Source organism: Arachis hypogaea, chromosome 3 (genome assembly GCF_003086295.3).
Source record: "Arachis hypogaea cultivar Tifrunner chromosome 3, arahy.Tifrunner.gnm2.J5K5, whole genome shotgun sequence".
NCBI classification, from domain to species: Eukaryota; Viridiplantae; Streptophyta; class Magnoliopsida; order Fabales; family Fabaceae; genus Arachis; species Arachis hypogaea.
In genome coordinates this window covers 23,304,326-23,424,471 of record NC_092038.1, presented here as the reverse complement: position 1 = coordinate 23,424,471, position 120,146 = coordinate 23,304,326, and the positions used below count along the sequence as shown (strand labels likewise).

General features: G+C 34.7%; 6 protein-coding genes and 1 long non-coding RNA gene across 9 annotated transcripts; 5 read left to right on the top strand and 2 right to left on the bottom strand.

Annotated features, from left to right (window-relative positions):
* Nucleotides 1–38,065: 38,065 nt before the first annotated feature.
* On the top strand, nt 38,066–39,863 carry LOC112789884 (senescence-specific cysteine protease SAG39). The gene is made up of 2 exons (XM_025831998.3): nt 38,066–39,045; nt 39,143–39,863. The coding sequence occupies exons 1-2, from the start codon at nt 38,610–38,612 to the stop codon at nt 39,733–39,735; spliced, it is 1,029 nt and encodes a 342-aa protein (XP_025687783.1). The 5' UTR covers nt 38,066–38,609; the 3' UTR covers nt 39,736–39,863.
* A 141-nt stretch (nt 39,864–40,004) lies between these two features.
* On the bottom strand, nt 40,005–44,408 carry LOC112789883 (ketol-acid reductoisomerase, chloroplastic). Its single transcript, XM_025831997.3, has 10 exons — nt 43,875–44,408; nt 43,593–43,685; nt 42,912–42,977; nt 42,616–42,756; nt 42,050–42,277; nt 41,838–41,955; nt 41,625–41,764; nt 41,339–41,506; nt 40,859–41,014; nt 40,005–40,648 (listed from the first exon to the last, which is right to left on the bottom strand). The coding sequence occupies exons 1-10, from the start codon at nt 44,139–44,141 to the stop codon at nt 40,280–40,282; spliced, it is 1,746 nt and encodes a 581-aa protein (XP_025687782.1). The 5' UTR covers nt 44,142–44,408; the 3' UTR covers nt 40,005–40,279.
* A 14,216-nt stretch (nt 44,409–58,624) lies between these two features.
* On the top strand, nt 58,625–61,677 carry LOC140183739 (uncharacterized). The gene is made up of 4 exons (XM_072232587.1): nt 58,625–59,373; nt 59,776–59,858; nt 59,965–60,014; nt 60,701–61,677. The coding sequence occupies exons 2-4, from the start codon at nt 59,780–59,782 to the stop codon at nt 60,893–60,895; spliced, it is 324 nt and encodes a 107-aa protein (XP_072088688.1). The 5' UTR covers nt 58,625–59,373; nt 59,776–59,779; the 3' UTR covers nt 60,896–61,677.
* Nucleotides 61,678–61,741: 64 nt separating this feature from the next.
* LOC112774757 (uncharacterized) lies at nt 61,742–65,469 on the top strand. The gene is made up of 5 exons (XM_072231744.1): nt 61,742–61,747; nt 62,509–62,661; nt 63,197–63,292; nt 63,572–63,592; nt 65,302–65,469. The coding sequence occupies exons 1-5, from the start codon at nt 61,742–61,744 to the stop codon at nt 65,467–65,469; spliced, it is 444 nt and encodes a 147-aa protein (XP_072087845.1).
* Nucleotides 65,470–68,692: 3,223 nt separating this feature from the next.
* On the top strand, nt 68,693–72,603 carry LOC112789881 (uncharacterized). Its single transcript, XM_025831996.2, has 6 exons — nt 68,693–68,951; nt 69,449–69,635; nt 70,198–70,852; nt 70,971–71,039; nt 71,977–72,089; nt 72,178–72,603. Exons 2-6 carry the CDS (start codon nt 69,540–69,542, stop codon nt 72,346–72,348), a joined length of 1,104 nt encoding a protein of 367 aa, XP_025687781.1. The 5' UTR covers nt 68,693–68,951; nt 69,449–69,539; the 3' UTR covers nt 72,349–72,603.
* Nucleotides 72,604–73,616: 1,013 nt separating this feature from the next.
* On the bottom strand, nt 73,617–77,135 carry LOC112789880 (uncharacterized). Of its 3 annotated transcripts, none has more exons than XM_025831993.2 (5): nt 76,952–77,135; nt 75,851–76,088; nt 75,178–75,295; nt 74,845–75,076; nt 73,617–74,126 (listed from the first exon to the last, which is right to left on the bottom strand). In XM_025831993.2, exons 2-5 carry the CDS (start codon nt 76,000–76,002, stop codon nt 74,098–74,100), a joined length of 531 nt encoding a protein of 176 aa, XP_025687778.1. In that variant the 5' UTR covers nt 76,003–76,088; nt 76,952–77,135; the 3' UTR covers nt 73,617–74,097. The 3 variants fall into 3 exon arrangements, with proteins under 3 accessions (XP_025687778.1, XP_025687780.1, XP_072088686.1); XM_025831995.2 differs by having other exon boundaries at nt 73,617–73,968; nt 76,952–77,113; XM_072232585.1 differs by having other exon boundaries at nt 75,851–76,009; nt 76,952–77,060.
* Nucleotides 77,136–84,589: 7,454 nt separating this feature from the next.
* On the top strand, nt 84,590–88,292 carry LOC112789879 (uncharacterized). Its single transcript, XR_011879632.1, has 2 exons — nt 84,590–85,086; nt 86,558–88,292. It is a non-coding gene; the product is annotated as an uncharacterized lncRNA (long non-coding RNA).
* Nucleotides 88,293–120,146: the final 31,854 nt, after the last annotated feature.

Below are 120,146 nucleotides of genomic sequence, written 5' to 3'. Positions count from 1 at the left end.
ACAATGTCACTGTACGTGATGGCTCCAACCTTCAGGGGAGTAGTCTTATTGGAGGCAACGCCAGTGGTAGTGGTAGGATTACGGTGGTGGATGAGGTGCTGACTGCTATGGTGGTGGAGGATGGTGGTCGCAATAATTGCGGTGGAGTTCGTGGTGGTTATCGATGTTGTAGTGATGGATGCGGAGAAAGAAGCGGCGGAAGATAGTAGATCGTTGAAAAGTAGTGAGTGGCGGCCATAAAGAGTACATACAGTGAGACTATAAAAGTAGAGAACACAACAATGACGACCAGAACAGAGCTGTTAGATCTAACCGGTGGCTAAAGCAGATTTACATGGTTGTGATTTTTTATGTTTTAATTAATTAAATTGATAAATTATCTAAATGATTATTATTTGTTTAATCTGCAAATTTTATTGTTTCAAAATTTAAAATTTGAACTGAAAATTGATTTAAAAGAATTATTTGTATATGTTTATTTTCATTATCCTCACATATCATGTTTTTTCAATTTTTTCTTCTCATCACTCTTGCTCTCGCTCTTTAATACCGTAGCGGCAGTATTTGAGGGCAAAATCAAATCAGTGAGTCTCGTGATTAGTTTGTGATTTTTGGGTGTTTTTGTCATAGTAATGGTTTCTGAACTAGTTGCGATTATGGTTTTGTTACGAATAGGGTTGTGATTTAATTTTCAGTTTGATGCCTATGTACTCTGGGTTGTTAAAAACTGAGGCTTTTGTTTTAAACAGATGTCACCCTGGAGGTTGAAATTAAAATTCCGATACGATTGATAACGTTGAAGCGAAAATTTAGGAAAAAGAAGGAATCTCTCCTGACCAGCAAAGGCTTATTTTTGTTGGAAAACAACTTGAAGATGGTAGAAATAGATGGTAGAACCCTTGTCGTCTACAACATTCATCCAAACTATATTAATGTGTGGCATTAATTAAGTTAAAACTCCAGATGATATAATTATTTTGTCAGATTTTTACATAATGATTGTACTTATATTTTCTTTTTATTCTCAGTTCCTTATCCACTTGCTGAAATTTTGGCAGTTGCAAGCAAAAAGGGGAAGCATTTGTCAATTATTTCATGATAACTTAATTATTACATTACATGCCATTAATTGTTAAACATTGCTTAAAAGTTGGAACCCATTCAACAACGCTTCTGAGCATTCATTGGTCCTTGGGAGACTGTTGATTTTCTTTTTTCACTCCTTTTTTAGGAAATTAATAGTCGAGATATCGGGACTCCCAACATTAAAAAGAAGATCTTGAAACTGAATATAAAAAAGTATGTGAATTCTATGTGAATCCAACTTGATGATTTTTTTATTTCTTTCTCCTATATAATTAGTTATACCTCTAATGTATCTAAATATTAGTTTGTCTGAACGGGTAGCTATTTTGAAAAGTAGAAAGTATATTTATTGAGTTATCTGTGATATTATGAGCAGTCTTTACTGTACTCATGAACTAAATGAATTCATTGCTATGAACTAAATGAATTCATTGCTAGAAAGAAACCTGTGATTTTGTAATGAGGGAGCAACAATCTGGTGTAATTTTGTAACTATACTACTAACAATTTATATATACATATTTATTGGTTTTTTTTATTCTTCATTTATTGATATGACTTATATATTTTCAATATAAATACAAGTTATTTTTTTCCCACTTTCCTTTCACATGATTATATTATGCATTCTATCATAGTTTTTTTTTTTTATGTGCATGTATATTTAAATACCTACCTTTCCATCAATATTTTATGAATATCAATACAGAAAAATATAGGAAACCAAGAATAAATCTGGCAACTATTGACAACAATAATGATTTATTATTTTCAAATTAAAATTAGAAAGGTATTGATATCAATTAATTAGAAATTTGAAAATTTGGATTGTAACTGCTGGGAGTGTTTGCAACGTGAAGCAACAAGAGTTACGCTATCCCAATCCTCTATTACCTTCTTCGGTCATCAACAGCGTCCTCGAATTTATGCCCTCACCAGAATGCCGTGCACACCGTTCGACGCACTGTCATCTTCGTCATCACATCGTTCGTCCTTCACCACCGTCGTCACCGCTATGCAAAACCCCCTTCCCGTGGAGCTGCCGCTGCTGCATCGCGCCATTAGTTGCATTGCTCGGAATGCGTGTGGTGGTTCGCGTCTGCACCGCTGCTGCGGCCTCCACCCCGACGATCCTCTAGGCAGTGCCGGTGCCTTCCGCAACCAATCCCTGTCGTCGCAACGCGTGCTTTGCAAGAGCAATTTTTTCCTCTGTAGGACCACTGTGGCACCCTCCCCCTCGCGATCTGCATCGCCGTTGTCCACCGCAGCGTGCTCCCTCTATCTCGTTTTCACCTTCTCAATTCGATAAACACTTCCACTAAAAGATACATGCATAAGGAGACATATCCAGGAGACACATCCACAAAAATACTTCCAATAAAAAAGACACAGCGACAAAAAGTTGACAGAAGTTGGTAGAATCCTTATTGATTATGTAACGAGATTGTATCAACAATTTTGCTTTTTCAAATTTGGTAAGCAAATAGCATAATCAACATTGGTTCTTATTTTTAAAGCATGCGGTTATTCAATAAGGTCATATAATTGTAAAGCTAAATAGTTAAGACATTTTCGAAATTCTATTCGGCAACCATTCTCTTAAATTTGCAAAAACATTATTTATTCATGTATCCAATTGTTTTCTACATTCCCATGCATGGCATGGGTTAATTCCTGGATTGATTTGATAGTCAAATCTTTTAGTTAATTAATTTAATAATGATCCATATAGAGACAGACCAATTTAAAACACAAATTGTACAATTCATTGAACTTGATTTGTCTATGGACAATTGAAAAACTAACTTCTTTTATGATTAGTATGTTTGCTGTTGTTGTTTCTATAATATTTTGGGTCTATTGAATTAGTTAGTAGTTTATTCATATGAATTTTTTCTTTAAATAATCACAATTTCTTCTTTACAAAAGAATTTGAAGTCATAATATGAATAAAGTGATCTTTGTATTTTTGCTAATGTTGTTGGAATCTTTATATATAACGCTTATTTTGCATCACTGGACAACAATTATCAATAATTATTTTTTTGGTATATTCTTTGTTCTTTTCAGTGTTCTATTTTGTTCTTTTTGACATTTTTTTTTCTTATAATATACAATAAACCCATAATAGAAATAATGGTAATGATTTTAATTCTCTACTTTGCCTTTTTTCCCATTGATATGCTTTTCTCTTTTTTTTTTAGAATATGAAAGTTAAGCATGAGGTTGTTACATCTTGATAATAACATATATTGAAAAAAAAGGTTATTCCCATAGTAAAATTCTTACGTGTCATTTACTAGGTTCATATCTATATCAAATTATTCTCGTTACACCACAATTTTCATGACCATAACCTTTATTACAATAACATTCCTACATCAAACTATTCTCATTACACCACAATTTTCATGACCGTATCTGATTTCTTTATCTTCTCTTTTGAGTTTACTTTACATGTATGCACTCCCGAAAAATTTTAAATTTCAAATTTTAAATTCAAAATCAAAATTAAAAAAATATTTATTCTTATCATTTACATTCTCTCTCATTATCTTTTTTTATTTTTTTCTCATCCTCCTCCTCTTCTTCTTCTTTAAATATCTTTGTCACCGGATAACTTTTCTCCGTCATTTCATAATGTTGTGCCAAATGCGTAGTGTTTATCAACGTCATGGTAGTGAATACGGGGGAGAAAATGGTGGAAGAGAGTAGATCGGTGAAAAAACTTAGTGCCATCTACAGAGAACACATGCAATGAGACTAGGAGTAGGAGACTAGGTAAGCAGAGAGCTCATCAGCAACGACCAAAACAGAGCGGTGACATCTAACTGGTGGCCCGAGCAAATTTGCATATTTGTTATTTTGTGTTTTAATTAATTAATTAGATAAATTATGTAAATAATTATTATTTGTTTAATCTGCAAAATTTAGTGCTTCAAATTTAAAATTTTAATTGGAAATTGATTTAAAAAAAATCATTTGTATATGTATATTTTCATTATCGTCGCAATCATGTTTTTCAATTTTTCCTTCTCATCACTCTTGCTCTCGCTCTCTAACACTGTAACAGCAGTACTCGACGATAAAATTAAATCAGTGAGTCTACCGATTGGTTTGTAGTTTTTAGGTGTTTTGTCATAGTAATGGTTTCTGAAATGGTTGAACTAGTTACAATTATGGTTTTGTTACGAATAGGGTTGTGATTTAATTTTCAGTTTAATGTCTATATACTCTGGATTGTTGAAAATTGTGGCTTTTGTTTTAAACATATGAAAATCTTTGTAAAAACCTTAACGGGAAAGATCATCACCATGGAGGCGGAAATTAAAGTTCCGAAACGATTGATAATGTCAAGGCTAAAATTTAGGATAAAGAAGAAATCCCTCCCAAGAAGCAAAGGCTTATTTAGTAGTTTTTTCTGTATTAACATATAGAGAGATTTTTATATAGTAGTTTTTTTATATACTTATTTTGAGATTGATTGCTTTATAAATGAAATCTAAATTTTATTTGCATGCGAATAATAATTTTTCTTATCATTACTCTTTTGGTATACTTTCTGGATGATAATAATGTTATGTTCATTGATATCCTTATGTGAATAACATTTACTATTAATTCCTTTTTCATTCTATACAAAAAGACTTTTTATTTTTTACGTTTAGATAACATCTCATCTTTCATTTGTTTATAATGGTATTCGACTAATAGTTAAATTAATTTTCTTCCACAAGAGTTATAAAAAAATTATTTTTTCGTAGCATTTTAATCTTTTTGTTTTGTTAATTAAAAAATTTGTTAAATTATATAAAATTCACTCATATATGTAATTATATGATAAAATCCCGTACCCAAAACAATCATAGGATAGAATCATGGAAAATTATTGTTGTATATGATCATATTCATTCTCAAATTTGATGGAAGCTTATAAAAATCCACGTCTATTTTGAATATATTCATAAAAATATTATTAACTTGAAATTTATTAAAATTATCCACGTCTATTATATGACACAGGTTACTAATTTGTTTATTAAAATTTTAATTTTATAGTTAAAATTTTTATGAGATGTTAATATTAAATTGTTTTGTTCACAACTTTTATTATACAATTATTAACTTTTATTAAATTATTTTGTTCACAAATTTTATCTTATATACTCTTACATTCTTTAAAAAGATAAAATTATATATTTTTATTCTTATGATCTAATTTAATATAAAAGGTTCATGATAAATACTTAAACTAACAATATTTTAATATTAAATATTTTTCATTAAACTTATTATACCCATGCATCGCACGTGACTCTTCACTAGTAAAACATAATAAGACAAAATAGCATGATTTGACATAGGACAAGACTTGATAAATAAAATGAGTATGGTAAAATATACAACAAAAAGGTTTTGCACCATTTTAGTTTTGTTATCTATCGATTTTTACTATTAAATGTGAATACCATATGATAGAATACTAAAATATACATACACATAGTTTTCAGTTTTAGTTAATATAATTTCATGTATTTAGTATGGTTCTGAAAATCAGACTAGACTGGTCAGTCGAACCAATCCAACTAAAAATTGGTGATGTCAATGGTTTAGTTTCATGTAACTGTTCATGATAGAACCAACCACAAATCTCGGCCAGTTGGATTGGACCAAGAACTGGCCCGTTGGATCGGAATGAAAACCGGCCAATTCTCCCTAAATGATGTTGTTTTGTTAAATTAAAAAAAAAAAAGAAAGATAGAATACGTTCCTCACTTTCTCCCAACCCCCTCCTGAAAGAGCCTAGCAGCGGAAACGACACAAATGTCCAACACAAGAACAATATGGAAGCACTCACAACACAATATGACAGCAACTATAACAAGCAAATATAGCAAGTAAAGCAATAACAAGAACACACCAAGATTTTGACGTGGAAAACCCCCTCAATGTGAGAGGTAAAAACCACGGGTCGTCCAGACCAATGAAATAGCTCCACTATAATCAAATGAGGTACAAGAGAGTCTCAAACAAAGCACAAAAACGTGCATATAACCAGCCAAAACATCAATGCACCAAAGCTCACAAATAATAGGCAAGAAGATGAAATATACCCAAAAAACAGAGCTGATGTCGAAGCCAATTTCTCCCTCTGCAGATCTTCAATTAAAATCTCCACCGTTCAGAATGAAGAACAAGATGTGAAGAATCTACAGTTCAAATTTCACGTCGATCCAACGGTGAAAGAATGAGAAACTGCCGTTCCAAAATTTCTGCTCTGTGTAAAAACGGGAAACCTAATTTCTCTCTTGCGAAACCAATTTCTCCTAATGCAAACCTCCAATCAACATCTCCACCGATCAGAATGAAGAACAAAATGATAGAAATATGCAGTTTAAATTTCAAGCCGATCCAACGGTGAACAACTGAGAAACTGCCATTTGAAATTTGCTGCTTTGGACAAAAACGGGAATTCTGTTTTTCCCTTTCTTTCTCACTTGGTGGCTATTCTCTCTTTCTCTCAAAAGACCTCAAAAACTAAATTAGGGTTGTGACACTAGGGTGTAAGAATACACCCCCAAAATGTTAGGCTTGGGCCTCACAAAGGAGAGAAAAAAACCCAACAAATCTCCCCCTTCTCGACTAGGTGGAGGCCCTCGCCATTCCGGCGATCAAACAACATGTTTCAAACTTTTCTCTTGACAATGCTTTTGTCATCATATTAGCACCATTGTCATCAGTGTGAACTTTTTCAAGTTCCAACAACTTAGAATCTAACACATCCTGTATCCAGTGATACCTAACATCGATATGTTTAGATCTTGGATGAAAAGTAGAATTCTTGGCAAGATGAATAGCACTTTGGCTATCACACAACAAGATATAACGGTCTTGCTTAAAACCAAGTGCTGCAAGAAACTTCTTCATCCACAACAACTCTTTACATGCTTCAGTTGTTGGAATAAACTCTGCCTCTGTGGTAGAAAGTGCAACATACTTCTGTAACCTTGACTGCCATGAAATAGCTCCCCCTGCAAACTTGACCAAATAACCTGAAGTAGACTTTCGAGAATCAATATCTCCTGCCATGTCTGCATCAGTAAAGCCAACTAGCAAAGGTTTCTCACCACCAAAACTCAAACTCAAGTTAGTTGTACCTTTGAGATATCTCATAATCCATTTAACAGCATTCCAATGTTCTTTACCTGGATTAGAGAGAAAACGACTCACTGTACCAACTGCATGAGCAATGTCTGGTCTAGTACACACCATAGCATACATCAAGCTTCCAACAGCTGAGGCATAAGGAATTTCATCCATTGCTTGTTTCTCCTCATCAGTAGTTGGACACTGCTTGGTACTCAACTTAAAATGAGGAGCAAAAGAACTAGCAACACATTTGGCATCATTCATGCCAAACCTTTGAAGCACCTTCTTTATGTACTTCTCCTGTGACAAATAAAGCTTCTTGGAATCTCTATAACGAGTAATAGTCATGCCCAAAATCCGTTTGGCAGGACCCAAGTCCTTCATAGCAAAGAACTTGCTCAACTGTTTCTTCAACTCATTAATCCTCAAAGCATTCTTGCCCACAATCAAAATATCATCCACATAAAGCAAAAGAATGATAAAATCATCATCAGAAAATTTTTGCACAAATACACAATGATCTGAAGTTGTCTTACGGTAACCATGCTTCCCCATAACAGATTCAAACTTCTTGTACCACTGTCTTGGAGCTTGCTTCAACCCATAAAGACTCTTCTTAAGCTTGCACACAAAATCTTCCTTTCCTTTAACAACAAAGCCCTCCGGTTGCTCCATGTAGATCTCCTTATCTAAATCACCATGAAGAAAAGCTGTCTTCACATCCATTTGCTCAATCTCCAAATCAAGAGATGCTGCTAATCCAAGCACAGCACGAATGGATGACATCCTCACAACAGGAGAAAAGATCTCCTCATAATCAACACCTTTTCTCTGGCTAAAACCTCTAACAACCAATCTAGCCTTATACCGAGGCATAGAATTGTGTTCTTCATTCTTGATTCTGAATACCCATTTGTTCTTCAAAACTCGCATACCCTTCGGTAGCTTCACCAACTCATAGGTATCATTCTCAAGCAAGGACTTCATTTCTTCTTGCATAGCTTTAAGCCATTGAGCTTTGCTTTTATCTTCAACAGCCTCTCCAAAGCATTCAGGTTCTCCCCCATCAGTCAAGAAAACAAACTCATGTGGAGAATACCTTGATGAAGGCTTCCTTTCTCTTGTAGACCTTCTGAGTGCATTTGCAGGAATTTCCAAAGCTGGTTCTTCATCTTGATCATCATCACCAACTTCATCAAGTATCGGATCAACTGTTCCATCTTCACCTGCACTTGTATCATGCTCATTATTTTGAGCTTCAACTCTACCATCTTCTACCATAGGCATAGAGGGAGTAATATCCAGCTCAGAAAAATCATCACTAGGCTGAACCATTGGCTTCTCTGCATGATCAACATCCTTCAATGTTTGGTCTTCAACAAAGACAACATCTCTACTTCGAATCACCTTCTTGTTAACAGGATCATAAAACCTGTAACCAAACTCATCCATGCCATAGCCAATAAAAATACACTGCCTAGTCTTTACATCAAGTTTAGATCTCTCATCTTTAGGAATATGAACAAAAGCTTTACATCCAAAGACTCTTAAATGATCATAAGAAACATCATTACCTGACCATACCTTCTCTGGCACTTCAAATTGCAAGGGAACACATGGTGTCCGGTTCAAGACATGAACAACAGTGCTCAAAGCTTCACCCCAAAAGGATTTTGCCAATCCAGATTGTGACAACAAGCACCTAACTCTTTCAACTAGTGTTCTGTTCATCCTTTCAGCCAAGCCATTCAACTGAGGAGTCTTTGGAGGAGTCTTCTGATGTCTTATACCATGCTCTTTACAATAAGCATCAAATGGACCTGAGTACTCACCACCATTGTCAGTACGAATGCATTTCAACTTCTTCCCAGTTTTTCTTTCAACAGAAGCTTGAAATTGCTTGAACACATTCAAAACTTGATCTTTGGTCTTCAAAGTGTAAACCCATAATTTCCTGGAATGATCGTCAATAAAGGTTACAAAATAGATAGACCCTCCAAGTGTTCTTGTCTTCATCGGCCCACATACATCAGAATGCACCAAATCAAGTATCTCCGGCTTCCTTGAAGGTGGATGGCTCTTAAAAGAGACTCTGTTTTGTTTTCCAGCAAAACAATGATTGCACTTTTGCAAAGCAACCTTACAACCAGATAAAAGATTCCTCTTGGATAACATATTCATACCCTTCTCACTCATATGACATAATCTCTTATGCCATAAATCAGTTTCATCAACAAACTCAGCAGCATTAACAACATCTTTCACAATCTTTGCTTGAGTTAAATAAAAAGTAGAGTGTCTTGTACCTCTAGCAACAACCATGGAACCCTTGGTGAGCTTCCAGCTATCACGAGAAAATGAGCTATCCAAGTCTTCATCACACAACTTACCAACAGAAAGTAAGTTCAACCGAATATCCGGAACATGCTTCACACGCTTCAAAGTCAACTTGGTACCGTTGGAGGTTTCTAAACAAACCTGTCCAACACCAGCACATTTTGCAATACCTTGATGAGCCATTTTCACATCACCAAAATCACCAGGAGTATAAGATGTAAACAAATCCCTCCTAGATGTAACATGAATAGAAGCACCACTATCAATCACCCAACTAGTGCTATTATCAACAAGGTTAACAGATTCAAACTCCTCAACAACAAGAAAATCATCATGAGTTACATTAACCTTGTCTTCCTTGTTACCATCATCTTTATTTGTGCTCTTGTCTTTACTTGCCTTGGCTTTCTCCTTCTTTAGCTGCCAACAAAATCTCTTCACATGTCCCTTTTGACCACAATGATGACACTCAATATTCTTATACTTTTCCGAGACTTGCTTCTGCTTTGATCTCTACCTTTAGGACCTCGACTTTTGCTTCTCCCCCTAGACTCAGAAACAAGAACATCTGAATGTGTAGTCGATGTACCTTGTGACTTTCTTCTCATCTCTTCATTCAAAACACTACTCTTGGCAAGATCCATAGAGATTACACCATCAGGAGCAGAATTGGACAATGACATTCTGAGAATTTTCCACGAGTCTGGTAAGGAGCCAAGAAGTAACAATCCTTGAACCTCTTCATCAAACTTGATGCCCATGGAAGATAACTGATTCATAATTCCTTGGAAATTATTCAAGTGATCTGTCATTGATGTCCCATCTGTATACTTCAAAGCCAACAACTGCTTGATCAAAAACATCTTGTTATTCCCAGTTTTTCGAGCATACAACTGTTCAAGCTTAATCCAAAGGGTCCGAGCATGTGTCTCTCCAATAATATGGTTCAACACATTATCGTCAACCCACTGCCTAATATATCCACAGACTTGTCTATGCAACAAAGTCCAATCATCATCAGACTTATCATTAGGCTTCTCTGTACCAAAAACTGGTTGATGAAAATTTTTGACATAAAGCAAATCTTCCATCTTTGACTTCCACAAATCATAATTAGGACCATTAAGAGTGATCATCCTACTAGTATTAGTATTAGCTTCCATTGTTCACAGAATCACAAGCCCAGAAAAATACCAACAAGCTCTGATACCAGTATGAAAGAGCCTAGCAGCGGAAACGACACAAATGTCCAACACAAGAACAATATGGAAGCACTCACAACACAATATGGCAGCAACTATAACAAGCAAATATAGCAAGTAAAGCAATAACAAGAACACACCAAGATTTTAACGTGGAAAACCCCTCAATGTGAGAGGTAAAAACCACGGGTCGTCCAGACCAATGAAATAGCTCCACTATAATCAAATGAGGTACAAGAGAGTCTCAAACAAAGCACAAAAACGTGCATATAACCAGCCAAAACATCAATGCACCAAAGCTCACAAATAATAGGCAAGAAGATGAAATATACCCAAAAAATAGAGCTGATGTCGAAGCCAATTTCTCCCTCTGCAGATCTCCAATTAAAATCTCCACCGTTCAGAATGAAGAACAAGATGTGAAAAATCTACAGTTCAAATTTCACGTCGATCCAACGGTGAAAGAATGAGAAACTGCCGTTCCAAAATGTCTGCTCTGTGTAAAAACGGGAAACCTAATTTCTCTCTTGCGAAACCAATTTCTCCTACTGCAAACCTCCAATCAACATCTCCACCAATCAGAATGAAGAACAAGATGATAGGAATATGCAGTTTAAATTTCAAGCCGATCCAACGGTGAACAACTGAGAAACTGCCATTTGAAATTTGCTGCTTTGGACAAAAACGGGAATTCTGTTTTTCCCTTTCTTTCTCACTTGGTGGCTATTCTCTCTTTCTCTCAAAAGACCTCAAAAACTAAATTAGGGTTGTGACACTAGGGTGCAAGAATACACCCCCAAAATGTTGGGCTTGGGCCTCACAAAGGAGAGAAAAAAAAACCCAACACCTCCTTCGTCCAATACTCCAATTAAGAAAGAAAAGCAAAAATGAAAATCCTAGCATCCTAGCTTGCTTCCACGGTTCCACCATCGCCAAACAATTGTTGTCATCCATGGTTGTCCACAGCTTCTTATTCGTCCTGTCTCCAACCCCCTGTATGCTCTGTTCTATCTCGTCTCAGCATCCATTCTCCATCCTCCCATGGCTTTTGCTGTTTTGAATTTTGGTTGATGATTTATTGATTTTAGGATTTTTGTTGATTATTTATTGCTATTTTTGAATTTTTGTTGATTATTTATTTGATTTCTGATTTTATTGTGCTACTGGTATTTTTCACTGTGTTGATGAGAGCTGTTGTTTTTATTGTGGTGGTGATTTATTGATTTTAGTTATAAATGATTATTTGATTTCTAGTTCTGCTGTGATGCTGTTGTTTTTACTGTGCTGATGATTTATTGATTTCATTTATGGATGATAGTATTATTCAAGAAGCACTTGTTGATGATCGATAACAAATTTTCATGTTGGTATTTAATATTTATATATTTTTTTATTATTTAACTTTTGAGTTTGTATTTTGATAAGATCATATGACTTTAGTTGTTGATATTTTATGTAATGTTTTAAATTTAAAAAATATTTTAATATGTTTATTTGTTATTTTATTCCAAAATAATTTTTTCGGTTAAACTACAGTTAGACCAATTAAACAAATAAACTAATAAACTAATAAATAGAGTGGTTCGATGACCGTCTGATTCTCAGAGTCTTTGTATTTAGTTTTATTCGTTATCACCTTTTTCTATCTATGCAAACATGATAGGACAAAATAATGTAGTTAGACATGAAAGATCACGACCTTTCTTTAAATGCAAATACGATAACAGAAAGTAGCATGATTAGACACAAGTCTTAATAAATAAAATGAGTATGGTAAGGGGTTTTTTTTGAAATAAAATAAAAAAATGATTATTTCTTTAAACCATTTATTCTATCTTTAATTTCCCAGATACACATTTTTTTGGGAATTTAAGGCAAGTTCACCTGACCTCCCAGCGAATTTCATAATTTATATGAAGTTCACCGCACCTCAGCGAACTTCAAATCGAATTCGGCAGAGTATATAAGCATAGGGCCATTTCACTTTGTCGCTTTCTTTCCAAATCTCTCTTCCAAATCCACTTTGTTCCTCCTTCGCTTGTAATATTCAAAATCTTCTATACGAGATTTCTGTCTTCCGACGTTTGTGAAGTTTGTTATCCATTATATCATCAGTTTTTGTAAGACCCATAATTAACAACAACAACAACAACAACAACAACAACAACAACAACAACAACAACAACAACAACAACAACAACAACAACAATAATAATAATATGATTTAATTTCAATTTATTGATTCATTAAAGACTTTATTTTTAAAAATTATTTTATTAAAAGTAATTAAATCAAGTTTTGACAATTAAATTAGAAATTCTACTTAATTTTATAGTTATTGAATAATTTTCTATATGTAAATTATATAGCTTAAAGTTGCAAAAGAATAAGAATTTTATACAATTTAGTTAAATAATAGAGATTCTAAAATTTAATATTTTAATTTTTATAAACAGAAAATAAATTATATTATTTCTAATTTTTAAATTAGAATACGTGATTAAAAGTTGATTAGTAAATTGATAATTAAGTAGTATTTTTAAGTAATTTTAAGAGATCAAATTAGATTTCAAATTTATATAATATAATATAATATAATTAAAATTGATCAAACTCCAATTTACCCAAAATTCTTATTCTCACTTTTGTCCCAAATTAAATCCTAATTCTATCCTAACCCCTAGCCACCACCGCCACACTTTTCTCCCTTTCTCCCAAAAGAAGCATAACTTCAGATTAAACTAAGAAAGAAAAAGAAAGAAGGAAAATGGAATCAGGGGAAGCAGGGAAGGGAGAATGAGATCTGAGAAAGCAGAGAGGAAGAGAGGGTCGGGGAAGAAAAGGAGAGAAAGAGAGGTCTGAGGGAGAAGAGGGAGATCGAGCCGTCGTGCCTACCGCCGTTTTGCCGAGCTGCTCTGTGGCACCGTCCTGCCCCGACCGCCGCCATCGTGCCACCGACCGAGGAGGCTGAGGGTTACCGTCTTCGAAGCTCCCATCGTCACTGTTGAGCAGAGCCGCCGCCTCTGGGTTTGTCACCGCCGCTGTTCTCTCCACCATCGCCGAGCCCAACCCTGCGCCTCGCCGTCGTCGTGTTGCTATTAAGGGAGAAGGGAGCGCGAATGACAGCCATGGACAGAGAAGAGAGCGCGCATGCAGAGGAGTTGAAGTCGTCGCTATCACCATCGTGTGTGGAGTCGCCGCCGTGCCTAGCCGTCGTCGCCGCCGTTCCTTCACCGTCGCCGAAGGTCCATCACCGCAACTGAAGCCTCTGCCTTCTCAAGACGTGCGCCGCTGCTGCTACTCCAAAATTCCACTTCTGTTTCTTAGGGTTTGCTATCTCAGCCCCTTTGAAGTTACCATCGGTTTTGTTCTTGTCGGTGAGGGTCGCCGGAGCTACTGCAATTCCAGTCTCTTGTTCCTTTGATAAGGTTATTCTGTTGTGCCTTGTCTTGCTATAATGTTTCATTACTCAGCCTTAAACCACAGTAGATTATTAGATTCACCGCTATTGTCATTTTGTAGCTGCCTACGGTGTTGTTCCATCGTCGCTATTGCTGGAAGAAGCAGTCGAAGTGGCTGCCATAAATTAAAAGAAAAGGAAGTTGTTACAATAGGTTTATACGAATTCGGCTAATTGAGGTAGGGGATTGTTTTAAAGTTAAAATATTTTAGGATTGAGTACCTGATGAGTATAGTGGATTAATGCAAGTGAATTAATTTCTGTGTTTAAAATGATTTTTCTGCTGTGATTAGAGTTGTTGTGGTTGCTGCATAAGCGGTTTGGAGCTGAGGTTGCAATTGCCATTGATTTCAGGCTGAAAAGAAAAGGGTTTCTTCATGCGTTTGGTTTATGAGTTTCGTTTATTCGAGGTAGGGGTTTTTCTTAAAATTTATTTATCTTACAGAGTTGTTATAAATAGATATTAATGTGAGAAACATAAGCCTGAGTCTGTGATTTTGATTGCCTTATAAATGTGGTGGTTTGCTGGACTGAATGACTGATTGCTTGATTGCTTAAGTAGTTTGTGATTGCTGAAAAGAAATTAGTTTGAAAGGTTATTTAGTTGATTGTTATGAAAAGTGGCTTTTTTGGTTTTGAAGCTGTTTTTGAGAATGTACACGAATCGGCCTTGGAAATGATTTAAAATATGAAAGTGAATTAATTTTAGAAATGGTTCAATTTTGAGTTAGTTTGACTTTATAAATGATTTAGTATTTGAGTTGGTTTGATTTTAAAAAGAGCTTTATTATTGGCATTGATTCGCTTTGAAAATAATTTGATATTGGAGTTGGTTGAATTTTGAAAAAAATGATTGAGATTTGGAAATGGTTGAGAAAATATTTGAGAAATGTTTGGATGGGACCCGAAAGGGTGGCAGAATCCGAGTTTTAGAGGAGATGCTGTCGAAATTTTATAAAATTAGAAGTTTTATTTGAAGTAGTAATTTTAAAAGGTTTAATTTTAAGCATTATATGATTTAAGATTACTTCAATTATCAAAGGAAAAGTTATGTTTTGAATTGGAAATTGTTAGTGAACGGAATGGAAAGAAAGACGATGAGGATTTTCTTTGAAACATGATTTTGAATGAATTTGGAAAAGGGATACAGATTGATGAATGGTGATGATGTTGAGAATGACTTAAACATTGATGAATGTTGAATGAATTATTTATATGGCTTATAAGATTGAATTATCTGAGATATGAGGTTCCCTGGATAAAGTACCATGGTTTGCCACCACGTGTACCAGGTTGAAAATTCGATACTTTGTTGACCCTACGACGTAAGTGTGACCGGACACTATATAAATTCCTGGGAATGTTACCCCCATTGAGTAATATTGATTATTTGAGAAAAAGCTATGCATAGACTCTTGAGGATGCACGTCGGGGGACAGTCTAAGGACAATTCAGACTTGTCGGGTTGGCTGGATAACCGACAGATGAGCCTCATCAGCCATAGGACAGGCATGCATCATATGCATTTGTGTGCTTTGCTTGGGTTTGAACTTATTTTGGTTTGCCTAATTACTAAACTGTTCTTAACTGCTACTTGAACTATTTGCTGTAATTGCTATCTACTTGTGCTTTCCTTGTCTGTCTTGCTTGTGTTTGTCCTGGCGTGCTACATTTGAGGATGAATTTTGGTATTGAACTAATGATTGTGTTGTTTGATTGCGCCGTTGGTTTCTGATTGAGATTTTCTTATAAGAAAGGAAAGGTTTCGGATTTCTGAAAGATTAAACATTGTTTCTTTGAAAAGATTTTGAACGATTACCTATTGGTTTTTAAAAGATTCATAAGACAATGATAATCACTGAGCTTGAAAACAGTTTTCTTATTAAATATCTTCTTATGACAACTTTGAAACTTCGTGGTGAGACCGTGTGGTTAGGTTCTCAGCCCCTTACAGCTTTACCTTTTCAAGAACCAGAAGAAGAGGCATTAAGGAGAGTGTTATATTGCGTTTGGTTTATATGTTGTTGTATTGTTTTGATTATTTTATTCCCTCGTCTTTGTTATTACAATTTTGTAAGAGGGATAGGAGTTGTATGTTTTATATGTATATTATATTATAAGATATTATGTTAAGAGTCTTGTATATGAATCTATGCCTGCTTGTTTTTGTTTAAGATAAAGTATTTATTTTCCGGTTTTCAAAGAAATCAGCGATACAGTGTCGAGACACAGGCTCCTATTTTAATATTAAATATATGAAGTAGTCGTAATACTCCTTGCTATCAGAGTGGCGCAGCCGGAAGCGTAATATTCTGGTAGTGAGGGTGTTACAATTTTAGGTTGGTATATAACATGTTAGTTGGAGTTACTATTTTCATGTTAGTTAGAGTTACTGTTTAGTGTTTACATGTTAGTTAGAGCTATAGAGTTACTGTTTACATGTTAGTTAGATTTATTGTTTATTGTTTACATGTTAGTTAGAGTTACTATTTACTGTTTACATGTTAGTTAGAGTATATAACATGTTAGCTAGATTTTTTATGTTATTATTTTCAAGTACAGTTGCTGTTTACTATTTATAACATGTTAATTAGTATAAGTTATTAGTTAATTGTTAATAGTTCAGTCAGAATGGTTAGTTTAAGTTGTGAGTTAAATGGTAATTGGTGGAATAATTAGGGTTATTATATTAAAAAGAAACATGATTAGGAAAATTTAGTTTTCAGTTAGTTATTGATTAGTACATTTACAGAGTTGATGGCTTCATGTAGTTGGTTTACATTTTAATTAGTAAGTTTATAAACTGATTAATATGTAAGGTAGACAATTAGCTGGTTTAGGGTTGTCTTTTAAAAATTTACTTAATGTGAAAGGAACTGAGTTCAATATATGTTATTTTATTTTACTAGAGTGTGGTTAGATGGAGTAGCAGTTATTGGGCTACGAGCATTCGCTTTACAGATTGGATCAAGCTAAGCATATTGCTAGCAGACTTGATCGAGTGGTACACTTTTATCACTCTTGTTTATTATATTGTAATAAACAGTGAATTTGTAATTTTATGTGTCAACCCTCTTTTTTTAAATTTTTTTATTTGGTAGGCACCTCGGATCTTGCGCACCAGACGAAATTCGATGAGACGCTGGTTTGAGCAGATTAGACCATATCTCAGGCGAGCCGGGTTTGAGCATGTGGCGTATATGTGAAGTTCGAGCACGATTGGCCATTAGCATCGGCGTTGATAGAGAGGTGGAGACCTGAGTCTCACACGTTTCATCTACCATGCGAGGAGATGACTATCACCCTGCAGGACGTGGCCTACCAGCTACGACTCAGGATCGATGGTGATCCTGTTAGTGGCTGCATTGGTGGTGAAAGCAGCACCATGATAGATGGTCCATTAAGGACTTTTGCCAGCAACTACTGGGTGTTGTTCCTGTCCCAGAGGATAGACAATCACAGACCAAGTGGACTGTCAAGCTCACATGATTTCACAAAACCGTGTGCATAGAGCTGGAGTAGGATGCCACTGAGGAGCGCCTGTTGTGGTACATGAAAGGGTATATCATCAAGTTGATCGAGGGTATCTTATTCCCGGATGCATCTGACTCTCGAGTACACATCAGGTGGCTACCGCTCCTAGAGGACCTTGACAGATGTGTGAGTTATCATGGGGCTCGACTGTGCTGGCATGGCTGTACCGCCAGATGTGTCGTGCCACGGAGCATGGTCAACGCAATTTGGGTGGTTGCGTCAGTTTGCTGCTCTCCTGCGCCTATCATCATATTCCGCTGCTACGACCCAATGGATTTGATACTCGTCGATTTCCGCTGGTTGAGAGGTAATATTTGCTTTTGTAATTTTCTTCATTAGTTAATGAAATTGAGATATAACGTGAAATCATTTGTGGTATTGTAGGTGGGTTGAGTACCGTCCAGATAATGCTACAGGCGAGCACAGGCTTAGGCATTACAGGCACACCCTGAATTGGATCGGCATCCTCAACATAAGTGATAAAGATTTAAGAATTAAATTTTCATGTTAATTAATTTATCATCTTGTATATGATACTTCTTACGAGTTCAGAATTAAAATTTTATGTTAATTACCTTATTAATGAACAGGTTGACTGGACGTCGTATGCTGGAGTTAAACCCCAAAATGGTCCCTGAGATTGGCGTTTTGAACTGAAATCGTCCCTGAGATTCCAATTGCACCAATTACGTTCCTGAGATTGAAAAAAATGCACCATAGTAGTCCCTGACCCATTTTCCATTAACGACGTGATGACATGGCATGATGACGTGGACTGTAAGTGACACGTGTCACTTCATGATTTGGCCACGTGTAATGGTAGGATGACGTGGTGACCAGTGACACGTGGCATGCTGACGTGGATAGTTGTTCCATGTGTCACAATGTTATTTGGCCACGTGTCCAGTTGTGCCACGTGTCGCAGCAGTATTCGTCCACGTGTCATCCATTATGCCATCGTTGTATATGTACCAAATTAGTCCCTCACTTTGCATTAAGTGGCTCATTTTAGCCCCTGAAATTGAATGTCGTGCACCAAACTAGTCCCTTCACCAATTTTTTCTCATTTTTTTTAAATTTAAAATTTTAATATCTTGGATACACTAATTTCAATTCTATTTTTTCATATATCGTTTAAATACAAGTGCTTTTATAAAAAAATTTAAGATTTTAGTTTTAATTATATAATTTTTTTAATAATTTAATATTGATAAATTTTGTAATATATAAGTATGTTATTATAAAAAAATTATATGATTGATTAGACACATTTTTTTCATAAAAAAACATGTGTTTTTAACAAGAAATTAAAATAAATATTTTTTTCTTATGAAATACACATTTTCGTTATGTATAAATGAGCTAGATTGAAGGCACTTCAACCACCCTCACTACCACTTTTGATCTCTGTAGTCTAGACGAAAGAGGTCGGAGATGATAATGAGGGAAGCTTGAAATGCCTTCACATCAACTCCAAGACAGCGGCTATTAGAGGTATCCGCAAGAAAAAAATATTTTATAAAAGTATTGAAAGAGGTTGGAGATGGTAGTGAAGGTGCTTGAAAAGCCTTCATGTCAACTCCAAGTCGGCGAATAAGGTATTCGCAAGGGAAAAAATATTTTATAAAAACACTTTTATTTGAAGAACATATGAAAAAATAGAATTGAAATTAATGCATTCAAAAATATTGAGAATTTTGAATTTATAGAAAAAAATGAGAAAAATTGGTGAAGGGACTAGTTTGGTGCACGACATTCAATTTCAGGGACTAAAATGAGTCACTTAATGCAAAGTGAGGGACTAATTTGGTGCATATACAACGATGGCATAATGGATGACACTTGGACGAATACTGTGGTGACACGTGGCACAACCAGACACATGGCCAAATAACATTGTGACAAGTGGCACAATTATCCACATCAGCATGCCACATGTCATTGGTCACCACATCATCTTGTCATTATACGTGGCCAAATCATGAAGTGACACGTGCCACTTACAATCCACATCATCATGCCATGTCATCACATCGTTAATGGAAAATGGGTCAGGGACTACTATGGTACATTTTTTTCAATCTCGGGGACGTAATTGGTGCAATTGGAATCTCAAGGACGATTTCAGTGCAAAATGCCAATCTTGGGGACCATTTTGAGGTTTAACTCCGTATGCTGACCCACAGCTGCATGGTCCTGTTCCACCAGGGATAGCTGAGGCTGAAGCCTCGGCGGCAGTTGTATGTCCCCTCCTCTGCTTTGCTATCGTCGAGTGGCATCAGGTCGACCGGGTTGTTCGTTAGTTCGGTGGCTTGCAACACATTCCGACCAGGCCCCTCGCTATCGATGAGATGCATAGGCACAATGATCGGTTCGGGTGAGGCAAGTGGTTCCCGCATTTCCTGGGTGGCTGGCATGAGATGTGGAAAGCTCGTGCCGACCAAAGACTCCACATACACCGTCACATAGACTTGAGTCCATCGCGGCCATACATGACCTGGTATCTTCAATGGGTCCATATCGAGTTGTTTGGTCAGGGTGACCAACACTTGGTGGCTAGCGGGTTTGTGCCAGATGACCTGCCGATTCACCATCTAGATGCTCCATATTTGTATCAGCCAGAGGATGGTGACCTTCCAGAGCTGCGGCCAGTAGCTGGGGTAGGGAGAGGTAGGGGCGGGAGAGAGGTAGAGGTAGAGGGAGACGCAGTGGAGGGAGAGGGAGGCAGGGGGTCCCGGAAGTTGCCAGAGACAAAGATTTTGTCAGTCCCCAGCGCATGTGGTAGAGGATGTTGTGCAAACGAGTGGTACTCTCTTAAGACCCTTCCCCGGAGACTACTTGTCCCTTAGACCACCTGGGTCACTTCCTTCAGAGGCGGGGCCCAATCACCAGGGGCATACACTAGCACCCGGCCCTAGTGTGCACTTTGACAGGGACAATGAAATGAATGTTACCAGGCAAGTACATCTACATAGCAAATAACCAACGAGAAAGCTTGTTGTATGACTCCTCCCAATCGCCATATATTCTAGCAATGACTCTCTGCTTTGCAAGCCAAATCTTTCTGTAGGACGCCATGTAACTGAAGTGATTCTCCACAGCTCCTTACAAAACCCTAATGCTGATTGTTGGATCTGCTTTGACCATTGTGAAATGTGTTGAGCAATCACCTTTGAATCCAACCTACGATGCTCTTGGCCCATGGATGTTTGCATGCAAGTATGAGGACCATTGTATCTCCTAACCTCTCATTTTTCTTGCTTTCAGCAATATGATATGCGTATGCTCCAGGAACAACCGGGCCCAAACTGGATACACTGTACATTAACCGGTCACTCTCTACTATTTTATACTCCACATCCCTCCTGATGTTGTACCTTTTAACTGCCAACATGACTTCTTCCTTGTTCTGAAATTATTATCCAACCTTGAACTCATTGCTTGGATCCTCTTCGAGGCCTCTCTGGGTAAACGGCCAATCCAAAGTCATTGCATCGAGATTCAACCTGGAAAAGTGATCCGGCCGGTCATATGGTCGAGAAATGGCAGGATGTGTCAAAGCAATTTGTGTGTCACTGTATTAGTTCATCTCTTCTTCCTCGTCACCATCATCAAGAATTTCTATTGGTTCATCATCAACATTGTCTCTGTCATCAGGGTTAACTTCATGTTGATCCATCATCGGATCCCTGATTGCAGAACCCTCATGACTTTCAACATTATCTTCCATCATATCAGCATTACCAACTTCAATGTTAGAGACCTCTTGACTACCTTCAGGCGGCATATTTAGATCGACCATCGTCCTTCTAATATTTTGTCTAACAGCTCCACTTAACGGACTATCCTCGATAGTATCCACAGATGATCCTCGTCCACCCAACTCAATGAGGAACGTGAATAATTCCAATAGATGAACATTTGTCCATCGGTTGTGCCACGACCTTATAAGACGTACGTCCTTATCGTGACGTAACTGATACCTGATTCAAAACAACAGAAATATTTCTCAAAATCGTAGTCTAATAAACATAATAACAACAGAGCCAAGACAACTGTGACATACCTTTTATAAAACAAATTGTCATCTACTTCGATCGGATATCTGTAGTAAAATTTTTTTCGCTCTTTTCGTCTGTTGCTGTCGAACAGAATGCAATATCAAATTCTTCAATGCTGTTAGACTTTTAACTTTCGGTGTCATGTACATAATAATCGGTTGCTCAGACTTAAAAATGATAGAACTTTCTTTATCATACATTATTTCACCATCATAATGAATGGATAACAATGGATTCATTGACATTGTAGAGAAAAAATGCATGCCAAGAATGAGAATCAAAGAGGAGAATGAAATTATGATTTTGAGCTCCGTTCTCCAATGGCCATGTTTTTATTTTGAAAATTCCACTTGAAGTTCGCCGAAAGTCAGAAAAACTCTATATAAATTATAGAGGTCGTTCGGCGACGAACTTGTCTTAAATTTCAAAAAAAATGTGTATGAAAAATTAAGAATAAAATAATTGGTTTAGAAAAATAATCATTTTTTATTTTATTTCAGAGAAAAAAAACGTATGATATATAGAACATCGTATTAAAATACAGAACAAAATAAGATAATAAGATATTGAATAATACAAAATATAGTAAGTAGAATGTACATGATAAGATATAGAACAACAGTTTAAGATGTTGAATAACATGAGATAGAGTACGAAAAGGGATAGTAAGTGAACATGATAGAACATAATATGACAAAATAAAATAAGTAAAATTAACACAGTAAAACAGAACACGATAATACATAATATGTAAAATACTTAAATATTGGTACGATTTGGTAAAATTTTGATTTTTTAAAAATGATAATAATTATGTTTAGTAAATTAAAATAAAAATAATTTTTAATAAGTATAAACTAAAAAAATTATATTTGATAAAATTATTTTTAATATTTAAAATAATTTTAATAGATATAAATATAATAAAAGGTAACAATAAACATAAATTTTATTAATACATAAAGTTATATTTAATTTTTTTTTAATTTTAAAAGACACGAGTTAATTTTAAAAGGTAGGATAAAGTATATTTTTTATCTCTAACGTTTATAATTTTTTTTAAAAATACCTTTAACATTTAATTTTATTCAATTTTATCTCTAATATTTTTTATTAATTTAAATTTGTCTTTAATATTTTTTATTTGTGTCAAAACTATCTTTAAAAATTTTTAATTTTGTCCTTAACGATTTATATGAAATGAATATCTATAGATAATTTTAATTTAAATTAAAAATGTTAGAAATAAAATTAAATGTAACTAATAGTTAGAAATATTTTTTAAAAAAACAACAAATATTAAAGACAAAAAACATACTAGAAGGAATCTTACAAATATACAATTGCAATAAAAAGTTGAATCTCATCAATTTTATTTGAAGTCAAACTGCCTGTTTAAGTTTTATCAAACTTAAAGAATGAATATTCATTCGTCCCCTAACAATTATATCGAAAGACAATGAAGTTCTAAGAAAAAAAACTTAATTTGGTTTTTGATATTTTTTTTGGAGACTTAGTCTGTGTAAAAAAAACAACATTAACTTTTTTTGGTACAAAAACTATAAAATTAAATCTCAGAATCGGATTGAATATTATTTTTATTAAGAACTTCATTGTCTTTTAAAATAATTGTGAGAGGCTATTTTAGATTTTTCTCAAACTTAAAAGAGTTGTTTTCAAATAGTCAAATACGATGACCAAAATTTTATGCATAAAATGGAAAGGAATCGTATGATTAAGATTAGTACTAACACTATAGTAACGATATGAAAGTGTAATACCTTCCTAATCCTATCCACAATTATAAAATAGTGACATCCAAATCATTCTTTGTTAAATGGTAAGTTGGTAACAGTAACTAAGACACTTGCTCTCTTTTAATACGAAGAATTTACGAAAAACACATATCAAGAAAAGGAACCGGAGAAGGTGATGGATTCAGCAAGAAGAAGCGAGCGAAGCAGAGTCCACAGTAGCCGATAAGGCGCATACAGCACCAGAAGGAACATGAGCTCCGCTCCTCTTTCGCCTAGGTACCATCTTCGCCGGTCGCATGCCGCTGCGAAAAGCCTTGGAGATGAGTTCTCTGCCGCCGCAGCACGTTTCCTCGCCGTCACCACCGCCGCTGATCTTCCTTTTGGGCGCAAACTGCGAGTGGTTCGCGATCTGAAGGCGGCTATGGTGAGGATCAGAGGATGAAGGAGGAAAGAGGAAGTTGTTGTTGATGGAGTTGTTGTTGCTGCTGCAGAGTTTCTCCAACGAAGTGACGCAGCATTCTTGCCAGTTGAGCTCGTTGAGGTCGGCAATGGCGTCCTCCACCGTCAGAACCGCGAACGCCGAGACGACGCTACTGTGGAGTGTGGAGCGAGTTCACCGCGTCCACCAACACCTTCTGTGGAAAAATCACAGTGAAGTTTCTTGAATTTTTCAAGAACGGCTCCAGAGTTACAAGAAGCAACATACGTAATAATGAAGACTTGACATTCATCGAATTTCTAAAAAGCAGAGAATAGGTGACATTTTAGAGAGAGAGAGAGAGAGAGAGAGAGAGAGAGAGAGAGAGAGCACAAAACCTTGGGAGTGTGGTGAATCTTCTTGAAGCCGTGAATGCGAATGATCTGAAGTAGGAAACAGAGAAGAAAACACGTCGTAATGAAGATCGATTATGGAGAAATGGAAATCAGAGCAAATTGAAAAGTGAAAGCGAAACCTGATTGAGTTGAAACATGGTGAGGTCGAGGGAATGGCGAGAACGCAGGAAATGGATGTAGTCGTCGAGGAGAAGCTTGTCATTCCTCACTGACCGCTTTTTCGTGGAGCTGGCGTTGTTCACCTGAGACTCCATGGCCATCAATGCTGCTTCTTGCGCCATTGAAGAATTGAATCAGAGAAGGAGAATCAGAAGAAGTGGGATTTCTTTGATGATGAGTTCGTTGCGAATTTGTTATGGCGCGAGCTTTCTCTCCTCTCACACTCGCCCTTCCCGTTTTGTAACTGTTTACCTGATGTGAGTGTGAGCTCAGTGATTAGTGAATGCTGTATATGCTGAAAGATTATGGGGCAAATTTAATTTTACTTAGTATAAGATAATTTGCTTATTATTAAGGTTTTTTTCCTGAAATAAACAAAAAAATTTTTCAAACCCATCCTTTCACAAATTTTGAAGTCATTATCGCTCTCCAATGGTTTATAGGAGTACATAAAAGTACGCTTCTTTAATATTATCGGTGACAATAATAATTATTAAGAAAAGTACAAGTAAATAATAAAAATATTAAATAATATAAACAATAGATATATCGGATGTTCATTTTATTAGTTTATGGATGGTTATTTTAATATTAAAATTTAAAGGGTTAATTTGGAGATGTAGTGTGTTTTTATTTTATTGGTGGTTGTTTATATTGTTCAACAAATTCATTGTCCCCCTAGCATTCCCCCAACCATTATCATTGTCTCAAAAGATACACAGGTGTATATGAATAAGCTATATTTAACGAAGATTTTTTTATTATAAATTAAAAAAAAATCACTATCTCCCAAAAAAACTACGATTTATTCGTGTGTATTTTTGTGTACTTTTTTATATATTCTGAAGACGATGATAATGATTGTCATGATTAACTTTTAAACTTCTCTTCTCACCCAATCTAATATTTATGAAAAAATGTAGTAAAATTCACCGGAAATAAAACGAACTCTATTAAAATAATGGAGTTCGTCGGAAGTGCAACAAATTTGTCTTAAATCTCAAAAAAATTATATTATGAAAATTAAAGTTTAAAAATTGGATTTGAAAAAATAATAATTTTTTTATTTTATTTCAGAAAAAAATCCTTATTATTAATTGAAGGATCAAATAATTGAGTTTTAAATCCTAATCCATCAAAGGATTGACTTTAGGCCATTAGATTTTAATAATAAGGTAAACTACTAATTATACATTTTAATAATTTTATCATTCATAAAAATGTATTTAAATTTTGTTTTCAACAAAAAATTCTTTAAGAGATTGTGCGGGAGTATGTACTCCTCATCTAGCGTCTCATGGGTTCGTCCACGCTTTGATAGAGTTTTACTGCGCCGCCTCCATGATTACACATTTCTTTGTCTTTTCTTTGTCAAAGTCTTTTCCATCTTCTTCTACTTTCTTCTATTAATTTCTTTTTAGTTTTTAATTCACCCTCACTTGGTTCCCTAATTTTAGTTTCCTCTCTTAATTCATTCCTACGCTGGATTTCTTTTTTAATTCACTCCGTTTTCTAATTCACTCATTCCATATATCTTATATCTCTTCGGAACCATCAAATACCAAGTCTGATTTTCTCTACTCCATGAGCAATAAATCAGAGACTCAAAATCTCCCATAAATTTCACAGTGATATTGTCTCTGATGCTACGACGGTGGAGGGTGCCAGCCTTCAAGTGGTACCCAAAGAAATATGAAACTGCTCTCGTGGAATCGTCGGGATTTGGGGAGACCCATGACAATCCACAATCTTAAAGAGATTTGCAAATCCTACTCCCCCGAGATTGGTTTTATCTGTGAAACAAAAAATCAATCTCGACAAGTTGAAGAAAAACTAAGATCTTGTGGTTTCAAGGAATGGTTTATTGTGGATCCGGTGATTAGAATACAACTTTCTTCCATCAGAAATTTAGAAATCGAACCCGAAGAAATAAAATTTGGCAACTAACTAGCGGTGATGTGAAGTGGCTACTTCAAACGCTGGTATTGCTTCTATGGCTGAATCTTATTTCAAGGACATTTTCTCTTCCACTTGTCATGAGAACCCTGGACCTCTATTTACTAAATTTGAACCCAAGGTCACAGCTCACATGAACCGTAGGCTTCAAAGGTCAGTGACAATGGAACAAGTAAAACGTGCAACATTTAGCATTCATCCTCAAAGTGCTCCAGGAGATAATGGTATAACAGCAAAATTTTTTCAAAGCTTCTGGAACATACTTAATAGTGATGTGTTTCAAGCAGTTAAGAGCTTCTTTTTCAGGGGCATAATTTTAAATGGTTTTAACCACACTCAGATTTGTCTTATTCCCAAGATTTATGATGCTAAAGATATGACCCAGGTAAGACCAATAAGCCTATCCTCAGTCCTTTACAATATTATCTCTAAAATACTTGTATATAGACTTCAGCGTATGATGAATAGACTAATTATCCCTACGCAGAATGCTTTTATAAAAGGCAGATTAATTTCTGATAATATCCTAATTTCTCATGAGTGTATGCATTACTTAAAGAACAAAAAAAAAAAAGGAGAGTCGAAAATGAAATGGCGCTAAAATTAGATATGAGTAAGGCATATGATGGGGTGGAATGGCACTTTCTTTGTTTTATATTGGAGAAGTTTGGTTTTAACTCCTGGTGGATCATGTGGATTCGAGAATTAGTGACAACTATTTCTTATTTTGTCATTGTGGAAGGACAACCATATGGTTTCTTCAAACCAAATAGATGTATTCGACAAGGAGATCCTCTATCTCCCTATCTTTTTCTTTTCTGTGCAGAAGGTCTCTCCTTCTTGCTACACAAGGAAGAACAAAATAGACTAATTTAGGGTCTTCAGATACATAAGCGATGTCTCAAGGTCAACCACCTCCTCTTTGCTGATGATTCCATCTTATTCTATAAGGCTAATCCTGAAGCATGTTCAAACATCTTGCATTTATTGAATTCTTATGAAAGAATCAGTGGCCAGAGGGTAAATCTTAATAAATCTGCTGTATTCTTTAGCCACAACACTCCCTCCACTACTCGTACACTACTGGCTAACTCTATGAATATTAATCATATTGGAGCTCAGGATAGATACCTTGGTTTACCTTCTACAGTCTCTAAATCGAAAAAGGCTTCTTTTAGTATGATCAAAGAGAAGGTTTGAAAAAGAATCCAAGGGTGGAAGCACAATCTTCTATCATCAGGTGGTAGACAGGTATTGCTTAAGGCAGTGAGAGAAGCTATTCCTATTTATACATTGTCTTGCTTCAAGTTTCCTGATGGTTTAATTTCAAAAATTCACTCTCTACTTTCTCAGTTCTGGTGAGGACAAAAAGGTTCTAAAAGGCGGATGGCTTGGATTATCTAGGACACTATGACTCGCCCACGAAGATAAGGAGGCCTCGGATTTAAAGATCTCAGAATCCAAAATCTGGCGCTTTTAGGCAAACAGTTTTAGCGACTCGTAACACAGCCTACTTCCCTAATATCCAAAATCCTAAGAGGTAAATACTTTAGCAATGGTAATGTTATAACGGCAGAAATTGGAGTCTTACCTTCTTGGGGATGGAGGAGCATACTGGAAGGCCGAAAGATTGTTGAAAAAGGTCTTAACTGGGCTGTGGATACTGGAGAGAATATCCAAACCTTTGAGGATCCTTGGATGCCTCCTCCATATCCTTTAATGATTTCTGACATGCCAAACGGATAGGCTATTTCTGAGTTGGTTTCAAGAGTTAAAGATCTAATTACTGAAGATAGGAATTGGAATCAGAATCTCATTCAAGAATTATTTTTCCAAGACGTTGCAGACATGATTTTGTCAGTTAAAATTCAGCAGAGTAGGGACAAATTGCAATGGGATTTGAACAAATCCAAGTAATATGATACATCTTCAGGTTATAGAATTGGCTATTTATTTTACCATCCGCCTCTGGAGCTTTGCCCTAATTATATGCAGCAAAAAAGTCGTAGATTGATCTGTGGAAGTTGAACTTGCCTCACAAAATTAAGCTATTTATCTGGAAAGCTCTCCATTGCCGGCTTTTGGTGCTTGCTCAAATTCATCACCGCATCCCATCTATATCGCAGTATGCCCCTGCTGTTATGAAGCAACAGAAACAGTCACTCATTGTTTGATCGATTGCTCTAGAATTAAAGAAGTATGGTCTCAGAGTTATCTTTGTGACTGTCTTCCTCCTCAAAGTCCTAACGACTTTTGGATATCGTAGACTGCATCAACAGAGATGCTTAACCCGTTGAAAAATGTTGACCGTAATCCTCAATTACTTGCCATCATTTGTTGGAACTGTTGGAAAGCTCGCAACCAGTTAATTTTTGAAGGTTCTACTTTAATGTCCTCTGTCATTCTAGCAAGCTCTGTCAAGTTGCTCTGTGAAATCCAAAAAACTCCCAGTTTAGATAGTCATCTCCATGAGGCAAACTCTTAGTTTCATTCAATTTGATTTATCATTCTTTCTTCTTTAAGATTTTTCTTCGTTTTTCGACCATACACCGTTGGATGAATACCTTCAGTGTATTGTTTTGGAAAATCCCCACCTTTTATTATGCTGTCCTTCTTTTGAACTTCTTTGTATTTTATTTTTCAATAATTAATGAAATATAACCTTACTATCTTTGGAAAAAAAAACAAAAAGTCCTTAAATAATTTAAAAATTTGATAAAATATTCAAAAAAAACCTATTTTTTTGTAAGTGATAAATGATTTTTATATTTGACAAACTATGTATACATTTAATAAAAAATTTTATAAAAATATTAAAATAACTATTTCAAAAATACACACAAAAAATTAGATAAAAAAATAATCTCAATATTTTTTATTTGTAAAAGTATTATTAGTGGAGACAAAAAAAAACTATATACCTTGCAAAAAATCACCTAATTTTAAAAATAAAAAAATTTTATTTTTTTAATCAAGCTTTCAAAAAATTGTATCAAAATTCAATTTCTAAAAATATTTTTTAAAAATACATATTTAATGATAGATATTTTTGTCGCGTTTTAAAATTATTTAAGGGTATTTTTGTCGATAATAAAATTTAAGTGCATTTTTTTCAGTGACAAAATTATTCATGTGTATTTTTTGTGGTTTATTTAGTCAATACAAATACTAAATTGTCAATAAATAAATTTTATTAATTCATGTGTATAAATTCTGACAAATATAAATATAAATACAAACTATATATTTTATGTGTATAAATTTTTATAAATATAAGTACAAAGTAAATTATTAATTGGCTATGTGTTTATTTAAAGTAAGACATGTAATATTGTTGAAAGCCAATACATCGTGCAAATATATAACATTATCACAAATTACAAGATATAGTTATCCCATAAAAAAAACTTGTATACTTTTTGGATAGAAAATAACTTTTAGAGTTTAATTTTAATATATTATTAAAAAATAAAAATAAAATTTGTTTTAAATATTAAAAACAAAGTTAAATTATTTAAATAATATAAATATTTGTAAGAAATAAATATTTTCTAAAATTTAGAATTGAAATCGAAATCGTTCCTAATTTTAAAATTATATTTAAGGTTAAAATTATTTTTAAAATTATTTTTTTAATTGAAACTGAGAAGAAAAATCAAAGAAAGGATGGGGAAGAAGATGAAGAAAGGAGAGGGAGAGGGAGAGGGAGAGCGGGAAGGAGACGACAGCGTCGGGGTAGCAAGGAGCCGTCGCGATAGCCATCGTCAATGATGGAAGACAAGAGCGAGAAGTAGATCTGATACAGATTTTTCATAAAACTATTGGCAAGTGCACCAGATCGCATCAAATAATACCACGATGAGTGGGTTATCGTTCCTACAAGGATTAACGAATCAAGCAACAATAATCAATTGGCTATTCTAATTAAACAAGTCAATTTTGAATGGGAATCAATTAAGACAATAACATAAAACTATATAACTTGGCAGTAAGTAAATGATTGAATCTAAATAACAAGAAAATAAATAGCAGAATGATAAATGACTGAAAATAATCAATGGATTAAGGACATAAACAGAGAATAGATCTATATTGTAGAATTGAAATAAGGCAATAATTGAAAGTAAAAATCAAACAATTAAGAGAATTATATTATGGTAAACATTGAGATTCAGAGATGTTAACTCCTTTGAAATTATAGATTTCAACTCTATCTCAATCATGCAATTATTGATCTCTAGCAAATCTTAAGTAGTTGAACCCAATCTCTTGGTAATTCAACCTCTCTTAACTTGATCAATTGCCAATGTATTAATCTAATTGCTCATGAGGAGAGATGAAAATTGGTCTCTTATTTAGAGGCACACAATTTTTTGGATCTGAATTTAGTTGATTATATGTCACATATCAAATCTAAATACAAGATCAGAATAATTGAGAGAGAGAATCTTCAAGCTTAATTCCTATGAATCAACCTCTCAGTTAATCAAGGAATTTAACCCAGATTCAAACCACCTCTCAGTTCATTTGATCATTCAAAATAAGAATGAAAATCCTCTCTCAGAAACAACAATGCATAGATTAAAGATAGAGAATCAATGAATTCATTCCATTAGGGATTAACAGAACTCTTCCCCTCAATGAGAAGGAATTAGTCATTCATTACTCTAGAATTACAGAATTCAAAATGTTCAAAAGTGAAAAAATGGTAAAAGTCCCTTTTCGAATGCTCTCCTTCTCCTTTTTATACTTCCTTCCTTTGCCCTTCAACTTCAATTCAAATTTTCATCCAATGCTAAGTCCAACTCAAGGTCCAATTCAACTCAACACAGCCCATGAAAGCTAGCAAAGTTAAGCTTCCTAAAAAATTCTACCAAATTAGATGGTTAATTAGGCTCTAAAGTGAAAAGGTTGATATTATGGAGAATGGCTTGGAACACTTCCATAGTGCCGTGCCATGGCACTATTAAGTTGGCCCAAAAATAGAACAAATGAAGCAACAGCGTAGGACGCCAAAGCTTCCTATGGCACACCAAGCTTCCCTTCTACATGTTGGCCCAATTTTTGATGAATGATGCAACAGGCATGGGACATTGAGAATTGGGCGGAACGGTAATGAGACTTCTCCTTTGCATAGCCCAACTCACACATATGACACTAGCATGCTTGGGACGTTAAGGGCGTAACGTGGGACGCTAGGGCCATTGTATGAATGCCTAAAAATCACATGTATGCATAAAATGGATGTGGCAAGGCACGGAAGGTAGGTGTGGGACGCCAAGACAGCTTCAATAGGCCCACAATTTACTTTGGCGTGGGACGCCAAGGCTTCATCACTAGGCCAAAAACACTTGGGCGTGGGATGTTCGGACTTGGGTGTGGGACGCCACTACTTCTTTACTCAAATTTAGCCCAATCGTAAAAATATAGAGCACAGCGTGGTACACTGAAACTATGACGTGGGATGTTAATATTCCTTCAATAATAATTGGCCCAATGCGAAAGTGTGGATCACAGGCGTGGCACGGTAGGTCTTAGCATGGGACGCCAAATTGCATTTGTGCGTACATACGAGGGAGTGCGTATGCATGGTCTGGAGATAGCACTAGTTGTGCGTACGTGTAAAGTGATGCGTAAGCATGTTCTTCTTGATTCATCAAATTCATGAGTATGCATATAGCGTGTGTACACATGCTTGTCTCTAGTTGCAACATTTATGCGTACGTATTATCCATGCGTACGCACGACAGCCGTTAGACGCCACTTCTCCCGCGTTGAACGGCAAAGCTTCCAAGGCCCATTATTCACTCTTTGGCTTCTACAAAGTGTGTCCATTCAAATTGTACCCTTTCTTTTAAAGTGTATTTTGCTTGAAGTGTGTTTTTGGCTCTTTTTGTTCTTCTTTGATCTTGTTTACTTGGTTCATCTTCAAAATCTACCAAAACCCATTATTTAATGTATTAAACATATTCTTTGCTAATCTATGAGTTTATAGCTAAAAAAAACTATTGAAATATACATGAAATTGAACAAGAGAGAGAGAGAGAGAGAGAGAGAGAGAGAGAGAGAGAGAGAGAGAGAGAGAGAGAGAGAGAGAGAGAGAGAGAGAGAGAGAGAGAGAGAGAGAGAGAGAGAGAGAGAGAGAGAGAACTCGCTGGGTTTTGGAAGGAGATGAAGGGCCGCCGCCGCCGATAAAGCAGAAAAAGTGAGAGAGCGAGAGAAGAAGAGGGACGTGGTGCTTTGCCATTCCTGTTGATGGGCCGCCGTTGTTGTTACCAGGAAAAGGTGAGTCACCGTTCCCTTTCTCCTTCCTGTCTCTCCTGTGACTCCGTTGGGTTCTTCTCTGTTTCTTCCATCACCCCCAATCTCAATCCTCCCTACCATTATTACCCTATCATCCTTAACATTCACCACCAAAATTTCTCCTTTGCTATCAACATATTCAATAACAATTAATTTATTTAATTAAAAAAATTGAAAGAAGAAACAGAAGAAGTATTTGCTTGGAGTACTTTATATTATTGTGCTTTGCTGTTGCTATCATTAATGTTTTGTTGTTGAAGAGTCTCTGGGCTTGTTCTGCAGTGATGATTGTGTTTGTTGTTGATGAGTTTCTTGTTTGATGTTGATGATGATGATGAGTAGGGATGAGATAATGTTGATAAGGAAGGGATATACTAAAAATTAATACTATAGTAGACATTAATATAAGAATTAAATTTGAATATTAATTAATGTACGAAGTTATATTAGACTTTTTAATTTTGATAAATACAAGTCAACTTTGAAAAGTTTTCTTTCAGGTGCTTTCAAAGGCACTCATAGTTTTTAAAAACTGCAAGTATAAGCATATGAACTTTTTATTTAATGATATGATCGCTTTAAATCGATTATAAAAACTTTGCATATACGTTATAAGTTAGCTATTAAAATCATAACAACAAATCAGAACGTTATGATATGCCTCTATACGTTACCACTATAATTTGGGTAACGGCAAAAAACAACCTCTGACTACTTACTCTCTTTATAAAAGAAAGTAATTAGAAGAAAGGTAGGACATTCATTCATCCAAGAATTACTTGGCAATAGAGCTTATTCACATACTGACTTGAGCATCGGAGTACCTTTTTGTAGGTGTCCACCTCCTTGTTCCCAAGGTGCTGAGGTATAAGCCATCTCAAAGGAAGGCTTGAAGGAAGTCGCCAAGGAATGAGCTAAACCCCAGCCAACCCACACAAGAACAATTAGCCCCCATCGTGGGGCCTAGAAATAAAAACCCTTTTTTTCTCTTAGGCCTCGAAATTTCTAGATCTTCCAATGGCTGACCAACCTCCTCCAACACTATCCGAGCTTCTTCGAATGGAAAATCAGATAGTTGAGTTAACTAATGCTTGGATTGAAAATAATGATAATCATGATGAGCAACTAGAGGACGAGGAAGAAAATTCTGATCCAACACATGTCTCTGAACCCAACAACCAGAAGGAGATTAACAAGCCAATGACGACGATGAATTGGATAATATTGTTGGTACATTCACGGCCGATGTCATGAATTTTCAAATGTCCAAAAGGTTCACTCTACCAACGACTTTAACTCTTTATGACAGATTGGGGGACCCAAAGAAGCACATCAAGAAATTTCAATCTATAATGATAGTAAACGGTGCTTCTGACTTTGTTTTATGTCGTTATTTTCCTACCTTTTTAGATGGTCTTACACTTGATTGTTTTTGTTCCTTGCCTGCAGATTCTGTTTCTCATTTTTAGGAATTGGCAAAGCTATTTGAAGATCAGTTCGCTACATCTTCTATTTATCTACATGATTTCGACTACTTGAACACAATCAAGCAAGGACAAAATGAAAGTCTGAGAGACTATATTACTCATTTTACGAAGGTGGTAATAAGCATCCCAGATCTTCATCCTGAAGTACATTTACATGCCATCAAAAGTGGACTTCGGCAAAAAAATTCCAAGAAGCAATCACAGTAGCAAAACCGAAAATGCTCGCCAAGTTTCGCGAGAAAGCTAAAGGTCAAATGGAGATTAAAGAACTTCGTCAGGCTCGAAAGTCAAAAAAAACCCCACAACAATAAAGACGCCGAAATCTCGAGATAATAAAAAGACCTTTAAATTAACCCCCCGTTATGACTCCTATACTTGATTTAACACCAAAAGGGAGGAAATAATTAATGAAATTCTAAACACAAAGCTCATCAGGCCCCCTAGGAAAGCTAGAAATTACCAGGACATGAAGAATGTAGATAAATCAAAATATTGCACTTTTCATCAGAAGCACGTGTACACTACTGATAAGTGCGTTATAGCCAAAGATTTGTTAGAGCGACTAGCTCGGCAAGGACATTTGGACAAATCCATTGGTGGCCATATTCAGAAATGCACAGGACACTCTGCCGACCATTCTTCTGCTGGACAATATCCTCTGGAAAAAGAGAAAACTACTCATACTCAACCTGATTAACCACGATGTATCATTAACTGTATATCTGGAGGCTTTGCTAGTAGTGGGGCCTCAAACTCCACCTGAAAACATATATACCGAGCTATGCTCTCAGTAGAGGGTGCTTTCAGCGAATTCCAACCCCCTCCTCGTTTTTCAAAAATGACGTTCCAACTATCCGAATTCAATATAAATGCCACTAACCTAGATGACCCAGTTGTCATTTCTATCCAATTGGGAGATCTATTAGTACGTAAGGTATTGCTTGACCCTGGAAGCAGTGATGACGTCCTGTTTTATTCTACATTCCAGAAAATGAAGCTGAGCAATAACATACTCCAACCATCCACTGAAGAGCTAGTGGGATTCTCAGGTGAATGTGTACCGGTATTAAGACCTATGTGGTTACAAACCACACTGGGTGAGCATCCTTTAACCAAAACTTTCGATATTCAATATCTTGTTGTTGATTGTTTCAGTCCTTATAATTTAATACTTGGCCGACCTTTTTTGAATACGTTCGTTGCTATAGTATCTACAATTCATCTATGTGTTAAGTTTCTTGTGCAGGATGACCTCATTGCAACTGTTCACAGTGACTCATTGTGAAGCTCGACATTCCTACAACACCAGTTTGAAAACACCATCTTTAAACCGAGCTATAAGCGCACAAATAAATGTTGTCCATAATTCAGCCAACCTCCCAGCATTAGCCGACCTTGATCTAAAAGCCGAGTTTCTTGAAAGACCAACACCAATGAAGGAATTACAATAGATCTATTTAATTAACGATTCAAATAAATTCACTTGTGTAGGTACAACTCTAAACCCAGATGAGAAGGATACACTTCAACATTTCTTACAGCAAAACGCAGACCTATTTGCATAGATCCCTGCTAACATTCCTGGGATTCATCCCCGGTCATTTCTCACAAATTGGCACTAAATCCATGTGTCCGACCTATAGCTCAGAAGAAACGCAACCTTGGCGTTGAGAAAAAAACAAGCATCATTGGAAGAGACTAAAAATCTCATAAACACCGTCTTCATAAAATTAGGTTCACAACTTGGTTGACAAACGTTGTCATGGAAAAAAATTATAATGGTAAATGGCGCATGTATGTTGATTTTACTTATCTAAACAAAGCGTGTCCAAAGGATGCATATCCTTTACCATCTGTTGATTCTTTAGTTGATAATGCCTTAGGTTTTGAAACACTAAGTTTATGGATGCATACTTTGGGTACAATCAGATCCTGATGCATCCCTCTAATTAGGATAAAACTGCCTTTATAACTGAATATGATCATTATTACTATAAAGTTATGCCTTTTGGCCTTAAGAATGCAGGGGCTACTTACCAACGCCTTATGGATAAGGTGTTTGCTAACCAAATTGGTCAGAACATGGAGGTCTATGTTAATGGTATGGTGGCAAAAACAAAGCTCGGCAACAAACATGTCAACGACCTCACTAAAATCTTTAATCAAATCAAACAGTATGATATGCGACTAAATCCGGAGAAATGTGCCTTTGGTGTTCAAGGAGGCAAATTTCTAAGGTTTTTTTTACAAGTCGAGGTATAGAGGCTAATCATGACAAGTGCCGAGCTATATTGGAGATGAAAAGTCCACAAACTATAAAAGAGGTACCACGTTTAATAGGGAGACTTGCTGTCTTATCAAAATTTTTACTGTGTTTAGCTTCAAAATTTTTTTGCTTTTTTCAAACATTGAAAAGGAAAAACAACTTCAATTGGAATGATGAATGTGAAAACGCCTTTTCAAATCTAAGAACTACCATTTTAAAATTCTAATTTTACAAAAATTTAATTATGGAGAGGAATTTTATTTTTATCTATCTAATACTGATTAGGCTATAACCTCTGTTCTTATTATAGAAAGAGAAAGTGTAAATATATATTTACTTTGTAAGTAAATCATTGTAGCATGTCGAATTTCGTTATTCAAAGATAGAGAACCTCACCCTAATCTTGATATTCTCAATTAGACGTCTCCAACCATATTTTTATAGTCATGTCATCAATATCTAAACTGAACAACCACTACGACAAATTCTCAATAAATCAGAATTAACTGGCCGACTTATAAAATTGTCTGACTTTTTAAATTTGACATCAAATATCAAAATTAAAAGGCAATCAAATCATAATATTTAGCCGATTTTGTTGCCAAATTTACTGCTCTCAATTTGGGACGAGCATTCCATTGACTGGATTTTTTTTATATGGATAGCGCTGCTACTCCACAAGGATGTGGAATAAACATAAATGATTTCTAGGCTTTACAGACAAATCATTACTCTTCTCTAGTCCTACAATAGTATTATATTGGTTTAAATTTCTATCCTAAACAAGCAATAATTTTATAAAATAATTTTTTAAATATAGATTTGTTTCACTATAATTAAATTGAGTTCATAAATCTACGGATTTCTTCACACAACATGACGTGCCATTGTTAGAACCAAACACACAACGATAAAAAATAAGATCACTCAAAATAATTGAAAAAATTTAATTAACTATTTGAAAGACTAAATCGATTAAAAGAAATAGCTACTAATCACGAGCAAAATTAGTCAATTACAGTATCAAAATCTCGATCGAAACTCCAACGAATAAGAAAACGTTCCTAGAAACCTTTATATTGCTTGGCGGCTATTATTATAATGATTACGGTTACGGTACCTATATAATTTTTTGTCACACTTAAACAATGTAAAATTTATTTTGGTGAAAAATTCGGACAATAAAAAATTGGGTGAAAGTAGTATATCTTTTGGTGTTCCGCAAACGTTATTCCATTTCTTTACTTATTTATTTACCAAAACCATGGAAGATCAGGCACGCACTTTTGTCACATCGGGCAATATTTAGTTATTTACTCTTTAGTTTTGCTACACATACACTACTTTTATATATGATGTATTGCTGTACACTCAGTCGTTATTCTATACTCAATAATCACTTTATGCCTTCTTTGAAGTTAATCTTGGCATTTTGCTATTTCATTTGGTCAATATAAAATTCTCTAATCAAATGGTACGCGTAACGGCGTAAGGATTACTTTTTATAAATCCTGATGTTCTTGGCAAACCATCAATTTTCTTTTAAGATAATAATCAAAGCGACATGGAGCATGCGGCATGGTACATAAGATGCAAAGCAGGGATATAGTATGAATATTACTAAAGAATAAAAAGCTCTGTCCAGTAAAATTTAAAAAACAAAAAAATAAAACAAAACTTTCTCCAATTGTCACCCTTCCATAAGTAAAAAGAATACAAAACCATCATTTAATTGTATAAGAAGGATTAAATAACTATTTTCAACTTTTAACATATGCATTTGGGTTTGGCCTTCCTTGACAAGTAATTTGGCACAAGTGCCTTGACCTACTATGGCCAAAACATGGGTCATATCTTATTCAGCTAATTCTCTCAACTACGTAGGAACAACAATAGATTTATTCTTAGCCCCAACATGAACCTTCCAATATATATACCTCACACAATCTCCAATAGTAGCACAACATCATTCTAACATTTCAGTAAGCAATTTGAACTGCTTGTTCCTATTATCACCATGGTTGCAAACATCCAATTCCATCATATTACTCTAGGTTTGATCTTCTGCTCGGCATTATTGGCTTTTCAAGTCACATCGCGCACTCTACAAGATGCGAGCATGTATGAGAGGCACGAGCAATGGATGGCTCGCTACGGCAAAGTCTACAAAGACCTCCATGAAAGGGAGAAGCGATTCAAGATATTCGAGGAAAATGTGAACTACATTGAAGCTTCTAACAATGCCGGGGACAAAGCTTACAAGCTAGGCATTAATCAATTTGCTGACCTCACAAATGAAGAATTCACATCATCCAGAAATGGATTCAAGAGCCACATGAGTTCCTCAATTGAACGGACCACTTTTAAGTATGCAAATGTCACTGCAGTACCAAACACTGTGGATTGGAGACAAAAAGGAGCAGTGACTCCCATCAAGAACCAACAACAATGTGGTAAGTTTTCTAATATTTCATTCAATCTCACAAAGTGACCCATCAAACTCTTCTTCCTACTTTTGAATTTATAACTCACACTTAATTTGTCTTGTAGGATGTTGCTGGGCATTTTCTGCTGTTGCAGCAACCGAGGGAATCAACAAACTGAAGTCTGGAACTTTGATTTCTTTATCCGAACAAGAACTTGTGGATTGCGACACTAAAGGTATCGACCAAGGTTGTGAGGGCGGCCTAATGGACGATGCATTCAAATTCATTATTCAAAATGGTGGACTAACTACTGAGGCCAAGTACCCTTATAAAGGTGTTGATGGAAAATGCAATACAAAAGCAGCAGCCAACCATGCAGCTACCATTACTGGCTACGAAGATGTCCCCGCCAACAACGAGCAAGCACTGAAAAATGCAGTCGCTAATCAACCTGTTTCTGTGGCCATTGATGCTAGTGGCTCTGATTTCCAGTTCTATAAAAGTGGTGTCTTTACTGGAAGCTGTGGAACTGAGTTAGATCATGGTGTCACCGCTGTGGGTTATGGAGTCAGTGACGATGGAACAAAATATTGGTTAGTTAAGAACTCGTGGGGAACTGAATGGGGGGAAGAAGGATATATCAGAATGCAAAGGGATGTAGATGCCTCAGAAGGACTTTGTGGCATAGCAATGCAAGCTTCTTACCCCACTGCTTAGAAACCAAACTTGATTCTTCTTTTCCTATACATACCTAAACTTTTTACTTCTACGTACATATATATATACATACATACATGTTGCATATATTGTGGTTTCTTTGACCAGTTGTAACATCTGTTCTCAACCTCTACCTGTCAATTATGAAAATATGGAGAAAATCATTTGGTTTCCCTATAAAAAATCTCCATTTTATATTTATATTAAAAAATTTAACACGTTATCTACACTAAACTAAAAATCACCGTAAGTCAATTCAGTTATCTATATGGAATAAAGCTCTAAGAAATTTTATTGGACTGATGCCATGATACCCACAAATAACACTCCACATACTTGTAAACATAACTGATCAGCTCATTTATAGTACGATATTACCTAATACGCAACATTCCTCATCCGCAAAATCTTTAAAACTAGAGAGAATTAATACAGATGTTCCATACTAGCACTCAAACAAAATCCACTCACTACTAGCATACAGGCTATTCTGAGCATTCCGAAATTGAATCAGCTCAAGAAAAAGCATCAACTGCTTGATGTTCTAGTTTCCAGACTGGCGCAACTCAGGACGGACAAAATCCGCATCTGGTGGGACTGAAATATCCACGGTAGGCCTCAGTTCAGCACATACTTCAATGGCTCCATGGACTGGATCTGACAAGAAGTTGCTGATCAGGTCCCGGTTAGTAGGCGCACCACTGTCTACTGCCACCAAGGCCTGCTGGGTTAGGATGTAATCGAATCTAGGAGCCCATTTCCTTGAACCCAACCTTGCTGTGGTTGAACAGTTATCAACCATGAAAGATACACCACGAGCATGCATGAAAGGGTTCAATGAATCAACAGACTCAATGACACTCTCATTGATGATTTCAGAGTAGGAATGCCCTTTCTTCCTCAAGATCTCAATCTGCAAATTTTTGTAATCATAAATTTAAGAAGCAAAAACACAAACTTTTGGTCTAATTCTCTACCCCATTCCCCAAGCAAAGATAATCAAGAAAAAATTAACACGAAGGATTCTTAAGACCCCAATAAAACTACATCCTTTGACAGTATGTGAAATATGGGTATTGTGCATATCAACCCCAAAAAAGCTAGCTAGAATAAGTACACAAACCTGAGCCATCATCAATGCCACATATACACCAGCAGTAAATGGATATAATGGCCCTAGATCACCTGCTAGCCTTGTAGATCGGACACGCTGACCAACTTTCCACATGCGGGTCTGATCAATTTTGCCCATGGGAAAGGCAGGTAGACCCTCTTTCTCCTGTAAAACAACCATAATTAAACTTTTGCTGCAGAAAGCGAGGTAAAAGGAATAAACTACCATTTCGGATCATGAAAGATTTGATCGCTGATAATTATAACCATGAAAGACGTAAAGTAGAATAACTCAATAGTCAATACCCATCAAAGGATGGGTTAGTTCGACAAAACTACCCAATGAACTACTCATTTTGGATAATTTTGTCGAACTAACCAATCTTTGACGAGTATCAAGTTAGTTTACATTTTTCATGGTTAGAATTGCTAGTGCTCAAATCTTTCATGGTCAGAAATGGTAGTTTCCTCGAAGTAAATATGCACTTACATAAAAGCGACGCCCAGCCAAAACAACACTGCGAATCTCGCTACAACTAGCTACATCCTCGTAGCACTCGTACAAAATCTCCATGCAGGGATAATATGAAGCACTATATGCCGTCTCGAATTCTCTTTTTTCATCTTCAGATAAAGAATTGTATACAGCCAACATGCCCTGTCCAAGACAAAAAGAGCAAAACAGTCATGTCACAATGCATAAGCGCACTTCAGATGCTCAAAAAATCCAGCAAACAAGAAATCAAATCTAAATGATGAATAAAAAAGAAGAGAACCTTAGTTGATATGATTTTAGATATGATTCCTGTTATGGACTCAACAGTGTTCTTATAAGCCAGATCTTCACTCATTCCATTTTCAGTGTACCTCCTAAACAAGGACTCCACAATTCCATGAACAGCACCGAGTAAAATGCCTATAAGTGAAAGGATAAATTAGATAGACAATCTTCAAGGAAAAATCAAGGTGCTGGAGGAAGATATTCTCACCTCTCTCTCCAAATATGTCACTCCTGTATTCCATCTCCAATGTAGTCGCAAATGTGAAGGGAGAACCAAGGGCAACAGACCATGCCAAAGCAATATCAGTAGCCCGGCCATCGACATCCTACGTGCAAAGATAATTGGCTCACCCCATTAAAAAATATATATTTGGGGGGGGGGGGGCAGGGGCAAATACAGAATGAGAAAGATATATATACCTGGTGGACTGCAAAACTTGAATTAATTCCAGCACCATTTATCTCTTTGCCTTGAACATAGAGCCTCCTCACTGAAGGACCCATCCCCTTTGGACATACAGCAATTACACTGAAGTGCTTGGGAAAATCAATTCCCAGTGACTGTAAATGCCCAAGAAGAAACCCATGGGACAATCCAAGTATGCTGCCTGGCTTCATGTGCGAAAATATTTTTTCATAACTATCTGCCTGCAAAATTAAGGAAAATATTGAAATCACTTTAGAATCAAAGCAACATAACTTATCTGCTCTTACTTGAAAGTCAGGTAAGTCCATTAAAATGGTTCCTATGGTCCATATACTTATCTACTTTATACTATATAAGTAACAAATAACAACATGCAGTTTAGGGAATCGAAGGCGTCACATAATATAACTATAAAATTTGGGATAACACATAATACTAAATAACTTTATCATTAGAAAAGCATAGCAACAGATGAAAGAGAATAAATACAGAGAAATATAAGCAGTCCTAGCACCTAGAGAGTCCAAAATTTCTGTAGTTCTGACTTGAATCGACAAACCTGTGCAGCATCTGAAATTAAGAGCAAGACAAGATCACTGCCTGAGATAGTATCCCATATGTCACCTAGAGTTCCATTTTCCTCACTGAAACCAGCTGCCCGAGCTTCATTAAAGGAACTAGAACCTTTCCTGAGTCCAATCTGTGTTTTGTTAAATCGTACATGTTAACATAACTAGGGGTAAGAAAGAGACAAATGAGTCAAAATTATTTACAAAGTTACTTCAATGTTACAGCCTATTGACTATACGTTACGACACAAGAATGAACCAAAAAAGCAATGGAACCCAGAATCACCTTAACCACTATGTCAGACTTTGCTTCAGCGAGTGAGTCCCGAAGATTCTGGGCCTGTGCAGGTCCCTGGTAAGGTAGTGAAAAGTTAGTAATCATATTGAAATTATGAACCATGACATGATGGGTTACAAAGAAAATGTATACACTGGATGAAGCATCCAAAAGTCCAACCGAACTCTCTAAACTTAGAAACTTCCCTAAAAATAAAAGTAAAAAAAATAAAACAAAACAAAACAACGTAATTTTCATATAGCTAATCAACTACAATACAACCAGACTGCTGATGATTTTCGAGGGAAGAAGAGAGAGAAGACAGCAATAGCGGGAAAACTGATTTTCTATGATAAAGGTGTTTATGTCATTTACTCAGCTTCTTCACAACCAAACAGACCAAATACAGAACTGTCCTTACTCCTTAGTGCATGAAATGAGAAAAATTTGACACAGATTTCGTTCGCTAATTGGATTACAGAGCCCAATGATATATACACTAGTTTTTATAGTCAATTAGTTATACAAGAACTCCAACAATACAACAAAAACCATGAAACCAGTAAAACCCACGTGAACATTTTATATTTTAGAAAAAGGCTAAATCCACGTTCATAAGCTTTATTTATTTTACACATTTCTGAAGAATCTTCTAATCAATAAAAATAAATAAATTTTCCACTTGTATACCTGTGAACCCCATCCGATAACACCAATCTGCTTAATCCCCTTGAAAGCATCCGGCAACAAATGAAACAAATCTCTCCCTCCTTTCACAATGTACTGCAACAAATCAACCATAACCGCCAAAAAAGTTAATTTCTCAGTCACATAAAGAAACTTAATATAAATAATTTTTCTTCCTTCAACAAATACCCTAATTCAAAAATAAATATGAAATTTCTACGAAATGAGAAACAGAAATGCGAAAAGAAATTCAAAAATTAACTCAACAATAAGTAAGAGAGAGACCTCATCGTGTCCAGCGAGGCTAATCTTCTCCTTCTTGAAGATAGAAGTGTTGAAATCAAGCGAGGCAGGGAGAGAAACCGCCGGCGCCGACGAAACCATTTTAGCAGCGAGGGCAGCACCGTTGACGTGGCGAGCAGCGAGGGGTCTTGGAGTGAGGTTGTTAACGGAGAATGCGAGACCGTTGAAAACGGTTGGAGTAGGGGCTTTGGTTAAGGGCTTAGCTGCTGCTAGTGCTATGGTGTTTGAAGAAGCGGCAGCAGCAGCCATTGACAAAGTTTGTAAGAAGAGCAAGCGTGCGAGAGAGCGGAGAGATGTAATGAGCTTAGTCTCTATACTGTTGACACGTAGTGGACTGGCTAACGTGCGCCCTGATGTACTGGTTTAATGTGGGCCAAATTCTTTATTAGGTTTTGCATGTGAACCACATGTTTATCCTTACATGATATGATGGTACGATGATATTATTATATTATTTTGTCTTCTTGCTTGGTTATCCTTACATTAGTACAAATATAAATTTTAGGAGTCTGTGATGTTATGTGTACAAGTTTTCTTTGTACTTAAGTTTAAGGAAGTTGGTGTAAAGTTTAGTAAAAAAAAGGTAAAATATATTTTTTGTCTTTGAAATTTGTTAAAAATTTTAAAAATATTTATAAGTTTTAATTTGTTTTAATTTTGTCTCTAAAATTTTTAATTTGCATCAATTTTATCATTATTATTAATTTTTTGATAATTAATATTTTTTTTCAAATATACCCCTCTTTTGTTATACTTATCATTATCATTATCACAATCCACTGTCTCTCTTTCTTTCTCTTTTTTCATCCTCACCGTCATTTCTTCTACCATCATCATTATTGAGTAATCACTATCAATCTCTTCTTTCATCGTCACCGGCCAAACCCCTCATTCTCCTTCTTTCGCCTTTTTTCTCTGACTCTCTATTTCTATCACCACCATCTCTGTTAAGCCCCAATCTTCGATGACCACCAACCTTTTTCTTCTTCTTCGCACAAACCCAATAACAACGAAGCCATCGCTCTTTCTCCTTCTTTGTTAGCAAACCCAGCCTCATTAATTATTAGTACTAGTTGGGTTAATACCTTTTTTTTGTTTTCAGATTTCACACAAAGCAAAGCAAAATCCTTTTGGTGTCACACCAACCTGAAACCCTGACCCCAACAACAAAGTTTCTTCCTTTCAATATTACTCGGACTATACCTCATTGGAAAATTAATAACACAAAAATTAAATGACAAAGAACCAAACATGATCCATTTCAACACACTTCTTCTCATTTCTCAAAATGCCAACATCCAAAACAAACAAATTTATCATCATGACCATGATTATACTCCAACCTCCTCCCCTCTCCCAAAAAAAATTAAAAAATTAAAAAAAGAGAGAAAATAAGAAGAAGAGGAGGATGAGAAAAAAGACCAATCTTTAAACACCTGCATCATCAAAAAGTATGGTTTTTTTTTTTAAACTTCATTGTTGGGCAAAAATGCATACTTTTTGAAATTTCAATGAACATATTGGGAGTGAAAAGTGGTAAGAGCATTGCTAGAGGGATCCTGCGAGAAGAGCTCCTCCAAAAATTGGTTCCATAGAACCTATCCCACATCTCATTCTCTGTTTGCTAACAGAGAAGGAGGAAGAGCGATGCCTTTGTTGTGTCTAAGTTTGCACGAAGAAGAAGAAAAAGGATGGTGGTCATCGAAGATTGGGGCTCAACGGAGATGGTGGTGATGGAGATGGAGATAAAGAAAGAGAGACAAAGGGTTGTGATGATGATAGGGGTGGAAAGGACGGTGAAGATGAAAAGAGAGAAAGAAAGAGAGACAGAGGGTTGTGATGATAATAGGTATAATAAGGAAGGGGTATATTTGGAAAGAAAAATATTAATTATAAAAAAATTAGTAATAAGGATAAAATTGATGTAAATCGAAAAGTTGAGGGACAAAATTGAAACAAATCAAAACTTAGGGATATTTTTAAAATTTTTAGCAAACTTTAGGGACAAAAAGTATACTTTACCCAAAAAAATGTATATATGTTATTATTCCTTTTTTGTGTTTTTTGTAGTATATAAATTTTTATTGGAGAATACAAAAATTTATTAATATATCACGCAAATTTTTAAAACATAATATACAAAAAGAGGAAGAAAGACAAAAATTCAGCACTTCAATACAACAGTTTAGAAATTTTATCAATGATAGAAGGCTAGTAGAGATTGGATATGAAGGAGATAAATACACTTGAAGTAATCGCCAATTTGAAGAGAATCATATAAAGGAGAGATTGGACAGAGCTCTTGTTACAAATGAGTGGAGAAGTGAATTTCCAGCAACCACTCTTGCACACTTATTCGATTTGGGTTCGGACCATAAGGCCATCCTTCTTAACACGGGTGGTGAAGAAATGAGGGTAAAGAAGATGTTCAAGTTTCAGGAATGATGGTGTAAAAATGAAGAGGTGATTAGCTTAATTAAATAGGTATGGATAACAAATATTCATGGGTCTCCAATATTTAAGCTAGCTGGAAAACTGAAGTGTTGTAGACATTCAATTGTATAATGGCAGCAGCACTCTGAATCTAATTCAAGAAAGAAAATTCATATTCTCAAGAATCGGATAGAATAAGAAATGTAGAAAGGAGTTCAGGCGGATGGGAATGCTATCTGAATCTTAGAAACTGAACTAGAGGAGGCGTTGGAGGAAGAAGAGTGGTATTAGAGGGAGAAGTCTAAGGTGCAATGGCTCAACTAGGGCGATAGAAATACCAAATTTTTTATTTCAAGTTTCAAATGAGGAACCGAAAAAATAGAATAAAAGAGTTGGAGGACGAAGAGAGAAATATGACAAAGGAACCGGTAGAAATAACGGAAGTTACACAAAAATTCTTTAAAAATCTATTAACAATAAGTTGTCCCAGAGATCCGATTGTCGAATTGGATGGAATACACCAAAAAATAAATGCAGCTACTAATAGAATGCTGTGTAGGCCAGTAACTGAAGAGGAAATTAAAGCAATAGTCTTCTCCATCAACCCTTTTTCGGCTCTGGGAGATGATGGATTCATAGCAAAATTTTTTCAATTCTTTTGGAATACAATAAAGGGAGATGTGACAGCAGCTATTAGACGCTTTTTCTACGGAGGTAAAATTTTGAAAGCTTTTAATCACACTCACATATGTCTCATGCCTAAGGTGTCGGCCACTAATTCTATGAAACAAGTTAGACCAATTAGTATTAGCCTTTTTTCTATAAGATCATATCTAAAATTCTGGTGCACAGGCTTCAATCAGTTATGAATAGACTGATCAGTGACTCTCAAAGTACTTTTATAAAGGACAGGTTGATTAGTGATAATATACTAATTGCATACAAATTCATTCATTTTCTCAAAAATAAAAGGTATGGAGATTATGATTTGGCATTAAAGTTGCATATGAGCAAGGCTTATGATAGGGTGAAATGGAATTTTGTTTGGAAGGTGATGAAGAAGCTAGGTTTCTGTGATCGATGGATGAAGTGGATTGAGGAACTTGTGACGACGGTATCTTACTCTATTATTGTGAATGGACAACCTCATAGTTATTTTAAACCATGTAGAGGATTACGACAAGGTGATCCTCTATCTCCCTACCTATTTTTGTTTTTCGCAGAGGGACTCTCTCATCTGCTCCACAAAGAAGAACATAGGCTAAAAATATCTGGTTTGAGACTCAATCAGAAGTGTTCCACAATCAATCATCTTTTCTTCGCAGACGATTCAATTCTTTTTAGCCAAGCTTTAGAATTAAAGTGCTAGAGATTGCTACAGGTCCTACAGACTTACGAAGAAATTAGTGACCAAAAGGTAAAGTTGGACAAATCATCAGTCTTCTTTAGTAAGAACACACCAATTCTAGTCCCAGACCATTTGATGGAGATTCTCCTTGTCCCTCTGGTTGGAAATCAAAACAAATATTTGGATTTACCGGCAGTGATTCAGATATCAAAGAAAGAGACATTTAACTATATTAAAGATAGAGTGTGCCAGAAGCTCATCCACTAGAAGAAGGCTCTATTATCTTCTAGTGGATGCGAAGTACTTATTAAGATGGTGGCAACGACGATACCCGTATACACTCTAAGTTGCTTTAAATTACTGGAGAAACTAATTGAAGAGATTCAGAGAGCCATACTCTAGTTTTAGTGGGGGCAAAAAAGGTCAGAAAACAGGATGCAGTAGATCAGATGGAGGATTTCTTGCAGACCAAAAATACAAGAGGGTCTCAACTTTAAAGATTTAAAGGCTTTTAACCTTTGCCATGCTCGCAAAGCAAGGTTGGAGGTTAGTTTCCAGACCTAATTCTCTCATAAGTAAAGTGTTATAGAGCAAATATTACAGATATTCAAGCTTCCTAAGAGCATTATCAAGGGTTGGAAGAGTATTATCAAGGACAGAAAAGTGCTAGAAAAAGGTATACTATGGGAAGGAGTAAGGGAATTTAACATTAGAATCCGAGAAGACTGATGGGTGAAGGATTATGTTTCAATTACTCCTATTACTACCACTGCAACGAATGTTAATCTGGAATGGGTTTCACAATTACAACATTCAAATAGAAGATGGAATCAGAACTTAATTCAGACAACTTTCAATCCAGAAGTAGCTACAGCAATAATCAACACTCCAATTCATGAGACAGAGGATAGATTTACCTAGATGTTGGAGAAAGGGGGCTGATGAGCGGATATTTTATACGCTTTTGGGGGTAATTTCATGTAGATTTTAGTGTGTTTTAGTTAATTTTTAATATATTTTTATTAGTTTTTGAGCAAAATTCATATTTCTAGAGTTTACTATGAGTTTGTGTATTTTTCTGTGATTTCAGGTATTTTCTGGCTGAAATCGAAGGAGCTGAGTTAAAATCTTATTCAGGCTAAAAAAGGACTGCTGATGCTGTTGGATTCTGACCTCCCTATACTCGGAATGGATTTTTTGGAGCTACAGGAGTCCAATTGGCACGCTCTCAATTGGGTTGGAAATTAGACATCCAGGGCTTTCCAGCAATATATAATAGTCTATACTTTTCGCGAAGATAGACAACGTAAACTGGCGTTCAACACCAGTTCCATGTTGCAGTTTGGTGTTCAGCTCCAGAAACAGGTTGCAAGTTGGAGTTCAACGCCAGAAACAGGTTAAAACCTGGCGTTCAACTCCAGAAACAGCCCAGGCACGTGAGAAGCTTAAGTCTCAGCCCTAGCACACACCAAGTGGGCCCTAGAAGTGGATTTCTGCACTATCATCCTAGTTTACTCATTTTCTGTAAACCTAGGTTACTAGTTTAGTATTTAAACAACTTTTAGAGACTTATTTTGTATCTCATGACATTTTTAGATCTGAATTTTATACTCTTTGACGGCATGAGTCTCTAAACTCCATTGTTGGGGGTGAAGATCTCTGCAGCGTCTCGATGAATTAATGCAATTATTTCTATTTTCCATTCAAACATGCTTGTTCCTATCTAAGATATTCATTCGCGCTTCACTATGAAGAAGGTGATGATCCGTGACACTCATCACCTTCCTCAATCCATGAACGTGTGCCTGACAACCACTTCCGTTCTACATTAAATTGAATGAGTATCTCTTAGATTCCTTAATCAGAATCTTCGTGGTATAAGCTAGAATTGTTGGCGGCATTCATGAGGATTCAGAAAGTCTAAACCTTGTCTGTGGTATTCCGAGTAGGATTCTGGGATTGAATGACTGTGACGAACTTCAAACTCGCAAGTGTTGGGCGTAGTGATAGACGCAAAAGGATCAATGGATCTTATTCCGACATGATCGAGAACCAACAGATGATTAGCCGTGCTGTGACAGAGCATTTGGACCATTTTCACTGAGAGGATGGGAAGTAGCCATTGGCAACGGTGACACCCTACATACAGCTTACCATAGGAGGAGCCTTGCGTGTGTAAAGAGGAGTACAAGAGAAAAGCTGAAATTCAGATGACAAAGCATCTTCAAAACTCCAACACATTCTCCATTATTGCACAATAAGTATTTATTTTATGCCCTTTTACTTTTTAAAATTGAACTTTAAAAACACTGTTGTTGGCATCCTGACTAAGAATAATAAGATAACCATAGCTTGCTTCAAACCAACAATCTCCGTGGGATTCGACCCTTACTCACGTAAGGTATTACTTGGACGATCCAGTGCACTTGCTAGTTAGTTGTGCGAGGTTGAGAAGAATTGTGATTTTCAATTTTGTGCACCAAGTTGTGCAGAAGCTTTCTGGGGCATGCAGGATTCTATAGGAGGTTTATAAAAGATTTTTCAAAAATTGCTAAACCTCTGAGTAATTTGCTAGCTGCTGACATGCCATTTATCTTTGATAAGGAGTGCCTGCAGGTATTTGAGACTCTAAAAGCTAAGCTGGTTACAGCACCAGTCATCTCTGCACCAGACTGGACATTACCATTTGAACTGATGTGTGATGCCAGTGACCATGCCATTGGTGCAGTGTTGGGACAAAGGCATGACAAGCTTCTGCACGTCATTTACTATGCCAGTCGTGTTTTAAATGACGCACAGAAGAACTACACAACCACAAAAAAAGAGTTACTTGCAGTGGTTTACGCCATTGACAAGTTTAGATCTTATTTAGTAGGATCAAAAGTGATTGTGTACACTGACCATGCTACTCTTAAATATCTACTCACAAAGTAGGATTCAAAACCCAGACTCATCAGATGGGTGTTGCTTCTGCAAGACTTTGATATAGAAATAAGAGACAGAAAAGGGACAGAGAACCAAGTAGCAGATCACCTGTCTCGAATAAAACTAGTAGAAGGGGCGTCCCTCCATCTTACTGAGATCTCTGAAAACTTTTCGGATGAGCAACTCTTTGCCATCCAGAAAGTGCCATGGTTTGCAAACATTGCAAACTATAAGGCAGTGAGATTCATACCCAAAGAGTACAGTAGGCAGCAAACAAAGAAATTGATCACGGATGCAAAGTACTATCTTTGGGATGAACCATATCTCTTCAAGAGATGTGCAGACGGAGTAATCCGTAGATGTGTGCCTAAAGAAGAAGCACAGAAGATCCTCTGGTACTGCCATGGATCACAGTATGGAGGACATTTTGGAAGTGAGCGAACAGCCACAAGAGTCCTCCAATGTGGCTTCTACTGGCCTACTCTCTACAAAGACTCCCGAGTGTTTGTACTTAATTGTGACAGTTGCCAAAGATCTGGCAATCTGCCTCACAGTTATGCCATGCCTCAACAAGGGATCTTGGAGATTGAGTTGTTTGATGTATGGGGTATTGACTTCATGGGACCTTTCCCACCATCATACTCAAACACTTATATTCTGGTGGCAGTGGATTATGTATCCAAATGGGTGGAAGCTATTGTAACACCCATTAATGATACTAAGACAGTGCTGAAATTTCTCTAGAAACACATCTTCAGCAGATTTGGTATCCCTAGAGTACTAATCAGTGATGGGACCCTCATTTCTGCAATAAACAGCTTTACTCTGCTTTGGTTCGATATGGAGTTAGCCACAGGGTAGCTACTCCATATCATCCACAGACAAATGGGCAAGCTGAAGTCTCTAATAAAGAACTTAAAAAATCCTGGAATGGACTGTAATTAACCGTAGAAGGGATTGGGCAAGAAGCTTGGATGATGCTTTGTGGGCATACAGAACAGCATTCAAGACACCTATAGGAACTTCTCCATACCAGCTAGTGTATGGAAAAGCCTGTCACTTGCCAGTGGAACTGGAACATAAGGCCTATTGGGCAACCAGATTCCTAACATTGATGCCAAGTTAGCTGGAGAAAAACGATTGCTCCAATTAAATGAGCTAGAGGAATTCAGACTCAATGCTTTCAAAAATGCAAAAATTTACAAAGAGAAAGCAAAAAGATGGCATGATAAGAAACTATCATCCAGAGACTTTGAGTCAGGGCAGAAAGTTCTGCTATTTAATTCTAGGCTCAGATTATTCCCCGGAAAATTGAAATCCCGGTAGCGAGGTCCATATGTGATTACAAGTGTGTCACCATATGGATACGTGGAGCTTCAGGAGAATGATTCTAACAAAAAGTTCATTGTTAATGGACAAAGAGTCAAACATTATCTTGAAAGCAATTTTGAGCAAGAATGCTCAAAACTGAGACTTGATTAAAAGCTCAGTAATAGTTCAACTAAAGACAATAAAGAAGTGCTTGCTGGGAGGCAACCCAGCCATTTACAAGGCTTATTTGTTAATTAATTGATTTTTACAGGTTTATGTCAATTATCTTCAAGGTAAAATAGCAATTGCTTGAGCTCACAGAGTTACAGAAGGATTCAGAGGATAAAACAGCAAAAAGAAGCTCACTGGTGCGAAAAAAGCCAGTAAGAGCTGTTTTGGGTGCTGAACGCCCAAAAGAAGCACTCATTGGGCGTTCAACGCCAGTAGATAGCCATCTGGGCGTTAAATGCCAGAAAGAAGCATCTTCTGGGCGTTGAACACCAGAAAGAAGCACCTTCTGGGCGTTTAACGCCAGATTTACAGCATCCTGGGCGTTCAGAAAAACGCCCAGTGACAAAGGAGTTTCTAGCGTTCAACACCAGTTAGAAGCAACAGCTGGGTGTTGAACGCCCAGGAGAAGCTACAATTGGGCGTTAAACACCCAAAACATGCAGTGGTTGGACATTTAATGCCAGGATTGTGGGGAGGAGACCAGTACCACAAAATAATGGGTCTGAGATCAGTGATCCCGAAAGTTAAATTTGATCTGAAAGAAGACTGACGAATATCTGAAGATATAGGAGCTGAAGCGCCAGAAGCTGTCTCTTGAAGGACCAAGCACCCCACAAGTTGAAGGAGCACCCATCATCTCCCAAACCAAAGGTTGTTGAGTCCTAATCTTAAACTTAACTCTGTGATAGTTGTTCCTATAGGAATTTACCTTAGAAGTTATATATGAGTAGTAGTAATTAGTATATCTATTTTGATTTTATCTCCAATTAAGCTATGATTTATTTTTCTCATCATCATCAAACATGAATAAAATAGTAGACTTTTAGAATAAAGAGGCAATATTTTTTCGAGTTCTTAATAAGAAAAATTTTAATTATTTATATATGGTGGCAATATTTTTTGTCTTCTGAATGAATGCTTGAACAGTGCATTTTTTTATATTGAATTTTATGAATGTTAAAATTGTTGGCTCCTGAAAGAATGATGAATAAGAGAAATGTTATTGATGATCTAAAAAATCATGAAATTGATTCTTGAAGCAAGAAAAAGCAGTGAAAAACAAGCTTGCGAAAAAAAATGAAAAAAATATTTTGCGGAAAAAAAAAGCAAGAGGTAGAAAAAGCCAATAGTCCTTTAAACCAAAAGGCAAGGGTGAAAAGGATCCAAGGCTTTGAGCATCAATGGATAGGAGGGCCCAAGGAAATAAATCCAGGCCTAAGCGGCTAAATCAAGCAGTCCCTAACCATGTGCTTGTGGCATGCAGGTCCAAGTGAAAAGCTTGAGACTAAGTGGTTAAAGTCGTGATCCAAAGCAAAAGAGTGTGCTTAAGAACTCTGGACACCTCTAATTGGGGACTCTAGCAAAGCTAAGTCACAATCTGAAAAGGTTCACCCAGTTATGTGTCTGTGGCATTTATGTATCCGGTAGTAATACTGGAAAACAAAGTGCTTAGGGCCATGACCAAGACTCATAAAGTAACTGTGTTCAAGAATCAACATACTAAACTAGGAGAATCAATAATACTATCTGAATTCTGAGTTCCTATGGATGCCAATTATTCTGAACTTCAAAGGATAAAGTGAGATGCCAAAACTGTTCAGCAGCAAAAAGCTACTAAGTCCCGCTCGTCTAATTAGAATCTGAGCTTCACTTTAAACTCGGAGATATTATTGTTTCTTAATTTCTTTTTATCCTATTTTATTTACCTAGTTGCTTGAGGACAAGCAACAGTTTAAGTTTGGTGTTGTGATGAGCGGATATTTTATACGCTTTTTGGGGTAATTTCATGTAGATTTTAGTGTGTTTTAGCTAGTTTTTAATATATTTTTATTAGTTTTTGAGCAAAATTCATATTTCTGGAGTTTACTATGAGTTTGTGTATTTTTCTGTGATTTTAAGTATTTTCTGGCTGAAATTGAAGGAGCTGAGTTAAAATCTGATTCAGGCTGAAAAAGGACTGCTGATGCTGTTGCATTCTGACCTCCCTGCACTCGAAATGGATTTTTTGGAGCTACAGAAGTCTAATTGGCACGCTCTCAATTGGGTTGGAAAGTAGATATCCAGGACTTTCCAGCAATATATAATAGTCTATAATTTTCACGAAGATAGATGACGTAAACTAGCGTTCAACGCCACTTTCATGTTGTAGTTTGGCGTTCAGCGCCAAAAACAGGTTGCAAGTTGGAGTTCAATGCCAGAAACAGGTTACAACCTGGCGTTCAACTCCAGAAACAGCCCAGGCACGTGAGAAGCTTAAGTCTCAGCCCCAGTACACACCAAGTGGGCCCTAGAAGTGGATTTCTGCACTATCCATCCTAGTTTACTCATTTTCTGTAAACCTAGGTTACTAGTTTAGTATTTAAACAACTTTTAGAGACTTATTTTGTATCTCATGACATTTTTAGATTTGAATTTTAGACTCTTTGACGGCATGAGTCTCTAAACTCCATTGTTGGGGGTGAGGAGCTCTGCAGCGTCTCGATGAATTAATGCAATTATTTCTGTTTTCCATTCAAACATGCTTGTTCCTATCTAAGATATTCATTCGCGCTTCACTATGAAGAAGGTGATGATCCGTGACACTCATCACCTTCCTCAATCCATGAACGTGTGCCTGACAACCACTTCCGTTCTACATTAGATTGAATGAGTATCTCTTAGATTCCTTAATCAGAATCTTCGTGGTATAAGCTAGAATTGTTGGCGGCATTCATGAGGATCCGAAAAGTCTAAACCTTATCTATGGTATTCCGAGTAGGATTCTAGGATTGGATGACTGTGACGAACTTCAAACTCGCGAGTGTTGGGCGTAGTGACAGACGCAAAAGGATCAATGGATTTGATTCCGACATGATCGATAACCAGCAGATGATTAGCCGTGCTGTGACAGAGCATTTGAACTATTTTCACTGAGAGGATGGGAAGTAGCCATTGACAACGGTGACACCCTACATACAGCTTACCATAGGAGGAGCCTTGCGTGTGTGAGGAGGAGTACAAGAGAAAAGCTGAAATTCAGATGACAAAGCATCTCCAAAACTCCAACATATTCTCCATTATTGCACAATAAGTATTTATTTTATGCCCTTTTACTTTTTACAATTGAACTTTAAAAACACTGTTGTTTGCATCCTGAATAAGAATAATAAGATAACCATAGCTTGCTTCAAACCAACAATCTCCATGGGATTCGACCCTTACTCACGTAAGGTATTACTTGGACGACCCAGTGCACTTGCTGGTTAGTTGTGCGAGGTTGAGAAGAATTGTGATTTTCAATTTCGTGCACCAGGGGCGACTTCACTGTTGCTTCGGGATACAAAATATCCTTTAACTTCTATCACCCACCAACTGAATATTTGCTAGAACAATGCAAGAGAAAATACTTATGGAGGAGCATATGAAAAATTATTTGTCAACCAAAAATAAAAAATTTGCTCTGGAAACTGATGCATGGAGGACTCCCTGTGAAAGAAAGATTGAATGCTCGAATACAATCCATCAAACCCTGGTACCCAAAATGCAATCGGTAACAAAACCATGCATAAGGAACATATTCTTAAAACAGAATACAAGAACACTACAACATCTAAGCACTTATGACACATGATTTTACTTAAAAGACACGAACATGATAGCCATCTGTTGTGATGTAGGTTGAACTCATCGATGAACTCAGCCCAATGATCTTCGAAATCCTTAGCCGACCGAGAGTTTCATATAATGTGATTCAACTCAGCATTCAACTCTCTGAACCTAGCATAACCTCCAAGCTTATTCTGTATCTTTTTTGTTATATGCCATATGCATCAACGGTGGCGTGTATTGGGGAGGACCTTCTTAATTGCGCCAAACATAGACTTGCATTGGTCTGTGATGATGCCCTGCAGTACAGTTTCCATGCATTTTAGCCATTGTGTGAACACCCACTCAAAAATCGGGATCTCCTCGCTGCCTAGCAGAGCACAGCCTAGCAAAGTAGACTTGCCATGGTGGTTCACACCGATGAAAGCGGCGAACGGCATTAAGGAAGAACAACCACATTTAAAAACATCCAAGTAATACAAAATAACAAAATAATTAAATAACGTGAATGAAAATACATTTTACGGATTCGTGCTATATGTGGTATCAAATGACACCACGTCTCCATAGTATTCATAAGACGCCCTACACTTTGCATTCACCCAAACTGCACTAGTAAACTTATAATCGTCATCCACATTCACTGCATAAAAGAAGTTTGAATTTAAGTCCTTCATTTGCATGAAGTAATTTAGCATCTCTTTGACATTTGCGTTGACATTTGTGGATCAGAGTCTTGATGAAATGTAATTCCTGATGTCCTTCTCTGAGAAGCCCAAGTTCGAGGCCCACTAACTTCATTAGCCAATGCTAGAAAGGTCTTGTTGGGTCGAATGCCCGCCTCATCATTAACCTCAATGACGCACTTCGCATGCATGGTCAACTTCCTATTTTCGTGGTAGTGTACTACCTTTTTAGTTGAACACGGGTGCGAGTGATTTAGTTTAACCTTCAACAAGACCCGATCTTGCTTTTTCCTGTCAAACTTTGCATATATTCTTGCTCTGCACCCCACAGCTGCAATTGTGTTCTTTTGTGTGGGTGCTTTGACACGAGACCCGCGGAAACCCTCCCGATTGCAATGAATAGATTGGTTGATCAATTGCTTTGTCATCCTGTCAAAATTTGTGACCCATATCTTACTTATGAAGCCAACTTTCTTTGCGTAGCTCGCATAAAAATCCTGGGCCAGCTTCAAATGCTCAAACCACATTCCAACTCTTGGTATTTTATCTTGAGCAAGGCAACTACGATCTGATAACTGCAAATCGGTTCAAAACAGACATCATTCGATGAACACGACGATTAATGGTCAATTCAAACATGTGATTAACGAAAAAACAACAACAAACTAGAGTCCAAACCTCATCAACAAGATCCGTGTCATCACATCCCAACTCAGTAATGTCCGTACATTCTATAGCCTACAATCAAATATACATAAACTAAATAGATTCTATAATAAAATATCAACTAAATAGATTTTATTAATACTCTATTTAAAAATATCATAATAAAATGTATTACTATACATGAATTAAAAGAAATCATAACAATGAGACATATACTCATACAAAGTGCCACCTAACTAGTTAGGCTTATATTAATTATTTATATAGAGAATGCATAAGTCCACCACATATAAAATATAACTACACAAACTAAAAGAGTGCCTTCTACTATGCTATCAAAAGTCTCATTATTAGCTCCTATAGTTTCCTTACATATTTAGCCACGTTTGTTAGTGCATGCATAAAATCGGAGCATACGGATGGGGATTCTTAACATTCTAATCGCAACCTTGGGCAAAATTTTCTCATTTAACACTAAACATATATTGAAAACATTTCAGGGTAACATATTAAAAAGGTAATGTAACAATTTATTAGCTCTTGTAAATAAATTTATATCTTCAACTTCTTTAGAACTTGAAGTATGGTTCATTGTAACAAGTTATAAAAACCTAACAAGCAAGCAAGCTGTAGCTAGTAAGTAGTAACAATTGACCAGTACGTAGTATTACGACATCCCACCATTCTAAAAACGTAATTCTTTTTAAATAGAAAAATTTGAAACTAATTTTTTTAGGGGAGCATTTAATTATATATTACACTTTCATTAATTACTACATGGATGGACAAGAACACCATCCAAAATTTTGTAAAAGAATATCATTATAGGTTAAGAATGTTGAGCTTTTAATAACCATCTAATTTATATGAAAATAAACATACGTCCAAAAGAACCAACATACATTGGTTACCTTGTTAGATTGTTCACCTTCCCCGTCGAATGAATTGAGAAGGTTGTCGATTGAATGCGTGGTAATGTTGTCGGTGAAAGAAGCTGGTGCGAGACAAATAGGTTCGACGGAATTGGCCTCTATTGAAATGGCTGTCAGAGGTCACGTATGTATGAAACGGCAGCCATAACTCTCCCGTGTATTAAGGCAAATCAGTCAGAGACGATGAGGTGGCGATGGTGGACGCGGTAGGCTGCAGGGCCTGCACAGTGCGTGAACGCAGTGACCTACGGTGGGCTGCACGGTGCACGTGTTGTGGGGAAAAAAATTTTCATTGCTTGGAGGGCTAGTCGGACGTTGGCACAAAGGGAGGCGACGTCAGCTGTGGGTGCGCGGTGATGGTTGGCTTCGTTGTGGGGAAGGTCCACCGAAAGTGAGAGAAAATATGGTGAGAGGAGAGGAAACATGTAACTGTTCAATATTGCAAAACCTGATTTTTTAAAATTTGAAGAATGGTTATCATTATAATTAAATTAATCAAATCATTAATTAAATTTAGGATTAATTTACTTTTTTAACCCCATAGTTCATATTGTTCACCAGTATTGTTGTTCACCTATACTTTTCCATATAATAATTAAGATGGTAATTGTTTATGTGAGTGTTTTATTTTTTGGGCATAACATTGGCCGGGTGACCTGACCCACACCAAGAGAAGAAAACCGAGTACAACTCGATTCACAAACAACCCATTTGTGCTGAACCCACGCCATAGTTGTTGCATCATCTAAAGAATTGTTCCTGCGATACAACTACTGTGCAAATTGATCCGTTGGGTAAGGCAAGTACAGAGAGACATGGATAAGATGATGGCCCGAGTTAGGTAAGAGGCATCAATAAAAAAATTAGATGGCGTTGCAATCCTCTTGTCGGCAGTGGTTTCACGGTATCCTCGACTGGGCGTTAGCTTGAAGACAAGGAGTTGGAGATTTGGTCACAAGGTACACTGCTCTTTGATTCTTAGAATTGGAGTGAGGTGGTAATGGCTTTCGTTGGTAGGAGTAGAATCTCCCCCAACAGCAGCGGTGATTGGAGGACCTATGGCAGAACAGTCTCCTTCTTCAACCTCAACGGCGATTTGTGTAATGGAGCTTAGATGAGAGGAAAATGCTGCTACACGCCTCCCTTTGGTCCATAGCTGCGCTGTTAGAATGTTGGCGGCATCGTTGCTGCTACCTATTGGCGATGGCTCCCCCGGTTGGAGATACCAATGTTGGGGAAAGAATTAGTTGTGGATGTTTCATTTGTGCATTACTAGTAGTATCATCCTTGTTTGGCAAAGAGCCATAGTTCCCAGCCTTCCTTCGTCATCTCCAACGGGTCACGGCAACACCATCTTTTCAATGGTACCTATACTATCAAATTACACTCACACTCCTCCAGTATTATCAATATCCATAAATAGACATACAGTAAAAAAAACTTTTTTTATCATACTTTACATCGTTAAGACACTTTCCTCTCTTAAATGCAACACTAACTATTTCAAACTACCATTCCACATGTCAACATTGTATTGGATAGTCAAAGAATAGCCATTCTTAAACATCAATATCTTGGCCACGCACCAAAGACTTGGCCTTTTATATAAAGTTTAACCTTTAAACTTTACTACTGAAAATGTGTGGTTACAAATATTTTTGGACTATACATTATATATGCTTAAGATACATGCAAGTATTTCCGTAATTCTGATGATGGGTGAAATGAATGAACAACACAACTGAGAAGAAAAACATAACTTGCAGGGAAATGACAAAAGAGATTTTAGAGTCTGAAGTGTATAAGGAGCTGGAAAGCATTCAAAACAACTCTTTAGTATACCCAGCTTGTAATAGTCTCTGTCTTTTTGCTCATGTAGTCCTTCTATGCATTTTTGTTTCCACTCTTGCTTGTGCAAGTTTACTGGTAAAGTGACTGCTCAATCCACTTTGTAGATTATTTGAAACTGTTCCATCCTTGTGATGAGGAAAATCTTACATCGCTGGTAAGTGGTAATTCTTTCACAACTTTAGCAACTTGTAATGGATGATTTGGTCAATGATCAGTAGTCCTTATAGATACATATGATGTGTTCCTAACTGGTAGGTGCAAATTGTGCGCAGGTTATGGCTGTTATAAACACTTGTGTTTTTCTGTCATGTGCTTTAGTTATACTTTCTATCGTCAAAGATGTTATGCTGTTTTGTGCCATTGGAAGGTGAACAAGATAGTAACACCAGAGAAGTTTTGTTAATATATAGAGTAGTGTCTTGAACCTTGTTTTAAAATCTCTACTGAGTACTAAGCCTTTAGTCCTGGCATACATTTAGTTAGTAGTGATGAATGTTCATTGAATTTTTATTTTATTTTCTTATTTTTTATTTCTAATGTGACTTTGGAAAGGTAGTATGAATGTATGATTTAGCTGAAGTGTGTCATCATTCCTTGTGTCTATCATATTTGCAGATAAATAACTTTACTTGCTTATATGTACATAAGTAGTATTGAATTATTTGACAAAATTATATTGTCTTATATATTATGTAGTTTTTTCTTCTTTGGTTCTTGATAGTGGTATACATAGGGTCTTTACTTGCGATGAAAATCTGTTAGTAATTTCTGCAGTCTACAAAACTGCAATCTTAGGAAAATAATTTTCAAATCTATGTGCTGTATTATTGTTTATGATAGGCAGCAGCAGAAGCGGAGCCTGCTACAATGTCAATGGCAATGAGGGCAATTCCAGAAGCTTCTTCAGCAGATGAAGCGAACGAGATAATGTGCAAAAATTGGATTTGTGCAATTGAACAACACCATATAGCTTATTCAGGAACATCCACGGTCTTTGACATACTAGATATTAGATGCTATGTAGTTGATGCATGAGTATCTTTTCTTTATTTTCTTATTATTTTAGATATGAATTTATTGAATTTTATTTAGATTTTAGTGTTTAAAGCCTATTTGGATACTATTTTGAGGCGCATTGTGGTTTTATTTATTTTAGGAATAATCCGGGCGAGTTTGGCAGAATTCGTGCAAAAGAAAAAAGGAAGAAAATTGATGCTGCCAAGCTGGCGCCAAACGCCACTGCCTGACGTTTGGCGTCAGGCGTCTTGTAACACGTGGAACCATTTTGTTGGGTTGGCACTAAACACCACGACTTGGTGTTTAGCGCCAGGAGCTCTGTAATTCGTACCAGAGTCGCACGCTAGTGGCACTAAACGCCGAGCCTGACGTTTAGCGCCAGGAAGGCAGAAACGCCACAATCCCTTTTTGCTTCAGCGGCGCTAAATGCCGAGCCTGGCGTTTAGTGCCAGTAGCGTGTACATGGATTCTACAGAAGGACTCCGTGGTTGAAGACTTTATTAATTATTTATTTTCTTTTCATTATAAGTTAAAAAAAAAACACAATCTTTTGGGCCTTTAGTAGTTATTATTTTATTTTATTTTCAAATCAATTAGGTTAGGTATAAAAGGGAAAAAGATTGAATCCTTCGAGTTTCTTCTTTTCTCTCTTCCTCACTCTACACTCTACACACTTTTGGAACCCTAGTTTTCTCTTAGCCATGAGCAACTAAACTTCCTCTGTTAATGTTAGGAGCTCTGTTTATTCTACGGATTAATACTATTGCTATTCTACTTTTAATTGATGTACTTATTTAAATTCATGATTACTTTCGTTTTTCACCTTATGAATTTGACTATATTGGAAGATAACTTTGTTTCTACATGAATGTATTGATTCTTGGAAAAGTTAACTCACTTGAATAACAACTTGAAAGTAAATCCTCATAATTCTCTGATTATCTGGATTTAACGTGATACGTGATATATAATCATCTTATTTTTGGGTAATTAGGGTTTATGTGGCTAATAAACTAGAGTTGGACCTAAACCTTTAATATAATTCAAGTGACCAAAGAATTGGCGGTTGATTAGGTTAGAAGAGATTAAATTACTAAGAGATTAGGGTTTCAATTAATTAAAGTTTGTCATGAATTGAATCTTGCATGATTAAAGTATTTGGTAAGAATTATTAATCCGAAAAAATAAATAACTCTAAAACCTTAACTGTTTCTCATATACTTTTTACAACCAAGTTATTGTTTGTTTTTTTAACTCTTGAATTATTGTTTGATGCTTTTGAACCTAAAACACCTCTTTGGCTTGTCTGACTAAGTGAATCACTCAACCGTTGTTGCTTGGTTCATTAATTCTTGTGGGATCGATCCTCACTCACTTGAGGTATTACTTGGTACAACCCGGTGCACTTATTGATTCAGTTGTGGTATTCAAAATTTCACACCACAGACAAGTTCTCTACTGCCAAAGTAATTGTAAGTGAGATTTTGCCACATGAAAATAATTTTTCCTACACTATAAAATTTCATTGATTGAAAGTTTACATAATAAAATCATTCTCGAGTCTTGACCGTCTTTAATATACCAAGAATGAAAGAAGACTTTTACATAAAAGATTGGTATGGTTGTTCTAGGGGCTAAATATGTCACCTTATTTTCTAACCGTGGCTCAATACAAGGCAAAGAGAGGAGTGCCAAGAAAATATCCTATAAGATGGATACATGCAAATAGTGAAGACACTGGCTTGCCTGCTAAATCATTTGACATTGTGTCTATTTCATATGTGGTATGCCTTTTAAACCCCTATTAAGTCCTTTGCTAAAGTTTTTGAATTACGATATTTTTGTGTATGCATGCAAATTGCTTTTTCAATGCGAATTGCTTCATAATATGATAAGGTTACTGCAACAGGCACTTAGAGCATATGCATTTTCAATGTTATAATTGGATGCCTGATCTGGCAAACTTTCGGTGTTTATGCATCAAAGCTATTTGACTTTCTGTTGTCATATAACTATATACCAGTGTAATATCAAAATATTAGTTACTTCTCAAGTAGTGGAATCTTTCAAACTTTTGTGGATTAATAGCAGTTTTTCGAAACATGGATGACGATGGAAACAACTGACTATAGGTGATAATGATAATTTTGTTGCATGTCACAAGTTCTAGCCAACAAGGAGATGGTTGATGACATCTTTCGAATGATGTTTCCTTTGATAACTGACAAACGGATACACAAAGAGATGGATTGATGAAATATAGTTTCTCAGAAGTTATGTATAGTAGATTTTAATTCAGGAATCCATGATAGTATGCAGTTTCATGAATGTCCTACAAGAGCTATAGTGAACATAGTAAATGAAGCATTCCGTCTCCTTAGGCTTGGAGGCACGCTAGCCCTGATAGATAATTTAGTATATACTATGTTCACTTCTTTTAATATTTAGCTTTTATTTTATTTTAATTCTCATATAGTGAGAATTTCTGATAGAGGAGTGTTAGGGGCCAACAAGTTTTGTGATTTGTAGCCATCAATTAGTCATCATTGATGTTTTTAATGGTGTGAGATTTCATCCAATGGTGTGAAATTATTCACTTTTTTTTTTTACTGATTAAGTGCTGACCAAATTTTGATAAAAGTGCTGGCCTCCTAGACTTTCTCTTTCTAATATTATTATTGTTGTCTTCTGCAGCCAAAGTCAAAGATCCTTCGGGTATTGTCTCGCCTTTCTGCGTGATTATAATTGATTATCCATGAGAATAAGACATTTCATGCGGTTTTTATCTCTTATTGTGTCAAACTCATAAGCATTAACAAGTGAAAGGAAAGTTGACAATGATCCTCTAATCTTTAGCAATCCCAACGTTGAGAAATTCAAGTCTAAACTTTTGTGGTTTCTGAGATCTTAGCAAGATTCCGACATCCACTCATTGCTAATGAACATTTTGTAAGAGAAGATCCATTACATCAAATTGTCATATTAACTTTTGATAGGTTCGTTACAAGATGAGCTATAATTCGGTTACATGCTCACTATAAGATGGTATTGACTTTGATAGGTCCATTACAAGATGAGCTATAATTCGGTCACATGCTCACTATAAGTTGGCATTGATTCTGATAAGTCTGTTACAAACCGAGTTATAATTCGATTAAATGCTCATTACATTTCAGCACTGGCTCATTATAAATTCGTTTGAACATAACCGTTACGTTATGATATTAATCTTTATTAGAATCATAACCGAAAAACAGTAACAATAAGCACTTCACCTATAAATAGTAAAAGCATAAAGAGAAAAGGTATGAAAAAACTATTTCATTCTATATTTTCACTTAAATACCATCTCTCATAACTGACTTGAGCGTCGGAGTGTCTTGTGCAGGTACCCACTCTCCTTTGTTCTACAATGGCCGAGGTATAACTCATCCCTGCGAGAATCACAAGGATTATTGGGAGGACGAGCTATATCAAGAGCTAAAAGGCTATACCGAGCTATAGCAGGAGCTAAGAAGCTACACCAGAATAATTGTACTCGAATTTATTGAAAACCTAGTTTGTTCTCGGATTAATTGAAAGCTGAGTTTGTTCTCGGATTGGTTCATTGATCGATTATGAGATGTGAAATATTATGATACGTAAAAGTGAAGAATTTTGAATGTATAAAGTACATAATTTATAAAATGTTACGATAGATTAAATTTGATAAGAGGTATTAAATGAAATCTTAAACAAGAATGTGGAGATTGGTTAAAAAATTTGAATGTAAATCAAGTTTTATGAACTTGAGAGGAGTAGGAATTATTTTACTCGTCCCCACAGACGGTGCCAATTATTCTTATGTGGATGAACTTCCGAGGTATATATCGCCTTAGAGAAAATTGAATTTGTCTCTTCATCCCCAAAGGATGTATACTTCAGCAAGAAGAACACGGAGGATGGATACCTGCAAAAGACACTCCGACGTTCAAATCAGTAAGTGTTTAAGAGGTATAAAAATTCTATGATTATAGAATGTTAAACATGAAATAGAACTTATCATGTGTGTGTTTTGTTTATAATAATTCTATGATAGAATGTAAGATATGAAAATAGAACTTACTATGTGTTGTGTGTTCTAAGATATAGAAATTGGTGCCTTTTATAGGCATAGAATTGATAAATAGAGTTGATGTTATGACTGTTGGTCATTAAGTTAAAATAATGGTTATTAAGATCGTCCGTTACAAACTTAGAATGAATGCAAATAAAATCAAATTATGACTCATAATGCACAATAAAAACCGAGCTATAAGGTGACAGATTACTTTTATTTCTATAGTCTAGCGATCAAACATTAGAAATGTTTTCTCTGAGACATTTAACTAAGTTTCGGTTATTGCATAGAATGGCTTTCGATGTTGAAATCTTTTGTCTTGCAGGAATTGTCTCCAGTCCTATTTACATTGATGAAGAGAACAAAGCCCTTTCTTGATGAGTATTACTTAACAGATGTAGAAGAAACAATGAGAAAAGTTGATTTTGTGAACATAAAATCATTGCTTACATACCCAAGGCACATAACGACAACCGCCACCATTCCTCAATGAAGCATATTCTTTGTGTTTGGCTTCAAAGAAGTTAGTCCTTAACTTATTAGGCATATATAATTCTGTACTTTTGATAAACACAACTCTCTTTGAAAAACTGTTGATGTTTGTCAAGTTAAAGAGCATATGAAAGTTATGTATCTATGTTAGTTTCATTATAATTTTTTTTCATTACTAATGTAATTACCATTATTTCTGCATGATATATGGAATCATCGATGGTACATTGAGGTTTTAATCCTTTGTGGGACTTGAAAGAAGAATATTGAACTTTAGACCAATGTTGGAAACAGTTAAATTTGAAGAACTAGACAGAGCATTATATAGGGTATTTGAAATTGAATTTAGGTTCTCTAAAGTCTAAAGTAAAGAAATTAGTAAAGTGATAAAATACAAAATAAGAGATTAATCAATATTGAATTTGTAACTCCTATTATATTAGCCTTTTTATCTTAATTTAAGAGTAATAAATCACTTATTTTTTTACTTTACCAACTCTCTTATTTTAGAAGATTTTGATCATGAAGGTCAAGGTTTCAACTCTTCCAACATGTATACATGCATTTCACCTAGGGGATGCATTTATGTCATTTCAAGCATCACTAATGTCAGAATATATTAAGATCAATTAGCATTCATTAGAATTATTTAGTATATCTGAATATTTATTATAAAATATTACGTCTTTATTATTACAATTTTCTTAGCACATATAAATATACTTTTATATCTGGTAAAATAATTGATTTTTCATACTTTTCTTCCGTGCCATTTTTTACCCTTCCCTTTTGTCAATGCTTTGATGTTTTTTCACCTCACCGATTAGCTCATAAATCCACTACTTATTTATTCTCATGGAAAAACCATCTTTTTTCGTCAGTTTCTGATAGATTGCCATCTTTTTACACTTTGTCACTTTTTCATCAGTTTTCCAGCAGTTCGCCATCTTTTCAGCAGTTTTTCGGCAGTTGGCCACTCTTCCGGCAGTTCCGTCTGTATTTTCTTGTAGCAGTTCCGTCTGCATTTCTTTGTGACAGTTTCATTTGTGCTTCTTTCAGACAGTGGCAGTTTCGTCTGCACTTTTTTCAGACAGCGACAGTTCCATCTACATTCCGTATGTACTCATTCTATTATTTTATGCATTTTTTATTTCGTTGTTTTAAATAAGTTTCAAACTCAAGTTATCATTTGAGTTTGAGGGGGGATGTCAAAATATATTAGCATCAATTAGCATTCATTAGAATTATTTAGTATATCTGAATATTTATTATAGAATATTAGGTTTTTATTATTACAATTCTCTTAACACCTATAAATACCCTTTTATATTGTATCATTCTAGACAACTTGAATACAACTCAATAATACATAAATTCTTTCTCCAATTTAGTCTCTTGTTTCTTACAACTAATAATATCATAATTATCTTCGTAGCAAAGAAAATATCACTAAAATTTAACAAATATATTATGCTTAATATGTGGTTATTGTTGTAACACTATTTACTGTCTTTAGAAACTAAGCAACTTTAATTAATGCTTTGGCTTTGGTTTTTGGTTGCCTTAAGTTGTATAGTAACAACTAACAAGAATGAGAAGGATAATTGAGAAGGTAAAGGAAACGGAGATGACAAGGAAATAGTGCATATTGGAATATGGCAACAACACTCTTTGTATAAAGGTACCTACGTTAAAGGTAACTGCCCCAATGGCACAGGACATCGGTGCCCGTTATCTAATTTCGTGGATAATCACAAAAAGAAAAAAGTGGTTTGTTTTATAGAGAGATATTCCTGCCCCAAAACACATGGAGATGGCTTCATAGATAAAATAAGTAAAAACCAAGGAACACTTTCTAGTCAAATGGGAAAAGATGGAATCAGCAGATGTTGAATCCAAATATCCCAATTGTTCTTTCTTTTGGGGCATAGAAATTAAAAGATTCCCAGCCATGTGTAACAAGATTTTTACTACGCCAGATGAAAATCAGGGGAAAAGATCGCAACAATGTAAGTTTTATTTGATAAGAACAACCGGAGGTAGCACATTTTTTTTTTTTTGGCTCAAGAGAGCAAGAAAGAAGGACAAGCTGTAGTATGGAACCAAACAAAATTCAGGCTTTGACAAGTTTTTCAAAAAAAGAATTGGCATTTTATTTCTTCAGAAGTTATATGAGCATTGCTTTTATAAGTGGTAAACAATTAGTATATTTGATTTAATTTTTTACAAGAACATTTAGGTAATTATATAAGAAATATATACAATTTTTTAAAAAATAATCTCCACCCCACTTTTTTTTTCATTTTTTCCTTTTGAACTTTTTTGCCATTTGTGTAAAGAAAATCACTAAACAAATTCACCTAACATAAAATTATTAAATTTAAAAAACAAAAAATCTCATATATCTAAATAAATTTATAAATAATTATATTAAAATAAAACATGACATATTGCATAATACAACAAGCAGGGGCGGAGCTAGGTGGTAGTAGGAAAGGAGGCGATGTCCCCCTAATTTTAATTTTTTACATGTAAATTATATATAAATTTTAGTTTAATCCGTCTTCTTTCAAATTTTATTTTAGTGTTAATTTATTGTATAAATATTTTTTGTCCTCATCTAATATTTTATCTAGTTCCGTTTCTGACAACAAGACAAAAAAAATATATAATTTGTCATCTACCTTCGTAGATCATATATATTTTATTCAAAAATAAAACAATCCAATCTTTCACAAGATGTTATTTTCTTTTTTCAAAATTTATTTTGTCAAAAATAAATATTTTGGGTTAGCAACTTTTTGTTGGTACAAGCAATTTTTTTTGAGTGGTTAAATTTTTAGATTTGAATTTTCTAAAATTTAAATTTTATTTTAGAGAATAAAATGTAATTTCTTAGCATTAATTTTATGGATAAGACTAAAAATAAATATGAAAGAGAAATTATTCAAAAATAAAAGATTATATTTTATTCTTTAAAGTTAAATTCAAACATTGGATTATTCAAATCTTAGATTTTTAATAGATTTGACCATCACAGATTTTTATACAGGTCCAAACTTAATACTTTAACAGCAAACTGAATCAGACAAATCATTGATTTATCAAATTTTCGGCTGAATCGGACGGTCTGATCGGATTCGGATAACAATGGTAAAATAGTAATTTTGTAAAAATGACGTTGACTTAGGGAGTAAAACGTAAGGACAAAGATGCACACGTGTACGGACATCTTAATGCCTCAAGAAGCTGAATGCCTACTGTGCACGTTTTCTCTTCGTTCATCCTCGTATCGTATTACATTACTAACCGCCGCAAAAGGTCAACAAAACTCCTTTTATAACTTTATCCAAGCTTTTCTTTCTCCTAACCCTTTTCGTGTTACAATTGCACTTCTTATCTTTTCTTCCTCCCTTTAAATAGCAATTCAATTGGCTGAACATGTTGATTGATGCTCTCTTAATTCTCTGCTTCTACGAACAGGTAAGCTCTGACATCTCTCTCTATATTAATTTGTAGTACTTTTTTATCATCAAAATCTCATTCCTTTGTTGATTTTCTATTTTTTCTTATTATAATTTGGTGTTTTTGTTTGTTTATTTTGTGTTACTTCTTATTTTAGATGTCCCTAATCCAATTTCTTCTATTTTTTGCTGATGTTTGGTGTACGAAAAAGATGAAAAAGTTGTGTGGCTTAAATTATCCGAAGGGTTTGATATGGGTTCAAGGATGCAGGTTTGTTAGTTAGAGACTAGTAGTTTTGTTGGTAGGTAAGAAAGTGGGGCAGTGGGAAGTTGGAGCTTTTAAGTTTGGCATTATTAGACAAAGACTTTGTTTAATTGAATTTCCATTAATACTCTTGTTTAATTGATTGTCTTTTTCTTTTTTTTTTTCAGTCCATTTTACGTATTTGTTATAACACTCTTTAATCAAGATACTTTCATGACTCTGTTGGATACTTTGTTTCTGATTTCTTGCAGATAATCAGGTAGAAGTAGAACCGCCTTCACGCTGCGTCGATCAGACAGTATCTGGACTTAGTAATATTCTAGAAAGGATATAGGATATACTATGATCACTATGGATGTGAAAGGCATAACTTGGGTCGGAAATATATACAAGAAATTTGAGAATATGTGCCTGGAAGCTGAAGATATAATCTGCGAGGTATGGCTCCCTTTTCGAATAATCTTGACCTATGTTAAACATATTGATTGTTTTAAATGGAAGGATAACTTAGATTACCCTAATAAGTGCACATGTCTTTGCTTCAACATGTATCATAATACGATTTGTTTTCGCACTGCAGTGCATTGCTTGGAATTAGGTTCACTCAATTCTAATATGAGGGGGTTAAAATAGTCATAATTTCGAAGGGGAAAGAAAAACTACAGCTTTGTTTTTCGAAATAGAATGCCATTTTTTTTTTGTAAAAAGGAAAATTTACTTAAAAACGAACCTTAGAAAATTTGCAAAGGAAAAAATTGCAGAAATATTCATTATCTTCATTTTCAAAGGCTCACACACATTTCTGAGTGTTTAATGCAACTGTTTTCTAATTTTTTTTCCCCGTTTTCTATTAGTGGTGATTTATGACAAGCTTGTGGTCTCTATCTGTTAACAGTAGTTGGTTTAACTGTTCTAAACACTGATGGCTCCAACTCTTGCATTGATTGACAATTATAATGTCTGTTATATCTCTTATTTCTGTTTTTTCATTGAGAAATAGGATGCTGTTAAATATATAGAGAATCAGATGCAGACTGTTGGCACGAATGTTAAAAAGTTATATTCAGATGTTATGCGAGATTTCATTCCTCCATGTTCCTATGATTTGGATGAAAAAATAGCCTCTGGACCTGTAGATCCATACATTGATGCTTGGTTATTTGAAAGGCCATTTCAAAGTTTGAAGGAAAAACCTATGAAGGAAGATTTCAAACACAAGAAATATGATTTGGGAATTCATCATGATAGCAATAATGATACCATTCGTGCTGCATCTGATGATGGAACTTGTCTTTCTGATGCTATGTTCATATCATCTTCTAGAAGTTCGGTCAGAAGAAGAAACTTCATTTCACATTCAAGACATTATGTTGAGACCACGAATATCAAATCGAATATTCGTATCGATGGAAATCAAGAAATTAAAAGAGTTGTTGCATCCAAGAAATTCGATAAAACCACACTGGCAGAAACAAATGCATGCAGGGCAACCCAATCTTGCGAGACCTCGAATGAAGATATAAGTCCTGCAGTTGGTGATTCAAAGCCGCCTTCATCTGAAGTTACAAGGTGTTCCTCCATAACAGACTCTTGTATTGAAATTGAAAATGCTAGTTCTGAACAATCCCCCAATGTTCCGGAATTCACCAAATCAGGTGAGCTTATGAGAATCACTTTGTTATAGGTTCAGAATTTCCCTTGTCATTTTTGTTTTTTCACTTTTGGCTTCAGCTCTGATGGACTTTCTTGATAGCTATATTGTTTCACTTGTAGGGTTCTCTTCCGACAGAACAATACAGGCTGATGATTGTTCTTCCAGCATGGTAGTGATATCTCATCCAGGTATTAATTCATATCGTTATGAAATATGAAGTAGTTGGGTTAAATACTCACTGTATGTATGTATGTATGTATGTATGTATGTATGTATGTATGTATGTATAGTTTCGACTTTCTGACATCTCACTTCAGTGTTAATGTCGTCCAAACAAGGCCTTCATCTTCAAGCGAGAATCACTTTATATCTTAGTTTCTTTTAAGTATTTGATTTATCCCTTTTATGGGTGCTTGAGAGGCGTCGAGATGAAAAGCTACAACCAGTATATTTATGGTTTATAATTATATAAGATAGCAAGCAAACTTTGTGGATGAGAATGGAAATGAGAGACTCCTACCTCTTTATGGGATTCCTTCGAGTCAGGACGGGTTAGTAAGGTTTTTGGTAATAGTACCTGTGTGCTAGGGGAACCACTGGGATCCCAATATAAAAGTATGCTGATCTTTCACGGTCACTTAGTTTGGTCGAGACATCGACTTGCTTCTCTTTTTGCACTATAAACCAATCATACGATTTTCTTGATTTCCCTAGTGACTTCAATTTTGTGTTACTTTTACAAGTGGGTTGTGTGTAATAACGTTACACCGGTTTGTTAGTGCAACCTCTGCCACTATTTTAGGTTTGTTTGTGTCTTCACTATGCAACTCAACCCAGAACTTGTACTCATTTATGACCTCAAAATTTCTCATAACACATATATATGATAAGTTTTTATTTTTGGTTGTAATCAAAATCGCATGGAGAATCAAGATTCGTTTAATCTGTCATAGGTTTATATTTGTTCTCAAGTTCGTAGCGATGAGACTCTTCACATAATCCTTCATCCCTGGCACCTATTAGCGAATCGTTATTAATTCAATTTCATATTTTTCTTGTGTATGGTAACTCATCATTTTAAAATTCCAAATACATGAATTTCTGAATTAACAACACTTGATGAAGGGCACAAAACCATGCAACAAGATCATCTTAACGTCGAGGAAACTTGTGTTATGGTGACCGGAGACGAACTTAAATTAATTCCCAAGGTAGGCGATAGTTCGAAGACTAACAAGGTACACATTCTCTTCCCGAAAATTCCTCCTCTATTCAATACATTACATACACAATCATGTCTAATCGAAATACTCTTCCTTTTAAAAGAAATCGAGGCGGCGAGTCTTTTCGCTGGCGAAGAAGTCTGCAAGAAAGCAAGAATATGAAGAGCTTGCAGCATGGCATGGGAACGGTGAAAAACTAAATGGAGATTGTGTGGAGAAATTAGATTTAGACCCACTTCCTAGCATTTCTGAACCTGAGTGGGAGCTTCTCTAGTTTTCAACCTTTCATAATTGAAAACCCCTCCTTATAGGTCGAGATTTCATTGTGGAATTCCAAGAATCAAGATGGTAGTAATATTTGAATTCATGATATATATGTCATCACTAGTTTCTTCTTATCACCCAAACTTTCTTCCTTCTTTTATCTGTTTCCTGCTCACAGAAAATAGGAAGGGAAAGAACCTAAAAACATTGTATAGCCACTAAATTGTAAATATTGAATGTATCTTATTTCCATATTCTCCACCAATTGTTGTTGTAATTTGCATGCCTTTTCTTGCTCATACTATAGTCCTAGAATGTTCATTGAATTAGTAAGCATCAATACTTATTTTTATCGACATTTTCTCTAAATAATATAATAAATGTTATTTTTATTTTTTCTTCCTCGGATTAAGTTGGGTATGAAAAAATTAAAAATAACAACTCATGTGGAATTAGGGAAACATCAAAATAGGCAAGGCATATTTGGCAGTACGCGACCACATGGTTTAACTTGGATTAAAATAACAACTAGATGTAATAAAGCAACTTAGACGATCTATGGCGGAACATGACTTAAAATTTGGGGGAAGGTGATAAAAATGGATGTTGTAATTTTCATAAAATAGGTTTAGATTTATTAATTTAGAGGTTTTGTAGTCTTACTAAATTTATAAATAAGTCTCTACTTTAAAAATTTATAATGAAGTCTTCATAGCTTATAAAAAATTTTAATTATGCCCTTATTATTACAACAGAAGTTAAAAAAAATATTCCTAACATATATTTGTAAGAATTAAATTGAAAAAAATATAAATAATACTTAATTGCAAATTAGATTTTATTGTATATATCAAAGTTGTTTTTAAAAAAAAAATTAAAGAAAACTCTAATGATTTAATCTTTGTACTTATAGAAAGTATAATAGAAGACAATTATTACTTTAAAAAAAATTTTGGAAACAAATGCTTTATAATTATTTTACATGTATTTACGTACGAAGTATCGGTTAATAATTCTAATTTATCGTTCTAACTATTCTTAGAATTCCAAAATTGTAAGAATATATATATAATTTTTTATCATTATAAATTTGGAGAATAATTAAAAGGATATAAATATATCAATGAACTAAATAAAGATAATGTATTCAATTTTCTTAAAAATTATAAAATTAAACATATTATCTTTTAGTATATTATTCATTCAATGATATGAAAATTTTTTATTAAGTTCCTAAGAGCATATCTAAGAATTACTCTATTTATTTTAACATTTATGTAATTACAAAGACTTAATTATAAACTTTTATAAAGTGTGAAAACTTAATTATAAATTTTTAATGTATAGTAACTTATTTACAAATTTAATAAAATTATAGAAACTTCTAGATTAATTAACCTATTACAAAATTACTAAAATGATAGAAACTTGTAGATTTAGTAAACCTATATTTGATTAAGTATAAATTAGCAATTACACAAGAGTAGCTTTAACGAATTATCATTGGAACAAAATCCACTTTATTGAACTCAGTTTGAAGAAAATGTCTCCCAAAATTTTGCCTAAAATCAGCTCTCAACACTTACATGCAATCTCCATAGAATCTTCATCCCATCCTCAAGACCCCTTCCTATACAACAAATCCAATATTTGATAATAAAAAGATGGCAAATAAAAATCCTTACTCCACCAAATTATGCAAAGGAACTTGCAGATATTGTATGCTCTCATTTCCATCATTAACATAACTGTGAACTCATCAAGCTTTAATACGGATGGTAAATGCACCTGAAGAATTATTTAGAAAAGCATGCCGATTATTCAGAAACAAACATTAAATATTACTTCCTTACTTTCACATTGAGCAAAGATAAATGCTTTGAAACTACATCTTTGAGAGAAACAAAAGAAATAAACAAAACAGAACAAAACATGCGTTGCTATCAACGGCAGATTGGCAGTGACAGGCTGACAGCACGAAATACTCCACACAAAAATTATAAATAAATTTATCCAATAATGTTAATATCTCTGATTAAGTACACCTACAATAGTTGTCTCATTTTCGGGGTCTAATGGACATAGTAACAACAAAGAACCTGCTAATCTTACATGCTTTTTCAGATATAAACAAGCAAGGCAAGCTCAAATAAAACTCAAATTTTATGTCCATTGTCAATATTAGTGACATTGTGACAGATATTTTGAAACGAGGAGAGTACTTATTAAGTAACAATACCCTTATATTCTTAAATTGTAAAATGTCCTTTGACATCTCTTCTTCTCTATGGATCTTTTTTTTCCTAATGAATTTTCTTCCTTCTAACCCTTAAATAGCCTGCACCTTTTTTAACCATATTCAAACAGATGAAGTGATTTCACAAAGCAATCTCACCCCCTATGTCAGATAATCATAATTTGACCATAATTTAATATTACTTAACTTACAAGGTGTTTGTGTGTGTGTGTGTGTGTGAGAGAGAGAGAGAGAGAGAGAAGTACGCACATGTTGGAAGGGTTAATATATCTGCAGAAACGGCACAAAGAATTCCCAGGTTTGAAAGAAATCCCCTAAGGATGCCACATGGGAAATAAAGATGCATCTTCATTGCATGTGTAGCCTTGTTTCCAGCTGTAGGAGATGTAATATCTTCGGGTGACTTACCACTATCAGCTAATGGATCAATTGACATTCGCGCAAGCCAGCAAAATTTATTATCTTGCAATACAAAGGTACCCTGCAGCAATTAAGTAGCAAATCAAACGATAAACCATTCCAATCTAAATTGATATGACGAGTTGACTGTGAGTTATGAGTTTATCTGTGATCTTAACACACCCTATGGTTTGTCCTCAAGTTGTCTACATGCTTCTTAAAGAGCTCAAGCCAAAAATCCTTGCAAATGAACTTGATGGCTTCCAGATGGTCATTGAATCGTGGTCGCTCCATGGTGTACCTGATCAGAGTGTGTTAAGAACACACCCACATTTTTTCCAATTCATTAATATTTCAGGATTAACAACTGCAAAGAGACATTGTGTAGAATAGATATAGAAGAAGCACATTGAAATGATTTTAAAGGCTTAATTTTGCATTTCATACTTATCATGGCGCCATTTGTTTATGCATCTTCATTTGCAGGTTACCTCTTTGGTGAAGTGGTCCTACTTATGAAAAGCATAAACCGATTGATAACCCAACTTATGCTTCCAAATTAAAAGTAAAACACTACTCTCTACAATATCTATGTTTCTTATAGTCATTTGAGATCTAAAGCACAATTTTACCACACACTATATTTGTGCCTTTTGCAAATTGTGACCAACTTTTGCTTTGTTTTACCAAACAAAACAAACTATAACTTTTGAAGAACAGTTTTAAAAAGATGAAAGAGCTCAACAACTTTCTAAGAATCATAACAATACCAAATCCACTTGATAACAGATCTGCAGGCACAAATTCTAGTACAGACAAACATTAGTTTGAAATTGAAACTATGGAACTGTTTTACCTTTCAGAGAGCTGGTGACCAACCTGGTATCCAATAGCCTCGATTCTGCGAGCTGCAAGATCATGCTTATTAGGGTAGAATCGGTTGCAATAGCACGAAACCACCTCTGTCAACAGGCTATCCAAACAACTCTCTGAAACTTCTCTCACCATTCTCAGTCTTTAACTCGCAGGAATGAAAGAACCAGAATCACAATGCACTCTCAATCTAATTGTGCTTTGCTTCCCTAATGGTGAATCTTGAACACAAAAGAGTATGGAAATGAATTGAGGTTGCAAATATATTACACTAACTGCTAATGTGCCAAGCACAACTAGAGAAATAAAGGTCAGATGAAGTAGAGAAAGAATTAAGTGACAATTGTTAGAATCATTCTTTCTAATCATCTAAAGCGCCAAGAATTAGGCACGTGAATCATTTATTAATAAAAAAAAAACACAAATGTATAATGGTAATATATTTTTTCCATTATTGATGTATATGGTTTGGAACATGATCTGCTTTTTTATTACATTTACATTCTGTGATTGAAAGAAGTTCTGTGATTCATTTCTTTTCATACTAACATATAGTCTTTGCAATTTTTTTTCCAGTTACAGTTATAATATAGACGAATCACAACTATGTTCACTAGGAATAGAAGACATGACATAATTTAGAGTTTCTTTAAGCAATTACTTCTAAAAAAACATGATGAATATTGTGCCATTCAGATACAGTTTCTTTGTCCATTAATCACCTTTTAAGAATTTATATATATTCTGTTTTAATTTTATTCTGTTTTAAACTGCATTAAATACCAAATACAAATTGCATCGTCTTATAAAACTAAAACCTAGCACAAGTGCATTGCAGCAAAGTTCCATAAAAAAAAAAAGCCATGAATTGATTCGTCACACGATAAAAAAATAAGCAGAACCGCAATCATAAGAGTGCAAGTTTAACAACCATTCTTTACTCTAAAGGAAGATCCAATATATGCACAAGCAGAATATAAGAATAATCACAAAAGATGAATATCCAAAAGAGAATAAATAAAAGAAGAAATCATGAATCAAATAATAGCGCAAGAGTGAGTGGGTGATTGATTTGTTTACGTACAAGAAAATGTGCGTCGAAAGAGTGCCTGAATTGCCGAAATGCCGGGGCCCAATTGGGCGAGAAAGTGTCTTGTCTTCTCTCTCTGTGCAGTTGCGTCGTCTTCTGGGTGTGCGCGCTTTGGGAACTATTTTTCTTGGTGTTGGAATTTTGTTTTTAAATTTTGCTATTAAAATATCAAAATATTAGATTATTAGTTAAACCAATTGACCTTATACAAAATTGTATTATTTTTTTCGACTATAATTATTTTTTAATATTATTTTTTATAATAAAATAATTATTTTTTTCAAATTTTAATAATTTAGTTAGTTTATATCTATTATATTATTATATATTAAAATATTTATTAAAAAAATATTAATAGATATTATATAATTATAAAACTAAGTTGTGATTAATAAATTTTTCATTTTATAATTATTTAATAAAACTTATAGCTAAATAAAAATAAAAATATAGTTAATTTAACAATGAGGGAGTATAAAATTAAAATTAAAATAAATTACATAAATATAAATTATTTGAAAAGTTTTTATATATATTATAAGGTAAAACTCACGTGCAATTATCTTCATGTGAAGTTAATAGTTAAATATCGTTAAATGATTTGATATGCTTACATACTACTAAATTGTCATTGAATAATTTTTAATTATCAACTTTATATAAAGACAATTTTTTTTCCAAAATAAAATTGATTTCATTGAATGAAATGGGTGGTCCAAAAACGGACAGCACAACAAAAATAAAGGTGGAATGGTCCAACTTAAGTCATAATAGCCTAATTCAATAGAAAAAAAAGGAAACCAAAAGGTAAAGTAACTAGAAGGTGAAGGGGATCTTCAGAAAAGGGTAGTCAAGGAAGGTGTCGGTCTTCTTCCATGGCGTGGCGAGCCGCATCAACAATTTGAAGAGGATGACATCTCTGTTTTTTGAATAGAGTCTCGTTTCCGGCCTTCCAAATCTGCCATAATACATATGCTGCAAGCTCCTTCTTCTTCAGCGAATTGCTTCCAAACTTCAGATTTTTGTCAAGCTCACTCCACCAAATTCATGGTTCTTCAATTAAAGCTGGAACATGTAGATTAGTGATTTGCCAAGTCTCAGTAGCGTCTGTGCATAATTAGAGGCAATGAGCAACAGTTTAGGGGACTAGTTGCATTGTTGACATAATAGACTCACAGATGGAAGTCTTTCACTTAGCCGTTGTTGGACAGGTAGGCCTTTGTGCATAATTTTTCAGAGAAAATTTTTAATCTTGGGTTGGCATTTGATGCTCCAGATATCAGACCATAGTTACTTATTTCGACACTGTTCTGGCAGAAACTCTACTAGGGGTGGAAGAATTGAAACGCATCCATTTTTCTCCTTCAGCCAGGTAACGTCATTATCACCTTGTTGGATTTCAGTGTTTATGACAGCCTCTGTAATTTCTGATATGAATAGTTCTTGTATTAGTATCTGGTTCCATGTTCTGATTAGTAAAATTAGGTCTGAAACCCATGTAGGATTGTGTTTTGAATTAGTCTCTGTATTAAGAGTAATAGACAGATAATCATGAATCCATGAATTTTTTCTTATTATGATATCTGAATCGTTGCTTACCCTCCATAGGATACCTTTTTTCAGAACTTTTCTGCCCCCTACTACACTTCTCCATCCCCAAGATGGGTTGTTTTCAACTTCTGTGCTGAGAAAATTAGAGTCTTTGAAATATTTACTTCGGTACACCTTAAAGATTAGAAAGTTTGTTCTTGTAAGCAGTCTACAGCCTTGCTTGGCTAGCATTACAAGGTTGAAAGCTTTAAGATCTTTGAAATTGAGACCCCCTTGACTCTTGGGCCTACAAGTAATCCACCACCCAATCCTTTGTATTCTCCTTTTCGATCCTTTTTTGCCCCACCAAAACTGCAAGATGGCTCTTTGAATATCTTCTATTAGTGATTTCGGAAGTTTAAAGCAACTGAGAGTGTAAATAGGCACTGCTATGGCCATTGCCTTAATAAGAACCTCCCTTCCACTCGATGATAGTAGAGTCCATTTCCAATGTTGCAGTTTATGTAGCACTTTATCTTTGATGTAACTAAAGGTGGATTTTTTTTACCTCTGCACTATAGTCGGTAAGCCCAAGTATCTACTCTGGTTACTCACGTGTGGAACATGTAGTAATTCAAATAACATATCTCAGGTTTGGGTGGATGTGTTCCTGCTAAAAAGGAATAAAGACTTGTCCAAGTTAACTGTTTGTCCACTAATCTCTTCATAGTTATGTAAGACCCGGAGTAAACTCTGGCAGTCTTGAACTGTAGCCTTACTAAACAAAATTGAATCATCTGCAAAAAATAAGTAGCTGACTTTAGGACATCTGTAATTAAGTCTCAACCTAGAAAACTCTAGGCTCTGTTCTTCTCTGTGGAGCAGATGGGATAGACCCTCTGCACAGAATAAAAAGAGATAGGAGAAAGAGGATTGCCTTGTCGCAATCCTCTACATGGTCTAAAATAACCATGAGGTGCACCGTCCACAGTAACAAAGTAAGAAACCATAGTCACCAGTTCTTTAATCCAATTCACCCACTTTTTACAAAATTCCATTTTCTCCATCATGGCCAGACAAACATTCATTCAACCCAGTCATACGCTTTGCTCATATCAAGTTTCAAAGCAAATTCATAATCTCCATATCTTTTGTTCTTCAGAGAGTGCATAAATTCACGGGCTATCAAAACATTGTCACTAATAAGCTATAGTACTAAGGCTTATAGGTCTAATTTGTTACAAAAAATTAGTATCATGCACTTTAAGAATTAGGCATATATTGGTATAATTGAAAGCTTTTAGTACTTTATCTCCACCGAAAAAACTCTTAACTGCACAGACTATATCTCCTTTGATATTCTCCCAAAAGTATTGAAAGAATTTAGTAGTGGAACCATCTTCACCCGGGGCTGAAAAAGGGTTAATTGAAAACACAGCTGATTTGACTTCTTTTTCTGAAATAGGCCTCACCAGAGTTTGGTTTATTGCTGCTATTATTTTTCTAGGCATTCCTTGTAACTCTTCAGTAGGATTTTTAGGAAAGCTGGTTGAGAAAAGTTTTTCAAAATACCTTTGAGCGATTTCAGCAATGCCCATCGCATCTGATGCCGCCTCCCTATCCTCATCTCTAAGCTCTTTAATTTTGTTCCTTCTATTCCTAGCTTCAAACTTGGAGTGGAAGAACTCCGTATTTTTATGCCCCCCATCTCAACCATTGTACTCGGAAATTTTCTCTCCAATATCTTTTTTCTTGCTCAAAAGCTTCCTCAAGTTCAGCTTCCAAAATACAAATTGTTGCTCCATTTGCAAGCTGCCCCCTTGTTTGTTTCATCTGATATCTTTTCCTTAAGGCTTATGATTTTTAAGTTTGAATTAGAGTTAGAGGTTCTTTGCCACTCCACTAGCTTGTGCCTGCAAAATTTCAACTTCCCAGCCAATTTAAACATTGCTGACCCCACTACCTCGTCACTCCAAGCTTGCTTGATTAAATTGACAACCTCTTCATTCTCACACCATCGCTCTTGAAATCGAAATCTTCTTTTATATCTCCTTTCTCCCTTGTGTGAGCATAATAGCAATGTCTTATGGTCCGAGCCTAAGTCATCTAGGTGTTTGACAAAGGTATCAGAAAATTCAGACCTACATGCCATTGAAACAAGAGCTCTGTCTAGCCTTTTTCGTATAAAATTACCTCCAAACTGTCTATTATTCCAAGTAAATTTTTTTCCTTCAAACCCCATATCCACTGATAAACCCCACTTTCAGGGTTTATCTTGTGCTTAATTTAGTGGATTTTATTCATTATTCTCACACTTATGCATATAATTCGCATGTTTTACATTTTTCTTCCTAATTTTGTACTATGATTGAAAACATAATTTTTTGGCCTTAATTTTGCTAATTTTAATCTTCTCTTATTACCATTCGATGCCGTGATATGTTTGCTGAGTGTTTTCAGGGTTTATAGGGCAAGAATGGCTTAGAGAATGGAAAAGAAGCATGTAAAAGTGGAAGGAACACAAGAAAATGGAGTTTTGAGAAGCTGGCAGCGACGTGTACGCGTGGGCGACGCGTATGCGTGACCAGTGTAGCAGACAAAGCGACGCGTACGCGTGGGCGATGCGTACGCGTGACCAGGATTTTGTGCAATCGACGCGTACGTGTGTGCGACGCGTACGCGTGACAGAACGTCACATGCTGCAATTGCAGAAAATGCTGGGGGTGATTTCTGAACTTCTTTTGACCCAGTTTTAGGCCCGAAAATCCAATTTAGAGGCAGCAGAGTGGCGGGAATCAATCAATGATTTACACTTTCATTCATACACTTTAGGTTTTAGATGTAGTTTTCTAGAGAAAGAGGCTCTCTCTTCTCTCTAGGTTTTAGGGTTTTTAGCTTTAGTTCTTCTCAAATTCTGAATTCTATCTTATTTCAATTTAATTTCTCTTCTACTTTTATTTGTTCTAGCATTCTAGTTTATTTATTTCCCTTGTTGATTGCTTTATGTTGCCAATTTAGTTTATGAATTCTTGATGTTAGATTCAATTTCTATATTAATGCAATTTATGTTTTCTATGGTAATTGTTGCTTTCTTTAATTTGTGTTACTGATGCTTGCAATTGGTTGTTTAAATTTAATGTTCCTCGTTACTTCTCTATGTTTTTATTTTGCGCCTTCCAATTGTTTAATAAAAAGTTTGGTTGGATTTTAAATTAGCTTTTTATATTCTTGACTTGGATTGATTAGTTGAAACTATAGAGTTATGAAATTCTCTTGTTGAAGGATAATTAAAAATAGCTGATTGGCTTAGACTTCATTAAATCTAGTCTTTGACTAGGACTTGTGAAGCTAAGTTGATTTTGCGCACTTGACTTATCTTCATTGTAGAGGTTAACTAAGTGAAAGTGAAATACAATTGCCATCACAATTGATGACGATAACGAGGACATGACTTCTAATTCTCAATCCTAGTTAAGAGCTTATTTAATTATTAATTTATTTTCTTGCCATTTTACTTTCTTGTTTCTTATTTCAAAAACCCAAAAATATACTTTATCATAACCAATAATAAATACTTTCCTGCAATTCCTTGAGAAACGACCCAAGGTTTAATACTTCGGTTAATTTTATTGGGTTTGCTTAAGTGACAAACATATTAAATTTGATTAAGGATAATTTATTGGTTTAGATCTATACTTGCAACGTGAATATTTTTGTGAATTCTTTACCGACATTTTTCCCACATCAATTTTTGGCGCCGTTGCCGGGGAATTGCAAGCGTATGCCTTATTATTGGTTATTATATATATTTGTTTTTTACTTGTTTGTTAGTTTTTGTTTTTATTTGCTATTATGAATTCTCACCCCTTTGCCTACGAGTGCGGTTATGATTATGTTGTAGGAAGTGGGGATTACAATGAAGGCTTGCATCAAGGATGGGACAATCAAAGGTGGGAGGAGCCTCAAGGATTTGGTCAACCCTCTTGGCAACAACCTTCACCAACGTACTATGAGCAAGAGCCATTCCAAGATGCCTATCAATCCAATGGTTATGGTGGACCTCTTCGTGACAATCAACAACCCCCACCATACGCCTATGACCCCCTCCTCAACATAATTTTGAACCACCATACTCACAAGCCCTATTTTACCAAACACCTTCGTATATATGACCCCAATCCATACCCACCATACCAAGAGCCTTATGAGCCTTAAGAGCCATACTTAGAACCACCCCCATTCCAACACAATTACTCCCAAGAACCACCACCTCAATATACACCACCCCCATATCCCTATCAAGATGAACTATCTCCATGCCCTTATCAAGATGAACCACTCTCTTATCATGAACTATTTTTCTATCTGATGAACCCTTCTATCCACCCCAACCTCCAATGGATGACATCCTTGGTGTTTTTCTTCAAGGGCAAGAAGGGATGAAAATGGAGGTACTAGAATTCACGGCCACCTTAGACGAGGTAATAAATCAATTAGCCTCCCAATATTTGGACACTCAAGAAACTCCCATGGCTACATGTGGAGAATCAATTGAAGAGCATAGTATGAAGGAGAAATTGGAAACTGCGGTGGAAAATGAGGGATGTTGCTTTGTGTTAGAACAATTAGAAGAAGCCGTACATGTTGAAGAGGAAGAAGTGGTCGAAGACTTAGGAGATGCTGAACCTCCATGGAAATCTAGACTTACAGAGTATTCCTCCAAGAAGATTGAATTTGATGTCGAGGAGGCTAGTGCACAACCTCCAAGGCATGTTCCCTATGAAGAATTGGATCGAATAGATCAAGAGGCAAGTTCCCTTTGTGATGATGATCACGAATCAATCCAACCTTCTCCCGATGAAATTGAAAGAAACATTGAGGTAGACTTCTCTCCACCTCATATTTATAATTTGAGTGATGGAGAAGAGTTGGACGAATTCGGTGAGGAATAGCTTGAAGGTGAAGAATCTTCTCAAAGGGTGGAAGTCCTTCGGCAAGGTTGGACGGGAGTTGAATATGCTTTGTCAAGAACGTTGGAGACTTCTCTACCTTGGTTGCCATCTGCTCCTTCAGTTGAGCGGGTAAAACTTATCTTTATTAGCTTTATTATCCAACTTGAGTATGGTATTCTTGAAACAGATGGCCAACTTAGAAGGCTTTGTGGAATGAAGCGTAAGAGAAGGATGTTTAGTAGTTGGAGTTGTAAATCAAGACTCATCAAGGTTGAGATTTCAAGAGCTAGATGCAAGGGTTGGACCGGTGATCACATGGTTGGATCTAAGAGAAGAGTTTGGTACTTCATTGATAATTCATATTGCTTGCCATCCGGTTAGAACAATGATGACCCACTTAAAGACGGGTGTAGAAACAAGATTTGGGATCCGGGCATACAAGAGGATCATCTTTGGGAGCTCAAAATTTGTAAAGAACTCCATCAAGGCTTCGTGAATTCACTTGGAAATGTTGGAACTTATTGGAAGTCCAAGTGTTGGTGGAAGTTTTAAGATGAGTTCAAGCACAAGCCACCATGACAAGGAGCTCACCAAATATCCAACTTAAGGACTTTAACTAAAAGTGATAGGTGGGAGACACCCACCATAGTAACTTCTTTCTAATTTTCCTTTTGTCTAGATTGGTAATAAGTTAATTTTTATTTTTAGTTATGTTTATTTAGTTAAATTGTGGTTTCACTGGTTTGATCTTGTTTGGCATTAATTTGATAGCTGGTATGTTAAAAAAAAAGGTGTGACACGTACGCGTGATCCATACGTATGTATCGATGCAAATTTCGCTCTCTAGTAAAAAGTTACAGAGAATTAGACTAAAACTGCACTGATAGTGTGCTAAACGCACAACGCAAACCACGCGTGCACATCCCCGAACATCACTATACGTGTCGGACTAAAATGCCACCCCAATACAAAGTTATAGAAAGTTGCGCGAAAATAGCACTGAAATTGTACGTTTAGCACAATTTCATCCGACACTTAGACGTGAAGCACGCATACGCGTCACTTTAATTCCTATCCACCCACGCGGATGCGTCATTGACCCGTAAGCGTGGATTTGAATCATTAACCCCTCCCGCGAGAACCCTAACCCGTTCCCGTACCCTTTCTCTTCTTCCCTCCAACATCTCTTCTCCTACTCTTCAAACTCACAGAACCCCCTTTCTCCTGAACTCCGCCATTGAACCTTCAACCACTGCCACCCATCATCGCCGACAACCCCGAACCGCGCCAGCCACCACTTTCTCTTCCCTCTTCTTCTTTTCTTCTCTTCCTTCTCTCCCACCTCCGTAACCATCACAGTCCCTTCTCTCCGCCTCCATCAAGCACTGCCGCGACTCCCCATTGCCGCCGGCGATCTCCACCGCTCCTCACCCCTAGTCTTCCTTTCCTATCCTCTTCAACCACCTCGCCTGGTTCTTCAAGCATTGCTCCTGAGCCGCCTTTCCTCTACGGCTCTGCTTCCCCCTGCTTCCTGAGTTTAGCGCCTCCGTTCCGCCGTCATCACCTCCATCAGTAGCCGCCGTCTCTGGGTCGGCGCTGCTCTTCCCTCCCTTTTAGTTTCCATTTCTGCTTCTAAAACCCTTCCAGGTTTCCCCCGTTTCTCCTTTCTGCGTTCTGCTTTTATTCTGTTCTAAGAGTATCATTAGAATTGCTTAATTTTACCTTAGTTAATTTAGTTAGAAGTGCATGTTAGTAGATTATATGTGGTTAGGTAGTTAATTGATTTTGTAGTGGATTTAGGTCTGATTTTGTTATTGATGCTGTCTGAAATGGCTGATGTTCATTTGATGTATTGAGTGATGATGATGTTGATATTCTGTAATCCCTTACATGTTGTTGCTGTTGCCAATTTTGGTTGCTACTGCTGTTTGATGCTATTTTGCTTAATAATATCAACTCATATGAGTTTGACGCTGTTTGATGCTCTTTAATTCTGATGATACACTGATTATTCCACTACTGTTTGCTATTGCTAAGTTGTCATTGCTGCTCTGTAATTGTTGTTGATGCTGAATTCCTTCTTAGCTAATTATAGCTACTGTTTTGAATGAGTATGATCTGAATTTTATTCCTTCTTATGATATACGGATAAGTTCAGAATATTGCTTGTGCAGTGAGGAGGATTTCGATCATTTTCTAAAATTGACTTATCCTTGCTGCTACATGATGGCTTATTTGTTTAGTTCATATGAATGCACATGTGATTATGGGTGTTTAGTTGTTGATATATTCATATGAAACTTGGTTTGATGGATTGAATTTGGCTGCTCTGTTTGAATATGCACATTAGCTCATATAGAATTATAATTGCTGGTTTTGTCTGATTCGTTTTGGAATTCATATGGGTTGTTGTTTGCTGGTGTTTAAATCCGGGAACGCTCAATTTACTGGCGGAATGCTGCCCAAACTCTTTTCGGAAAACAGTTTTATTCTTAACTTCCACTTATGAATTGACTTTAGTACTTTTGAATTGTGATTTATTTGGTTTAAACCAAAGCCAATTCATGGGGTGATGGGTTAGCATTTCCATTCCTTTTGGTTCCCTTTCTAAGTAAAATGCATTGTTGATGATTTCAATTTTTTTGTGCTTCTTACAGTACATGTTTCATCATCAATAACTTGCATTGTATGCATGGATGTGAGATTGCTTGTTCTTATACTTTTTGAATTTCTTTTGGTTAGGAACTACATTATCATGCCACTAATTTTAATCCACTTTTGTAACTTTTAACTTAATTGCCTTCCTAACTTTTCTTTTTAGTTTTTCCCTTTTCAAACTAACTCTTTTAGTTTCTTTCAAGGCATGATACTTGTTGTTTCTTAGCAAACAAGCATTCTGAATTTCATTGTATGGATTCTTGGTTTGTGATTTCTGATTGATTTTCTTTGAATCCTACCTTTCTTTCATTCCAAGGATTTATCTCTTTTTGGCTCACTTCATGTTTTAGCTTTAACTCCTTTGTTGCCTATCTTCTGCCTGTTTTACTTACATATTGTTTGCCTTTCTGTTTCTCTCCTTTGATTTGATAATCTGTACCTTGAAAATTCTGTTTTTCAGGATGTCTGATAGGAAAGGGAAAGGCAAGGCTAAGGCCAGGTCCAGTAAAAGGAAGAGAGGACAGTCATCCGTTGTTCTCTTGGATGAATTTTGGTGTGAAAAGAATTTCTCTGATCAAGAAAAGGCTGATCAACTTGTGCCTGCTAACGACTCAGTCAAATTTGCCAACCTTTTCTGTCAACTCAAGTTTCCGGTGTTTGTGGAAAAATAGAACCTCTACTTGGAAAGGAAGCTCAGAATACCAACCGATTTGAGAAAGTATACTGAACATCAAATTGAACAGAGAGGTTGGTATTTCTAGATAGGGATCTGGCAGAGGTAAACGCATCATGGGTCCGTGAGTTCTATTCTAACTATTATAGGACGACCCTTGATGCAGTGCAGCGTAGGGGAAAGCAGATCTTAGTCATAGAGGAGGCGATACAGGATATTCTCCACTTTCGGCCTAAAACAGATGATACCGATGGTTTTAAGAAGGCCGATGAGTCTATTAGATTTATGAGTTTTGATTGGGATGCTGTCTGGCATACTATAGCCATTGATCCTGATGTTCCGTGGGCTATGGAAAAGTCGAAGGAAACTCCACGGGGTATCAAGGTTGATTATCTCAATGATGAGCCTAGGCTGTGGCAATAGATACTGAGCAATTATGTGATGCCTAGTACTCACGAGTCGGAAGTGCCAGCGGCTATGATCCTTCTTATTTGGTGTGTCATGGACGGACGAGACCTATACCTCGCACGACTCATTAGGAAGTATATGTCTAGAGTTCATGTCAGGGGCACATTGGCAATTTCTTATTTGATTAATCAGATAGCTCGTCGAGCTGAGGTGCCTTGGGAGCCAGAGGATGAGAGACCACCGATTGTCGACTGCAAGAAGGTTATTCCGCACGATAAGCGGTTTGGCCCTCTAGGCCACAGACCACCTACTACTGCTCCCACTGAGGCAGCCACATCCTCAGCAGCACCTACAGCACCACCTACTTCAGCAGCACCATCATCCACCTCTCAGCCAGTTTACCACCTTGTGCAGCGCCTTTTCGAGCGCATTGATCAGATGGAGCGCCGCAATCAGCGACGCTATGAGCAGTCGGAGCGTCGCAGAGCGTCGCAACAAGCGACGCTATGCCCATCTGAAGCTGATTATGACTACTGGGTGTACTGACATCCCCTCTGAGCCTGACACACCCCCGAGCACTCTGAGGAGGAGGACCAGCAGGAGGAGGCATAACAGAAGGACCACCAGGAGGCACAACATGAGGAGACTCAGCCTGAGCATCTGACAGAGTCACAGACACCTGCAGCTAACCGTGGACCAGTGAGTGACGATCCTTCTCACCCAGCTTGACTGAGAGCATCGAGGACGATGTTATGATTTTAAGTGTGGGGAGGTCATCATCTTCGGCGGACTATATTTTGGTGAACCATTTCAAACTTTTGTTTTATTTTTAGTACTTGCACATTTTTATTTTATTGTACTTTTGTTTATTTTTACTTTGTTGCATTTTGCACTTTGGCTTGTATATATCTCAGATATTTAGCTTGAATTGCACTTTTAGTATATTAGTTGTGATTTGGAAAAAATGTGGATTATTGAGCTTAGTTTACCCTTTAGCATATGAGAATGTGGTTTGATTGAAAATAGGGAGTGAACTAAAAACTTTTGACTTTTCATAATCACAACATTTCATTTAGTATATATATAATAATAATAGATGTTGGTCAATTTGTTGAAATTTTCAAGAAATTCATCTTTCTTAGAAAGGGAAATTAAGATTCACATTGATTTGAGTTAAAACTTTTTAAAACTTGCATGATATATATATAGTTTGGAATATGATTTTTGAGCTAAAAACACACAACCCGTGAGTTTTTTAGCTTAATTGCATGGTTACATTATTTAACCATGATTTTTATTCTTGTGTGTTTTCTTCTCTATGATTGCAATCTGTGGTTTGTTCCATTATATATGTCTATTATTTAGTGTATTTTAATATAATTAGGTGATTGAGGCCATTATTTGATTATAGTTCACTTATCCCAAATAGCCCTCCAATTCATTTACCTTTGTTTGCCACATTGAGCCTTTTTAACCCCCTTTTCGTTATTTATATTATCACATCACTAGCCTTAAGCGGAAAAATAATTAACTGTCCCATTTAAATCTTTGATTAGCTTAAGATAGTAAGTGTGTGTCAATTAAGTGTGGAGAAATGTGAGAATTTTGGTTGATGAGAATGTGTTTTATTTTATTGACAAATATTAAGAATATGGGTGTATACTCATGTGAAATTATAAAAATCATATGCATTGATGTATTATGCTTTCATATATAAAAAAATAAAAGAAAAATAGGAAAAGAGAAATTGTTAAGTTCAATAAGAAAATCAATGCATATGTGAAGGAATTAGAATTGATACATGAGTATGTAAAAATATGCAAAAGTGAGATTTTGGTTGGCTAGGCTTGATTTTAGAATTGTATAGGGTGTGTGCATGTGTTAGGTGAGAACTTAGGTTAGTCAAAGACTCATATGATAGCTCACTTGGCCATATATACATCCTCACCCTTACCTTAACCCCATTACAACCTTAAAAAGCCATCATGATATTTGCATTTGTACACTTGATAATTGTTGATTGGCTAGATGAAGAACAAAGTTTTTGAAGGCATGATTAGAGAAGATTTGAGTGGTTTAACCCCAAAACATTTGAGTGCTTAGAGTGCATAAACACATCCAGTGAAGGTTCAATTGCTCATTTCCATATGTCCATATTTTATCATTGCTTATCTTGCAAGTTTGTGAATTCTTTTGATTAACTCAACTCAATTGTGAATGTGCTTTGCTATGATTGATTTAGCCCTTGATTGTGCATATATGATTTCTTGAAAATTTGACTCACTTTGACCATCTATATGCTTATACATATATAGATAGATAGTAATTAGAATAGCATGATGCATGTAGGTAGCTTGCATTTAGATAGGTTGCATTGCATAAGTTCTACCATTTTGCCTTTACTCTTCTAGTTCTCTTGAGCTTAGCATGAAGACATGCTAATATTTAAGTGTGTGGAGATTGATAAACCCCATTTTTAGGGTTTATCTTGTGCTTAATTTAGTGAATTTTATTCCTTATTCTCACATTTATGCATATAATTTGCATGTTTTACATTTTTCTTCCTAATTTTGTACTATGATTGAAAACATACTTCTTTGGCCTTAATTTTGCTAATTTTAATTCTCTCTTATTACCATTCGATGCTGTGATATGTTTGTTGAGTGTTTTCAAGGTTTATAGGGCAATAATGGCTTAGAGGATGAAAAAGAAACATACAAAAGTGGAAAGAACACAAGAAACTGGAGTTTTGAGAAGCTGGCAGCGACGCGTACGCGTGGGTGACGCGTACGCGTGACCAGTGCAGCAGACAAAGTGACGCGTACGCGTGACCAGGATTTTGTGCAATCGACGCATACGCGTGATAGAGCGTCACGAGCTGCAATTGCAGAAAACGCTGGGAGCGATTTCTGGGCTACTTTTAACCCAGTTTTAGGCCCGAAAATCCAATTTAGAGGCTGCAGAGTGGGGGAAATCAATCAATGATTCACACTTTCATTCATATACTTTAGGTTTTAGATGTAGTTTTCTAGAGAGTGAGGCTCTCTCCTCTCTCTAGGTTTTAGGGTTTTTAGCTTTAGTTCTTCTTAAATTCTAAATTCTATCTTATTTTAATTTAGTTTCTCTTCTACTTTTATTTGTTCTAGCATTCTAGTTTATTTATTTTTCTTGTTGATTACTTTATGTTGCCAATTTAGTTTATGAATTCTTGATGTTAGATTCAATTTCTATCTTAATGCAATTTATGTTTTCTATGGTTATTGTTGCTTTCTTTAATTTGTGTTATTGATGTTTGCAATTGGTTGTTTAAATTTAATGTTCCTCATTACTTCTCTATGTTTTTATTTTGCGCCTTCCAAGTGTTTGATAAAATGTTTGGTTGGATTTTAAATTAGCTTTTTATATTCTTGACTTGAATTGATTAGTTGAGGCAATAAAGTTATGAAAATCTCTTGTTGAAGGATAATTGAAAATAGCTGATTGGCTTAGGCTTTACTAAATCTAGTCTTTGACTAGGACTTATGAAGCTAAGTTGATTTTGCTCACTTGACTTACCTTCATTGTAGAGGTTAACTAAGTGAAAGCGAAATACAATTACCATCACAATTGATGACGATAACGAGGACATGACTTCTAATTCTCAATCCTGGTTAAGAGCTTATTTAATTATTAATTTATTTTCTTGCCATTTTACTTTCTTGTTTCTTATTTCAAAAACCCAAAAATATACTTTATCATAACCAATAATAAATACTTCCCCGCACTTCCGTGAGTGACGACCCGAGGTTTAATACTTTGGTTAATTTTATTGGGTTTGCTTAAGTGACAAATATATTAAATTTGATTGAGGATAATTTGTTGGTTTAGATCTATACTTGCAACGTGAATATTTTTGTGAATTCTTTACCGATATTTTTCCCATATCATCCACTAATCCTCTTGCATTAATTAAATCATTGAACTTCTAGATGGAGGCATCTGATTTAGCTCTACTACCCTCTTTCTCGTGATGCGCTCTAATAGCGTTGAAATCCCAATTACTAACACTCGGTCTCCCCCATGCGCCATAATCTGCAGTAGCTTTGTGTATTGCTCATCTCTTCCAACCTCATCAGTGTGTAAGTAAACACCAATAACTTTCCATTTCCTACCCTCCTGTTGAATTTCCATGATAAAGTGAATGAAGAACGTATCATGGTTCAAAATTTGTACCTTAACTCCCTCCTTCCATGTCACGACCAAACCTCCCACCATTCCAGTAGGGTTCACTGCAAAGCAAGACTAAAAACCTATCCTCCGCAGCACTCATTCCATAGTCGAGATATTAATCCCTCTGATGTTGTGAACTGTCAAGGGTTTTCCCAAACCTCGACAATTCCACATCACCATCTTCATACCTTCTTGGGTGCCAATTGTTGTGTGGCACCCACTCCCTATTCTAATTCAGCTGTTTCCTCCGAGCACTGTTTCTTATAGCTAACTATACCGTTGCTCCCTTCCATCCTCCTTTTACTCTATGAGATTATACTATACGAATTTTTCCTTCTAGCTATCTGTTTCATTTTCAATTTCTTCCAATTCTCCTTCTCTCCCTTCGCCTGGAGAAAGTTATCTCCTCCATTCTATTCTGATTTGCAATTATGCTTTTAATTTGTCCCCCACCCTTCATAACCTCCACTCCTTTTACTATTTCAATCTTTCTTCCTTCATTTTCCTTACCAGTTAGGACCCTGCAAGAGCTCTGAACCTCGTTCTTCTCTTCCCTTTTTTTGTGAACTTCTATCTTGGACAGAAAGGTTTGCAAATTCCAACATTAAATTAATAGGTACTAGCTTCTGCTCTCTATCTTTTCTAGGTCTGTTGTTGTTATTGCTGTTTGGATTCCGATTTTCTTTTTCATCTTCCACTCTTCTACCAAATTGGTCTGCTCAGAGCCATCCTCTCCATTTCTCCTCTACTTCCCTTCCAGTCGCTATATTCTCCAAGTGCTGTTGACAATTTCTGATTTCATGTCCAATACTCCCACAACAATAACAAAAATCACCAATACGTTCTTATTTGAGTTGAAGTTTAGTAATTATGTTATTGCTGCCAGAGATTTTTAGCACTCTTCTCAATGGCTTTGTAATATCGTGCTCAACCTTAATTTTTATTAGTCTTCCCTACTTATTTCTTATAGAGAAAATACCAACATCTATCACCTCCCTTAAGGTCTCTCCTATCCTCTTTCCTAGACCTTTTGTTTTGCACTGCTTTGGAAGGCCCCAAATCTAAATCCAAATGGGTACAGTGGTAAATTCTGCATCACAAATCAGAAAAAACTTCCTCCATTTTTTCAGATTAAGAATGTAATTCTTGAACAGCTATGAAGCTCCCTTTTCTATTCGCAGAGCATCAATCTCTTTTTCAAAAAAGAATTGATAAAGGTTACCTCCATACTCTAGAACTTTGAAACCCTCTGGTTGAGACCAAATGGCATAGAGGGCTGCCTCCAATGTTCCTCCGCTGAATTGTCTGTCAGTGAGGAGTCTTCCAACTAAACTTTTAGAGCATTTTTTGATCCCTTCTTGGATATCTTCATTAGTGTACGAAATCACTTGATTCTCCTCTGCATCACTCACTCCCTCTTGTGTATTTAGAGGGTAGCATTGGCTGCCATTATAAAACCTGAGACACTTGACGTAAATTGACTAGCAATTTTAGTATTACTCTGAAACCCTAGCAGAGCACAGAAACCCTTCCAGCAGGGCATTCGAGAATTTAAAAGCCACAACTTCATTAAATACTTTACATAAAGACAATTACATAAAACTTTTTATCATATTATTATAATTACCATAAATATCAATAAAGGCTAAATGAGCGTAGTGGCAAAGCTTGCAACATGTCTAAGGGCAAGGGTTCAAGCCCCGTTCAGGCACCATAGGAAGCTACTTGTTGGCAACGCAGATCTGTGAAAGAAGAAAAAAAGGAGAAAGAGGAAGAAGGCAGCAGAGATAAAAGGTGTAACACCCCACCACACAGAGTTTTATGCATAGGACATAAATCAAGGGTGGCGAGGCGCAACAACCTCTAAAAGCAAAAATACCTACATATATAACAAGGATAATATAGCTAGGAGCCTTGAAAAAGAAGCTAAGCAAAGAGAAATAGAAAATCGCATCACTCACGATCAGATACACGTAAAACGGATAGATAAAAATGAAAGGAAGGGTAAACAAGATTGAGAAGAAGGCTAAAAACATAAATATACATATCAAAACTCCAAAGGGACAGACATCAAGCTCCAATCTCGACCCGTAAAGCAAAGGCCGGCCAGAGTATATATATATAACCCAACCATATCCAAAATACAGAATATAAATCCTAGTTCCTCAAAGTCAATCACTAAGAGGGACAAAACATGCTTTTATACAAAAACGGAAAAAAGTACATATATAACTAAGTACTTAATATAAAGAGCCTGAAAGGATAAGTCTTCACTTCCAACAGAAAGGCAAATCTAGTACGTTCAACAAAGCGCATCACGTCTTCCATCTGAAAAATAACAAATACGTATGGAATGAGAACAGGAGGTTCTTAGTATGGTGGAGGTACCCACATAGATAATATATAAGGCCCCGAAAAAGGAAGAGGCATTCCTAGAACTCCGACACGCAGATTTAAAATTAAAATTAATTCTAAACTAGAAATCTTGGTAATCTATCTAAGGGGATTCTATTTCTACTCTAGTTTATCACCTCCTGTCAATCCAAACCTCCTAATCACCGGTGAAACTACCCTCAACGTTACCTCCGCCAGCATGAGGGATCTCTTAGTTGCAAAGACACACAAGACAGGCAAAGAAAACACAGATAGAAAGTAATTATAACAAATAGGACAAGTAGCAGATAAGCCTGGCTACAATTAAGCAAACCCAAATATGCATACTCAAATAAATCATACAAATGCACATGATGTATGTCTGTCCTATGGCTGATGAGTCTCATTTATCGTTATCTAGCCAAACTCGACATGTCTGGTAGCTAACCCTGGATAGTCCCTGCGTGTGCGCATCCCTAAACTCAAAAATCATAATCATTCTATATATATATATATATATATATATATATATTATATAAGGAGAGCTTATCCGAAAAGGTATAAATGTCCAGCCACACTTACGACGTAGGGTCAATGGAATGAGATGTAATTAATTTATAATTTCCATCCTGGAGCAAGTAGGGTGAACCACATCCTTGCATCTACCCGGAGAGCCTCAATACTAATCAACCTGAAGTAAGTGGGATGAAACTACAACCCGTGCGTCTACCCAGAAGGTACATTCTCATATGTCCAGGAGGAACAAAGGAAAGGATCCTAACCTCCCACGCACCATCTCGCTGGAGGCGATTTTACAATACTAGGAGAAATAAAGAAGGGATCCTCACCTTCCACCATCTCCTGGGATCACACTTTCAAGAAAGAGTGCTCAAATGAAACAATTATTCCTTTAAAAATCAGCTTTATAATATTAAAAATATTTATGCAACCCTATCTTATCTACACTCCGATATCTTCTCTTTAATCAATTCAAAACACTTCACTAAACCTCTCTAGTTAACCTACCCATAGTACTCTGTAATCCTAAGTCTCCGGCTCTAAATACAAAACAGAAACTATCTCTTTTATTTTACCAATACACTCTCGCTCATCCCAAAAGCCTAAAATCCAGTTAAAAAATCTTAAATGATAATTACAGAGGTTTGAAAAGTTAGAAGAATGGTTTGAAACTTAAAAATGACATATTCAAAAAACAAGGGTTCCTTGTCCGCGTATGCGGAAGTATAAAATTTGACCATCTCGTGCATGTGCCCCTTATCAGTGTACGCAAGCCCTTGGGGAGGGAAACATGCTCGCGTCGCATAACATTATTTATGTAGGTGAACTTGTCATTTGGCCCATTCTGTACGCAAGACGTCTGGGCAGAGCCCAGTGTCTGCGTCGTGTGCATGTCCGCGTACACGCCTGTATAAAAAATTTTAAAAAGCTATTAAGTTAGAAAAAAAAATCAGTTTTTCACACCCAACTTCAAACGCGCATAACTTTTTTGTTAAAAATGATTTTTAATCCATTATTTAAACGTTCTAAACTTCATGTACCCAATTTTCATTCAAAATAAGTTTTATAAAATTTTGGGGCCCGAAAGCCAAGTTATGTCCCACCAAAATTGGTAAAAAATCAGTTCTTACGCAAAACACCAAACCTCAAGCTTTTCCAAAACATTCCATTTAAAATCCATCATATCACAGCCCCAAACAGTCCCAATTGTCCCAAACCATATTCACATACTTTTTAAATTCCGCCACAACATATCAACGCTCCCAAACCACACCATCTACTCAACAAATTCATTCAATAAAACCTCACTACACCCAACATTAACCATCAACACATCACATTAAATACATATATAATATCTACGTCATAATCTCCAATTCAATACAATGTACATCAAACTTTCACAATCCTTTGCTATATCCACAAACATGAATAATATACACAATCCATCATATCCTATGGTCAACTAGCCTAAGTTTTCACGTAACATTACACATTATCTATGAGAAACCAAAACCATACCTTGGCCGATTCCTTTCTAAATCTGGAACACCTCAAATTCCTCCATTTCACAAGCTTCCGCTTCTCCAAATCCTCATCAATTGGATTCCCAGTCTCCAAATCTTCGTCCCAAGTGCTCTAATTTGATAATTCAACTCCAATTCAACATAAACTCAAGCTAGTTCATACAATTCACTCAAATTAGTACTAGGGCACACAAAATTGGACAAAAAACAAAGGATTTAGAGTTTTTTACCTTACCCATTGATGATTGGAATAAAATTCAACAATTATCCAATGTTACATTGTACCTAAACCACCAAAATCATCAAAATAACTCAAAATCCAAACCAAATTCGTGGAAAAGGAAAGAACAGAAAACTGAGCACGAAATACAGAAGTACAGACCACTTAGTTTAGATAAAATTGAAGAGGACTCCGAGATGAATGCGTGACCGTAAAGGCTCGTCAATCGGAACTCCAGATTGAAAGTTAGGGAAGATTGAAATTTGGAGTGAATAATAACACTAGGTTTCGTGTTCCTCAATCACAATGAAGTGTATTTCACCAAATGGAAGGGAAGAGTGGGTGAAAAGCTTAATTGTAGGTTTATATATGTTGGACTTTGGGTCCAATATGGATCCTGTTCAACTGGTTTAGTCTGTTGGTTCAATTTTAGGCCAAAACCTTTAAAATTAATATTTTAATTTCTATTTTAAATAATTTTATATCTCTAAGTTATAAAAATTTAATTTTCTAATTTTTTAAATAATAATTAATTTATTTGTTAATTATTTATTAATTTTTTGGAGTTTATATTCTACCCACCTAATTAAGAATTTTGTCCCCAAAATTTAGATTCAGTTACCTAAAAATATGTGAGGGTAGTCTTCTCTCATTTTCGACTTAAGTTCCCAGATGTGTTCCTCAATTCAATCTCGACTCCAAACAATCTTTACTAACGAAACTCCTTTTTTGCGTATCCGCTTAACACTAGTATTGTCAGTTCTAACTAGAGTTACTTAAAGCACTATATCCTCTCTTAGTTGCACTAGTTCATGTTCTAAAACGTGATTGACATTAAAAGTGTACTTCTGAAACTACTATATGTGAAATACGTAGTATCGGTTCGAAAGATGTGGGGATAAAGTTACCCAATACGCCACTGGCCCAATTTTCTTCAGTATCTGAAATGGTCCATTTTTGCCACTAACTCAAGTCCCAATACACTTCGGCTTCAACCTCTTAGTTTCAATTGCTCATGGATTCCAACATGTTGAAGTAATCTCCAAGAATGCATAACTTCCTTCCTCAAACTATCTAGGTTTTCTCCTCTTATATTCACGTAACTCTTCTTCGGCTGTGCGCAGTTAGAATCGTTACTCAAATTCGTTTAGTTTTTCTCTGTTGTCTCGGCTATCAATTCAGAGCCTAAGACGCTTGATTCTCTGGTTCATTTCAATACAGAGGCACGTCACACACCGTGCAACCTTACTATCTCTCTGATGTGTAGTCTCACCAATGTCTTCAACGAATAATTTGCTTCGATAGGTGAAAGGTAAGTGGACTTGGTCACTTAATACGCGATTACTTATGGCATCAAATCCTATCCCATATTTCGGCAAATTCATTACGAGGTTCGTAGCCATACCTTTCCACTTTCATTGTGGAACCCCTAAAGATTGTCGCATTTCCGATAGCTTCTGGTTCTCAATCTTCATACCTAAACTCAACAAATCAAATTCTCAATTATCAATCACAACTAAATTGTCATCAATCATCTCATTCAATAATTCACACCGATTACCTTCACTTACCTCAAAGGAGATTTTCTCACCCTATCGTGGCCTTCAGCCCAACATCCACATCAATCAATAACAAAATCAATAAATACCATTCACTTTATAATATCACACCAATTCTTAATCAATTACACACACACACACACACACACACACACACACACACACACATATAATATATTCATTCACTATCCATAACAACCACCAAATTCAATCAACACAAAGCTTTATGCCTATGACGTAAATCAAAGGTAGCGAGGTGTTATGACCTCTAAAAATAAAATACATACATACATATAATATAGCAAGGATATATAGCAAGGATAATATAGCTAGGAGCCTTGAAAAAAAGGGGTACGATAAAAAAAAGATGTATCATTCATGGAAAACAATAAGATGGAAAACGATAATAAATCTAGGAGCCTTGAAAGAATGCTTAGTGAGTTGCCTCGCGTCCTGTATCTGAAAATAATAACATATATATGGAATGAGAACCGAGGGTTCTCAGCATGGTAAGGGTGCCCAAATAATTAATATATAAGGTCCTGAAAAAGTCAAAGGCATTCCTAGAACTCCGACACTCAGATTTTAAACTTAAGATTCAACTATGCTAGAAATTAAGTAAAGTTATTTAAGGTATTCAAGTTCTAATCTAACTTTAACTTAAAATTTCAATTTCTGACTCTTCTAATCCCCCAAATCACCAGTGGAAATACCCTAAGCGTCACCTTCGCCAGCATGAGGGATCTCTCGATTACAAACACATACAATACAATCAAGGAAAACACAAATATGGATAACAAGTACAACAGGTAAGACAAGTAGCAATTAATTACAATTAAAAAGTTAGGCAAGCCAAAATAAAGCATTCTCAAACAAATCACACAAATGCACATGATACATGTTTGCCCTATGGTCGATGAGCTCATCTGTCAGTTATGCATGCAAACTCGACATATCCGGTAGCTAACCCAGACATCGTCTCTCTGTTGCGCACAATTATTATCGAATTTTTCTGTCGGCAAAACCTACGGTAGTTGTGTTTTCTTTTAAGCCCATAATTAGTAGTCAAATTAAAATTTTTATTTACAAAATTAGGGCAGAAATTCAAAATTACCATAAATCAACTAATAATTTTATTAAATATCAATGCTATGAATATAATAAAAAGTCAAACAAAGTAGAATACAACAAAATATACATGAAATAAATTAAATTCCTAAACCCTACGAATTCCGATAATCGTCGTCGTCGTCGTCTTCCCCAGCTGAGGTTACGGAGTAGGTGCTGATGTCGGTGCCCCACCAGCAGCATCGTTGTCTTCAGCGCACATCTACTCGTTGTACACCTCCATCTGTTCTCGCAAACACTCTAGCCATTCCAGCTTCTCCGTAGGTTCGAGCTGATGGCAATGGCTCCTTCCATGCGTGCAAGAAGCTCATTTTACCTCTGCTCAAACTATTGAGCTTGTTGGTGAAGTTCCTATGTGAGCTTCTGCACCTCCTCCCTCAAGTTGACAACTTCCTTAGAATTGGTAGGACTGGTGGCATGGGCAGGCATGGGCAGAGGCAGATGAAGCCACCAGTGCAGAGGTGCAGAGGTCTCAGGCGAAGAACGAACCCAACCCAAAGACGGTCTTGTGCCAAACCCTATTAGGATCTACTACCGAGGCATCGGAGATAGCGGGGTTGTCCTCACTAGGCAGTTCAGATTACTGGGTCACGACCTCTAATCTCTGCGTATAGTCCTCCTCTATAACACACGTTTAGGATGATAGTTAATTGAATTTAAACCTAATAAATTTCAAAGTTAGAATTAATTGAAACTCACATAATGAGCCGCAGACAGCTCATCAGTAAATCTCTCCTTGTTAGCCTTTAACATATGTGTATACTTGAAGGTCTCCGCCAATGTTGCCTCAGGATCTAACGATTTAGACTACACATATTGAAACCAACTAATAAAATAAATCAAGTAATAATTAACAAAGAATAGCAAATAAACTACATACTAGCCTGCTCTTCATCTTCCTAAAAGTTGTTGACCTACCAGTATACTTCGAAGACCTCGGCGAAGCCCTGTTAGCTCTGTTTATCAGATGGTGATACTTGAACCCCTCATCAGTACTAAAATAGATGTCCAATTCCTTCTTAAGATCTGGACGAAGCCAAATAGTAAGGTTGTCGCATCCCTGATGAACCTCCTACATTATCTGCTGAAGTCGCTTAACTACCTGGTGATTGTAGATCTTTCTGATCAAGATATTATGTTCCTTATCCCAGATAAATTTTTCCTACACAAAGTAATTCAACAACATTAGTTAGCTAAAATAAAAAATATTAAAATATAATTATTTCAACAAGGATTCTTATCGCCTACTTCTGAAACCATCACTCTCTGGTCTCAGCAGGGATCTTCGTGTAGCTTGGCCATGTGGTGTCATACATAGACTTAATTATGTTGGAGATCTCGTGTGTGCATGTATTGTTGTTTAGTGCAAACCTATCAATGAAAAACTTAAGATTAGCAAACACATGAAAATACATAAAACTTAACAAATTCAAAATAGATTGCAGATAAAAGATATTAAAATAGTATGTACTCATGCCTGCATGCTATCAGGCCAAATTCTCATTCGTATCACGGGTTGTGGTGGAGGGACATCTGGTTGGGACGCAATTAGGGATGGAAAAAGACCAGGTGGCTTGCCAGGGAACTGCAGCCTGACTTGTGTTTAGCCTGACTTGGCCTGGCCTATTATAAAATAGGCACATACTCAAGCTCTTGTAAAAGTCTTAATATGCTAATAGGCTAGGTCCAGACTCACTAATTAGTCTTATTGACCTGTCAGGTCTGCTTAGACCTGTTAATACATAATTAAATATATAAATAATTTTTTTATTAACAAAATTATGAGATATTTTAAATTTATTATATTTTATTATAAATACTTTTGTATATTTTAAATACTTTAAAAGTTTGAAAATTCTTATAAATATTAAATATGACATATTACATATAAATAATTTTATTAAAAAGTAATTTTTTGAAATAATATTTTTATTTTTGTAAAAGAAAATTATCAGACCTTTTAACAGGCTTCAACCCAGACCAGGTTGAATACCAGGCCAGACTTAGTACCTTTAAAAAAGTCTATAACAAGCTGCATGTCAGGTTCAGACCAATTAACTAAATGATAGACCAGGCCTGTGAAGAGCAAAGCCTGGCCTGGCCTGACTTGTTTTAATCCCTAGACGCAATAGAGGAATCACCCACCACGGGATATGTCACTGGAGCTGTAAGGGGCGGAGGGGGCGTAGCAGAAGGACGCACGTAGTTTGAATTCAGGACCATGATGAACTGCTGGTTTGTTGGACCTGCTTGTGATGTCACATGGATCGACGGGGTAGTCAGGGTAGAGGAGGATGACTGAACAGTCCTTGGGGATCCGGTGGAAACCCTCCCTCTACCACAACTATGAGACCCACTCGTTCTATCTGTGCTACCTGTCATCATATCTGCAAAGAGAATATATTATTAACACTAATCAACATATATACATATAACACAAATCCTTTAACATTCATATTATTTCAAAAAAAAAATTTTGACATAACCTCTCCTAAAATTGGATATATATCCACCTTTAATTTACAGTTCCCATAAATCCAACCAGTATCAATCCACATTATCAGTTAAAACTTAATTAAATTCACAACATTTTTAATCGAATATATTAATTTATTTATACATTAAAAAAAACATAATAGTTTGAGTTATGCTAAAAAATTTAAGCAAATAATTGTTTATACATTGAAAGCCATTTGAAGAAACTTCATACCTCCATCACCGTCTATCTTTTTATTCAAAATTCACTTTATTTTCATACTTGAATTTATACTATATATATAATATAATATAACATTGTACATATAGCACGCACTTTTACTTAGCATATTAATATATCTATCTCTATTTGAAATCATAATGCTAAATTTGAAACAATTTATACTCATATAAATTTACATAAAAGTGCATCTTAATTATTGATATTAAACTTAATTTAATCCTAGATTCTAATTAGCATATGATAACCAAATTTTAAATCCTAAATTAACATGTAACTAAATCTTAAATTAACTTAATCTTAAATCCTAAATTAGCATAATATTACTAAAACCTAAACTCTAAATTAATATATAAGTTAAATCCTAACTTATTCATAAATCCTAAATTAGTATATAGTAATAAAATCCTAAATTAATATATAATAAAATTTTAAGTTAACTTAAACAAAAAAAGAGTGGCCATGACATCTGAGAAGTGAATAAAGGAAGAAGAACTCAGGAGAGTGAGATGCAGTGGTGGTGCTGGACGACGACAGCAATGATGTTGGGGAGAGAGAGAGAGAGAGAGTTGGTTGGGGAGAAGAGCAGTGACAGGAGTGGCCGGCGGTGACAGGGTTGACAGGGTGACGGGGAGAGGAGAAAGGTAGAGAGAGTGGGAGAAGAGAGGTTAGAGAGAAGGGATATTTCAAAATGATGGGGGAGAAGGTTTGCGTTTTGAATTTTAGGTCTCGTTACTGCCGGATAAATTCGACGATAACGCATTGCAGTCGCCAAAACACAGCGTTCCTCTAAATGGGTTTACCGGTGAAAAAATCCTCCGATAAATCCCACGCTACATTTTGCGCCTATTTTTTTATTTTCCTCCAATTATTACCGGTGAATTTACCGTCGAAAATGGAAATCCGCCGGTAATGATTTCACCTGACAAATTCTACACCAAAACTGTCAATAAATCTATCGATAAAGTCGACACTAATGTGCGGTGCTAAATCTGACGGTAACTTCAACAGTAATCAGCGTATTTCTTGTAGTGTTGGTTATTTTAAAAGTTATTTTCGGCCCTTTTAAAAAATTAATCAGAATGATATTTTAGTAGTTCAAGAATAAATTAAAATAACATTTTAATATACATATAGGGATGACAAAAATAACTGTAAAAGAGGTACCTACGAAATTATTTTTTGTGGCAATTAAATTGGGACTTGGGAAATTTTCAGGAAAATCCATCTTCACGAATAAATGAGAAATAAAATAGGTGGTAAAGAGGTCTCCACAGGCCTGCGAAATCTTCAAAAAACAAAATTTACTAAAATATTTTTATTTATATATAAAAATTGAATTATAAATTATCATATTAGATATTTAATATTTATATTTGATTATGCTAAATTGTGCTTAGAACTCTGAATTGTATTATTATCTTATATTAAACTTTGTTGAAATTTTTAAGGATGTGTTATACATGTGTTTTGTGTTAATTTTTTTTTTTTTAAAAAAATGTTAAGACAATACCCATGAATACTTGTGACTATCTGCTATTCTAATAGAGAAAACTAAACAGGGGCCTATGAAGGGATATGGGATGAAAATAGAGATCGTTCTCGTGAGAGGGATGAGGAACGGGGAAGAGATATTTGCTTCAACGGATATCTATTGTCATTCCTAATGTCATATCATATTATATAATTTTGGTTAATATTAAAAATATTGTAGTGAAAATTGGAAGAAAATAAATTGTGATTTAAATTAAAATTTAATCAATTTTAAAATTACACGACAAAAAAAATACATGTCATTAAATTTACATGCCATTTAAAAAGTGTATTTATTACTTTTCAAATATAAGGATATGAAAGAACCACCTTCTCACAATTATTTCAATTCAATAATAGAAACAGTTAAATAAATATTCGCATTTTCTCTTTAGCAGGTCCTTTCATTTTCTAGTAATAAAAACACCAGAAGTTTCTGTCCAATGTCTCCGGAACGGCTAAATCTAAAATACGAAAAATATATGCACTAATTTTGTGTATTCTTTTTACATTTTATTAACTTTATAATTAAAAATTATTGATAAAAATTAAAAAAATTCTTTTATATGATAAAACAAAATGTACCGAAAAATACATAAAAAATAATACAAACATGATTTTTTTCCCTCGAAATTGAAAAGTTGGTACTGTCACTGTTGTATGTTATTCACCGACACATACTAGGGCAAAAGGAAACTGCCAAATCGTAATTATTTAACTTGTGTGATATATGCTCTAAGAGTTAAGTAATCCAATTAATTATAGACCAACTTTCGGATCCCTTTTGTCTATTAGTAGAGTAAATTACTAAAATACTGAAAGTTTATATCGCTAAGAAAAGTATTTTCGAAAAATAAAATTTTAAAAATTAAAAGAATGTGATAAAAATGATTAAATATTAAATATATATATATATATTTAAAAAGGTTTTAAAGAAATTAGATTTTAAAAACTCAAGACCAAGTAGCAAAATATAACCTCAATCATAGGATCCAACAAAGATTATCTAAAAACATTAATGCTAAATTAGCATTTTGGTAATTCTATACAAAGTGACTATTTGTTAATGATTTAATTTTTTAAATAAATAAAAATATCTGAAGATTTAAATTTTATTTTGATTTTTTATATGTATCTTTTAAATAATTATACTAAATATTTTTACAAAATTTCAGATCATATATATAAACTATTTATTAAATATAAAAAGTTATTTATCACATATAAAATTATATTATTTTTTAATTATTTTGTGTTTTTTTTCACATTTGTATTTTTTCGAAATTAATTTTATCAGTCGTGTAAACTTTTAACATGGCACCATTTACAACATGTTATGTTTGCGAATATATAAGATAAGAGCATAGCTGTCACATGACCACCTAATCCGGCATTGATAATAATGGAGTACTAGTAATTTCTTGTGCCCTAGCTAAAGCAAAAGTTAAAGAATATGTCCTTTCTTATGTCCCAAGTTACGTTCATCAAATGCAACCATTTGGCACCTCACTAGATAGATAACACCTCCCATTATTGGCTGGGCAATTGTACTTAATTAAAACTTCTTTTTTTTGGGTTAATTATCATATTGATTTTTATAGTTTTATTAATTTTTAAATTTTATAATGACTTGATAAAAATTTTTAATTAAATTCTTTCTGATTATTTTTTGTTATTAAAATATACAATTTTATAAATAAGTTTTTTGGTTTTGTGTTTAATTTATAATTAATTATATAATATTTTGAAAATAAATATTTTAGAATTCTTTTTTTTTACTGAAAAACAATAACTATTAAGGATATAAATATAATTTTTTATCTATTTTATAAAGACTCAATTAAAAATATTTAAACTATAAAAACCTATAATTTATTACTTTTTTATTTAGGCTCTACTAATAAGGATAATTTTTTAGGCAACAGGTTAAAGTTTCTAATAACAAGGCATGTTTGGACTGTATGAATTACGTCCTAACCTTGTTTAATAAAAATTAGCAATTAAGAAAACAAGAAAAAATTAAAATTGTAAGTTTAGCATGTTTTGTAAACTTTTGATGGCAATATATACCAAAAAAATTACGATAAGGAGGATCACCGTCTGATTTAAACTTAAAGAAAATACAAAGAACTAATTTTTTGTTAATCAAGTTAGTTAACTTTAAAATTTAGGTTTATAACTTAGGATTTCGAGTTAAGAATTTATGATTTATGAGCTATAATTTAAAATAAATAAAATAATTTAAAAAATTAATTGATATTGACTAAAAATAATTACTTACTTAATATTACTCGTTTATACTCCTATCTTTACATATGAGTCAAACTTAAACGTAATTAATAGAAGAAAAAAAAAAGATAATTTAAAAATATATATATTTCGTCTCTAAAATTTATTAAAAATTTAAAAAATACTCCAAAATATTATTTTGTTTTATTTTTAGGTCGAAATTATTTTTTGTCTTTAACCTTTTTTTTATACAAAATCGTCTTTAAAGTTTAAAATTAAGTTTTAAAATTGTCTTTTTTATTTAAATCTTAAAATTTTAGACTAAATTATCCATACCAAAAAAATTATAAAATAAAAAAAATAAGAGAAGTAGAATATTTCTGGCTCAGCGAAGGGAAAGAGAAGAAGAAGAAGGAAAAAAGAAAGAAGAAGACGAAACTGTCTATGATCCATCTCTACCTCCGTTTCTGCCGCCAAAAATTTAAAACTAAATCAAAATTTAGGGACGATTTTAAAATCAAGTTAAATCTTAGAGATCATTTTGTATGCAAAAAAAAAGTTGAGGATAAAAAAAATTTTCAGCCTATACTTTAAAAATTAAAATCGTGCTTAATCTTAAATATTATTGTTGAATTAGTCTTAAGCCTCTTAAACATTTAGTTACTAAAAATATATTTGATATAAATTAAAATTTTTTAAAATAAAATTAAAATAAAATAAAATTTATGACAAATTTCATGATAAAAAATTATACTTTATCCAAAATATTATATTGTGTTAAATTTTAAGAAAAGCACAAAAAATATATACTGCACGTTCTTTTGTCCACCCAATAGTAGTTAATAAGTAACTATATTTGTTTAGGAACGACAGCCATGCATTTGAAGCAATTATTGGTTGAGATTATATTATCGTCCAGTTTAGAAACAAAAATGAAAAGTTGCTTTTACATGTTATATCAAAAGAAGGTGACAACCCATAAAACAGAAGGTCCTACAAACAAGGGGAGGGTGGTGGCTGCCCTAAAGTTAGCCAGCAAATTTGACAACGATACTCTCACATCATCAATAGCAAACCTCTTTAAGAGGATAAGTTCGTTATTTAGTTTCTTTTAAAATATTCAAACAGTCACATAATATAATTCTAACTGGAAGAAATAACTAATATTTAATATTGCCAATGCATGTATGTTTCTGGACAAAATTCCTAAAAATGTTAATATTCTTGTCGCCTACAAATTTGGGTTAGGGGTGTTTACTGTGTGGTCTGGATCGGTTTTGAGTAAAAAATTCATTCGATCCGATCATTAATTTTACTTATGATGTGGTTCGGATTGGATGTTTTTTTTTTAAATCGATCCAATCCAATTTCAAGCGATTTGGATTAGATTAGATTTGCGGTTTTATAAATTAATTAAAATAATTAAATATATATAACAAATCTCAATATCAAATTTTAAATAACCAACAATGACATAACAAGTCTCAATAATATTTAAAAAAACGAATGATAAGATAATAATAGAAATAAAATTATAGGTTAGTTAAAATAAATAAATAAATTATATTTTGAATATAAAATATTTTTAAATAATAATAATACATCAATAATATAAAAATATATAACAAATTAAACATGTTATAAGTATAATTGTAAATATAATAATAAAATAATAATATTATAACACATTGTACGGTTCGAATTATATTAGATCGGTTATAGAAAAGTATATCTAAAATCTGATTTCGTCTAACGGTTTGCAAAAGATAAAATCTTATCAAATTTAAATTAATGTAATTTTAATTAGTTTTCAATTTAACTTAAATTGGATAAACAGTTTAATTGAATCGATTTAGATTTGAACACCCTAATTTGAATGATTGAAATTTGAAATATTGTGATATTATTTCACTCTCCTCCATTACAAATTAAAATAATTTCTTCAATATTAGTTTATAGAAATATCAAATTATGTATTGCTATGTAAAATATTAAATTCTGATTATGGATTAAGATTCTCGGTTTCAATATTATAAGAATCCACGCTTATATATATACTCGTTTTTCTTTCTAGCTATCGCAATAATACTTTATTATTTTGAAACATTTCTATCAATATATGTTTTGGTAAGGGCCACTCAAATTCAATATCGGGTATGCCTTTGGTCTTTTCAAAAAGTGTTATATTTTTTTGGTAAGTCAAAAAGTGTTATATATTCCCCACCACTTATAAAAATATCTAATAGGCTAGAATGCAGCAGAATATATATAATAAGGTGAAAATTCTGGTGAATTCGACTTCACGTGAAGTTAAAACATAAAAGTTGTTAGATAATTTGACTGATTTGACTAAATTTTCATCCAACGATTCTTAAGTATCAACTTTACGTGAAGTCGACTTCACCCGTATTTTCACTATATACTAATGCATGAACAGCAAATTACGGAATAGACAACAAACCTACTTTTGCTAGCTTCTTTAAAAGAAAGAAAACATTTAACCTTATATTAATGCGTTATAATTAAAGTCTTTTTTTGGTGACTTATTAGAGTCTTATTTGTTATTCAGTATCACGTTTATTGATGTTTAACGTTAATAAATTTAGTGTAATCTTTGTTATTAGTTATTTTGATTCACTAGTTAGATTATTAAAATATAACGTGCATATCATGTGAAAATATAAATAGTTTAATAGGTAAACCACAAAAAATATATTCGAATTATTTTAATACTGATAAAAATGTCTTCGAGTTATCATCATATTTTTTGTAAATGTAAATATCTTAGATGACAAATATATATTTTTGTCATATTTTAAATCATTTAAAAATATTTTTAAAAATAATAAAATTTAGGAATTTTGTCAGTGTGAAAATAGTTCGGATTTTTTTGATAGTTTATCCTAGCTTAATTTATTATCAAAGTTATAAGTTTCAGAGTTATCTTTAAAAAAAAATTCTGCTTTAAAATGATATATAGTAAATGAAGATTGAATTTGTCGATATATAATTAACAAAAAAAAGTTAAAATCTTCACATGCACTAACTACTTTTTAATTAGATGATAATTATATACGTACATACATTCATAACAATAGTAATAATAAAAAAAGTAATATTATATATTTAAATTTTTTTATAAATAAAATTTAATTAAATTAAATAATAAAACTTAAAATAATATTAATTATAATAAATTTTTGTTATATTAAATTAATTTAATTAAATTTAATTAATAAAAAAATTAAATGTATAATATTATTTTAATACAAATAAAGTCAAAGTTTCAAATTAATTAACGATAGACTGGATGATAAGTCACGCATGCCAGTGAATCAGCACAATATATTGTATGTCGCGCCGATCTATGATGCCGATTAAAATAGATAATGAATTATGATAGAGCTAACTTCATACCTCGTGGTAACCATTAACCAATTTTGAATTGGACAAAGTGATCAATTCATTTTTCAGTTTAATTAAATGTCAAAAATTTGAATTTTATCTTATTAAAGGTAACTTTATACCTCCTTGTGACCAATTTGAATTGGTCAAAGTGATCAATTTATTTATTAATATAAATAAATATCAAAAATTTAAATTTTATTTTAAAAGAGTGTTATACATATAAATTATTTTGGTTTATAAGATATATAAATTGAGAGAAACTTAACAAAAAATACATTCACCTACGAACGTATTAACACGCACGCTACTTAATGGTTTTCATAGCGCGCTTTGCATTCCTCGTTTTCCTCCTCCTCCTCTTCCTTTTTCTTCTTCTCCTTCTTCTTTGCGTTTCTCCTCCTTCTTCACATGTTTCATCCTCATCGTCGTTTTTTATTGTTGTTATTGTCGCTGCATATTTTTTTTCTTTGTTTGATTTTTTCTTCCAAAAAGAATTATAAGAAAATGAAATAAAAAGATGAAGAAGAAGAAGAAGTAGAAGATGAGGAGAAAGAAGAGGAAGTGTTTTGAATTATACAGAACTTATAAAAATAAAAATACACCCAAAATTTTTAAAAATACATCCAAATATCTTCGTGTTACACCCAAATTCGCTGCAACAGAATATTTTCTTGAATGCTGCATTTTTTCTTCTTTTTTTCCTTATTTCTTTCTTTTTTTTAGTTAAATGAATGTAAGTTCATTCTCTTCCAAGTAATTTTGTACCATTATGTGTTTTTTCTTCTTCTTTGTTTGATCTTTTTTGTTTTTATTCTTGTTAAAAGAATAAAACAAGAAGAAACTTGAGAAGGTAAAACAAAAAGAAAAAGATGAATAAGAAAAAAAAGATGAAGATGATGATGATGATGATAAAAAAAATAAGAAGAAGCAGCAGAAGATGAGGAGAAAGAAGAGGAAGAGTTTTGAATTATGCAGAACTTATCAAAATAAAAATGCACTCAAATATCTTCGTGTTACACCCAAATTTGCTGCAAATATAGAAAAATGGTTCCTCTAATGCTATATTTTTTCTTTTGAATTGAACCACATCTTAGCCACTTAAATTGATTCAAAACAATAATAAATTTCGTTCTGGTTCAATTGACAATCTGAATCTGAATTATTCATTATTTTTAACAACGAGATAACTGATAATGGAGGAGAAAGAGAAAAAGAAAAGAGAAAAAGAAATTCCAATAAAAAAAGGAGAAAGAGGAAGAGGTGGTGTTGATAACGATGATAACAAAAAAGAAAAATAATGAAGAAGAAGAACGTGCAGTAACAAAAAAAAGAAGAAAAACATACAGTAATAATATAAAGCGTGTAAATATAAATAACTTATAAAGATTTTGTATGAAAAAATGCTTATATGTAAAAAATAATTATATACTAAATCAATTGAGTATCTTATATTATTTTCATCTATTTAAATAAGTATTGAGAATTCAAATCTGATCGTATACATATAAACATATAGTTTTTATATATTTTGAAAATTAACAAAGAGCATGTGGCCTTTAAGCAAAGAGCCGCCAGAGAACTATGCTTCGTTCTATTTTTTATTGAGTCAGATCTCTAGCTGGAGCTGTTGAGAAGGACTTACGTTACATTACATACATACACACATGAACACATGAGAGGGCGTGATTAATTCCTTTTACACTAGACAAGTCAGAACAAAACATGTCACATACATTTTTATTTTATTGCAAAATTACTCTAAATAGTAAATACTAATAACTTTCTCGTACGTACAGTGCTGGATGGACTGCTGAACCACACATACAGGCCCTACTACACACCCTTTAATTGAATTAGTTTGACATAAATATCATGCATAAAGTGTAGATAAAGGTGATCTTCCTTAAAGATAGCACCTACTAATTAGATTTTTCTTCGCTTTCAAGTTTCATCTGCTCCATTAATATACAAATCATACAATGCATTAGGCTACAACAAAGATTATTGTTAGTGACAATAATATAATAATTATTATATATTTTATTTAATTTATTTTTTATATTTAATTTATTTTTTTATAATAATTATATATTATTGTTATTATTATATATTATAATAATAATTGTATATCTATTATAGCCACTAAAATTTTTTTTCGATAATTATATACTTACAGTTAAAATCATTTAAAAAAATAAAAAATAGTTAATATTTAATTATTAATAAATATATTAATAGTTATTTTTATTATCGTTAAAAGTAAAACAAATGACCCTAAACAAGAATTTAGTTCGATTAAAACTGTGATTGATATATCATCGTGAATCGTTTAGTCTTTACTTTAGCTTGTTGTTTCGAATCCGAATATATACTTTGTTAACAACCATCAATTACGTTCAGTACCAATTCCAATTAAAAAAAAAAAAAAGCACACGTATCTGATAGTTGTGGGAAAGTTAAATTGCGGTGGCAATTGATAGCAGTTGTGTGGCTGCTTCGGTTAATTAGTTGTAAGTGTTACTGCCATTGCGGTATATATGAATTTTTAGCGTATTTTTAATTAAATTTGAATTTGCTCATATGTATGTGCAAATGAATGATTATTACACCTCTCCGCCCCTTATATCAGATTTTACTCCTCATATACAAAAGATTTGTGTGCCTGTCTTTTTTTTTATATTTGTGTGCGTGTCTTTTTTTTTTTTCTTAATACATATTGCTCACTAAAGTTCTAAAAAGATGAACTGGTTATTAGATTAATAGAGTTAGATGTTAAAAAATATAATAGTTTAAACCGAGAATATAATAAAATAATATAGAAAAAAGTTTAAAGATTAGCAGAATTTAATACTTTTAGCTAGTAGTTTTAGCTATGAATTCAATTTTAATTTTTTAACTTAGTAATAACATATTTTTAACTTATATTTTTAAATATTGGTAGCTAATTACAGGTTAAAAACAATAAATTATGTTAATTCTGTAATATTCTTTAATAATATATTTATATATAAAATATATATTTTTTATAAAAAATTATTTTTAAATTTTATTATTTTAAATCGATTAACTATTAAAAATGCACACATTCAACTGATTAATCGATTTTTTAATTTGTTTTTTTATTTTATTTTTTGATCGATTCATTATTAGCCAATTTTTTACTTGAATTTCTGATGATCAATTTTTGATTAATTTAATTGAATTGACTGATTTAATCTGATTTTTAAAACCATATTGCTAATATTAAAGATTAATCCCTTCATCACTCGAGTCTTTAGTTAAAATTAAGTCACACATACAGTTATACTGAATGCTCTCTCCCCAAAATAATTAAAAGCACATATTTAATTTACAAGCTAAGGATTCAACTTTTTTTTTTTTTTTCCTTTTGGACGTAGGCAAAGTTCTGTAATTCACAACATTTCATCTACTTTTGTGGTAGACCGTAACTTCGTAAGAACCTAATAATGAATTCTGGGTAACTATTAAATGGAAGGTTACAAGTAACTAATTTTTGTTATCATTGGTTGCATGAATGGCTACAAAAGATGTTATTACACCATAAATATACGCGAGTGGATTCTCTCCGGTAAAAAAAAAAATTGGATGGTGTTTAGTGTAGGATCTCACTCTTTATTGTTCTCTCTCTTATTTAATTTTGGTCCCACTTATAAAATTAAAGGTGAAAAATCACACTTTATTCTCTCAAGTGTTAAAAAATTAGAGAAGATCCATTTTCTAAATATACTAACATTTTATCTGTAATAATTATCTCAAGGAAAAATACAATTAGCTCTAGTATTACAAAAAAAGTATTGAGTATTGTCGAATTTAATTTAATCCACTGATAATATATTTATCGGCAGATTTTTCATTAAAATTGATCCAAAACTCTTGTCGGTAATTAATTATTCTTGGATTTTTTAATCCGCCGGTACCTACTGACAGATTGAAAGTACTGTAGGATTTTGCAAAAAATTCTTTATTTAATCCATCAATAATTATCCTCGAAAAAGTCTTGCTGGTAGTCTTAGCGCTCTATTATTTTTTTTTCTGCCTAATTACCGTTGAATTTTACTGCCGATGAATCTAATATTTTTTTTACTCAATAGGTGGTCAAATTCTATTTTTTATTTAAATTTGTTTTTTTACACAATTAGTAGTCAAATTTTAAATAATAGAAACTAAATATGATAAATTAAATATCAAATGTACAAAAAAAATTAAAGTAAAAAAGATAGAATATACATTGAATTCTACAACAAAACTCTAATAACTAAAAATCCTAATAGTCATCGTCGTTAATCTTTAACCAGCTTCGACTCAATCATTTAGCCATACTTAAATATTCAAAATTAGATTAATGAAATCTTTAAGATAATTATTTTTTTGGCATCAAGAGTACTGGCGGATCTACCATCGGATTTCGCCGACAGTAACTCACTTCAGTGAAATGCTATGTTTAAACAATTTTCCGAAAGGTGCTACCAGTAAATCCGACGGTAATATTGGGATTAATTTCAAACGCGAACTCTCTCCCCCTCACTTCTCTTCTTTCTCTCTCCTCACTACTGAAGCTATTGGCATTGCCGCCATCCGCTAGAATCTCCATTGCCGCTGCTGCTGTTAGACGTTGGAAAAAAGATTTAAAAAAGATTTAATTTTTGAAAAAGATTTGATTTTAAATTTTGAATTTGAAATAAAATAAGATAAGATTTTTTTGAAATTTAAAGAAAGACTAAATGATAAGATAAAGATTTGAAAATATAAGATTTGAAATTTGAATAAAGATAGAAAAGATATTTTTTATTCTTTGAATTAATAAAGAAAGAGAAAAACAACCAAAAGACACCAAACATAAAAATTTTAGATCAAAAGACACAAAATTTTGAAAATTAAGAAAACAAACACCAAAAGACACCAAACTTAAAAATTTTAAGATTAAAACAAGAAAAGAAACAAGAACAACTTAAATACCAAGAAAGAACACTAAGACACCTTTGAAAATTCAAAGGAAATAAAGAACACCCAAAGGACACCAAACTTAAGAATTGACACTAGACTCAAACAAAAGACACTATTTTTGAATTTTTTTGAAAGGAAAGCAAGAAAATTCAAAATTTTAACAAGAACAAGAACAAAAGACTCAAAAAAAGATAAAGATCAATAAAGAAAAGTAAAGATTTTTGAAATTTTTTATTTTTCGAAAAAAAAGAAACAAAAGACTCAAACAAAATAGTAAAAAGTACCTAATCTAAGTAACAAGATAATCCAGTTGTTTGTCAAATCCGAACAATCCCTAACAATGGCACCAAAAATTTGGTGCACAAAACTGGCTCCGCAAAATTCGCACAGATAGACCGACAAGGATACCAGGTCGTCCAAGTAATACCTCAGGTGAGTGAGGGTCAATCCCACGGAGATTGTTGGTTTGAGCAAGCAGTGGACACCTTGCAAATCTTAGTTAGGCAGATAGAAATTATAGTTTGTCGCAAAAAACATATAAAACAGTTAAATAGAACGTTACTGGATAGATGAGAAATCAATGATGATACAATGGTTGAGGCTTCGGAGATGCTTTGTCTTTTCGAATTAACTTTTCTTACTGTCTACTTCAATAACTTTATTATTCCTTCAATGGCACCCGTAAGTGATTAACTCATGTCCTCTCATCAAGTTAACCTCTTCTACTGCAGCAATCCACCATGTTGAGATGACTCATGTCCTCTCATCAAGCCACCTCTAGGTTTTTCACTGTAGCAGAAGATAAAGCTCTAAGCAATCCACTCCCCTTCACGATCCTACTCAAGGTGCCATAGATAAGGCAGATCTTTCAGATCAGAAAGTGCTGCTTCTCTGACTCTAGCCTTAACGCCACAGAGACCTCACGCACTCATAGTCAACGGGATTTCATGTCACATATCCAAAGTTGCTCAAATGCTCTATTGGAATCCACAATACAATCTCTAGCATTAGTTCAACGCTATCCGGGTCAGGAATCGCACGAAACCCATGTAGAACAAGGGTAATTGTCACAGGTCACCTTCAATTCATAAGATGAAGAACGAGGTTGCATAAGAGAATAAAATCAGACATATTGAATTAGAACAGTAATATTATTGATCCATGAAACTCAGTAGAGCTCCTAATCTTAACCCTAGGAGGTTAGTGACTCATACTATATAAAAAATAATAATGAAAGATTCGAATGGGCAAAGATCTCTAACAAGGGTGATCTTTGTTCTATATATACTAGTCTAGTAACTAAGGATTATAGAAAATAAGATAAACCAGTCTTGTAGTGCGAAAATCTACTTCTGGGGCCAACTTGGTGAGTGTTTTGGTTGAGCTTGAGTATCTCCTACGAGCTAGTACCCTTTAGGGGCATTGAACGCTGGCTAGGGACTCCATCCAAGGCGTTGGATGCCAGCTTCTCCCCTGTGGGCACTGGACGCCAGGAATGGGGCTGGTGGCTGGCGTTGAACGCCAGTTTTGGGCATTCATTTCTGATGAGCAGATAATTTATACACTTTTTGGCATTGTTTTTAGGTAGTTTTTAGTAGGATCTAGCTACTTTTTAGTATATTTTTATTAGTTTTTAAGCAAAATTTATATTTCTGGACTTTACTATAAGTTTGTGTGTTTTTCTGTGATTTTAGGTATTTTCTGGCTGAAATTGAGGGACCTGAGCAAAAATCTGATTCAGAGGTTGAAAAAGGACTGCAGATGCTGTTGGATTCTGACCTCCCTGCACTCGAAGTGGATTTTCTGAAGTTACAGAAACCTAATTGGCGCGCTCTCAATTGAGTTGGAAATTAGACATCCTGAGCTTTCCAGCAATATATAATAGTCCATACTTTTCTCGCATTTTGACGACGCAAATTAGCATTCAAATGCCAACTTCCTGCCCTATTCTGGCGTTAAATGCCAGAAATAGGATAAAAGCTGGAGTTAAACGCCCAAACTAGCATAAAAGCTGGCGTTTAACTCCAAGAAAAGTTTCTACACATGAAAGCTTCAATGCTCAGCCCAAGCACGCACCAAGTGGGCCCAGAAGTGGATTTCTGCATCATCTACTTATCTCTGTAAACCCTAGTAACTAGTTTAATATAAATAGGACTTTTTACTATTGTATTGGGATCTTTGATCAGTTTTATGCTATCTTAGACTTTTATGGGGGGGCTGGCCATTCGGCCATGCCTGGACCTTCATCACTTATGTATTTTCAACGGTGGAGTTTCTACACACCATAGATTAAGGTGTGGAGCTCTGCTGTTCCTTGAGTATTAATGCAAAGTACTATTGTTCTTCTATTCAATTCAATCTTATTCTTATTCTAAGATATTCATTCGCACACAAGAACATGATGAATGTGATGATCAAGTGACACTCATCACCATTTTCACTTATGAATGCGTGCTTGACAAACACTTTCCTTCTACATGAAAACAAGCTTGAATGGATATCTCTTGGATCTCTCTTCAATGATTCACATCGTTTCCCCTCTGACAATGGGGCATCTGAATTTGAGATTAGAATCTTCGTGGTATAGGCTAGAAATAATTGGCAGCATTCCTGAGATCCGGAAAGTCTAAACCTTGTCTGTGGTATTCCGAGTAGGATCTAGGAAGGGATGACTGTGACAAGCTTCAAACTCATGACTATTGGGCGTAGTGACAGACGCAAAAGGATCGTTGGATCCTATTCCAACACAAGTGAGAACCAACAGCTGATTAGCCATGCAGTAGCTATGCCTGGTATTTTCATTCGAGATGAGAAATCTGACAGTTGATTAGCCGTATAGAAACCGTAGAGGACCATTTTCACTGAGAAGATGGGAGGTAGCCATTGACAACGGTGATCCCTAACATAAAGCTTGCCATAGAAGGGAGTATGAATGATTGAATGAAGACAGTAGGAAAGTAGATATTCAGAAGGAATAACGCATCTCCATACGCTTATCTGAAATTCCCACCAATGAATTACATAAGTATCTCTATCTTTATTTTATGTTTATTTATCTTTTAATTATCAAAACTCCATAACCATTTGAATCCGCCTGACTGAGATTTACAAGATGACCATAGCTTGCTTCAAGCCGACAATCTCCGTGGGATCGACCCTTACTCACGTAAGGTATTACTTGGATGACCCAGTGCACTTGCTGGTCAGCTGTACGAAGTTGTGAAGAGACGTGCGAATCATGGTATTGTGCACCAAGTTTTTGGAGCCATGCCAAGGGATAACAATTTCATGTACCAAGTTTTTGGCGCCGTTGCCGGGGATTGTTTGAGTTTGGACAACTGATGGTTCATCTTGTTGCTCAGATTAGGTAATTTTCTTCTTGTTTCAACCTTTATTTTCAAAAAGTTTTTCTTCTTTTTCGTTTTTCCAAAATAATTTTTGAAAAATCTAAAATGTTTTTTAATAAAATCATAAAAACAAAAAATTTGTGTTTCTTGTTTGAGTTAGTGTCAATTTTTAAGTTTGGTGTCAATTGCATCTTTTTAATTTTTCTAAAAAAAAATTTCGAAAATTCATGCATGTGTTCTTCATGATCTTCAAGTTGTTCTTGAGGATTTTCTTTGTTTGATCTTTAGTTTTTCTTGTTTTGTGTATTTTTTTGTTTTTCATATGCATTTTTGAATTCTTAGAGTCTAAACATTAAAAATTTCTAAGTTTGCTGTCTTGCATGTTTTCTTTTCTTGAAAATTTTTCAAAAATAAGTTCTTGATGTTCATCATGATCTTCAAAGTGTTCTTGGTGTTCATCTTGACATTCATAGTGTCCTTGCATACATCATTTGTTTTAATCCAAAATTTTTATGTGTTGAGTCATTTTGTTGTTTTTCTCTTTCGTCATTAAATTAAAAAAAATCAAAAAAATATATTTTCCTTATTTCACTCCTAAATTTCGAAATCTTTGGGTTGACATAGTAAAAAATTTTAAAAATAAGTTGTTTCTTGTTATCAAGTCAAGATTTCAATTTCAAAATTTTATCTTTTCAAAATCAAATCTTTTTCATTTTTTTCCCTTTGTTTTTCGAAAATTTTCAAAAAAATTTTTCAAAACTTTTCAAAATCTTTTTCCTATTTTTATCTCATATTTTTCGAAATTAATACTAACAATTAATGTTTTGATTAAAAAATTTCAAGTTTGTTACTTTCTTGTTAAGAAAGATTCAAACTTTAAATTTTAAAATCATATCTTTTAGTTTCTTGTGAGTCAAGTCATTAATTCTGATTTTAAAAAAAATAAATCTTTTTCAAAATAAATTTCAATCATATCCTTTCAATCATATCTTTTCCAAACATATCTTTTTCAAATCATATCTTTTTCAAACTTTAATTTCAAAATATCTTTTTCTAACTTCTTATCTTTTCAAAATTAATTTCAAAATCTTTTTCAAAACCACCTAACTAATTTTCTCTCTCTAATTTTTGAAAACTCCTCACCCTTTTTGAAAAATTCTTTTAATTAACTAATTGTTTCAAATTTTAATGTTAATTTTATTTCTTCTCTTAATTTTCAAATTCTAACTAAATTTTAAAATAAAAAATATTTTCCTTTTCCTTTTAATTATTTTCGAAAACTCTCTCTCTCATCTTCTTCTATTTATTTATTTAATCACTAACACTCTTCACTTCTTCTTACAATTCGAACCCCTCTCTTCTCTCTCTGTGTTCGAATTTTTCCTCCTCTATTCTTCTTCTCTTCTACTCACATAAAGGAATCTCTATACTGTGACATAGAGGATTCCTCTTCTTTTCTGTTCCCTTCTTTTTCATATGAGTAGGAGCAAGGACAAGAACATTCTTGTTGAAGCTGACCCTGAAACTGAAAGAACTCTGAAGAAGAAACTAAGAGAAGCTAAAGCACAACAATCCAGCGTAAACCTTATAGAGAATCTCGAAAAAGAAGTAATAGCCAAACCCAACAACAATAACAATACAAGGAAGGTGCTTGGTAATTTTACTACACCAACTCCCAACTTCCATGGAAGAAGCATCTCAATCCCTGCCATTGGAGCAAACAATTTTGAGCTTAAGCCTCAATTAGTTTCTCTAATGCAACAGAATTGAAAGTTTTATGGACTTCTATCAGAAGATCCTTTTTAGTTATTAACTGAATTCTTGCAGATCTGTGATACTGTTAAGACCAATAGAGTTGATCCCGATGTCTACAAGCTTATGCTTTTCCCTTTTACTGTAAGAGACAGAGCTAGAATATGGTTGGACTCTCAACCTAGAGATAGCCTGAACTCTTGGGATAAGCTGGTCACGAATTTCTTAGCCAAATTCTTTCCTCCTCAAAAGCTGAGCAAGCTTAGAGTGGATGTTCAAACCTTCAGGCAGAAAGAAGGTGAATCCCTCTATGAAGCTTGGAAAAGATACAAGCAATTGACCAAAAAGTATCCTTCTGACATGCTCTCAGAATGGACCATCTTGGATATATTCTATGATGGCCTGTTTAAATTGTCTAAAATGTCATTGGACCATTCTGCAGGTGGATCTATTCACCTGAAGAAAACGCCTGCAGAAGCTCAGGAACTCATTGAAATGGTTGTAAATAACCAGTTTATGTACACCTCTGAAAGGAATCCTGTGAGTAATGGGACGCCTCAGAAGAAGGGAGTTCTTGAAATTGATGTTCTGAATGCCATATTGGCTCAGAACAAAATGTTGACTCAGAGGGTCAATATGATTTCTCAAAGTCTGAATGGATTGCAAAATGCATCCAACAGTACTAAAGAAGCATCTTCTGAAGAAGAAGCTTATGATCCTGAGAACCCTGCGATGGCAGAGGTGAATTACATGGGTGAAGCCTATGGAAACACCTATGATCCATCATGGAGAAATCACCCAAATTTCTCATGGAAGGATCAACAAAAGCCTCAACAAGGCTTTAACAATAACAATGGTGGAAGAAACAAGTTTAGCAATGGCAAGCCTTTTCCATCATCCTCTTAGCAACAGACAAAGAATTCTGAGCAGAACCCATCTAGCTTAGCAAATATAGTCTCTGATCTATCTAAGGCCACTCTTAGTTTCATGAATGAAACAAGGTCCTCTATTAGAAACTTGGAGGTACAAGTGGGTCAGCTGAGTAAAAGGGTTACTGAAACTCCTCCTAGCACCCTCCCAAGCAATAGAGAAGAGAATACCAAAAGAGAGTGCAAGGCCATAACTGTGACCAACATGGCAAAACCTGGAGAGAGTGAAAAGGTAGTGATTTCCAGTGAGGAAGGCCTCAGGGAACGTCCACTGGCCATTAAGGAGTACCCCAATGAGGAACCAAAGGAATCTGAGGCTCATACAGAGACCATAGAGATTCTATTGAATTTCTTTTTACCATTCATGAGGTCTGATGACTATTCATCTTCTGAAAAAGATGAAGACATTGCTGAAGGGCAAGTTTCCCAGTATTTAGGAGCAATCATGAAGCTGAATGCCAAGCTATTTGGTAATGAGACTTGGAAAGATGAACCTCCATTGCTCATTAATGAACTGAATACCTGGGTTCAACAAATTTTACCTCAAAAGAAACA

Bases quoted from the DNA above. Each gene is read 5' to 3' on its own strand.
- LOC112789884 (XM_025831998.3), top strand. From the start codon at position 38,610: ATGGTTGCAAACATCCAATTCCATCATATTACTCTAGGTTTGATCTTC. The intron at 39,046-39,142 runs GTAAGTTTTCTA...TTTGTCTTGTAG, and splicing joins CAAGAACCAACAACAATGTG to GATGTTGCTGGGCATTTTCT.
- LOC112789883 (XM_025831997.3), bottom strand. From the start codon at position 44,141: ATGGCTGCTGCTGCCGCTTCTTCAAACACCATAGCACTAGCAGCAGCT. The intron at 42,978-43,592 runs GTATACAAGTGG...CTACCTTACCAG, and splicing joins TTATCGGATGGGGTTCACAG to GGACCTGCACAGGCCCAGAA. The intron at 41,956-42,049 runs GTATATATATCT...CTTTGCACGTAG, and splicing joins CAAGTTTTGCAGTCCACCAG to GATGTCGATGGCCGGGCTAC.
- LOC140183739 (XM_072232587.1), top strand. From the start codon at position 59,780: ATGACAAAAGAGATTTTAGAGTCTGAAGTGTATAAGGAGCTGGAAAGC. The intron at 59,859-59,964 runs GTAATAGTCTCT...TCCACTTTGTAG, and splicing joins CTCTTTAGTATACCCAGCTT to ATTATTTGAAACTGTTCCAT. The intron at 60,015-60,700 runs GTAAGTGGTAAT...TGTTTATGATAG, and splicing joins AGGAAAATCTTACATCGCTG to GCAGCAGCAGAAGCGGAGCC.
- LOC112774757 (XM_072231744.1), top strand. The intron at 63,293-63,571 runs GTATATACTATG...TGTCTTCTGCAG, and splicing joins TAGCCCTGATAGATAATTTA to CCAAAGTCAAAGATCCTTCG. The intron at 63,593-65,301 runs GTATTGTCTCGC...TTTGTCTTGCAG, and splicing joins CAAAGTCAAAGATCCTTCGG to GAATTGTCTCCAGTCCTATT.
- LOC112789881 (XM_025831996.2), top strand. From the start codon at position 69,540: ATGATCACTATGGATGTGAAAGGCATAACTTGGGTCGGAAATATATAC. The intron at 71,040-71,976 runs GTATTAATTCAT...CACTTGATGAAG, and splicing joins GGTAGTGATATCTCATCCAG to GGCACAAAACCATGCAACAA. The intron at 72,090-72,177 runs GTACACATTCTC...TCCTTTTAAAAG, and splicing joins ATAGTTCGAAGACTAACAAG to AAATCGAGGCGGCGAGTCTT.
- LOC112789880 (XM_025831993.2), bottom strand. From the start codon at position 76,002: ATGGTGAGAGAAGTTTCAGAGAGTTGTTTGGATAGCCTGTTGACAGAG. The intron at 75,296-75,850 runs GTAAAACAGTTC...CACTCTGATCAG, and splicing joins GGTCACCAGCTCTCTGAAAG to GTACACCATGGAGCGACCAC. The intron at 75,077-75,177 runs GTGTGTTAAGAT...TAATTGCTGCAG, and splicing joins ACTTGAGGACAAACCATAGG to GGTACCTTTGTATTGCAAGA.